General features: G+C 38.6%; 1 pseudogene; it reads left to right on the plus strand.

Moving 5' to 3' along the window:
• Window positions 1-47653: 47653 nt before the first annotated feature.
• On the plus strand, window positions 47654-107151 carry LOC133762064 (small ribosomal subunit protein eS4-like; annotated as a pseudogene).
• The last annotated feature ends 37028 nt before the right edge of the window (window positions 107152-144179 follow it).

Below are 144179 nucleotides of genomic sequence, written 5' to 3' on the forward strand. Positions count from 1 at the left end.
CCAGCAGCAGCAGCCTCCCAAGCACAGTAGAGGGAAGCTGGATTAAAAGCTGAGCAGCCAAGATTGGAACCCAGGTATTCTAACATTGCCATTCCAAGGGCAGCTTAACCTGCTGCACCATAATACTCACTGCAGATCTAAATTTAATTATCAGTTTTTCACTGATCCTGAATGTAACACAATGTAAACAATTATATTCGTTGATTTTCTTCCATTACAGCTATACTTTTTTTCATTATATGCTAATTTGGTTTTTTTTTCATTTATTAAACTTTTATTTAATGAATATAAATCTCCAAAGTACAGCTTATAGATTACAATGGCTTCCCCCTCCCACCTGCAACCCTCCCGTTTCCCGCTCCCTCTCCCCTTCCATTCACATCAAGATTCATTTTCAATTCTCTTTATATACAGAAGATCAGTTTAGTATATATTAAGTAAAGATTTCAACAGTTTGCCCCCATATAGCAACACAAAGTGAAAAATACTGTTGGAGTACTAGTTATAGCATTAAATAACAGTGTACAGCACATTAAAGACAGAGATCCTACATAATATTTTTTAAAAAATTGATTAATTTTCTATGCCATTTCCAATTTAACACCAGGTTTTTTTTTTTCATTTCCAAGTATCTTTAGATACAGAAGATCGATTCTGTATCATTATATGCTAATTTGATCATTTATTTGTTTTTTTTTAAATTAAACTTTTATTTAATGAATATAAATTTCCAAAGTACAGCTTAAGGGTTACAATGGCTTCCCCCTCCCAAAACTTCCCTCCCACCCACAACCCTCCCCTTTCCCGCTCCCTCTCCCCTTCCAATCACATCATGATTCATTTTCAATTCTCTTTATATACAGAAGATCAATTTAGTATATATTAGGTAACGATTTCAACAGTTTGACGCCATACAGCAACACATAGTGAAAAAAAAAATACTGTTGGAGTACTAGTTATAGCATTAAATAAGAGTGTACAGCACATTAAAGACAGAGATCCTACATAATATTTTTTAAAAAATTAATTAATTTTCTATGCCATTTCCAATTTAACACCAGGGTTGTTTTTTTTTTTTTTTTCATTTCCAATTATCTTTATATACAGAAGATCGATTCAGTATATAATGAGTAAAGATCACATCAGTTTGTACCCACGCAGAAACACAAAGTGTAAAAATTACTGTTTCAGTACTTGTTATAGCATCACTGCACATTAGATAACACATTAAGGACAGATCCCACATGGGATGTAAGTACACATTGACTCCTGTTGCTGACTTAACAATTTGACACTCCTAGGCTCTAGTCATGAGTTGCCATGGCTATGGAAGCCTTTAGAGGTCGCTGACTTTAATCTTATTCCGATAGGGTCATAGTCAAAGTGGAAGTTCTCTCCTCCCTTTGGAGAAGGGTACCTCCTTCTTTGATGGCCCCGTTCTTTCCACTGGGATCTCACTCACAGAGATCTTTCATTTAGGTCTTCTTCTTTTTTTTTCTTTTCCATGGTGTCTTGGCTTTCCATGCCTACAATACTCTCATGGGTTCTTCCGCCAGATCCGAATGCCTTAAGGGCTGATTCTGAGGCCAGAGTGTTGTTTAGGACATCTGCCATTCGATGAGTCTGCTGTGTATCCCACTTCCCATGTTGGATCTTTCTCTCCCTTTTTGATTCTATCAGTTAGTATTAGCAGACACTTGTCTTGTTTGTGTGATCCCTTTGACTCTTAGACCTATCAGAGCCATCGGTTGTGAACTGAAATTGATCACTTGGACTAGTGAGATGGCATTGGTACATGCCCCCTTGATGGGATTGTATTGGAATCCCCTGGTACATTTCTAACTCCATCATTTGCGGCAAGTCAGATTGTGCATGTCCCAAATTGTACATCTCCTCCCTCTCTTTTTCCACTCAAATTTAACAGGGATCACTGTTCACTTAACATTTAAACACCTAAGAATAATGTATAATATTGGTCGTCCCTACATTTAAGTACCATATAGGCATAGATTGCTTTTATTGAGATGTGTTCCATCCCAAGGTCTAGCACAATCTTTGGTATATTGTAGGTGTATTGTAAGTGCTCAATAAATACCTAAAGGATGAGAAGGTAAAAAAATAATTTTCCCTTTTTTAAATTTTTATTAATGTAAAAAGATAAATTCATGTATTTTATAGGTGCAGTCCTAAGAACATAATCATACTTCTCTCCCTCTCTCTCTCCTTCTCTTAATCCCACCCTTCCCTTCTTTCTTCTTCCTTATCTGTTGTACAGACATAATTGTAGTCCCCTCCATAAATACAAGCTGAAGGCACCACTAACCAACATATTGAACAAGTAAAAACTATAAAGGCCACAGGTCCACAGGAGTGTAAACAAGGGCTAAAAACAATAATCAAATCACAAGATGTCCATTTTGTTCCTATACATTTTTTGTATTTTCTATTAACTGCTACATATCAGAGAAAGCATATGATATTTTTTTTTCTTTTTGAAACTGGCTTATTTCATTAAGCATTACTGGTTTTCAGTTGCATCCATTTCATTTTGTTGCCAAAGACAGGAGTTTTTTTTTTTTTTTTTTTTTTTTTTTTTTTTTTTTTTTTTACTGATTAGCATTCCACTGTATATTTTTGTCACTTTTTTTATTTTATTTTTTTGAAAGGCAGAGTGGACAGCGAGAGAGAGAGACAGAGAGAAAGGTCTTCCTTTTTGCCGTAGGTTCACCCTCCAATGGCCGCCGCGGCCAGCGCACCACGCTGATCCGATGGCGGGAGCCAGGTGCTTCTCCTTGTCTCCCATGGGGTGCAGGGCCCAAGCACTTGGGCCATCCTCCACTGCACTCCCGGGCCACAGCAGAGAGCTGGCCTGGAAGAGGGGCAACCGGGACAGAATCCGGTGCCCTGATCGGGACTAGAACCCGGTGTGCCGGCACCGCAAGGCGGAGGATTAACCTATTGAGCCACGGCACCGGCCTGTCACATTTTCTTTAACCAGACATCAGCTGATGGAAATCAGGGTTGATTCCATTATCTTAGCTATTGCAAATTGAGCTGTGATAAGCATGAGGGTACAAATAACTCTCTCATATGTTGATTTCATTTCATTTGAGTAAATTCCCAGGAGTGGGATGGCTGGATCTTATGGTAGATATATTTTCAGATTTCAGAGGAATCTCCATAGTGTCTTCCATAATTGTCGTACATTCCCACTAACAGAGGATTAGGGTACCTTTTTCCCCACATCCTTGACAGTGTAAAGTTTATTGTTTTTTATTTTTGGATGAGAGCCATTCTAACTTGGGTGAGGTGAAACATCATTGAGGTTTTTATTTGAATTTCCCTGATGGTTAATGATCCAGAGCATTTGATGTTTTGCTTTTTAGGCAGTACTAAAATCTGTCTATGTGTTTAAGGAAGACAAGCAGAGCATATCTTTAAAGCCTACACTTTTTTAAATTTATTGGAAAGTAGCCAGGCAAAGTTTCTCAACCTATGAGAGTACTTCAGAAGGTTCATGGAAAATGTGAATTATGAAAAAGTTATGAATGTACTTCAGAAATAGTTCTACCAAAATAATCCACATTTTGATTCCATTTTTCCCAAGATCCTTTGAAAGTACCCCCAATCAGCACCATTTTGATAAAAAAAAAAATGTCTGGGAATCTTATAATGTTTCACTTGACTAAAAGATGCCCAGAATAATTTAATCTTCCACCTCTATATCTTGCTCATATCTGATTTTATAATTTGTTTCTCAGCTTTAAATAAGCACCAGTCTCTCCATTACATCTCTTTTCTCCCTGAAGGAAAATATCCCTTGGTCTGGCTCTAATACCAACCTATTCTCCAGTTTGCTCATTTAAGAAACTGGAACAAGTTTCTGACCAACAGAGCTGTTTTGAGGATCATATGAATATTTATTGAAAATATGAAATGTTCTATAACCCAGAAAAATGTTAGGTACAAAACTATTCAATAAGCAATTATTATCAAAATACATAGCCAAATGTTGCAATCCCAACGATTTTATCTAATGGGATGTCACTGGTGTTTGTATTTCTATACATCTAAGTGTCAGCCTATGACCAGTAATATAGGAGGTTGAAGAATAAGAGAACAAAAAAGAAAAAAGCAAGCTTGATTAATAAAATAGAGCAATGCATTTTTGAAGGTAGAAATAAATTACCAAGTCTACTTTTATGTATTTTATTTTTAAAGTTTATGCAAGTTCCCTTATATATAGTCTTAGTTTTGGATTTTGACAACTTTATTAGTAATACTGAAAGATTTTAAACTATCATTACATTTAATCTTCTTCCTAAAGCTCCTTGTTTCTTTGGCAGTAAAGACATAAATTTTCTTTGCCTATTCCTATTGAACTTTGAAGTGTGTAATTCTTTTTGCTTGGCTAACCTAAATCAGCCATGTAATGTGGCCCCTCTGGGTAATAATTATACCTGAAATATGCACCTGAGTAGAAGAAAGAAAAACATCTCAATTCTGGCTTTATGGTAACTGATTTATGTATTTCTTGGTCTCCTATTCAACAGGCCTAAACCTCTCTACCTCCCAAGGTATTAGCAAACATATGCCAGTGAATTATCTAGTGCCCCAAAACACACATACACGTGATTTTTATTTTAAATAAATTAGCAAAATGCACATTACATGTCATAATTCACCACTATGTTATTCTAACAAATGTATTACTAAATCAACTTGCAAATAGTAAGATTAAATTTTCATAAATAGCACTCTAAATGTTCTGCCAAGTGTTCTATATAAGCAGCTTCACTTCAACACTTATGTCAAAAGATTTCCTATACCCTCAAAATATTTTTATTCATTGTAACCATAAATTTTTTCACATCATCATCAATAACCTAGAAAATTAATATTGATAAAGGCATTTTATGCTTATTAGGAAAACGGTTCTCCATTGGGCCATAAAAAAAGAAAGACTAGGTCAATGTCAAGGTTCTTTTCATTTTCTAATGAGAGTACTAAAGGTATAAATCTCCTGCAAAATATTAAAATGAGAGCTTGGTTTTGTTCACAGCTGCACTTGACATTGCAGAAGCAAGCAACGGGATGACTCTTCAGGGCGATCTCTTTGGTTGATCAGAATGTCTCAGTGACAGCAGCGATGCTAGCAGGAGAGAACCTGCTGCCATCCCATTACCTGGACCGCTATGTCCCCTCCAACAGTCTATTCTCCCCTCCCCTCTCTCATTCCCATTTGTTCTTGTTAATCCACCTGATGCCCTAACAATAGCAATAGCAAATACCCCTTTGTTTTACAACCCTCCCCTGACTCCAGGGTGCTGGATTTTCACTAAACCTTCAGTGTTCCCCCATGGTCCTGCTTGATTGAAAAACATATTTCCTGGTCCGTTTTCCAGAATATAGTTGCAATAGAGAGTGATATTCTAAGTATATGATGTGCACTTTCTTCTCTTTAAAAGTCAACCCCCTAAAATTAAAAAAAAAAATTTAAAGTCAATCCAGTGCTTCAAGAATATATCAGCACTCATATTTATTAGAGGTAATACATATATCTTGCAAAAATTTATTATGTGTAATGCAATATATACAGAAAAGAAAATCATCATAATCCTACTACCCTAAGGCAAAGAACTTTTCAAAATCCTCCTGTTATATAGAAATGATAAGTCCAGATATTCAGAATGAGATCTCAGCTATATATTTTTAATATTATTTCTCAAGAAAATAATTTTGCCTATGGACAGCCACTTAATCTTATTCAATTTAGCTTAAACTCATTCCAATGAGAAGTTTTAGAGTACATGTAGCGTTTTCTCAGAAAGATTAGAATTTTGCAATCAAGTAGGTTCCCCACCCCTCCTTTATCTCTAGATAAAGTTTCAGGTCAACTTAATCAGTACCACACTGGAGGTAGGTCCTTTATTCACACTACACTTTGCATTTATTCTTGGTGGTCTTTAACATGCTATTCTATGTCATCTAGTCTTTTCTTTCTTAATCATGGCTTTTGCATCTCATTCTTTCCAACAAAAAAGACTTTAGTCAGTTACATCTACATTCATTTGAAGGATAGGAAAAATAACTGGAACTCTTCTAAACTTCTGTGGAGCTGCCCTAAAGTCCCTCCTGCCCAGGTAATTTCTGTGCCCATTGCTAATCCATGTTTTAGGTATTGGGCAGGGATCTTGCAGAACACCAGACTTCTTCTCTGTAAGGGTTGCCAACTCCCAGTCACCCTCTTCAAAACAGACACAGGTCTTTTCGGAAAACTGCATCCTCTGCCCCAAGTGTATTTGGAGGTTCTAGAAATCTATTCAATCACAGCCCAGTTCCAGGTCATCTAAGGGAACACAAATTTCTGAAACAAAGTCAAGTCTTCTCCAATTTTCCTCCACCAGCTTGGACAACCTTACCTAATCTCCAGAAATAGGCTCCTATTATATCTCTGAACTGTTACTTATATAGTAGAAAATAGATGTCTTCTTAGCTCATCCTTTAAGAAGTACAATATTCTGACCCATATAGGTCAAAAGCCATGGCTTTTAAGAATCTGTCTCTGCTATGAGTCTCAAGAGTCTATTTTGAAACTCAGAAGCCAAAGTATTGACATTTTGTCCTGTATATTCTATGTAATCTCTCCCGTGGGACAGTGTGTGTTAATGAATTAATAGGGGAAAGGTCACAGACAAAAGAGAAAGAGAGTCAATTGTGGAGAGAAGAATTTCAGTTAACATAATAGAAATCAGTCCATCTAGCTATCTATTTTTTCAGGAAGACTTTTTTTTTTTTTTTTAGAGAATCCAAGCATGTTCATTGCTCTTATTCCCCAGCATTCTATAAATATTTCTGACTTTGCTTGAAGCTCTACTTCAGCAAACATTCAAACAATTCTTCTGCCCTCACTCTTTGGAATTATTCCATTTTCCCCTCCATTGGATTATCCGGATGCTTTGTTTATTCCCCAAACCATTGTTTCAGATGAAAGATTAGCAATGGTTTAAAGGTAGTATGTTATTATTTTCTAACAAGTTAGAACATCAGAATTTGCATCTTGTTACTACTTTGGAAGTGCCTGAAGCTCACAAAAGCAATACTACTATATATGCTCACTGTAATATCTGAGAAGGATATAAAAAGCTTCCTGTGCATTTATCAGGAACTTACGATAATCATCACTAGAAATAGATGTATTGACAATCCCCTCCCCTCTAGTCATCATATGGGCCACGAATCTGTAAACTTTCTTTATAATGGACCACATAGGAAAATATTTTAGATTTGAATACTAAACAGTCACTGTTATAACCACTCAACTCTTTGGTGGTGTTATTTTTTTTAACTTTTATTTAATGAATATAAATTTCCAGTGTACAGCTTATGGATTACAATGGCTTCCCCCTCCCATAACTTCCCTCCACCTGCAACCCTCCCCTCTCCTGCTCCTTCTCCCCTTCCATTCACATCAAAATTCATTTTCAATTCTCTTTATATACAGAAGATCAATTGAGTATATATTAAGTAAAGATTTCAACAGTTTGCACCCACATAGAAACACAAAGTGAAACATACTAGTTATAGCATTAAATCAAAATGTACAGCACATTAAGGACAGAGATCCCACATCAGGAGCAAGTGCACAGTGGCTCCTGTTGTTGACCCAACAAATTGATACTCTAGTTTATGGCACCAGTAACCACCCTAGGCTGTCGTCATGAGTTGCCAAGGCTATGCAAGCCTTCCAAGTTTACCGACTCTGATCATATTTAGACAAGGTCATAAAAGATAGGGTGAGGATAGTAACCAATGATCCTAAGAGTGGCATTATCCAGGTCTGAACAATTATACAGCATTAAGTGGGGAAGAGGACCATCAGTACACACAGGTTGGGAGTAGAGCCATTGGTGGTAGAGTAGAGGTTATGATTACAAAGGAATGAGGCCCAAGTACGCTAGACAGGGTCTAGAACAAAGGACAGAGTCATTATTAGAGGAGCTAAGAAAGGTGCTGTCTAAGCTACAATTAAGTTTTCTGATTGAAAGGCAAATAGAACCTGATAGAAGGGGCTTGATAATAATCTGGTGGGCTTTAGGCCTTGTAAGTTAAGAGGCCCAGACCTATCTATCTCTTCACATGGGGTATATCCTAAGGGAGGTGTGAACCTCCTAGGGGAAGGCACTCTGTTGACTTTCATTACTTGGCTGGGCTGGGAGGAGAGCTGGCCAGGTAAAGGCAGGGGGCATCTCTAACAAGAAATTTACAGTTCTGCCTGCAATGTTGCTGACCCTACTTGACCATCCCCTCAGCTGCAGTGGTCACTTTGGAAGTTGGGCTGAGTGAAGGGCATTTCAGCTTAGAGCCAATAAGATCTGTGGCTCTGACCTGGGCATCCTTCGACTCCAGGGCAGGTCCATTTCCAGTGATCCAACTTTTGGCAGAGCTGCCAGGGCTCTTCACAAGCTGACTTCTGCTGAAGCCCAGGCTTTTTGGTGGTGTTGCCATTGAAAACATGTCCCAATTAAACTTTTTTCAAAAGCATGTGGTAGGTAAGATTTGGTCCACAATTCAGTTTCTGGCCCATGTTTTAGCCTATCTGATCCCTATCTAAAAATGTTCCTCCTTTTCAATTCGTTTTACATAACCTCCCCTACTGACATGACACAACTTAAATATACCCCTAATTCTGGGCCACTTAAGAAACTCCACAGTATGACCATTAGAGAAAGAAAGGAAATGGAGCTCAAGCAGAAGGCAATGTCGAGGAAACTGATTCAGCCATAGTGTTGCCTTGGAGGAAAATAACAAACAGTCCAGGAGCATTGTCAAAAGACTTAAAACTTCACACGTGAATCAGAGCAACACCAGTGTCTGCTCGTCTTTCTAATGATATCAGAGACCAGAAGGATGGACCAAGGGGCCTGTCAAACACTAGATGGACAGGAGGCATCATTTCCAGTTTTTTTTTTTTTTTAATAGCGAATGCCCTCAGTCAAGAGTCCAAGGGATGGGCAGGAATAATACAGAGTATGCAGCAGAGACTCAGCAGGGTTTCTGTCAATGTAATCAAGCCAAAGCTTGATTACCCATAGCATCTGGGTATCATCCAAATCTTGAGAATCATAGCAGAACAAGGAATGGCACAACAAGTCAAGGAACTAGGCCAAGCAAAGAGTTGGGAAGAAAGAGAAGCCCAGGCCCATCTTGGAGAAAACTACATAGAAATCTACTCAGAAGCACAATGTTGGTCCCATTGCCAAGGGCTATCTTAATGCTGAGTGCGGTCTCCAGAGAATTACTTCAATTAAATCTCTTCAGAGTTTCTCTTCAATGCATGAGTACTCTCCCCTTCATGATGGTTATGAGACAAACAAGTAATGATAGATCAGTAATCATAGCTAAAATGCATCCAAGACTACATACTGCATCCAAGAAGACACATAAATAATGACTTGAGAAATTTAATGAGAAGTATAACTGCTGTACTGAGTCAAACAGTGGCACTGGCAAATATTAAGCTATACCCTGACTTGAAGATAAATCAAATAATATTCAAAGGCCATTTTATTAAGCCATCTTGAAAAATCACTGTCAAATACACCAATGATATTGATATATGTGAGCAAGAAATATTTACCGTAGAAAGAACTAAATGGAAAATCAAATCATAATTGTATGTTAACTTGCGAAGCATGGAATTTGTAGTGGTGATTTGATGTATATATTGTATAATGGCATTAGGCTAAGATGACCTGAAAGTCATCCACTGTATGTAGAAATATTCTCATGAGTGGATACTGAACTTACTGTATACATGGCCTGTAATTTTTGTGCATGTTTCTCTTCACAAAACGTAGACTTAAGGGAAGAATTTGAGTTTTAAATGGGTATTTTAAGTGCATATTTTTGGATTATTACTGCCAACATCTTCCTACAACTTCCCTTCATCTATATTACCATGGCTATCCAACCTTTACTTTGATAAATATTGTCTTTATTTATCTGATTTAATAGGACAATAAAGTTAAAATCAAAGCCTGCTGGCATGGGAATAATTCTTTACCTTTCCCATAACTTTGCTTATCTCTGTTCTGATTTGTTAGCTAAAGTTTTAGCTCTCAAGAAATAGTCTATTTAATTTCCAAAGTAGTGAAAGCCCTCACCTGCTGCCAATGGGGAATATTATGAAAGGGAAACTACAAAGGCACACAAGGCAAACACTAGATACATTGCATTCTTTATATGACTGCAGAAATGGACAGTTAGGGACCCAGCAGTTGGATAACATATCAGTAGGTCTTCTTAAAGTAATTTAATCCCAAGACTCACTACACCAAGTCTGCTTCCTACCTCAACGAATATTGGCTTAGGAACAGACATGAAAGTAAATCTGTTGGATAATTGGTAGGGGAGGGTAGATGAAGACATCTGAGTTGTATGTCGGAAGATTCAGCTTGCTGCTCTAAGTAAAGAAAGCAGGGAACCGAGGGCCAGCTGTGAGGCATAATAGCAGACCCCAGTGGGAAGACATGTATGAATACACTTTAGCCTGGTCAAGGAAAAGGAGGAGCCAATCAGTACTCTGTAGAGCTAAGAATTTGGAATCTATGCTATGTGAAGAATATGGCACAGTAGTTACCTGGGGTAGAAAACAAAAAAGGGAAAAGGGGAATATAAAAGTAAGTACCTGTGAACAGACTACTTATTCTTTGAGATCGTCATTGATGGGTTGCTTTACCAAGGACAAGTCACTGATAATCCTCATTTGAGGAATGGGGAAAACAAAACTATCTCACAAAGTTATTGTAAGGATAAAATAAAACAGTGCATAGGAGATGCTTATTATAACTGACACGTGGACTACACTAACAAAATATATAATTCCTTCTTCTCTAAGAGATTCTTAGCCTGAAATCCATGGCTCTGAGGAGAATCACAGCTGGTGTCCAGAGGTGTTTGAACCTTTTCAGATGGTTTGCAAAACTGTATGTGTCTGTGCAAGCATGCACTTTTCTAAGGAGAAGATTTATATGTTTGTTCCAATTTTCTTTTTTTTTTTTTTTTTGACAGGTAGAGTTAGACAGTGAGAGACAGAGAAAGGTCTTCCTTCCATTGGTTCACACCTCAAATGGCTGCTACGGCTGGTGCGCTGTGCCGATCCGAAGCCAGGAGCCAGGTGCTTCCTCCTGGTCTCCCATGCGGGTGCAGGGCCCAAGCACTTGGGCCATCCTCCACTGCCCTCCCGGGCCACAGCAGAGAGCTAGACAGGAAGAGGGGCAACCAGGACAGAATCCGGCGCCCCAACCAGGACTAGAACCCAGTGTGCCGGCACCACAGGTGGAGGATTAGCCTAGTGAACCGCGGCGCCGGCCTGTTCCAATTTCAAAGATGCCTGTGACTGGACTGAATGTTGAGGAGAGCTGTGCTAGTAGCAAGAGATCATTCCTAAATGTCACCCATTGTGTGTGGGAGGGTGGAAGATCCTAGTATATGAAGAGGCTGGATTTCCATTGATCTAAACTGGTTGGGACTATACCTCGGGAAAAGGGCATTTAGTTCTGATGACTGGACCTCACAACAGTGCTTAGAATTGAACAGCAATAACACAGCAAAGACCAGTTGGTTGACTCAGTCCGATACTTAGATCAGGATATGCAATGAAACTTTTTCTCCTTTCTACTTTTCTTTATAATATTAGCTAAATAGTCCTCCTGATTTGGACGTATCCTTTACTTTAGAACAACAAATGCTATCAGCTTATTCTGACTCTTCCTGGTCAGAAACCAGACAGGTAGACATTGTAGCAGAAATGTAGAGATCCCAACAATATGCTCCTCCTACTACTCTGATGATCTCTTGTGTCAGTATTTATCAACTAAGAAATATTTGGCACCACAAAATTTATATAGACATATGCTAATAGGATGTTTTAATTTAAGATGAAAACAATTATGATAGAATATCTTCAATAGTTGTAGTTATGACACCTGGATCTACTGACAAGCTCCATTTAATATTTTAAACTTTTGAAAACGAGGTTTTTGCATTAGTATGAAATAATGAACAGGTCTGAAACTAATCCATCTGCCACTTTTTAACAAAATAGAATCATTATTATCTATATACACTATGAAGATAGTAAATTAAGACATAAAAAATGCTTTTGTAAATTTAATAAATAAGTGAAATCAATCTAAGCTCTTCCTCTATCAAAGTTAATATTTCAAGATAAATAGGAAAACATATAATCGATAAATATGCAAAGGATCATAACTCTATCTCCTTTAACATATTCATGAGCCAATTAAGAAAATACGGTTGGTATTCCATTATTGGTTGTGGAAGGTTTGCTTGAAAAAATAACTGGCCTGCTGGTTCGTGAGACTAGATGCTTAATTCTTGCTAATAAATTAGTGCAGATAATTAACGTTTATGTTTTATTATTTAAAAATATTCTTGTTGACTATCTGTGAGGCAACAACAAAACTTTCACAAGGACAAAAGGATGCTTTCTGTAGGTAATTCTCCATATCTGTGTTTTTAGTGGGTTGTGTGTCTACTGAACTATGAATTTGCTCTAAAGAAGCTGCCCTGTTGTGGATTCAGCCATTTGCATTTACATTGCTTGACTTGTCAGTCAGTTTTATTCATTGAGCTTTAATGAAACAAGGTCAGGAATGTGGACGAGAGGAAGGAAAATGATAAAACTTTCAGTACATATGTTTCTGACTCAGACTAGTCTGTGTTTTACTTGAGGAATGTCCTACAGATAATCTATACCGCTGCCAGCTCAAATTTCCGTCTTTGAAACTTTGTTTTGCAGATTTGATGTAAACATTATTGGTCTAGAGATAAGTTAACTACAGAAGGCCTGGTTAAGAGTGCAGAGGACAGTAGAAGGTGCCTATGAAGAGAATATAAAAATCTAATAATGGCGAGAGGTAGAGTTTGATATAATAGGAAGGGTTTTCAAACTGTTCATGAAAATTTTGCATTTACTTTCTTTTTATTTCTTCATGAAAAAATTTTTGTCTCCTTATATTAAAAAACAAATCTTTAAGTTCCACTTAGCTACAATTTGTATTTGTTTGGCTTACTGTGGTATATCCATTTCTTACCACAATGTATGCCATAGAGAGGTCGCTAAATTAAAATTCTTTCAAGAGAGGAGGGAACTTGTACATAGCACAAACTTTTGAAGAGAGAGCAGGCGAACATGTCACTGGAATACTCCAGCATAGACAGAATAACATGTTGGGGGTGTCATAGAGGGACCCAAATTTCACTTGACTGTTTAGATTTACATGACCTTATTTAATGTTCAACTCAATTATGAGTTTCTATGTATTAATATAAGAAAAATATGGTGAATAATCTGTCTGTATGCTTCAAATAAAACTGCAAGTGTGATATGTTTGTCTTCAAAGGGTAAACTATCAGATTCCTTGCTGAGACCTAGTTCAAAAGAGCCAGAACAAACTGGAAATGCTTCCAAGACCAACTAGCAAATAAGATGTTTGTTAAATAAAATTTTTTTAAACTTTTATTTAATAAATATAAATTTCCAAAGTACAGCTTATGGATTACAGTGGGTCCCCCCCCCCCCATAACTTCCTCCCACCCGCAATCCTCCCATCTCCTGCTCCCTCTTCCATCCCATTCACATCAAGATTCATTTTCAATTATCTTTATATACAGAAGATCAATTTAGTATATATTAAATAAAGATTTCAACAGTTTGCACCCACACAGAAACACAAAGTGTAAAGTACTGTTTGATTGCTAGTAATATCATTGATTCACGTAGTACAACACATTAAGGACAGAGATCCTACATGAGGAGTATGTGCACAGTGACTCCTATTGTTTACTTAATAAATTGACACTCTTGTTTATGGCGTCAGTAATCACCCTAGGCTCTTATCGTAAGTTGCCAAGGCTATGGAAGCCTTTTGAGTTCGCGGACTTCCATCTTATTCCGACAGGGTCATAGTCAAAGTGGAAGTTCTCTCCTTCCTTCAGAGAAAGGTACCTCCTTCTTTGATGGCCCCGTTCTTTCCGCTGTGATCTCACTCACAGAGACCCTTCATTTAGGTCTTTTTTTTTTTTTTTTCCAGAGTGTCTTGGCTTTCCATGCCTAAAATACTAAAATACTCTCATGGGCTCTTCAGCCGTATCCGAATGCCTTAAGGGCTGTTCTGAGGCCAGAGTGCTATTTAGGACATCTGCCATTCGATGAGTCTGCTGTGTATCCCACTTCCTATGATGGATCGTTCTCTCCTTTTTTGATTCTATCAGTATTAGCAGACACTAGTCTTGTTTGTGTGATCCCTTTGATTCTTAGACCTATCAGTGTGATCAATTGTGAACTGAGTTGGTCACTTGTCACTGTTTCTCATAGTTTCCATTTCACTTCAACAGGTTTCCTTTTTGGTGCTCAGTTAGTTGTCACTGATCAGGGAAAACAAATGATATTTGTCTCTTAGGGACTGGCTTATTTCACCCAGCATGATGTTTTCCAGATTCCTCCATTTTGTTGCAAATGACCGGGTTTCATTTTCTTTTACTGCTGTATAGTATTCTATAGAGTACATATCCCATAATTTCTTTATCCAGTCTACTGTTGATGGGCCTTTGGGTTGATTCCAGGTCTTAGCTATTGTGAATTGAGCTGCAATAAACATAATTTTAAAATAGCAAATCCGATTACAAAATTTATTTTGGTTGAGAATTCAAATTAACAAGATCAAAGTTGTGAGTATTTTTTTCAAATTTTAGGTAAATTGGAGCACTTATCACAATTTCATTAAATGATGTCTTAATTAATGTTATGTGTCATTCATCAACAGTAGTCAAAAACTCTTGAATATACTGTAGAGTTTCTCTATTTCAGACTTATATTTGGCTTCTTTTCTTTTGCCCTAGGAATTAAAACTTGGACTTCGAAAATTTATTTTCAAAACAGTTTCCAACATCTTTATAAAGAAATTACACTTTTTAGAGTGTTTGATTGATTGGCTTAAAGTAAGATAGCAGAAAAACAAAAAGAGGCCAGTGCATGGTGCATTTGCTTAAGCTATCTCCTGCAATGCCAACACCCCTTACGGGTGCTGAATCCTGGCTGCTCCACTTCCGATCCTAATGCTAATGTTTCTAGGATAGCAATGGAAGACAGCCCAAGTGCTTAGACCTCTGCTACCCACATGGGTGACACATAAGAAGCTCATGACTTCTGGCTTCATGGTCATTTGGGGATTGAACCAGCAGATGGAAGATTCATTCTCTCTCTCTCTCTCTCTCTCTCTCTCCTTCCCTTTCTCTCCAACTCTACCTTTCAAATAATTAAATAACCTTTTTAAAAAAAAATAAAAATAAAAAGGAGGGACCACATTCCCAGGGGGCTTATTGAGAGGAAAGTGTAATAGAGAAGTGACAGAGCAGAACAGAGACTCTGTGGAACAGCAAGCAGAAAGGCCCAAAAATATATATCACATGTTTTCTCTTATTTGTAGGAGCTAATAGGAAGACAGAGTATAAAAATTTTGTAGTTGTCATATATTCAGATATTTAAAGAATTATTTTATTTATTTGAAAGTCAGAGATACACAGAGAAAGAAGGAGAGGCAGAGAAAGAGAGAGAGAGGTCTTCCATTCTACTGGTTCACTCCCCAAATGACTTCAAAGGCCAGAGCTGAGCTGATCAGAAGCCAGGAGCCAGGACCTTCTTCCAAGTCACCCACATGGGTGCAGGGGCCCAAGAAGTTGGGCCATCTTCCACTGATTTCCCAGGTCATAGCAGAGAGCTGGATCAAAAGAGGAGCAAGCCTAGACTCAAACCGGTGCCCATATGGGATGCCAACACTGCAGGCTGGGGTTTTAACACACTGCACCACAGCACCGGCCGCATATTCAGGTATTTAGTTATAAATATTGCTTCAGTGAATTATGCCATGTGAATGATAATAAACTTCTCTTTCCCAACAGTGTGATCATTGGCATGAATCCCTCACTCTGTGATAATAATAACTATTCTCAAGAAAAGATAGCATATATATACACACACAGACATACATAATGTCTACATTTGAAGTGAATGCAGTAAGATGTTTTTAAAGATATAAAGCAAAAAACCATAATGCCCTATGCAAAAACAAAAGTACTGAAATCGTCTCAAAGACACTGTAATAAAATAGAAACTATCTCATTAATTTGTGAATTGACTGCATGTTTGGATAATTTTTTATCTGTTGGTTTAAATAAAGCATGGTATTAAAATTTAAAAAAGACTCAGAGTGATGAACTAAAAGCAGGAAGTGATGATCAACAGCAGTGTCAACAGTTCAGTTATTATCATTGCTGAGTCCCATTTGTTTTTTATGTCTGACATAATTTGTTTGAAACCCACACGTATCCCAGCAATCTGGCTTAGTTAAGACTTCCCGCTCTCTGTGGTTGTTTGTGATATACCCAATTGTTTGTCATCCTATTGATTCCAATGTCAACATACCACAAAGCTGAAGACCACAATAAAACTAAATGGGCAACACCAAAATCACATTAATAAGGCACCCCTATGTACAGGATTTCTTTATACTAGCCAATCCACAATCCCCATGGGAAAGTCTAAGAACAAATTTCACACTTATCTTAATAGTGGTACAGTTCTACAAGTCCTCTTTCTCTCCGTCCTTCCTCCATCCCTCTCTCCTTCTCTTCTGTGTCACCTTTTGATTTAATTTCCTCATAGTGTCCCACCAGAGCATGACTGTCTTGGCTGATGGTCACTCTCTCAGGAGACCTCAAGATGAAACTTAAAAGGAATGGGGCCATTTAAATGGTTAAAGCCCTGGTATGCAGTGCCAGCATCCCATATGGGCACTAGTTCCAGTTCTGGCTGCTCCACTTCCAATCCAGTTCCCTGCTAATGCACCTAGGAAAGCAGCAGAGGATGGCCCAAGTACTTGGGCCCCTACTCCCATGTGGGAGACCTGGAAGATGCTCCTGGCTCCTGGCCCCTGGCCCAGCCCTGGTCACTGTGGCCATGTGGGTAGTGAACCAGCTAATAGAAGACCTATCTCTCTCTACCTCTCCTTGTAACTCTGCCTTTCAAATGAATAAAAAAAAATTAAAAAGGAACCCTAAAAATCAAAATCATATCAATCGCAGTCAGTAGTTCACTTTGCCAACACCAACACCTCGCAATGTAGTCATGAAATGCAGAATTAAAAGCTTATATAAACAAGGCAGAAGGCAAGGAAAGTTTTATAGACATCTCCAGTTACAAATATTTTTCCAAAATTCTCTATTTTGTGAGAACTTTTTTCAATTCCCTGGAATTTTTTTTTTAAGTTAAAAATTATTTTAACTCTCTGGGACATCTGAAAACTTACAAAGCGTACACATAAGAAGAATGTTAAAGATAGGCCAAGCTCTCTAATTACAGCTTTAAATGTAGTTCTCATGGTCAAGCTTTAAGCTTGTCAGAGAGGATTTCCCACAAATGTTCTGACTTGTATGTGTACGTAAGTCACTTGTACAAAGCAGAAAGCGATCTCCCAGGAATCACTGAAATGTGTAAATTCTCTTTCTAATGCATAATTTAAATGAGCATAATCTTAGGTGTATAGTTAGGCAGCTAATCTTCCTTCTTTAACATACCAACAAGACACTATGCAATATCAGCAACTTTAATAACCTTAAGAAAATGAAACTTTAATAAAACATTTATTGACTTGAAAATATTAAATAAAATGAATAACCCATTCATTTACATTCTTTTTTTTTTTTTTTTTTTGCCAGGCAGAGTGGATAGTGAGAGAGAGAGACAGAGAGAAAGATCTTCCTTTTTGCCGTTGGTTCACCCTCCAATGGCCACTGTGGCCAGCACATCACACTGATCCGAAGCCAGGAGCCAGGTGCTTCTCCTGGTCTCCCATGCGGGTGCAGGGCCCAAGGACTTGGGCCATCCTCCCCTGCCTTCCTGGGCCATAGCAGAGAGCTGGCCTGGAAGAGGGGCAACCGGGATAGAATCTGGCGCCCCAACCGGGACTAGAACCTGGTGTGCTGGCGCCACAAGTGGAAGATCAGCCTATTCCATGGCGCCGGCCTCATTTATATTCTTTAACACTGGTTAGCCAAGTAAAATTCATATATATTAATAACTGTAAATGCTGACGGAATCAGGTGTGGTGTAACGCTGTTAGTGATGACCACAGTCTGTATTATCTGCTTTGAAAATTAATGCCTTTTGAAGCTTTTCCAACAATCTCAGGTAATGTTTAACCTCTATGCTTACTCTCTCTTGTCAGATTCATGATGAGTTAGCTGGTACCTTAATTGGATCTCTTATTTCAGGAGCTCTGGATAAAAAAATTCCTACTTCATCATGAAAAAGACCCTGGGGGAAAAGCAGCTGTTCTGTTTACTGATCTCTATGTTATCAAATGAGGTCTCCAATCATTGTTCACTCTTACATTATCTTTAAATTGTAATTCTAGAAGTACAGTCCCAAATTATGTGTTTCAGCTACTAATTTTTAAATGCTGAAAATATACCCACATAATTATGCACTATAAATTATCATTCCTTATATGGAAGCTTCAGTAAAAACAACAAAATTGTGATTATATTCCCATTCTTGAGTTTCTCCTTATTTTTACTTTACTAATAATCATATATCTTAAAATGCTTTAAATATACTAAAATGCAAATCCAACTATTGGTTAGGCATCCAAAGGAAATTAAATGAATCTGGTAATGTGATATCTGTGCTTCCAGCACTATTAATAATAGGCAAGATGTGGAGTCAACTTAAGTATCCTTTGACAAGTTATGGATAAAGACAGTGTGATATATATACACAACAGGACACTGGCCATTCAAAGGATAAAATTCTTCATTTGCAGCAACATGGATAGAACTGAAGGGCATTATGTTAAACAAAATGTGTCCGGTTCAGAAAGACAAGTACCGCATATGCTCACTTGTAAGTAGAATCCAAAAAGTTATTCTAAAAGAAGTAAAGAGTAGGATAGCAACTGCCAAATCCTAGGAAGGGGTGGAGATGGGCCAGAGGAAGCTGAATAGTTACAGCAGTACAACTGAATAGGAGGAATATCTTCCGTTACTGTAGCACAATAGAGTAACTGTGGTTGCCAATAATGAGTTGCAGCTCTCAAAATAGTAAGTAGAGACAATATGGAGAACTCCCAATACAAAAAGATGATAAACATTTGAGGTGATGGGTATGCCAACTACCCTAGTCCAATCAATATATATTGTATACAAATATTGAAATGGCACCTAGAACCCTATAAATATGTACAGTTATTATGTGTCAATTTAAAAATTTAAATATATATTCTTGCAAGTACTCTAGGTTTGGAAGAAATAAGGACAGAAAATGTTCATTGTGTGTGTAATGCTTGTACCAAATTCCATGTGAGCATCACAGATATGAACTGTAATACTTCAAAAATCAAGACATGAATTCTGGGGCCAGCACTGTGGCATAGTAGGCTGGGCCTCTACCTGAGGCACTAGCATCCTATCTGGGCACCAGTTCATGTCCCAGCTGATCCTCTTCTCATCCAGATCTCTGCTAATGGGATAGGAAAGCAGCAGAAGATGGCCCAAGTGCTTGGGACCCCGCACCCATCCAGCTCTGGATCCTGCCTTCAGAATTGCCCAGCCCCAGCTCTTGTGGCCATTTAGGGAATGAACCAGCAGATGAAAGACCTTTCTGTCTCTCCCTCTCTCTGTAACTCTAACTCTCAAATAAATAAATTAAAATCTTTAAAACAGGGGCTGGCACCGTGGCTCACTTGGCTAATCCTCTGCCTCAGGTGCCACCATCCCATAGGGGCACCGGTTCTGTCCCAGTTGCTCCTCTTCCAGGCCAGCTCTCTGCTGTGGCCCGGGAGGGCAGTGGAGGATGGCCCAAGTGCTTGGGCCCTGCACCCAGATGGGAGACCAGGAGGAAGCGCCTGGCTCCTGGCTTCAGATCGGCATAGCTCCGGCTGTGGTGGCCATTTGGGGGGTGAACCAACAGAAGGAAGACTTTTCTCTCTCTGTCTCTCTCTCTCTCTCACTGTCTATAACTCTACCTGTCAAATAATAATAAAAAAAAAAGAAATAAAGTGAACTTTTTAAAAAAATAAAAATATAAAAAAATCTTCAAAACAAATTTAAGAGAAGATTTGAAATCAGATTTGTTATTGAAGAAAATGAAGGATACTGGAGAAAAAGCAAAATGTTTAATAATGAAATTCCAAAGTGAAGCATATTGAAAAGAAATTAAAGATAGCATGTGGCTGGCGCCACGGCTCAATAGGCTAATCCTCCGCCTTGCGGAGCTGGCATACCAGGTTCTAGTCCCAGTCGGGGTGCCGGATTCTGTCCCAGTTGCCCCTCTTCCAGGCCAGCTCTCTGCTGTGGCCAGGGAGTGCAGTGGAGGTTGGCCCGAGTCCTTGGGCCCTGCACCCCATGGGAGCCCAGGAGAAGCACCTGGCTCCTGCCTTCGGATCAGCGCGGTGCACTGGCCGCACCGCGCCGGCCGCAGTGGCCATTGGAGGGTGAACCAACAGCAAAAGAAGACCTTTATCTCTGTCTGTCTCTCTCTCACAGTCCACTCTGCCTGTCAAAAAAATAAACAAACAAACAAAAGATAGCATGTAACACACTGATTTAAAAAATATTCCCTGAGAAAAATTCTTTTATTTGTTATATGTTACTTGAGTATTCTATAAAATAATAGAATGGGATAAAATAATAGTCATGGCATGAACTTTACCTTAAGGCAGAAATATCATTAAGATGCTTCAGGAGAAAAATAGAATAAAATTCACTATAAATTGACCTGTGAAAAAACAGCACTAAGATTATTTACTGGTACAAAATTGTTATCTTCCAAATACACCCAGCTACCTTTAAAGTAGCTGGGCCAGTAGCATATTTTCCATACTTTTCCCCCAGTTCTACATCTTTATTCCCATTTAAATTTGAAAAAGCCAGGTGCAGCAATTGCCAGGAACAGCTCCTGAAAATGTACATTTCAAACTAGTGGTATCTTTCTCTGCAGTCAGCTTAGACAGTTAATCATTCTTTTTGACCTCCAGAAAAAGATAAGCAAAGAAATTTAGTGAAAGGATGGCCCTTAAAAATCTTTAACTAGAGGCAGACTCAGCCTAGTATTTAAGACATCTGTTAAGATGCCCACATCCCTAGATTCCTGCCATTGTAGATCCTGGGAAGCAGTGGTGATGGCTGAAGTTGTCCGGTTCCTGCCATGAACATGAGAATCCTGGATTGAATTTCTAGAACCTGGCCCAGCCCCAGCTATTGTAGGCGTTGGGGGGGTGGGGGTGGGGTGGGGGACAACAGATGAACTTGCTCTGTCTCACTTTCTCTGACTCTCACTCTCTCCATCTTTCTCTCGCTGCTTCTCTCTCTCTCAAATTAGTATCTTAAAATTTTTTAAATGAAATCTTCAACTGTATAATGAGAGTTTTTGTTAATATACATGAAGTGTTAAAGTATGATATGCCCTTTGAGGTCATGTAAATGAAGATCCCACTTTTGCTACAGTGCCTTGGGGAAAAGGCAGTTACATCAAGCGAGAAGATGGGTGGAATAAAACCACAACCATGTGTCAAAATAATTGACATACTTTTTGTATACATCTTGGAGAATTTTATAACACCTGTGACACTGGCTCTTCACCATCCACTCAGCCCCTGGGGAGTCTTCCTGCTTCCTCTCCTCCCTTGAACTTCAAAGGAAACCACCCTCTAATGATGATACCAGGAATCTGATCTCAAAAAAACATGGGCTGTTTTGCTTCCATTTTTGCCTTAATCACTTTCCATTCCACCCTGGTCCTGCCTTCTTCCTGTAATCCATGAAGTCTGTGGCCTGGCTCCTTTGTTCAGTTCTCTCCACAAAGCCTCTCTACCTGCCTTCCTGTAGCCATGTCCTCCTGTGTTCATTCAACAGTTCCAGGGTAGCTCTCTTGTTTCTGTCCACACATTCACTTGTCCATAAACACCAACCATTCACTTTGCTCAGAGGATTCTTTTAATGTTCTTCTTACCTTAAGGATTAAAAAAAGAAAATAAAATACAATCTTCAGTTTGATTTGAAATATATAGGATTATGTAGGATAGCAGAAAACTAAAGAACATACAAATGCGAGTACCTGCGTTGATGATGATTTTCCTATTTTCTTGCATTATTTACATTTTTATTAAATAGTGTGTCTTATTTTTATAACAGAATGTTATTTTCAATAAAAAGAATTTATGCTAAAAGTCTTACATTTTGAAATTTCTTAAAAATACAAGAATGATTTTAAAAGGAAAAATTAAATGAAATAATCACAAATCAAAAAATAAATGACCACAAAATATATTATATGACATATATCGTATGTCACTATTTCAATTAAAATGTAAACTAACATGCATCATAAAAACAAAAATCCAAGGGAAGTGAAATCATTCTTTCAAAGAGATAACAGCACTCCCGTCATGATTCACAAAAGCCAACATATGGAATCGCCTAGGAGTCCATCATTAGGTGTATAGATAAAGACTATGTGGTGCATATGCACAATAGAAAACCATTCAGCTATAAATAAAGAATGAAATCATATTATTTGGGGCCAAATGGATGAATCCAGAGAACAGGATGTTAAGTGAAATAAGCCAGACACAAAGACAAAGAAAAACAAATCCCACATGATCTCACTCATATGTATGAAACCCAAAGAAGCTGATCGCACAGATGTAGAGAATAGGATAGTGGTCATCAGAGACTGGAAAGGGGACAGGAAGGTTGAAAGGAGGAGGTGGAGATCGGTACAGAGTTACAGTTACACAAGAGGAATAAGTTCCCATGTTCTGCACAGAAAAGTAGCTGTGGTTAGCAATATTATATATTGAATAATTCAAAGTTGCTAGAAAAGATTTTGAATGTTCTTACCACAAAGACATGATATGCTCAATACCTTGTTAAGATTACACAATTATATATGTATTGAAACATCACATGCTATCACATAAATGTGTAGAATCATTATGTGTCAAAAATAAAATTTTTTAAATTTTAAACAAGGAAAGAGGTCCATGATAGACTTAATTTAAACTCTTTTTTTTCCATTTTAATTGTACACATTTATGGAACTCAGTGTGATAAGAACGCCTCCATCTCCTAGCTTTTTAAGTTTTTAATAGCTAATTATACAAATTTTATGGTACAGTTTGACATTTCAATAAATGTATGAGTGTGTACTAATCAAATCTAGGTAATTAACATTTCCCTTTAAACTCATAAGTTAAAACAATGCCATGAGGTCAATTTGCTTAAAAATGGAAAAAAGTCTCTCTCATTTTAAAAGACATTGATATTTAATGGATATGAACACATTTGTTTCTTTATGGAAAAAGTAACAGAAAGATTGTATTTTTATATATTCTAGTAGTTTTCTCTATCAATGCTTTATTTATTACTTGCTTTATAATATGCACAGTGTAATACATATGTTACCTAGCTCACTTTAGACATTCCATGATGTATGTGTATTTCAAAACATCAGGATGTGCATGATAAATATGTACTATTTTACTTAATAATTAAACAAAAATATGCATGTTGACTTGATTTCTTCATTTTTCTAAATAATGAGCTTCATCCCTAAGCCACAGCTAAGCAGAGAAACATGAGCTCTGACATGTTAGATCATCCATTAGTTCAATCTGTCCCTACGTGAAAAGTGTATCTGTCTGCCCAAGGAAATAGGGCTCTGGGGATGCCTAAAAGAAATTCCAAAAATGTAAATAAGTACACTTGGGAATTTTTGCACTTAGTCAGGAACCTGAACTTTTTAGCCAATTATTCACTATGTGGGTACCTAATCTGAAAAAGCATTCACTAAGAAACTCACATCATTCCCCAGATGCCTCTATTAGCTAGTGATACCTTTGAACACTGGTCTGTCATTGATTTGGGACATCTGATAATACCATGCAAATAACTTGCAAAGGGAAATCAAAATCAGAAGATTTATTGTAACATACACAAAACCTTTGGAAAACGAATATATAGTAATGTTAGAAGGATGAATAGAGAAAATGGACAGTATGTTAAGAACCAAGAATGATGACTAACAGAAGATTAAGAGACATTTAGAACAATTGATCTTTAAGAAAAATGATGTTATGATTACACAACAAAATCAAACAGGAAACAAAGAAGATGATGTCTTTTATATTAAATTGTCTGAAAAATTACACCAACCAAAATAAATCCATGGTTTATATTTAGGTAGACCCAGGCTTAGCATACAGATGGAATTATAATGTATTGCATAATATATAGTTTCATTTTTAAAGGTGATATCATAATCAAATCTTTTTTCCTTGACTATCTACATGCTATTTTGGTCTAAGTGTTTAAGATATCAATTTTTCATGTGATACAAAGACCAAGAATATATTAATGACACTATAAATCTTACCAAAAGATAAATTCCTCTTTTGAGGAAGAGATTGTGTGCTAAAAGTTCAAATTTTTATTCAGAAGAGCTTTTACAATCACAATCACCTATCAGCACTGTCCCCCATGGTTTTCACCTGTCCTCCTACAGATAAAATGAGCTCAAGAGTTTCCACAAAACCAAACCCATTAGCACACCTCAATAATGTCTATTGGAGCTATTAATAAAAGCTAAAAAGTGAGAGAGGCTAAAAAGAAGATAAACAAGGTTCAAAGTGAAGAGAAATGGGATGACAGGAAGAAATAAGTGTATGAGTTACAAACTGCATAGAACATGAATTATGTAGAGTGCCATTGAAATTATCTTAGCAGAACCAGCACTATCCTGGACATGGAAGCCTTGTCCTTGCTGTGCTAGTTTCCCATCACATCACACAAATATGAGTATTTTTCTTCCATGTGTTACTCAGTTTAATCTTTCTGCCAAGAATGACTTCTACCCTCCCTCCTCCACTTATACAAAGCCAACCCTTCGTGCAAAGTCCAAAATAAGCCTCATCCCCTCATAACTTGCATAATGTTTCCATTTGCAATTAGCTAAAGCACTTATATCTTTAACTATAAATTTGAAATGTTTCACTGCCAGCTGCATGTTATGTTTGCAGGCTTCTAAAATACCTGTAAGCTCCTTACTGACAGGGCTAGATTGCTTCAATTTGAGCACACTGACTTGCATATTGCTTAATATATACAAAGGACTAAAGAAATGTTTTCTAAAATGAATAAGTGGAATACATATAGTCCAGGAAAAGAATACAGCGGTGTACTATTGAGGGAATAAGTGATCTAATTAATTGATGCAATTTGGGGCATATTCTTCTCTATTTAAAACCAGCTGAATTTTTCAGGAAAGATTTTTCTTACATTTTTATTTATAATGAATACTAAATATAATTCCCCCTTGACTTTTCTTTCTTTTGCCTCCTTTATCAATCACCACACAAACAAAATATAAAGGAAAATCCCAGAACTTATCTACCAGAGTTAGGTAAATATAATTGATCAGCTTTGATGATTCAAATTTTATTGCTAAGCAATCAGACGAGTGTCAAGGGAATTTTGCATTGGGAAGTGGTTTTCCTCTTCTGTTCTCATCACAGTCCAAATTTCATTTTTATGTAAATAGTTTAAAGTTGTAAGAAATCTAATCCAGTAGTTAGCTAACTTAGATCTTACAAATTTTGAGGAAGGTTCTTAAATCTCTTTCAAGAAAAAACTAATGCTGAACACTAACTGCCAAACCTCCACTAAAATAGAGAACATCTTCTTCACTACATATAGTTATTTCTGCCTATGTTTCTCTCATGATTAAATAAAACATTATTCAAACCTATTAAAGTAAACAAAGTATGTACATAATAAGAATGGAATAATGCACTAAAACGTTTTTATTGTAGAGTCAGAACTATATGTCAACCAAACCCAGTCTCCTGGATTGAAGTAGTGTTTGAGAATTGAAGTCAGGAAGAACTTTGCTAAGCAAATTTGACAGTATCTTAGGCCACCATCAAATGTGAAGAATGATAAGGTACCATTGTATTTGAAAGAAAGCATTTATTGCATAATTTTTCTCAAATGTAATACACTTTCTCTTAATTCTGAAATGTGATGTTTTCCTTAAGCAATTAGTACATACAAACTAAGGTCATCGCTGCAGCTGTGTCAAATAGAACTTGCAGTAGAATTCCCTCCTGTGTAAGCCATTAGGAGAGTCTCTGGAGAAATAAATCAGTAACTGCTTCAAGTCAATGTTCAGTTTTCCTCTGACTTGAACACTCAGTGCATTTTAAATCACAAAAAATAAGATTTTTTTTTACTTTGATACATTGTACACAGGGCCAAATCTCAGTCTTAGTTGTTCAAACACAAAATGTTATAAATCCACTGATACGTATAAAAATTAACTCTAGGCAAAGATGGGTCAGTAATATTGTAGAGCTAGACAGAAAGTATTGCTTTGAGGTTTTTTTGGTGCGAATTAATTTAAATACAGTTTTTGACATTTCTGTGTAAACTTAATCTTTCTAATTTTCATCAAAATAAAAATTTAAGAAATAATTATATTGGCTGGCGCCGTGGCTCACTAGGCTAATCCTCTGCCTGTAGCGCTAGCACCCTGGGTTCCAGTCCCGGTTGCTCCTCTTCCAGTCCAGCTCTCTGCTGTGGCCCAAGAAGGCAGTGTGGAGGATGGCCCAAGTGCTTCGGCCCTGCACCCACATGGGAGACCAGGAGAAGCACCTGGCTCCTGGCTTCAGATTGGCACAGTGCACCAGCCATCGCGGCCATTTGGGGGGTGAACCAACAGAAGGAAGACTTTTCTCTCTGTCTCTCTCTCTCTCAGTGTCTAACTCTGCCTGTCCAAAACAATAAAAATTAAAAAAAAAGAAATAATTATATTTTGGCCTGTGGCTTATTTTGAACAATATGTGAAAAAATTAGCCATGGAAATTATTAGCACAGAAAGAATTTTTATATTCTTTTAATTAAAAATATTTAAAATGATCCATTCTGTTATATGTGTATTTACTCATTAAAAGCACTTTTATTCACAAAATTCATTTTTCTAGAAGTCAACAGTGTGACTTTAAACCTGCCGTTCCCAGACCTTTGGTCTCTGGATCCATGTACACACAGCTGGGGAAGACAGAAACTGCTCCAGATCCTGCAAAGGAGGACATTAGTGGAAAACCTGATCAGCTTTAAACAGAATCTATCGTTTGGGAATGGTGGTAAAGCAATGTTGATTTCTTGATCTGATAAGTGTACCGTGGTTAAGTTATTCACACTGCGGGAAGCTTGATGAGGAATAGTTGAAAACTTTCCCTTTATGTAAATCTGAAAGAAGTTCAAACTAAGAAGTTTTTAAAAATTTTCAAAGGCATCAAACAGCTTTTGTTTTAATACATTATATCTACTGATATTACCATTTTAGAAATGTAAAACTTAAAAATGTCTATGATATACATTTATTAATTTATTTTAATGCAATAAGTATATGTTTATAAAAATAAAATTTTATGAAAACTGATTATTTTCTAAAATAAAAACATTTAATTAGAACAGCAGTATTATTTTAAGAATTTTGCAAGTCTCTTCAAAATCTGCATAATAGAAGGCGATTGGACTCATTTATTTCTACTTTCAATTTGTTATGTATGAGTTTTTGCTTTGTTGCTGTTGAAGTAAATTTAAGAAAGAAAAAAAACCAGCCTCATAGACCCATACAGTTTGAAAAGGGAGGAATATTTTATTACAATTTCTCTAAGTATGGTTATTTTTTGATACTAAATCAAATTTCAACAAATGGTTTCTAAACTGCACCGTGGGATCTAAAGTCATAAAAAACCTTTACACCCTGTTATATTAACATCTATTGGCTTATCTAACACTTTCAATGTACCTTTTACCCATATGTGATTTTGTATTATCATGTATCAGTCATTTGAAAAATTTTATTCGCTAAGTTATATAGATTTTCTAAATGATAAAATTTCTAATTAGAGGACAGGAAAAGGAAGGCATTTGTTAACATCATTACTGATCTCATCAGACAAGTCTTCAAGTGTTGATAATATTTCAAGTTTATGGTGGCAAATTCAAGTCTTAAAACATTCTAATGTTTACTCGAAATGGTAGATTTTATTATTGGCAGCACATACTGCCATTGTGTTCATGTCAGGCATACTTGATTCATTTTACAGAAAATATCAAACTAAATAACCAAGTCCAAAAAAAACCTTGTCAGGTATTCTTTCAAGTAAAAACTGTTCCTTCACATGCTATATCACAACTCAAGCAACTGCATGATCTCTTCATTGAGGTCATCATTATATCTTGGTGTGCACCAGGGGTGGGTTTATTCTCAAAGCATTTGAATAAAATGTGTGTTTAAGGCCAAAACTCAATAAAATTAGAGCAAGTTCTACTTACCCTAAGGTTCAACCAACTGCTTACAGAAAACATTCAGAAAAAAAATTATATATTTACTGAATATGTAGACTTTGTCCTTGTCATTATTCCCCAAACAATGACGTGTTCTATAAGGTAATGCTGGACAACAGGGGCCCAGAAAGAGATTTCTTCTGTTTTCTAAAGAAGAGAAACCCAGAACACACATACCCTCCCTTAATTTGTATAATAGGTAGGTAGGAACCCTCAGCATTAGCTGAGCCCATCAGAATCAGTAGGTGTATGAAAGTGCAAAATTGCATGTCCCTGAATGAAGCAACGATGGCAAAGGACAGTGACAGAAAGAGGGAGAAATTAGGTATGTGATCATTATTTTGTAAACAGAAAGAACATGGTCTTTGTTAAATTCTCTATGTTGCTTATGTGCTACATGATTTCTGAAAACAGGAAATATTTTTAAATTTAGGTTTTTAAGACCCAGGCCAAGTAAAACAACTAATACATAGGCAGGACTCAGTAAAAGTGCAAACACTATTTGATTCAAGATGATAAACATGAGAATTATTAAGCTACAAAGCAACAATGAACTCTGAAAAGGGACCAGACGAAAGGTGCAAGTAGGAAAAGTCAGAATACATAGAATTTCATTTTTCCTTTGATTCCTCTTTGAATTTCTTCTCAGCCTGTCCAATACTACATTTCTTTTTTACCTAAAAATGTCTTTCTTAACAATTTTGTAATGGATTTAATTTTTTAAAAATACCAGAGCAGTACATGCAGATGTCCTTTAAGTACTGAGCTTTCCCACAAATTCAAACCTGTAATCACACAAGTTAATGAATTTCTCTGTTGTGAAGGTAAAAGGTAAAACTATCCAGTGAAAGATGTATTCGAAGCCTCCATCCTGGGTTTAAGTCTTTTTCTGACATTTGCAAACTGTTGTGAACTTGGGGAACTCTCCTCTCAGCTCAGTCATCTCCCAGGCATTTTGAATTTACAGTCGAAGGGAAAGATGTTTGGCCTGGCAATTAAGACACCCACACGTTCAGCATTGGAGTACTTGTGCTTGACTCCCAGCTCCAGCTCCTAAGTAGAGCTCTGGTGATGCCAGAAGACCCTAGCAAAGAGCAGGTGATGGTTCAACTGGTTGAGTTCTTTCCATCCAGGTGGGAGACCCGGGTTGAGTTCCTGGATCTCAGTTTTGGCACCCAGCCCAGCCCTTGGCATTCTGGTCATTTCAGGTGTGAACCAGTAGGTGGGAGCTCTCTCTATTTCTTCTGCCTCTCACACAATATGTAAGTAAGTAAAGATAAATTAACAATATGAGTTCTGCTTATCTTTGAATTTTATGAAGAGAAAATTATAAAGATAATAGCTCAAAAAATATTAAGTAAACATTTTGATGCGTCATTCTACCAAGTTGGCAGTGGAGAAAGTTTACTTCTATAGTCACCCTACAAGTGACAGAAAATGAAATCTCTCTTCCCACTAATGCTAATTTTGAAAACTGAAGTCAATTAATCTTTCACAGGAAACAATAGATTTAGTTATTTCTAGGTTTAATTTAATATCTTGTTGCTAGAATTCATACTTCTTATGAAGGCAAAGAGTGTTCATATCTCTTGTCCTTAGCAAAGTAGCAGGGCGGCGAGGTAACCAGTCAAATCATTAAAAGCATTTAATGTCCAAGTGAGGGCAAGTGGGACAAATAAAAGCATGAAGCAAGTACAGACACAGTACAGGACTGTGCCCACTGGGAAGTTCCTGGCCAGAAGTTTCTAGGGAGAGTTCAGGAATTGTACACCAAAAACTGGGGACGGCTAGCGGAATGAGAGAGGAAAGGCAGAAGATTTTTTGTCAGAAAAGGGGCAAACCAGGAGACAGCAGAATAACACAGAGTACCGGAAGAAAAGAGGTAGCAAGCTAGGTTTCCATATCTAGCAAAAAAAAAAAAAAAAGCAAGTAAACACTTTTTTTGAAACAACAAGGGCCAAGAATATGTGCTGCCAGCAGACCCACACTAAGACAAATGGTAAAGGAAGTGCTTCAACCCCAAGAAGATGAGAACACAGGGAAATCAGAATCCATAGAAAATAGATCACTAGAAATAATAAGTGCAAGTAAATATGGAAGACTTATTATTTGTTAACCTCTTTAAAAGATGATTAAGGCTGGCGCCGCGGCTCAATAGGTTAATCCTCCGCTTGTGGTGCCGGCACACTGGGTTCTAGTCCCAGTCGGGGCGCTGGATTCTGTCCTGGTTGCCCCTCTTCCAGGCCGGCTCTCTGCTGTGGCCCGGGAGTGCAGTGGAGGATGGCCCAAGTGCTTGGGCCCTGCACCCCATGGGAGACCAGGAGAAGCACCTGGCTCCTGGCTTCAGATCAGCGCAGCGCACCAGCCGCGGCGGCCATTGGAGGGTGAACCAATGGCAAAGGAAGACCTTTCTCTCTCTCTCTCTCTTTCACTGTCCACTCTGCCTATCAGAAAAAAAAAAGATGATTAAGAGGTGAACAGAAAAAAAGATACTAAAATGACACAAAAATGAATAACACTGTTTCAATAAATTGGAGAAATTTCTATTTAAACAACACTCAAACACCAGTTTGCAGTCTCACATTGGCAAAAGTTCCAATGTAAGCTAACACTTTCGGTTGACAAGCTTATGAGGAAACAAACATATACTGCTTGTGGAAATGAAAGTTGCTTTAGGTCTTCTGGAGAGAAATTTGGCCATCTTTAACAAAACTACATGCACATTAACCTTCTCGCCCAGGAATTCCACTTCTAGGAATATAGCCTGAATATCTCTTCCAATAATATGAAAATAAATATTCATAGTTATTTTATGCAGAATTGTTTACATTGGTAAAATCAAGGAAATAAACCAAATACACATGTGTAGAATAGTGGTTGAATAAATTTGGATATATTTACACAGTGGAGGACTATCCAGCTATATAAAAAAAAGATGACTTGGGGTTACTTCCAGGGTATATTGTTAAGGAGAAAAAAACAAAGTACAAAAGAGTATTTATAGGGTTCTCTACTTAGTGTAAGCAGCAAGGGATCACTAGAATGGCTGTAATTTTTCAAATGATAGATAATAACAAGTTGGGAGAATGAAAAACTAGAACTCTCATACACTGCTAATAGGAATGTAAAATGATGCAGTTACTTTGGAAAAAGAGTCTGGCAGTTCCTCAAAAAGAGAAACAGAGTTACCATATGAGCCAACAATGCCACTCCTAACCATGCCTCCAAGAGTAAAGGAAACCTATGTTCACTGATGTGGGGATGCTAATAGTAGCAGTATTTACAACAGACTCAAAATGGAAACAACCAAAAAGTCCATCAGGCCGTGAATGGCTAAATGAAATGTGGAATATACAAACAAGGGAGTATTATTCAGCCATAAAAAGAAATGAAGTGCCGATGGATGCTAAAACATTGGTGAGGGGGCTGGCGCTGTGGCGTGTGCTAGGCTAAGCCTTCGCCTGCAGTGTCAGCATCCCATATGGGTGCCGGTTCATGTCCCAGCTGCTCCTTTTCTGATCCAGCTCTCTGCTACAGCCTGAGAAAGCAGTAGATGACCCAACTGCTTGGGCCACTGCAGCTGCGTGGGAGACCTGGAAGAAGTTCTTGGCTTCTGGCTTCAGATCATCTCAGCTCTGGCCATTGCAGCCATTTGGAGAGTGAACCAGAGGATAGAAGACCTTTCTCTCTCTCTTCCTCTCTCTCTCTTAAAAAATAGTGAGCCTCAATATATTCTGCTAGATGTGAGAAGTCCATCACTAAAGGCCATATAAATTAGACATTGGGAGGTGGGGGGTGGGGAAAGGTGAGTAATGAGTATAGTGTTTCTTGGTGTTGTAATGAAACTATTTCAAAATTGATTGTGGTAATGATTGCACAACCTTGTGAAAATGCTAAAAATGTGTACATTTTGAATGAATATTATGGTGTATGACTATTAATAAACCTGTTACATTAAAATAAGAAGGAAACAAGATGGGATGTATGCAAATGTATGTCATTTATGCAAAAAATCAATACAGGAGGGAAAAATCATCAACTAAAGAGATTCATTACCAATATGGGCTGTGGAGGGGGGAACAGTGGTGGGGGAGGGGAAGTGAGGTGAAGTGGTGGGGATGAAGAGGGATCAACACTTTTTAGCAAGTGTTTACTATATTATGTATGCATGCTTGGTTATTTATTTACATTGTGCAGGAGGCAAACATGAGTTTTGAGGGATCAAGGCAAATCAGTATTACTTACAGCAATCACCTCTCAGTTCCCCTTGCCCTAACATTCTAGGGGCACTGCACAGGAGACAGGTGTTACCAAATATATGTGGGATCTGTACTGATGGAGAAGATCCCCAAAATTATGACTCAACCAGGTTTTTTGAAGATTTATTTTTATTTGAAAGAGTTACAAAGAGAAAGAGAGAAAGAATATTTCAATCAATTGGCTCATTTCCCAAATGGCTGCAAAGCCAGGAGTGGGCCAAGCCAAAGCCAGGAGCCTGAAACTCCATTTGGGTTTCCCACATGGGTGGCAGGGTTCCAAATGCTTGGGCCATCATCTGCTGCCTTCCCAGGGGCATTAGCAGGAAGCTGGATAAGATATGGAGTAGTTGTAATTTGAAGCAACACTCCCATATGGGATGCTGGCACTGCAAGCAGCAACTTAACTCACTGTGTCACAATGCCAAGCCCCAGACAATTTAGGAGAAGCAAAAGAGATGTCAACCATCTCTTCCTGACTAAGAAAAGCAACATTTTCTCCCTACTTGTTTATAATACTGAGGAATGTTAGTGGCTTCCTTCAGGACTCTAGATCTCATCTCCACTTGAAATATAAATGAATTCTTGCAGGAAGATAGAGAGGGCCATGCATTTGGCACAGTGATTATGACACCATTTGTCATATGTCTACATCTTCATCAGAGTCCCTGAGTTTAACTCCTGACTCCTGCCACCTTCCCACTAGTGCATATCCTTCAAGGAAGCATGTGACGGCTCAGATACTTAGGTCCCTGCCATCCATGTGGGAGACTCAAATGGAATTCCCACTCCTGTCTTCAGTTTGGTCCAGCCTTAGCTACAGTGCATTTTCTTTTGTGCATAAAACTGATGATTTCAAACTCTAAGTGTAGATTACTGAGTGCCTGAAACAATAAAAAAAAAAGCCAAGTATATTGCATACATGGAAGTTGCGTACATAGAAGGACGACGCAGCATCATATTTTCCAGGAAAGTTATGGCATGTTTCAGAGACTTGGTAATATTTGAGTCAAAATGTAAAGATTACATAAAAATGAATAAAAAGAGTCTCAGGGAAGGTTATTCCAAGAAGCGTGAAGAGCAGGTGAAAGCACAGGTGTAAATGGACCTGTTGTTTGGGTTAATTTTAAAATAATAGCATGGCAATAGCATATATTTCAAGTGAATTTATGATTACAGGAAAAATGGAGAGAGACAAATATGAACACATGGGGGGAAAGGGCAGATAATTGAAGGCATCATAACCATGTAAGGAGTGAGATTTTGGTCCTATACTTTGGGAAAAGGAAATCAACAGAGGTTTATTAAAAAATGGTATCAGGTTTGTAAGAATTCTGTACCAGGGACACCATTAGTTACGTTAAAAGAAGTCTAAAACAAGGCAATGGGAGTGATGGGACAGAGGCACAAAATTCCACAGAAAATTTTCAGAGAAGAGAGGAGGCCAAGATGGTAGATTTATAGCTAAGTGGGTTGAATGAATTGTGATACAAATAAATGAGTTATAGCTCTCAAGACAAAACTGGTTGGGAAGGTAAGATAATGAATTCATTGATTGTAACATCTATAGATGTCACTCTCTCAATGATAGTGTTAATAAGGATGGTGTTTATTATGGGATGTAGCATAACATAAGTATCTGAGTTTGCTCACTCCAGGACCAACCAAAAATTGGATGGATCATGTTCCATCAAAATCACCTGAACAATAGTATATATTCCAGAATAAGTCTGAGAGGTATCCTTGCTTTCCATGTAACTCAATTTCTCTTCATTTCCATTGTATTTCTAATTTTTTATTTCAAGTAGTATAATGCTGTATCATTTTTATAAAGGGTCAGAATTTCTAGAACTACACTGAGAATTGTTTCATTGAACAATATAAAATAATGCTCTTTGTCTTACTCAATGTTTATTGCTTCAAATGAAGATGATTTTCTTGCCTTTTTTACTGGTCTTCTTATCAACAATACTTGCTTATCCTTTCATAACAAACTTTTCTGTGTTATTGGGTATTAAATATCTCTTCTAAATAATAAACAGTTGGATTTTAAGTCTAGCTGCGAGTCTTTCCCTTTTCACAAAGAGTGTATATTATTTATATTTTCTTGTTGCTGCCTTTATTTTTTTTTTACTTTGATAAATGGATATTATATTTGCTTCCTTCTGACCCAGTAATTTGTAATGACTCTTTTTTTCTTTTTCTTTTTTTTTTTTTTTTTTGACAGGCAGAGTGGACAGTGAGAAAGAGAGACAGAGAGAAAGGTCTTCCTTTGCCGTTGGTTCACCCTCCAGTGGCCGCCGCGGCTGGCGCGCTGCAGCCGGCGCACTGCGCTGATCCGATGGCAGGAACCAGGTGCTTCTCCTGGTCTCCCATGGGGTGCAGGGCCCAAGAACTTGGGCCATCCTCCACTGCACTCCCTGGCCACAGCAGAGAGCTGGCCTGGAAGAGGGGCAACCGGGACAGAATCCGGCACCCTGACCGGGACTAGAACCCGGTGTGCTGGCGCCGCAAGGCAGAGGATTTAGCCTATTGAGCCACGCCGCCGGCCCTGACCCAGCAATTTGAAACATTTCCTACTAATTCCCCCCAGTGATAGTAGTTAATGAGTCTTTCCACTTCCCCTATGTATAAGGAAAAAACACATCTAGGTTTTTAACCATACATAACCCAGGCTTTAATTTCTATATTGGACCAGCACAGTGCTTTTTATACCAGGACTTAGTAAAAATTATTTTACATATGGATAATCACTGTATATAAAATTCATATGTATATAAGAAAAAAACCTAAATACTGATTTGATGTAAGGAGAACATATTTAGAAGAAGTGATATTTTATTGCTCAAAGTAAAATCTATTTAAATATTTTTACTAGAACCGCTCTGTTCCAGGAATTTGCCAAAATGACAAACACACAGGGAAGAGGAAAGGTGCCTGCTGTAAGTTCTCCAGGCCTCTTAGAAAACATAGAGTCATTCTTTAGGCCACATCCATGCAAATATACAACAAAGGCAATGTTGTAGACATGGAGGAATGGACCTTGTTCAAAAAGGAATGTCCCATAGATGTGTACCTGGCCAAACTGGAAGAGTCTGTAGTGTCACCCACATCCTTGTAAACAAACAAGTTAAGAACCAAGAAAATGCACCTGTGTACTGAGCACACTGAAACTCCAAGAAGCGAGGTCACTGCCTGAACTATGTGAAGGCAAAAGACTGGGAAAATAAGGAAGACAAAGGGAAAGACGTGCCTGGGTTCCGAGGCAGCTGCAGAGTGCCCAGAGAAGCACATTTGTAAGACCCAAAAATAAAGATCTTGAGCCGCTGCAGCCTGTTGTGTGTGGATTCATGGCGTGGCAGGTACACAATACATAAACAAGGACTTCTGCACAGTTGCAAATAAATGGTACACAGTGTTGTTTTTAAATTTTTGTTATTTGTCATTTAATTTAAGGTTATAGGAGAGAGCACGTAATTTTTATTCTAAGCTGAATTGAGGGAACCAGTAGAGTGACTGCAGCTCAATATTCAAATATCTGGCTTTTCCTGAAAAAAAGAAAAAGCAAGGCTCAAGTTGACTTAACAAATTCCATTTATTGAAGGTGCATTCTAAACTTCATTTTCAGCTCAGACTCCAGAAACTGACTTAGTTAATTGGGACGATTAAGAATCACCAAGGGTATAATTGCCCCTTTCATTGTGCTTCAGAAAGGAAGAGAGTGATTTATCTCTGCAAACAGGGCTCGGGCCTGCAAGAAAAGAGGAGAAAAATTTCCTTGAAGAGGAAAACTGAGAAAGCTCTTTTTGTAATCAACTCAAGAAATGGTACAAAGCCTTCACATGTCTCCATGACAATAGAAATTATAGAATGTCTGAAATCAGGTGTTTTTTTAAAAAAAATCCTACAACCTATGTTCAAAGTTGGTAAAGTAAAAGATTCTATCAGTCATTTATGCCAGCTGCTATCCTTGGCCAATATTTCTCTCTCTCTCTTTCTCCCTCTCTCTTAGCAGAATCAATGGAAAAACTGGTGCTGATTTTAGTGGATGACAGCAATATTAGCATTTAAATCAATAGTTTCTGAAAACCTAGATTCTGGACTACCCAGGGAAATGAAAGGAAATTTTAAGTCACTCTTCCTATTAATTAGCCATACGTATATAATCTACATGGATTATATAAATAAAGTTGCAGAGATTTAAGTTTGTAAATGTTAACATTTGTACACTATTGAGGTTGTTTGTTTGTTTGGTTGGTTTTTTGGCAGACAGAGTGGATAGTGAGAGAGAGACAGAGAGAAAGGTCTTCCTTTTTGCTGTTGGTTCACCCTCCAATGGCCGCTGCGCCTGGCGCATCTGGCTGATCCAAAGCCAGGAGCCAGGTGTTTCTCCTGGTCTCCCATGCGGGTGCAGGGCGCAAGCACTTGGGCCATCCTCCACTGCACTCCCAGGCCACAGTAGAGAGCTGGCCTGGAAGAGGAGCAACCGGGATAGAATCTGGCGCCCCAACCGGGACTAGAACCCGGTGTGCCGGCGCCGCAAGGCGGAAGATTAGCCTGTTAAGCCACGGCGCCGGCCTTGAGGTTTCAATAATTGTGGGTCTGAAATATCTAATAGCACAAACCTGTGGAGATAAAAACTTTCAAGTTTTTTATTTATGAGCTACTATTTGAGCATAATTTAATGTTTTATTCTCCAGGGTGGGCATTTGGCACAACAGTTAAGACGACACATGGGAGGCCTGCATCCTGTATCAGAGTGCTTTGGTTTAAGTCCTGGCTCCGCCCCTAATTCCAGCTTCCTGCTAGTGCACACCACAGAAGGCAGCTGCTAATGGCTCAAGTGCTTGGGTCCCTTCTGCCCATTTGGGAGACCCAGACTGAGTTCCTAGCTCCTGGTTTTGTCCTGGCCCAGTCCTGACTGTTGCAAACTCATGGGGAGTGAATCAGTAGATGGGAGTTCTCTCTTTTGGCCTGCTTGTCTGTCTCACTGCGTTTCAAATAAATAGATTTCAAATAAAGAAAATGAATTATAAAAATAGTTTTAACCTCTGAAATTTTCACAAGAGGGCTGACCGTATGACTCTGGAAAAGATGAAGAACCCATTGAAGAACCAGCCATCTCTACTTATTTTTTGTGTCTACCAGATACCCAAAGTACAAAATTTAGTCAGCTCTTCCACTATGTTGTCTACACAAGGCCACCTATCCTGCCATGGAATCTGCTAGTATTTCATCGTTCTTCCTATAAGAAATACTTTGTTTGATAAGAACAAAAGAATATATTTATCTTTTGTCTTCAAAATATTAGAATACCTTCTAGCCTTTTCTTCTGGGATCAAGGGCAGTTTTATTTTAGAAAACCATGAACCACCAAAGAGATTGGATTCCATTTGACTCTTTTAGACTAAAGTAAAATATTTTAAGTAACAAACAATCACTTCTCTTGTGAGCTCTGTCAATGTTCCGAGCAAGCTGCAAACTTGCAAAATTGACATAAGCATTTAGCTCAGGATTCCTGTGCTTTGACCTGCCTAGCGGTGCCCTTGATCTGAGCAGAATATGGAAGATGCCCTGTGCCACCGCATGAAAAGAGATGAGAGAATGGAGTAAGAATCACATACAAGTCAGCTGTGAAGAGTGAGGAAAGGAAAGCAAAGTGTGTAATTGGAAAAGCCAACATTTCTGCAGCCCATTCCTCCTTCCAAGACATCTGTCCTGGTGGAAGAAGACCTTCAAGGGAACTCTCCGAAGGCCTCCAAGCAAATTTCTTGTGCATGAGAGAGGCTCATCTCCAGAGAGGGCTGTATTTAAATGCCTAGATCTTTATTCAGAAAATACTTGATACAGAAAATAAAAGTTTGTTGTTAAATCTTGTTCTATCTCCCACAATTTTCCTGTAATTTAAACATTTCTCTGAATTTAACAAGCACTAATGATGTGTTAGATATTCTTGTAGGCACATGACAACACACAATTTCTTTTACAGATATTCCTTACAGAAGTGTTACTACAGAGCCATTAGATTGATCAATGTGGTTCAACCCTTTCTGTGGCCACAGAGGAACATAAGGTGAATGCTAACCAGTTTCCACTCTAGCCTAGGTAAAGCACACATCCACCAAGAAGTATAATTTCATTGTCATTAAAATCACAGCTCTCTTGGGCCTGCACCGTGGCTCACTTAATTAATCCCCTGCCTGCGGCGCCTGTGTCCCATATGGGTGCTGGGTTCTAGTCCCGGTTGCTCTTCTTCCAGTCCAGCTGTCTGCTGTGGCTGAGAAGGCAGTGGGGGATGGCTCAAGTGCTTGGGCCCCTGCACCCGCATGGGAGACCAGAAAGAAGCACCTGGCTCCTGGCTTCGGATCTGTGCAGCACCGGCCATAGAGGCCATTTGGGGAGTGAACCAATGGAAGGAAGACCTTTCTGTCTCTCTCTCTCACTGTCTATAACTCTACCTGTCAAATAAAAAAGCTCTTATGCAAGCCTAAAATACTTAAGCCGTTTATGTTTTTTTGTTTGTTTGTTTGTTTGTTTTGACAGGCAGAGTGGACAGTGAGAGAGAGACAGAGAGAAAGGTCTTCCTTTTGCCGTTGGTTCACCCTCCAATGGCCGCCGCGGTAGGCGCACCGCGCTGATCCGATGGCAGGAGCCAGGTGCTTCTCCTGGTCTCCCATGGGGTGCAGGGCCCAAGGACTTGGGCCATCCTCCACTGCACTCCCTGGCCACAGCAGAGAGCTGGCCTGGAAGAGGGGCAACCTGGACAGGATCGGTGCCCCGACCGGGACTAGAACCCGGTGTGCTGGCGCCGCAAGGCGGAGGATTAGCCTAGTGAGCCGCTGCACTGGCCCAAGCCGTTTATGTTTTTAAAAATAAGAATGAAATCAATTTGCCTGAAAAATGTTAGATAAAATATTAGATGAAAGTGTTGGAAGAGCCAGCATGGTGGTGTACTAGGCTGAGTATCTGAAACTGAGAGATCAAGATCAAGGTCAAGAGTTTGGAGCTGCCACTGTGCATAGAGGATAAAGCCACAGAGTGCAGCCCTGGCATCCCTTATGGGCACTGGTTCAAGTTCCAGCTGCAATACTTCGATCCAGCTCTCTGCTTACAGCATGGGAAAGCAATAGAAGATGGCCCAAGTCCTTGGGCCCCTGCACCCAAAACTAATACCAGAGAGCCTACATAGACACGAAGACTGCCAGGATTCTATGCCATCTCTTCCCTCCTGAAAAGTGAACTTGTTTGTGATGAACACTGATTGATATAGCATGAGACAGCAGCATCTCCCAGGGGTATACTGTTGTGTCTTAATGGCTCACCTTCTTATTTTCACTGTTGTCATTTATGTTTTTATAAATATTTATTTACTTATTGAAAGTCAGAGTCATTGGGCAGTGGGGAGAGGCACAAAGAGAGAGGTATTCCATCTGCTGGTTCACTCCACAGGGAGCTACAGCAGCCAATGCTGAATCAGGCCAAAGTCAGGAGCCAGGACCTTCATTGGGCTCTCCCACGTGGATGGCAGGGGCACAAACACTTGAGCCATCTTCTGCTGTTTTTTTCAGGCTGTTAGTAGGGAGCCGGATTAGAAGTCGAGCAGCTGGGACATGAACTGGCACACAAATGGGAAGCCGGCATCGCAGGTGGCAGCTTAATCTGCTATGCCACAATGCTGGCCCCCTCATTTATCTTTTAAGGCCTTAGTTCCTCTTTAAGAAAATTCTCTCAATCCTTTGATGAGAAATTAAACTTTCTATGAAAAGTAGTGTTTTTCCTTCATGTTCTCACATAAAATTTCAGAAATCTTTTGAGCAATAAACTCATTATATTAAATACCTAAAATTAGGGATGTAAGGAAAACTAGGGTTTGTTGCATTACATTATTTTCTAATTGTATTTGAAGAAGTTACTTTTGCAAACACTTTAGCAACCATAATTTCTGCACTGCAGGATTAAAATGATTTATTTCTAGTTGACATGTTTTATTAATTAGAATAAAAGGACAGTTGTCTGGAGTAGCAATTATTTAAGTGTTTCCCACAGAAGTTAAGTACTCTGGGAGAAAAGGATCGGCATTTTTGTGCATTTAATATGAGTGAAGCATTAAACTTGGCATGTGCAATGCTCATCTTAATTAATTCTCACATCAACCCTATTTGTTTCCATTTTACAGAAAAAGAAACTGAGACTCAGAAAAGTTAAGTAGCTTTTTCAAGATTCTACACCTAGTGAATAATAATTGGTATTGTGAGTCAGGTCTTTCTGACTCTATTCTTTATTCTTTACATTACACAAGCTGATTAAACAAAATGGGATTAGACACGTAGGTTCTGATAAAAATAAGTGATGGCATTTTTGAACTGTGGAATCTGATAGGAGACAAATCTTGTCTAACATTTTAATTGATTCTCTTTTAGGGCTAGTTTAGAAATACTGGAATCACATTGTTCAAGAAATAATATATAGTATCCATCCCTAATTTTATTTCTCCTGGGCTAAAAAACTTTATGTTTCTAAAAAATAGAAATATTATTTTAAATGTTCTTTTAGCTGTGGCAAAATACTGGCTGGCTACTGTGAACCATTTCCCCTTTCTTCTTGGCTATTTAACTAAACTATAATTTGAAGATACTATTGTATTTAGATGTGGCCAAAGGATTGAGTTGTTCCCAATGGAATGCGAGTGAAAGTCATTGCCTCCTTTCCAGGCATGGCCCATAGTCCCTCGGGTGGCAACATGCAGTGTACTCTTGGAAGTCATATATTGAAGATATAAGGATCTCTGTGAGTCTGAAACTACAAGTCATTGTTTGGGGCAGAGCTCAAAATGCCTGTCAGCACACTAGCACCTCTTCAGTAAAGTAAGATATAGACAGCTGTTGAATGAATTCAAGTTAACTCTGCATCCCACCAATCACAGAGCAGTCCTGGCTGACATCTCTTATCTTTTGTATTTATTAAGCACTCTCTGTTTCACTCTCACAAATGTTCTAGTTCAAATAAACAAAAGTATCAACAGTGTTAGCTCTGTTAGCCAGAGAGACTTATATAGTAGGACAAATAGCATTTCCTTAACTAAGACATTGGATTTTTATTTGTCTTATACTGTTTATTTCTTTTAGCATGTCTTGGCTAAACAGGCTATTTTGATTATGAAAGTTTAAAAAGAAAAGCAGAGACACACACAAATTGTATACTTAAGATTCTGGTTCCATTTTTCTAAAGTCTATTTCAGTATGCCCTCAGTAAACAATGAGTTTACATATAGATGGAAAAGAAACAATCTAGGCAAATATAAGACTAGATTCAGTGCATATCTGACATAGTTACACTCAAATGTTCACTGCTATTGCTATTATTATTTCTACTACTTTTCTATTTTTATTCTATATTCCTAGTGAATTGCCGAGAAAAATACGAATTGATACAATCTTTGCAAAAACTAGCCTAGCAAGATTATTTCATCAGTGTTCATTATCTGTGTTTAAATAACCTAATTTCTTAAAATCTGTCCTTTTCAGTTGAAACAAAAGATCCATAACTCAAAATAATTTATGTACAAGAAGGGTGGTTATCAGTCTAAGTTATAAGTTATTGAGAAGTCCAGGGGTAAGTTTGCTACAGGTAACGCTGAGTAGGCAATCAATAAAGTTATACAGGGAGGCCTATCTTTATCTGCATCTAGAGCAAGTCGCTGGATGAGGTATGCAGAATCTGCTCTGGACTGCCCCCTGAGTCATGGAGATGGATTACTCTGATTGGATAACTTGAACTGATTTCCGCTCTTGTGGTAGTGATGATTTAAGGGAATGTAGTAGGTAAAATAGTCCCAACAGATTTGCAGGGAGTGGGGAGAGTCATTCCTGAGAAGAGGCAAAGATGAGCATAGAGACAATTCTGCAATGCATCTGTACACAAAAATATGTAAACACAAGTATTTATGATACATAAATAAGCAAAGATGTTTATGCAATTGTGTTCATTAAGTGTTACCTATGTTGGTAGAAATTCATAACAATTTTATGTTAAATTAGAATTATTGATAATGCATTAATAAGGTTTAAAATTATATAGGCAACAAAATCAATGGCTTTGACAAGTATTTGATGATACAGGAAATGTTCATGACAGACTATTATGATGGCTAATTCTACATGGCAACTTGACTGTACTACAAGGTACCCAAATATTGGATTAGATATTTTTCTAGATATTTCTATGAAGGTGTTTCTAGATAAGATTTACATTCAAATCAGAGGACTAACTCAAGCAATGCAGGTGGATTTCATCCAATAAATTGGAGGCCTGAAAAGAATAAAATTGTAAGGTAAGGAAAAATTCACTCTTTGAATTACTGTCTTTAAGGTGGAGCATTGTTCTGCCTTCAGATTCAGAGCTGGACTAGAATTACGCACTAGTTGTCTGGGTCTCAGGACTTCACACTCAGATAAGAACCATACTAGTAGCTCTCCTGCGTCTCCAGCCTGCTGACTATGGATGATGTATAACCATGTGAGCCAATTCTTTATACCAATTAAATAATTTCTTATTTAAGTTATCTCTTATTTTTCAAATGTAGCAAGTTTGTTTTTCAAAATTCTTTTTTTAAAGATTGATTTTATTTATTTGAAAGACAGTTACAGAGAGAGACATAGCCAGAGAGGTCTTCCATCTACTGGTTCACTCCCCGAATGACTGCAACGGCCAGAGATGAGCTGATCCGAAGCCAGGAGCCAAGAGCTTCCTCCAGGTCTCCCACATGAGTGCAGGGGCCCAAGGACTTGGGCCTCTTCTGCTGCTTTCCAAGGCCACAGCAGAGAGCTGGATTGGAAGTGGAGCAGCCGGGACCCAAACTAGCACCCATATGGGATGCTGACGCTGCAGGCCAGAGCTTTAACCCGCTGTGCCACAGTGCTGGCCCCTCAAAATGCTTTTAACAATTTTTATCTATGTTAGTCAGGGTTCTTCAGAGAGATGGGTAGGTAGGTATATAGAAAAGTGGCATTAATCAGGAGAATTAGCTCACAGGTTATGGAGGCTTGGAGCACCATCATAAGCCATCTACTAACTGGACACCCAGAGAAGCCAGTAGCATGGTTCAGTTCAAGTTCAAAAGCTCCTGAACCAGGGAAGCAAGTGATATAGCTTTCAGTCAGAGACCAAAGATCTGAGAACCTAGGGAACTGCCGGTATAGTGGAGGATGGCCCAAGTGTTTGGGCTCTGCACCCCAGGGGAGACCAGGATAAGCACCTGGCTCCTGCCATCGGAACAGCGCGGTGCGCCGGCCGCAGCGCGCTACCGCGGCGGCCATTAGAGGGTGAACCAACGGCAAAGGAAGACCTTTCTCTCTGTCTCTCTCTCTCACTGTCCACTCTGCCTGTCAAAAATAAAAAAAAAAAATTAAAAAAAAAAAATCCAGAGTCTAACAGCCAGAGAACCTGGAGTCCCAATGTCCAAAGGCAAGAGAAGAAGGGTGTCACAGCCCCAAGAGAGAAAGAAAAAGAGACAGAAATTCACCTTCCTTCTGCCTTTTTGTTCCATCTGGGTCTCAGCCATTTGGATGGTGTCCATCAACACTTTTAAGTCTCTACTTAAAGGCTTTTAAGTTTTTACTTAATCCTTTGATTCAATGCCAGTCTCTTCTAAGAACACTGAAGAACTCTGCACAGACATCCTCAGAAATGAAGCTTTCTCAGCTATCTAGGTATCTCTTAGTAAGTCAAGTTGGTGCCTAAAATTAACCATCCAATATACGTATATACTTTGGTGTCATCAATAGTAATATAACAGACTGCTATTTTACTTATATAAAACATAATTATTTAAACAGTGGATTAAACATCAAGTTTATGACATTTTTGAAAGAATACTATTTAAAATGGTTGATTTTTAAATGATAATGGAGACATAGAGTAAGAAAGAATGGTGACAAGCAAAATTTATTTAGGTTGACTCTAAGATTTCTATATTGGTTGACATTAAATATAAATTCATGGTCATAGAATTTGCTAGTTAATGGAGGAACAGGATTTGGTTTGAGGATTAGAGTGAAAGAAGATAAAGAGGTTAATTTCAGACATATCAGATTCAAAGCACATTAGGTTGCCAGTAAATGTGTCCAAAAAATATTTGATACATAACGACATTTTGAGCAAAATTTGCTGGAGATACAAATTCGTGAACCATCAATCTATAGATTTCAGTTGAAATTGTAAGAGTCCATGTAACAAAGGCAATATACAGTGGCAACAGTTGAGAGTTCTGGCACACAGTAGAGTGTGAATGGAGAGAGTAGAAAGAAGGTGCCACACTGCCAGGAAAGTAGAAAGAATATCTAAAAGAGAGTAGAGGCCTTCAAGAAATAGGTAGTGACAAAACAGCTCCCTTTATATTGAACAATTTTTCCCTTCTTCCTTAGAAAAAATGTTATTCATTCAGCCGGCCTATATTTCCCAGCTCACTTGAATTTTGTTTCCATCAATAGAATGTGGGTGCCAAGGCAATTGAAAAGATGATATAGCATCTCTATCCTCGTATTTCACTTCTAAGAGCTGGCAGCAGAGGAATCATAGGCCCTAACTGATGGCCATGCAAAAACAAGGAGGGAGCCAAGGTCCCCTGAGCCACCACATGGAGAACAGCCACACTGCACTAGTGAGATTCCATCAGCTTAACCTGTTGACAAGAAAGAAATGATTCTGTTAAGGTTCTGAAATTTTCCAGGTTATTTATTATCACAACTAATATTATCTTCAGTACAGTAAAAACTCAAAATTATCAGTTGAATTTAGGAGATGATTGCTAACATGGGAATGATTTGCTAAAGAGGAATGCAAAATCAAGGAAAGTTTTTGTAGTATTTAGGACCCAAAGGAAGTTTGATCATCTTTTACAGGCTGAGCAGAAGTCATAAGAGACTAGGAGGCAATGAGTCTACAGAAAATAGATGGGATCCCTCATGGAGCAAAGGTCATAGAAGAGATGCTGAGGCAGAGAGGGTCCGTATGGCCTTGATGACGAGCTTGTACACAACTCTTCCTACAACTGCAACAGAATGAAGAGAGCAAAATGAGGCCGGCGTCACGGCTCAATAGGCTAATCCTCCGCCTTGCGGCGCTGGCACACCAGGTTCTAGTCCTGGTCGGGGCGCTGGATTCTGTCACGGTTGCCCCTCTTCCAGGCCAGCTCTCTGCTGTGGCCCGGGAAGGCAGTGGAAGATGGCCCAAGTGCTTGGGCCCTGCACCCATGCGAGCCCAGGAGAAGCACCTGGCTCCCGGCTTTGGATCAGCGCGATGTGCTGGCCACAGCGTGCCGGCCGTGGCGGCCATTGGAGGGTGAACCAACGGCGAAAAGGAAGACCTTTCTCTCTCTCTCTCTCTCTCTCTCTCACTGTCCACTCTGCCTGTCAAAAAAAAAAGAGCAAAATGAGTGAACAGCTATATCCGAGGAACACTGAATTCTAGTGAATATTATAACCATGATAATTGCTGAACATCCAAGTTCTATATTTTGTCAATCATAGGAAGGCACAATGATATGTAGATGCTGTCATTTCCTACTTAACCTTCATGAAAAAAGAAACGTTCACATTCGATTTTCTTCAACTGGCTCATTCTTATTTCATTCCCTTTGAAAGTAATACACAAGATAAAGATCCCTTCCCAGAAAACAATGTTACCAAAGATTTAACATCAAATACCACCCCAAGAAGAGAACTGTATAGCAAGCATCACTCTCTCGTTGTAACACTACTTTCTCACTGAGAGCAACCTGAAAAGGCAATGTGATTTTGAGTCTTGGCAGTTGATATTTCTGACTCACAGATATGTTTATCTTCATTTTGCCCTGCTGTGGGACTGAATCAAATAACCAAACTAAACTAAAAATGTCCCCAAGTGCTGGAAATGATTGAGATCAATGAGGGGATACAGTGCAGGAGTGTTGGGGGAGAGGAGACATTAAAGCAGCGCTTGATATCTTTGTTACATTCAGTTTATTAAAGGAATGGCCTGTGTGTCATATTCTAAAACCTCATTTTTATATATTATCATTTCCCACTATAGTACTTTTTGGCTAATTTATAATAAAGATGTGTTTGTGTCTCCGTGATTGTTGTGAAACAATCAGTGTTAAATAACAAATTTGTATAATCATAGGAGCAACTTTATCGTTTCCCATATGATTCTTCTAAAGGTCATTTGGATTTTTTTTCCCTCCTGGATGAATTCCCAGGGGTCCCACACTGTTTCCAGTCCCCCTATGTCTCTCGAAACGTGTAGTTTCAAAATTGAATAGTGAAGGGCTGGCACTGTTGCGTAGTGGGTAGAGCTGCCGCCTGCAGCACCAGCATCCCATTTGTGCACAGGTTTGAGTCCCAGCTGCTCCACTTCCAATCCAGCTCTCTGCTGTGGCCTGGAAAAGTAGTAGAAGATAGTCCAAGCCCTTCGGCCCCTGCACCGGTGTGGGAGACCTGGAGGAAGCTCCTGGTTCTGGATCGGTACAGCTCCAGCTGTTACAGATATCTGGAGAGTGAACCAACAGATGGAAGACCTCTCCCTCTCTCCCTCCCTCCACCTCTCTGTAACTCTGCCTTTCAAATAAATAAATAAATAAATCTTTAAAAAAAAAAAGTTGAATATCTAGACCAGTGAAATAAGGATAAGTTTGTTTTTTTTTTTTTTGTTTTTTGTTTTTTTTTTAAGGACAAGTTTTAATACTTTTCAATTTGAAACCAGTTAGCATGTCCAGCTTGTTCCTCCTCTCTTGTAACTCAAGCCCCCTGATCCTCACCAGCCAGCATCAAAGCAAGTAAAAAAGTCTTCAGAGAAAGAGCCCACATTTAGGGGACGGAGGCAGCACTGATGTTTGCCGTAAAACGCAGACGCAGTCGTGATGCATGCCGTTGGATGCGGGGGCAGTCGCGATATTAGCCGTGAGGCGCAGGTGCAGTCGCGGTGTTTGTCAGGGGGCGCAGGTCAGCCGTGGAAAGCAGTGGGGGCACAGACGCCGTGAAAAACCATGGTGGGCTGGCGCAGTCGTGGTGTGCCGATGGTTCCTTCCAGAAAGTAGGTGCGCCATGCAATTACTCTTCCGCTTACAGAGCACCCTTGTAGGAGTATTTTCAGGGCGAGAAGAGGAAGGAAGCAGAGGGCCCTCTGTGAGGTAAAGTACCTTTCTGCGTCTCAGGGTTCCCCGCCCTCAGCTCCTGGGCACCCAGCCATTCCCCTCCTTCATTCAAACAGGACCGGTCTCTGTTTCCAGACGCTGTGTTGGGGTTTTGTCTCAAATAGCCACTGGGCACACAAGAAAGTTCTCTCTTCCCTGCCCAACGCTTTAACTGAAGTGGGTCTTCTCCCCAGGCATCCATTTGTCTCCTTGTACCAGGTGAGGCCACCCTCTGCTGTAACCTCCAGGCAGGAGTCAATAGCGATTTTCCACTTCCAGACCACACATGGCAAGCACTCCAGGTGGTTCTGCTTTAAGTTTCTGGCAACTCCTTCCCAGGGAATTCTCATTCTCTCTCTTTCGCACGCACTCACTCCCATTGCCACTCTTACTCTCTATTGAATCGCCATTATTTTACAAGCTGGAGTTGAGTGGTAGCTGATGTTGGCCTTGGCAGAAATAATGATCACCTGGCATCTGCTGCATGTGTTCTCCTTTTCTTTCTTTTAAAGATTTATTTTATTTATTTGAAATACAGAATTAGAGAGAGAGAAAGTGTTCTATCTGTTGGTTCACTCCCCAAATGGCCACAACAGCTGGAGCTGAGCTGATCATAAATCAGGAACCAGAAGCTTCTTCCAGGTCCCAACAAGGATGCAGAGGCCCAAGGACTTGGGCCGTCTTTACTGTTTTCCCAGGCCATAGCAGAGAGCTAGATCAGAAGAGGAGCAGCAGGGAGTAGAACCAGTGCCCATATGGGATGCCAGGGTGCCAGCCCCTTTTCTTTTCTTAAGAATAAAGAATTAGGGACCGGCACTGTGGCTCAGGAGGTTAATCCTACGCCTGTTGCGCTGGCATCCCATATGGTTCCCGGTTCTAGTCCGGGTTATCCTCTTCCAGTCCAGCTCTCTGCTGATGGCCCGGGAAGGCAGTGGAGGATGGCCCAAGTGTTTGGGCCCCTGCTCCTACAGGGGAGACCAGGAGAAAGCACCTGGCTCCTGGCTTCGGATTGGCTCAGCTCTGGCCGTCCCCGCCATTTGGGGAGTGAACCAACGGATGGAAGACCTTTCTCTCTGTCTCTCTTTCTCTCTCACTGTCTGTAACTCTACCTGTCAAATAAATAAAGTAAAACTAGCTAATTGTTAGACTTTAAAAACTTTGGGAAAAAATAATAACAGGTTAGCTGTTAGATTTTTTTGTTCTTCTCACTTTGAAGGAGAAGTAAGAACAGAAGGAGCCCCACTGTGCGGTGCTGATACATTCATTGGCATTCTTCTCCAGACTGGAAGCTCCACAAGGGCAGAGGCCTTGTCTGCATCCTATGGATGTTCCTCAGCAACTGACAGAGCGCTTGGTACAGGTAAGTACTCCACAGATATTCACTGGATGAATGAATTCTCTTCTACTCATTCGTTTTTGAGAAAAAAAAAATACTTGCCACTTTTCTTAACATGACTGCCCCAAGCCCAAATTTGTAGCAGAAAAGTCTGACCTGACTTTAAGCATGAGAACATTTTATTTCTTTTTGCCACATAATGATAAGCCTTTATATAGGGTTGTACTCCATCCAGGACCCTGCCCTGTCTTTATAGTTAGCACAGACTTAAATGAGATGATGTTAAGTCAAACAATCTAACTGACAGATGAGGCTTTAAAGATAATCTAGCTCCATAATTTAAATAAGAGATTGAATGATTTGTGCCAAATCTCCAGAATGCCTAGTTCTTGTCAGAGCAGAAAAGAATAAGATTGGCTCTTGGTCCAACCAGACATACTCCTGTCATTAAATACAAGACAGTACCCAAAATACCTCAGATAGTACTTGCAAACCAGATCAAGGGTTTTTTTAATTATTATTTTGAAGATAATAAAATACTGCTCATTGAAAGATATTATCATTTGCAGTCTTGCTGGAGTAGTGGACATGTTTTGGAAATGTATGACTTTCTTATGCAATTCCAACCAAACTGGACTTATTGATTGTTAGAGTGGGTCTGAAGCTCACAAAAGGTTCTTGACTCAACTGCTTTAAAGTATTAAGACACAAATGGTCATAGGCAAACTGTCTGTTTCTATAACCTTATCACCAGTGGTTGTCTGTGACAAAAATACATTTATTGTACATCTTGTAGCATGCAGAGATTTATCTCCTTCCACATAATTCCAGTAGAAAATTAGGCTGGAACTGAACCCTTCTGCAGCAGTGATGGGTCAGTGCTTTTGCAACTGCTGAAAATATTTGTCACCCTCTCCATTAGATCGTAAGCAAAAAGTGGATATTTTATTCCACTTTGTATCTCTTTATAGTACCTGGACCCAGAGTAGATACTCATTGATGTTGATTGAATAAATGTATATAACTTTTAAGTCTGTAGTTTCTTTATTGGAACTACTACTTCATCTTCCTCAAGTGGTATATTCTCAGCGTCTTAATGTTAAAAATCCTTAATAAATTCAGAATATTTCTTTTGAAATAGTCTTCTTCCAAATTTTACTTCATTTTCATTTTATGTTACGCCTTGAATTATCTTTAATGAGCCCACTGTTGAAATTATTGTTCTTAGTTAGGCTGTAATTGTGGAGAATCTTGCTCTACACTTATCAAACTTATAGAGGATGGAAAAAGATATTTTCTTATCAGTGACTAGCTCTGTGACCAAGACTGCTATAACAAAAGAATAATTAATATGAGAAAAACAGCAAATTTATTTAATATAAGTTTTAGATGATGAGGTGACATGGAGGCCTTTGGAAATAAGTATGCAAAGGAACAGGGAAAACCTGTCTGTGTGTGCTGCATTTGAGGAAGAAACAGATAGTTATGGAGCAGCATGACTGAGCAAAACAAATACACTCTAGCAGTAGTAGACTGGGAGAACTTAGCAAGGTGTACTTGTTTAGATTCTTCTTGGGCCTTTCTGTGTTCCTTATGTCCTTTTGTCTTCCAGCCATGGGGAGGGCACCTTTTGTATGAGCATCTGATGACCTGGCTCGGGGAAGATGAGAGTGACTTTCTTGCTTTTGCTCTTTTCTCATGGTCCAAGTACCATGTTTTGGGGTGGCCTGTTTTGAACCTAATCAAACTCATACCAAGTTATTGACATACAATAACTTTCTGAACCCACATGAATTCTTCCACTAAATAAGCTTAGAGCAGGGAAGCACTTGAGGTGGTGTTGAAGGCATAGGTCAGTTTCAGCTGGATTTCAATCATGGTTCTTTTTATTTATTATGATATTGACAATTCTCATGACTTCTTTAAATCTTAATTTCCTCCTTGATAAAGCTCAGGTACTTGAAGAACCCACCTCAAAGGGTAGTTAGGATAAATAACTCTAAAGCACTGAGTATGCTGTCAGATACCTATTAAGCACTCAATATATTGTTTAAATGTATGTATTGAAATGGTCACAATTTTCAAAATGTAATCATTTTTCATTATGTTGACTGCACCTTCTCGACATAAAGGTAACAAATTACAAAGGGTCATGCGTGAATACTTCCAGAATGATATTCTGAGCATCTTGTATTGTATTGACAATTCAAGTAATTTTTCTAGATTACTTAGAAAAATTAGTTTCAATGTACAGTCAAGTATAAGAAGGTGGTTGTAGCAGTAGTTGTCAAAATTAAGATTTTTAGAAATGCTTTTGACAGTTCATAGGAAAATGGGATAATTTCATGCAAAGAGATGGTAGGAAAATGGTTCAACTAGTGTTTGACTGATGAAGTGGATCTTGAAGAGTAAGAAGGATTTGAAGGGAAAGCAAAAGGGAGAGTAGCATTGCCATCCAGGCCTTTCCATTAAACAATGAAAAGCTTGAGGAAAATCTGGGGAGTGTTTGAGCCCACGTTCATGGAGAAAGGTGGCGTGCTGTTCAGAGCAGAAAGGTAGGTTGATAGGCAGTCCCAGAATCCTGAGTGTCCACTAAAGGACTAGGGACCTTTATTCTGAAGAGAGTAAGAATCCATTGCAGGTTTTGGAAGCTCCATTCAGGTAGTAAAAGATAAATAGGCTATAAAGGAAAGAATGAAGAAGAACCATTGAAGTTACGTAATAGTACATACTAATTGAGGAGAAAGGAGGGCCAGAACCAAGGCTGTGGCATTGGAAATGGAGAGAAAAGTTAGACTCATAGCACAGATTTGACAGAATCCAAGGCACAGGCATCGGTGAGGTGTATGGGTAAGTTACAAGGAGTGTTCCTGCTTTCATGACAAGTCAGTATCAAAACAGGTAACAATGAAGGAAATAGAAAAAGGAAAAGGGTTTGTGTTTGGAGGGGTGGAAGGCTGCGAGGGAAGAGATGATATTGGTTTGAGAAATTCTAAGTTCAGAATGCTCAAAGAAAGTCTGACAGGAAATGTCCAACTAACAGCTGAATATACCAAATGGAAATTCTAGAAAGTGTTTGTTTGCAAATGGAGGTGCATTTGCAAGTCAGCTGCATAGAGGTTACACCTAATACCGTGAGACTAATGAGGTCACTTCAAAACAGATTAGAAGGCCGGCGCCGTGGCTTAACAGGCTAATCCTCCGCCTTGTGGCGCTGGCACACTGGGTTCTAGTCCCGGTTGGGGCGCTGGATTCTGTCTCAGTTGCCCCTCTTCCAGGCCAGCTCTCTGCTATGGCCCAGGAGTGCAGTGGAGGATGGCCCAAGTGCTTGGGCCCTGCACCCGCATGGGAGACCTCTGCACCTGGCTCCTGGCTTCGGATCAGCATGAAGCACTGGCCTCAGCAGCCATTAGAGGGTGAACCAACGGCAAAAAGGAAAACCTTCCTCTCTGTCTCTCATTATCCACTCTGTCAAAAAAACAAAACAAACAAACAAAGAAAACAGATTAGAGTTAGAGGCTTTGTAGCAAGTCTTAGTAAATTGTTGCCTCAAAGGTAATATCATTCTGTTCTTAGAATTCTATCTATAAATTGCATTGAATCTGTTAAAAAACTAATTAAAATTTTAAAATAAAAAAATTTTTAAAGATTTTATTTGACAGGCAGAGTTATAGACAGTGAGAGAGAAAGAGAGAAAAGTCTTCTTTCCGTTGGCTCACTCCCCAAGTGGTTGCAATGGCCAGAGCCGCGCCGATCCAAAGCCAGGAGCCAGGTGCTTCCTCCCAGTCTCCCATGCGAGTGTAGGGACCCAAGCACTTGGGCCATCCCCCACTACTTCCCCGGGCCACAGCAGAGAGCTGGACTGGAAGAGGAGCAACCGGGACTAGAACCAGCACCCATATGGGATGCCAGCGCCGCAGGCAGAGAATTAACCTAGTGTGCCACGGCACCAGCCCCAAAATTAAAAAATTTTTAAAAAGGATAGTTGTTGAGAGAATGAGCAAAGATATCCAAAATGGAGAAGCAAGAGAAACTAGAATCCTAAAATAAAATTAAAGACGAATGAGTCTCAAGCATGAATTTAGGATAATCTTTCTCTGGCCATAGTCATTGCCATAGTTCAGATCACCATATTTCTTGCCTGAATTTCCTAAATGCCAGAGGAAATACTAGCATGAGGTTTTTATAATAACAGTTTAATCATGCCATTCCTTTACTACTTTTCATTACCTTCAGAATCAAGTACTGGGATAGCAGGAAAATCCCGTCAGGATCTCTCAATTGCTTACCTCTCTAACGTCATATGTCACCATTGCTCTGTTGCACACACTGAGTTATATTAAACTCTCAGATGTATCTGTTCCATCTCCTGATCTGATCTTCCAAAATACTGCTTTTGCCTGAAACATACTCCCCTGGTCCAAATATCTGTTCATCTTCAAGCCTTAGCTAGAGAGTCACTTACTGTATTCAACGTTCCTTGCTTCCTTTCACACTGTTTTCCAACACACACAGAAACAGACACACACTGAGTTGGGAATAAACACCTCCCAGCGGGCTTCCACAGTACACTGTAACATGAATTGTGGCATACTGAATTTAATAACAATTATACTTGCAGCTACAATGACTAAGTACCAGACATTACACTAAACATATCATTTACCTCATCACATTTTATGCTCTCAACAAATCTACAAGGTCCTTTTGTTATCCCTACTATACAATGAAGTGGGGGGAAAAGTACACTAGTGAAAATACAGAGCGACAAATGTGTAAAGTTATTCATTATGATGTTGTTTGTAATCGCAAAAGATTGGCGAGAATCCAAATATCCATTGATAGAGAGCTATTGATAACTCATGGCACATGCACACAGGAAATGCTTTGTATTGTTTAAAAGGAATAAGGAAATTACTTCTAGGCACCTATGATGTAATCTCTGAAATACATGTTAAGTTAAAAAAAAAATGTATAGGGGCCGGCGCCATGGCGCGCTAGGTTAATCCTCTGCCTGTGGCGCCGGCATCCCATATGGCGCTGGTTCTAGTCCTGGTTGCACCTCTTCCAGTCCAGCTCTCTGCTGTGGCCTGGGAAAGTAGTGGAGGATGGCCCAGAGGCTTGGGCCCCTGCACCCACATGGGAGACTGGGGGGAGGCACCTGGCTCCTGGCTTCGGATCAGCATAGCTCTGGCCATAACGGCCATCTGGAGGGTGAACCAATGGAAGGAAGACCTTTCTCTCTTTCTCCCTCTCACTGTCTGTAATTCTACCTGTCAAATAAATAAATAAAATCTTTTTTTAAAAGTACAGGGAATTTTCCAAAGCAAATATTGGAAGAAAAAAGCTAAAAATAGGGGCCGGCATTGTGGCATAGCAGGTAAACTCGCCACCTGAGACGCTGACACCCATATAGGTGCTGGTTTGAGACCTGGCTGCTTTCCCTTCTGATTCAGTTCTGGGAAAAGCAGCAGAAGATGGCCCAACTGTTTGTATCCCTGCTATCCATGTGGAAGAGCCCGATGAAGGTTCTGGCTCAGCTTTGGTTGCTGCAGCCACTTGGGGAATGAATCAGCACATGAAAAACATCTCTCTCTATGCCCCCAACCTGTAACTCTGACTTTAAGTAAATAAATTCTTATTAAAAAAAAACATAAATGAGAACAGTGAAAACACGTAGAAGGTGAGCCATTAGGACACAGTGGTATACCCCTGGGAGATGCTGCTGTCTCATGCTATGCCAGTCAGTGTTCATCACAAACTAGTTCATTCTTCAGGAGGGAACAGATAACATATAATCCTGGCAGTCTTCATGGCCAGGGAAAAGCAGTGGAAGATGACCCAAGTACTTGGGCCTTTGCTACCCATCTAAGGGACTCAGATGAAGCACCTGGCACTGGCTTTGGCCTGGCCCAATCTTGGCAAGTTGTGGCCATGTGGGGAGATAACTAGCAGAAGGAAGATACTCTATCTGTGTATGTATCTCTCTCTCTCTCTGTCTCTGACTTTCAATACATAAATAAATTTCAAAAAACACTAAAAGTGAACAAACAGAAATGATGACTTGTAAGGTAAGGAGCAATGTGAAGGACAAGTAATTGCAAATAGTCATTTGAATATACCTCCCTGTAACTTCAACTTTTTTGAATATGTAAATAGTGTATATATTTTAAAGTTCAGAAGAGCACTCCTTAATAATTAAAAACAAATGTATATGAGTGAATCTATTATACACACAATTAATAACAATGTTAGAAAGGGAATAATATTTTAAGTGAAAATAGAACACCAGAATTTGATTATACAGAAAAAATATATATGTTTTTTCTAAAGACAAGATAACCTGCACAAATACCTGAAACTTTGTTCACTAATCTTATTCTTAGTAGTAATAATTGTACAACTACCCTAAGAGTATATATGCAACTGCCTATTTATATATGTATAAACATACTATGAATATTTTATGTATACATACTAAGTACACATATTTCTCTAATACTGAAAAGTAATAATTTTATTGTAATAAAAAGAAATGCAAATATAAAGTAGAATAAGATTTTTAAATCAGTATGAACATTTGTGTATATATACATAATTTTTGTATGTGTATATGTATATATGCACATATAATTTCTTAACTATGTCCACTGTAAAATCTTATAAATAATAAGAACCCAGAAACAGAAATCCTGGTGTCCAGATTTTGGTCTCTACAGTATTACACACAATAGGATCCTTTGCTTCTTAGATCAGTGGTTAATTCTGAGTGTTAAAAACAAAAAGGTGCCATGTGAGCCTGAGAGCCTCTTGTTGTGTGGTAAAAACAAGAAGCTGTTAAAGGCCAATGGAATCATTTAAGAACATTGGAGCCAACTTAAAGGGGTTCTCTTTGGAAGAAGAGAAAAAAATATGAGATTAAACATGAATTTTGAGCCTAGAAGCAGTGATATACCAGGGCAATGAGCATACCTTGTGCTTGGATCCTGGTTTCCAATATGATTTTCTAAGAAAAGGAAATAGAACTCTTTAGAGAAATGGTCTAGAACTGCTGAAGGAAATTTATAAGTATAGAACATCTTAATTTTTAGTTTGGAACAGATTCAACGTTCTTTGTAGATAACAAGTCTAAGAACATGGTGATATTCCGTTTCCCCTTCCCTCCCCCTCTCCCTATCCCACCCTCCATATAGTACCAGATAGTAAGGAAGTTCTCTCAAACAAGCAAACAGATGGAACTTTACAATAATGGGAATATATCAAATGCAGACAGGGGTCAATGAAAGCTCCCAGTGATCAAAGCTGGAAAAAATTTAAGCAATAGAATAAATAAGGCAGTATTTTATTATAACACAAAATGTGAAATAAATATCCATGGGTCTTTATTGATATAAAAGAGCAGGTAAGTTGAGATCAACCTCCTGTGCAGAGGAGTTCCAAATAATTTGTATAGCTACCCTACCCTGAAGTATGGATGGCATATAGTGACTTATTTTTCAAAGATTACAGTTTGGCAAGGGAAGAGGACAAAAGTAACTTTACAACAAAGAAATTTGGAAAATACTATATCAGCCAATGTTGATTTTACGTACCTTTGATATGATGTGGTTAAATGGAATTTTACCATTGTGGTCTTACTCCCAAAAATTTATAATCTCAATCTGATCATGAGAGAGACATTAGACAAATCCCAATTGAGAATGTTCCACAAAATATCTAATACTAGTCAACTCTGTCAAGATTGTCAGATAGGAAAGTCTGAGAAACCATCACAGCCTAAGGTGAGACATGACAATTAAATATCATGTGGTATCCTAGAGAGATCTTAGAACATAAAAAGATATTAGATAAACAAGAAATGTGAATAAAGTATGTAATTTAATAATAAATCAGTGTTTCATTAATTGTGACAAATGATCCAAATTAATGTAAGACATTAACAGCGGAGAGAACTACATGGGGAGCATATGAAAACTCTCTATATTATCTTTGTAATTTTGTGCAAAAATACAAAATTATGATGCATTTGTTTGCTACATGTGAATACATAAGAGCTTTGAATTAATAATGACAGGAGAGAGTGAAAGAAAAAGAAAGACAAAACCCTAGGGATCACTGTTGGAAGTAACTAGGGCAATACTTAATTACTGTGAAAACTGGAAATTAGAAGGAAAGTAAATTGTCATTTTTGTTGCTACTCTGTACAGATTATTTGTCAGAGCAATCCAAAATCCCTAAATAATGTGAGAAAGTTGTGGGGTTTTTTTTGAGATGAGCTACGCTAACATATTGTAGGAATAATAGATCAAAAATCACCCTTGTTCAACCAACCCTTAAAGAAATAATTCATTCAAGCAATAATCATCAGTTGATCAACTCAGTGGATGAAAAGTAGATTGAAACTCTCCAATGGACACTTCTAATGATCTCATTGAAGGTAAAAAATCAGAAATGTGGTCCCTCCTACAAAAAGCCCACTGCATCTTCTAAGTACACCAACCCCACTCCAGAAAGTTCTAGATATCACTTCCATTCATAGAAATTATGAGAGATAGAGGAACAAATTAGATGACACCAGAAGGAAGCAAACTGTCTGAAATGTAAGAGAACAACAATGCCAGTTTTAGTAATAAATCAGTTGCATAAAAGAGGTGGTAGGGTTATGTAGATGAAGAACTAAACCAACCAAATGGAATTTGGGGAAAATATTTGGATACTTTTTTTTTTTTTTTTGACAGGCAGAGTGGATAGTGAGAGAGAGAGACAGAGAGAAAGGTCTTCCTTTTTGCCGTTGGTTCACCCTCCAGTGGCCACTGCGGCCCGCGCATCTGGCTGATCCAAAGCCAGGAGCCAGGTACTTCTCCTGGTCTCCCATGCGGGTGCAGGGCCCAAGGACTTGGGCCATCCTCCACTGCCTTCCCGGGCCATAGCAGAGAGCTGGCCTGGAAGAGGAGCAACCGGGATAGAATCCGGCGCCCCAACCAGGACTAGAACCCAGTGTGCCGGCGCCGCAAGGTGGAGGATTAGCCTGTTAAGCCACGGCGCCGGCCTGGATTCTGATTTAAATAAATCAAGTGCAAAGACGTTTTTTAGGAAGTCCAGGGAATTTGGTATGGACTGATTATTAACTAATGCAAGAAAATATGTTACGTGTATTATAATGTTATTGTGTTAACAATATTGTGCTCACATTTTGTGGAGATTCATATTAAAATATTAAGGGGTAAAAAGGTATGAGATCTTGAATTTCCTTCAAAATTCATTGTTGAAGTAAAAGAAGGAAGATAGGGAGGGAGAGAGGAAAGCAAGGAAGAAAGAAGCCCTGATGGCAAAACCTTGATAATTTTGAATCTGAGTAACAAGTATATTGGGTTCATTTTATACATATGTCTCCCATGTGCGCTTCAAATTGTTCATAGATAAAGAAAACATTTTTGTTTGTTACATAACCTGATGATTTTAGTCCCATATCTAGAAAAAAGCAGAGGCTGACATTTTTATGGATTTTTTAAAAACTTTTATTTATTAAATATAAATTTCCAAAGTACAACTTTTGGATTATAGTGGCTTTACCCCCCATAACCTCCCTCCTACCCACAAAAATCCCATCTCCCGCTCCCTCTCCCATCCCATTCACATCAAGATTTATTTTCTATTATCTTTATATACAGAAGATCAATTTAGTGTATACTGAGAAAGATTTCAACAGACTGCACCCACACAGACACACAAAGTATAACGTACTGTTTGAGTACTAGTTATACTGTTAATTCACATAGTGCATCACATTAAGGACAGAGATCCTACATGGGGAGTAAGTGCACAGTGACTCCTGTTGTTGACTTAACAAATTGACACTCTTATTTATGGCGTCAGTAGTTACCCTAGGCTCTTGACATGAGCTGCCAAGTTGGAAGCCTCTTGAGTTCGCTGACTTCAATCTTATTTAGACAAGGTCATAGTCAAAGTGGAAGTTCTCTCCTCCCTTCAGATAAAGATACCTCCTTCTTTGATGGCTCGCTCTTTCCGTTGGGATCTCACTCGCAGAGATCTTTCATTGAGGTCATTTTTTTTTTATTTTGCCAGAGTGTCTTGGCTTTCCATGCCTGAAATACTCTCATGGGCTTTTTAGCTGGATATGGATCTATTTTTGAAGATTTTTCTCATTTCAGTAATATGTGGTAATCTACATTTAACTAGTATTTTAAGGATGCTTGTTTTAATGTTATCAAGGTATGACACTCAACATGTATTGACACTTACTACGATCAGAGAACTACAATAGGAATTTAATAAGTATAATAATACAAAGAATTTGAAAAAATTGGCAGGCTTTAAAAGTTCTTCAATAGAGTTGCTCCTGTATTTACTGAATCAACATTTTCTTGGTTCTCATTTTGTTATGGCAGAGAAATTGGCCATTATAATGGTGATGGTTATAGATACAAGAGAAAAAATACCAATTTTAATGCTTATTTGATGATTTTCTCAAGTATGTGTATAACACAAATACTTAATTCCATTTGATTCCTCTACTACTTGAAGTACTCCATTTGTGGCAACAGTATAGTATATTCAAAATGATTGCAAGTAACTGTCACATTTTTCTTTGTGAATCTGTGGTAAAGGACCAAAATGTGTTTCTGGGTGGTTCTCAACCATCCTTAATGTTATGGGTTAAGTAGAAGTTGTCTCACCAAAACTCACACAAGGTGATTAATGTCTTAATGTTAATGATTTGTGGCTTAAGGTGGAGCCTTGATTTAATTGTGGCAGCTAGGATGGGGCCAGTGAGAGGCCTTTAGGTCACTGGGGACGTGCCCTTGGAGGTTAATTCTCATGAGAGAGTTGATTATTATTTGAGTTCAAGTTCAGCCTAGGTTTTCTCTATTTCCTGGCTCACCATGCAATTCTTTCTCTTCATACACCATGATCAGCCTCCACAGACTGCTGGACTATGGGGCTACCTGATCATTCTTTGTAACTTCCAAAGGAGAGATGAAATAAACTCTTTGTTCCTCAAGAAGCACCTCTCCAGTATTTTAGTTGAAGTAATGAAAAGCAGACTTACACACTTAATAAATATTCCCTCACAGCTCTCAAGTAGGAGATGGAGTGAAAATATAAGCTAGTTATTTTTCACAAATGTTAACGTTGAAATAAGCAGAAATTCCAGAGATGATGAATAACCAAAGAATAAAATCTAAGTGTGAGACTTCACATAAAGGAACATGAGGTATCTTCAAGAGCACTTACCCAAATTAATCATGTTTTTAAATGTTTTCTAATTCAGATATTTGGAATTGGGAAATTATTACACAAATGTAACTTGCTAAATGATGAAACTAGTCACTCACTATGGCATCCATAAATTATTAACCACATAATTGTGTGACATTTGACAGCCTACAAAGCGCTTGCACATACATTAACCCATTTTCATCTCACAACAGGTTTTTGAGAGCTCTTGGATTATTGTTTCCATTTTACATATGAGCAAATGGCCTGACAGGGGTGTTTGAGACCAGTATCTGGGTCCAGTCCTGATGGGATTGGAGAGACTGGGCCTCAGATTTAGAATCTACAGCTTACACAGTTCAGTCATTCATATTTTTACAATACCAGGATATCTAACACAAGAACAGTTTCTGACGCAGCCGAGACTATAACTCTATCAGAGACAAAGCCTCCCACAAACTGCTAAGCTGATTTGTAGGTTACAAGACAAAGAAGGGAAATTCTTCACAATAATATATAACAGAAATTCAGAAGTAGTCCCCAAACAAAGCATGATGCGTTTCCAAATGATTGAAGAAGATATGCTCACTGTATCACCCTGTCTTATTGTCAATGTGCTTAAATCCATAAAATATAATAGGAAGGAAGAGGTATGTCATATGTTAAGGTTGTTAAGTTTCTCTATTTATTGTAATGTGAAGCAATGGATATGATGTTATCACTATCCAGAATAAGTATAGTAATTATTAAAATTCATAAAATAATAGGTAGATACTATGTTGCACATTTGTACTGTTGCTCTTGTAATCCAGAAGACAGTCCTGAGAAATGGTTGTTGCTATTCCTATATTATAGAGAAAGGAGCTGAGGCTTAGAAAGATGAACTTTTTCACACCACGTAGTAAGCGGGACTGAAGCCCCAGCATTCTCCTATCCAAAAACCTATGCTTCTCATCATAAAACTATGTTTTTCCTCCCATCTCCATCCCTCCTAGCAGGGTGTAGTAGCAGTGCCACTACAAAAACAGCACAAGTATTTTTCTTTTTTTTAAGATTTTTAAATTTTATTTGAAGATCAGAGTTAGAAAGAAGGATAGACAGAGAGAAAGAGATCTTCCATATGCTGGTTCATCTCTCAAATGACTCCATCGACTAGGACTGGGCCAGTCCAAAGCCAGGATCCAAGAGCTTCCTGCAAGTCTCACATGTGGGTGGCAGAGGCTCAGGGACTTGGGGCATCCTCCGTTGCTTTTCCAGGCACATCAGCAGGGAGCTGGAGCAGCCATGACACGAACGAGCGATGGCGAGCTGCAGGCAAAGGCTCAACCTGCTGTGCCACAGCGCTGGCCCCTCTTACTCTTTTTTTTCCCAGATAGAGAGCTTCAAATGGAATGACTCATTCATTTATCCAATATGTTTACATTGTATTTCTTCCTTGTGCATAGAAATACATTACATAGCTCCTCCCATTAAAGAATGGTTCTCTGTATGAGAGGATGTGTGTATATATGTGTGTGTGGGAGAGAGGACAGTATAGTGTCATCACTACTGGTACCACTAATCATAATTGCTATGCAACACTAGAATCTTATTATATACCTAGTTGTTTTAAATATGTGACATATGTTAAACTCATTTAGCTTTCATGGTCTGATGATAGATCATCCCATTTATCTGATTGACTGTTATGTTGGTTTATGCATGTCTCAGGTTAACACAAAGATTTTCTAATTTCTGAAATAGCACAATAGTCCATTTGGTAATCTAAATCTAAATCACAATTTTGAGGAAGTTATTGTAGATATTAAGAGTAATTCTTGATTATTATACAACTTTGTAATATCAACATCAGATTATTCATTTAATTAATGTCATTGAATATTCATATATGTACAAGCTTGGGCTAGTTACTAATGAAATTTCTCCAGTGTGACTTAAGCATCTTCAAGGGGCCTTATAATCTAGCAATGTAAAGACCAAACTTGCACGAGTATTATCAGAAACGTTGCAACCTGTTACTGTCCACTTTGTTCTCCTGCTTCTGCCCAAGCTACTCATCATTGTGTCCATCATCAGCACCCACAAAGCAGACTGAGGCCTGTTGCGGTTCTGAGGACATTCTAAAATAGATAAAACAACATTTGGGCCTACCACTTGGTGGGACTTGGTGAACAGTGGCCAAGTGTTTCTAGTTATCCGGAATTTATTGAGTTCTCATTATGTGTCAGGCATAGTTCCATGCTCTAAGAAAATGGCAATGAATTAAAAAAAAAAAAAAAAGACTCTGCCCTCATGGAGCAGTGTCTTGAACAGCATGGACACTTTTCAGGAAGAACTTTTCCACGCAAGGGAAATAGTAAATGCAAAAGCCTTAATGGAAGCATGATATGCCCAGTCTGAGGCTAGTGTTATAGCAAGAGGGAGGGTATTTGGTTTGAGTATGGAGCTAAGCAGTATAGGTGATTGATAAAGGCTTTATGGAAGAAGTGATAGAAGAGCTGTCCTTGTTCCTCTGCTTTCTCCAGCCACTGACAAACAAGACCACGCACACCCATACGCCATGTCCTAACTTGTTTAATGGGTCCTGTTCAGTTCCTGACCTAGGATCAATCAAAGTAGGAAATATGTCAGAAGCCTTATATTAAAATCCATTGGCTAGTGGACTTAAGTCTCATCTCTAGACTGTATTTGAAGACTTCCTTTTGTATTGCCTTGACTTCCTGTTGTCTTTCACCTCTAACCATTCAAATGACTTTGCCAAACCATCCCTATAATTCAGCCTGGGTATCACATAGAAGCAATAGCTGGGCAAATGCCTCGGTACCAGGTGCTTCTCATCAAGGAACTATAACTCTATGCTGGAATCGAGCAGGTATTGTTTATTTGGTCCTTTGTAAGGTCTTGGTGTGAGTGATGTGAATCATTGACATACAGAACTACCAACAATGTCCATAATAGAATTCACTTAAACCTTGAATACTTACCTTCCTTTCCTAAATAACTTTTTTTTCATTTTAGTAAGAGTTCTTGATACACAAACGGTAATAAATACTCAACAGATAAACAAACCAGATGTGGGCTATGAGTTGCCGAACTGGAGTAATCACCCAACTGCACACAGAATTCTCCGTTTCCCCTCTTTGTTGAGCCTGTAGTGAACTTCTTCTGTGTTTCTTATATCATTCACCCAGTTGTCCTATATTGTATTTCAGTTCCCTTATATGATTGGCTTTCCATGCCAAGACTTAGCTATTAACTATGAACTAATTCTTACCAACCATTCTTTCAGAGGACTGAGGCATTTCTCAGTACTTCCATCTTTTTTGCCAAGTGAGTTTACTCTGTATCAAAGATCTCCCAACAAGAGGCAAATCACCTAGAATCCAGGCAAGATTTCCTGCACCTTGTCAAAAACATAGGTGGTCTTGACATGGCCTTTGGACTTGGAGCCTTAGACTATGTCTGCTGCCTGCCAGGCCAATGTATCTTTGTTTTCTATACTTTTTAAAACATTTTATTGAAATATGGGATAAATACCAAGAAATGGATATAAATGTAGAGATAAATGAGGTTTTTTTCTGTCATCTGATCAGACATAACCAACACCTCAGTTAGGAGCAAAATATCACTAGTACCCAAAAAGTCCTTACTATCTCCCCTTTCTTTTTTTAACATGGGAAAGAATAGTATATTGTCATGCATATAATGTGATTCAGTGAAGCAATATTTATAACTATATACCAAATGATATTATATCTGTACTTTTTAAAATTTTCTATATGTGTTAACTACCACATATTAGAGAGAACGTGATATTTGTATTTTTAGGTCTTGCCTATTTCACTTAGCATAGTGATCTCCAGTTGCATCCAGGATTTCATTCTTCATGGCTGAATAATGTTCCATCATGTATATATATATATTTTTTTTCTTTGTCCATTCATGAATTAATGGACATCTAGATTGATTTCATATCTTAGCTATTATGAATTGAGTTGCTGTAAATATGGGAGTAAGGTATCTGTTTCATATGCTGATTTCATTTCCTTTGGATATATTCCCAGGAGTAGGATAGCTGGCTCATATGTAGAACTATGTTTAGTTTTCTGAAGAGTCTCCATCTCATTTTCCATAGTAGTTCCTACCAGCAATGTATTAGGGTACATTTTTCTCCATATCCCCAACAACATTTGTTATTTTTTATTTTTGAATGATTGCCATTCTAACTGGGGTGAAGTGATACCTCATTGTGTAGCATTTCCATGAATGCTAGTGAATATGAGCATTTTTTCATGTGTCTGGTGGCCAGTTGTACTTCATCCTTTGGAAAATGTCTGTTGATATCCTTTGCACATTTCTTAACTAGACTGTTTTACTGTTGTAGAGTTTCTTGAGCTCCTTATATATTCTGGATCTTAATCCTTTGTAAGATGCATAGTTTGAAAATATTTTCTCCCATTCTTCTCATTGCCTCTTCACTGTATTCAGTGTTTTCTTTGTTGTACAGCAGCTTCTTAGTTTGGTATAATCCCATTTGTCTATTTTTGCCTTTATTGCCTGTGCTTCTGGGCTCTTATCACAGAAGTCTTTTCCTAGACCAGTGACTTACACTATTTCCCCCATGTTTTTCTCTAATAATTTGATGGTTTCAGGTTTTAAGTTTAGATCCTTGAGACATTGTGAGTTGATTTTGATATAGGATATAAGTTAGAGGTCTTGTTTCAAAATTCTGCATGAGGAAATCCAATTTTCATAACACTACTTGTTGAAGAGATTGTCCTTTCTTCTTTTAATAATTGTTCAGAAATTCTTGGATTAATTTCTGGGGTTTCTGCTCTGCTCCAATGGGTCTGTCTATCTAATTTTGTGCCAGCTCCAGGCTGCTTTAATTATATAGCCCTGTAGTATGTCTTGGTGTCTGGTCGGGCTTTTTCTTTATTGTTTATAATTGCTTTGGCTATTAAGGGTCTTTTGCATTTCCATATGAATTTTAGGATTGTTTTCCCTAGATCTGTGGTGAGTATCCTTTGTGTTTTGTTTGAAATTGCATAGAAACTATAAGTTGCCTCGAGTAATATGAACATTTTGATTATGTTAATTCTTCCAAGGTGTGAACGTGAAAGTTTTTTTGTGTATTTTGTATTTCTCTAAAATTTTGTAATTTTTATTCTAGATATCCTTCACATTATTGGTTAATTTTAAGTAAATTTATTTACTTATTTGAAAGGCAGAGTTGGGGGAGCTGGGAAAGAGAACACAAGTGCGAAAAAAAGCCCAACAATGTGCTTCCTTTTGCTGGTTCACTCCTCAAGTGGCCACAATGGCCAGGGCTGAAGCCAGGAGCATGGAACTCCATCCAGTATCCCACGTGGGTGGCAGAGGCCAAACACTTGGACCATCTTCCACTGGCTTCCCAGATGTATTAAAGGGGAAGTGGATCAGAAGCAGAGCAGTCAGGACTCACACCTTTGCCTGTAAGGGATTCTGGCATTAAAGCAGCATCTTAACCCACTGCACCACACCACCCCTGGGACTGATTTTATAAATTCTTTCTCAGCCAGAGCATTGTTGGTGTATAGGAATGCTATTAAATTTTATGATCGAGGCTGGCGTTGTGGCGTAGCAGGTAAAGCCTCCACTTGCAGTGCCAGCATCCCATATGGGTGCCGGTTCGAGACCTGGCTGCTCCACTTCCAGTCCAGCTCTCTGCTATGGCCTGGGAAAGCAGTAGAAGATGGCCCAAGCCCTTGGGCCCCTGCACCCATGTGGGAGACCTGGAAGAAGCTCCTAGCTCCTGGCTTCAGATTGGCACAGCTCCAGCCATTGTGGCTAATTAGGGAGTGTGTATGTGTGTTTCTAACTCTGACTTTTAAGTAAATAAATACATCTTTAAAAAATTGTGTTCATTTTAATTATATTACATGAGAAAATTTCATTTATTTCATATATACAGATTTAGGAGCATAGTGATGCTTCCCACCCCACCACCATCCCTCCCATGCTCCCACCCTCTATCCTCCTTCCTTTCTTATTCTTTTTTTTTTTAATTTTTACAATGACATACTTTCAGTTTATCTTACAATCATAAGATCAACCCTCCACTAAATAAAGAATGCAACAAATAATAATAAGAAAAAACATTATTCCTCAACAGTAGAGACAAGGGATGTAAACAATAATCAATTCTCAAATGTCAGTTTTGCTCGTATATATTGAATCATGTTATCTATAAACATTGGTAATTTGACATCCTCCTTTCCATATTGTATTCCTTTGATTTCTTTTTCTCACCCAATGACTCTGGCTAAAACACCTAGAGCATATTGAATATAAGTGGTGAGATGGGCATCCTTGTCTGGTGGAAATGCTTCCAGCTTTGCCCCATTCAATGCGATGCTGACTGTGGGTTTGTCATAAATTACCTTCATTGGGTTTAGGTATGTTCCTTCTATACCCAGTTTTTTAAAGGTTCTTATGAAAGGATGTTGTGTTTTATAAATTGCTTCCTCTGCATCTATTGAGATAATCATATGGTTTTTATTCTTCACTTTGTTGATGTGATATATCACATTTATTGATTTGTATCCCTGGGATAAATCCCACTTGTTCATGGTGAATGATCTTTTTGATGTGTTGTTGGACTTGATTTACTTGTATTTTGTTAAAGTTTCTTACATCTGTATTCATCAGGGATATTATCTATACTTCTCTCTTTTTTTAGGTGTTTGTTTGATTTTGGAATTTAGGTAATGCTGGCCTCATACAGTGAGTTTGAAAGGTTATCCTTCCTTTCAGTTGTTTTGAATAGTTTAAGAAGAACTGACATTTGTTCTTCCCTAAAAATTTGGTAGAATTCAGCAGAGATGCCATCCAGTACTGGGCTTTTCTTTGTTGGAAGGCTCTTTATTACTGATCCAGTCTCAGTCTTGGTCATTGGTTTAATTAGGTTTTCTCTGTCTTTGTGCCTCAATTTAAGTAAATTATACATGTCCAGAAATTTGCCTATTTCTTTGAGATTTTCCAATTTATTGGCATATAGCTATTTGTAAAATTCCTAATGATTCTTTTTGTTTATGTGGTATCAGTTGTAAAATCACTTTTCATCTCTAATTTTATTAATTTGGGTTAATTGGGCCAATAGTTTATCAATTTTATCTTTTCCAAAAAACAGCTATTGATCTTTTGTATAGTTTTTATAATTTCTATTTTGCTTACTTCTTCCCTAATGTTATTATTTTTTCCTGTCTACCAATTTGGGGATTGGTTTGTTCCTGTTTGTCTATATCTTTAAGATGCATTGTTCGATTATTTACTTGATACTTTTCTGATTTTTTGATTAGGGATTTATTGCTATAAACTTTCTTCAACAATGTTTTTGCTATATCCCATAAGATTTTTTACACAAGTTTTCACTTTCACTTCATCTCCAGAAATTCTTTGATTTCTCCTTTAATTTCCTTTTTGTCCACTGTTCATTCAGAGGTGTGTCATTTCATGATTTTAGGTATATTTTCCCGTGTTTCTTTCTTTTTTTTGTTAATTTCCACGTTCATTCCACTGTGGTCAGAAAAGACATATGATGTAATTTAGTGGGGTTTTTTTGTTTATTTAAAAAATTTTTTTTAGTTTGTTGATATTTGTTTTATGGCTTATAAAACCATGTTGAACAATGTTCCATGCACTAATAAAACAAATATGTATTCTGTAGCTGTGGTATGAAATGTTCTGTACTATAAATATCTATTAAGTCCATTTGGTACATAGTGTAGAATAGCTGTGTTGTTTGTTTGTTGATTTTTGGTCTTCTTATATGTCCATTGTTGAAAATGGGGTATTTGGGGCCAGCACTGTGGTGCAGCAGGTTAATGCCCTGGCCTGAAGCGCCAGTATCCCATATGGGCGCCAGTTCTAGTCCCAGCTGCTCCTCTTCCAATCCAGCTCTCTTCTGTGGCCTGGGAAAGCAGTAGAAGATGGCCCAAGTCCATGGTCCCTGCACCCACGTGGGTGACCTGGAAGAAGCTCCTGGCTCCTGGCTTCAGATCAGTGCAGCTCTGGCCGTTGAGGCCATCTGGGGAGTGAACCATTGGATGGAAGACCTCTCTCACTCTCTACCTTTCCTCTCTGTAACTTTGACTTTCAAATAAATAAATAAATCTTTTTTTAAAAAGTGAGGTATAGAAGTTCCCATTATTATTGTATTGGAGCTTATGTCTCCCTTTAGATGCATTAACATTAGTTTTACAAAACTGAGGGTTCTAGCATTGAGTGCATATGCATTTGCTATAGTTATATCTTCTTGATGAAGTGATCCCTTAATTATTAGATAATGACCTTTGTCTCTTCTAACAGGTTTTGTCTTGGAGTCCATTTTGTCTGATATGAGTGTAGCTACTCTTGCCCATTTTTGATTTCCATTTGCATGGACCACCTTTTTCCATTCTTTCACTTTCAGGCTTTATATATCTTTATTGATGAAGTGTGTTTCTTGTAAGTAGCATATAGATTGGCTCTTGTTGCTTTATCCATTCAGCCAGCCTGAATCTTTTAATTGGGAAATTTAGTCAATTTACATTTTAGGTTATTATTGACAAGTTATGACTTGAACCTGCCATTTACTCACAAATATTCCTATTTGTTTTGAATCTTATTTGTTCTTTTAATAGGAAGTTTTATGCCTTCACATTCTTTCATTGTGCTAATTATCTTTCTACATTACTCTGTGTCATATATCCATAAATAACATTTTTTAAAAGATTTTTTTTACTTGAAAGTCAGATTTACAGGGAGAGACAGAGAGTGAGATTTTCCATCTGCTGGTTCATTCTTGAAGTTTCCACAACATATAGGGCTAAGCCAGTGAAAACCACGAGCTTCATCTGGATCTGCTACCCTTAGTGGCACAAGCACTTGGACCATCTACTGCTGCTTTGCCAGGGATGTTAGCATGAAACTGGATTGGAAGTGGAGCAGCTGGGAAATGAACTGGCACCCAAATAGAATGCTGGAGTCACAAGTGGTGACTTTACCCATTACACTACAACACAGACCCCCTTTTATCATTTGTAAGGCCGGCAGGTGATAATAAATTTCAATTTTTGCTAGTCTTGGAAGGCTTTATTTCACTTTTCTAGATTAAGTATTCTCAGTTGGCAGTTTTTTGTTTTCTTTTAGGACATTGACTATAGGTCTTTATTCTCTCTTGGCTTATGTAATTTCTGTTTAGATATATGTAGTCAATCCAATGGGAGGTCCTTTAAAGATGATCTGGTATTTCTCTCTTGCAGATTTTGGGTATTCCCTTTTTGTTTTTCTTTGAAAGTTTGACTGTAATGTGTGATGGTGAGGATCTTTTCTGATCATATCTATCTATGCATTTCCAGTATTTGGATGTCCATATCTTTCTCCAAATTGAGGGCATTTTCTGCTATTATTTCACTGAATACATTTTTGAAGCCATTCCTTTTTTTCTTTTCTTCAGGAGCTACCAAGATTCATATATTTTGTCATTTGATGGTATCCCACACATTCTGAACAGTTTTCTGTCTTTCTAATTTTTTTCTTCTTTTTTTTAAAATTTTTTTTTACTTTGGTCAGTACCAAAATCTTAAATACCATTATGCTAAAATGGAAAGTAAATAATAGGAATAGGGGAAATGAATAAGATAAAATAGAGCCATAGGAAACAAATTAATTGAGAGTACCAGCGAATTTATCAAGATTTGTAATTGTTAGGGTTTGATAATAGTTTTTTTGTTCCCCAAAGGCTCATGAGTACTGGGGACTTGGTCTCCAGTGTCTTAGGTAAATGACTAGTAGATTGTTAATGGCTCATGAATTAAAGATGGAGACTTGATCTAATATGGCATCTAGGTGGTAGGTCCTGTGGAATGTCTCTAAGCTATTGGCGTGTTCCTTTAGGAGGTAATTCTCCCAAGAAGGTTGGGCGTGAATGATGAGTTGGTCCTAGCTGTGCGCTTGTGCGCACTCTCTCTTTCCTTCTCCCCCTCTCTCCCTCTCTCCTCTTCATAGGCGAGGTAGTAATTATACCGAGCCTTGATGAATGAGTGCACACTGGAAAACTAGTCAAAGGTATTTTGGTTTCAGCATGTGATTGTTATTTTTCCTACTGTCATGCATCCAACCATCAATGCTTATATGCACATATGCAACACTTGTGTGTACACACATGCATGCATACACAAAAGACATGCAATCTTTCCTTCTCATTCTCTTAATTCTTCTATATTCTAAGAATTTAAAATTATGAGGGAGTAGAAGTTGTACTATTAGGGATACAATTTAAATCAGTTTCTTAAGAATTCTTGCAACTTGAAGCATCAAATATCTTTTGAAATATGACAACTAGCTGGCTCTTTTGACTATAGAGTCACCAGAAACCTTTGTTTCTCACAGCAGACCTTCTGAGCTGAGATTAAATAAGCCAGGAGATCATAAACTTGAGGGTGTATCAAGATCTATAGAGAAATTTAATAAAAACTCAGACAAACAGACATATTATGTCCCTTTGTCCCCATTTTTTAAACCTTGGGGACCTGTTAAATCAGAATTTCTGGTAACAGAGATTGACATGTAAAAACTAAGGAATAAAACCCTCCATATAAAGCTAATAGCTTTCTTGTTGGAAATCTATAACCATGTATATTTCCAATTTCATTTTTTACTAAGGCAAAATGCTGCTGCTCTGTAAAGATGCCTTTAAATAATAATGAATTTTGGGGATTTGTCAAAGGACTTAGAATTTTTCTTAAGGTTAGCAAGTTAACAATTGTCTAAATTCTAAACCTCCATATCACAGGTTGTCGATTTAGTAAAATATTTTCAAAGTAATTTGAATTATATCTAATTATAAATATTGTATGCCTCCAATTTCTTAAGCAAATGTATTTTTATATCATTTGTATATGTAAGAAATATGAGCAATTTCTAAAAATTGTTAGAACAGTGTTTTCGGTCGGCTCCAAGATGGGGGAATAAGGAGGGAGCTCACTGATAGTCCAGGAAAAGATAATTTAATAAAAGTGGAGATAGTGTAGCCTCAGGGAAGAGTTCAGGAAAAACCTGCAGAGGAAACTCTTCAGAAACTAGAGGGACATGGTGGATCTACATGGAGGACACGGATGCCCACGGCTTGGGAGCCCAGGTGCCTAAAGTCTTCTCCTCCACACCAGCACTGGCAAGAGGGGTGAGGCAAAACCACAGTAGCCTGAGACACTGGCAGAAAAGTGGCAGGAAGAGCCTAGAGGGAATGAGACTTGAAGCCCTGTGGGGGAAAGTACACCAACCTAACTAGAGGAGAGAAAAAAATAAAAGGGATGGTACGGACATGATTCTCTCTCTCCACTCACCTTACAAAGGCATGCGAGATAATAGAGCAGGTGCCATTTTGATTATATGTAACAACTGTGCCAGCTGAGGGCTGTGCCTGCCCTCAACCAAATAGAAAAACCTGACTCTAGTGGAAGACATACAGGAGACCAAGGCCTAGTAAATGTGTGGAGCTTATGAACGGGGACTGTGGAAAAAAAATAACTGAGTGTGTGTGGGAGAACTCATGGTGTGGCTGAGATGTGAGTAGTCTTGGTGGGAGATGCCACAAGCTTGGGTGGCCTTGGATACCCAGTCAGAGACACTGCAGGGGAATCTGAACTTACATTGTGGACTGTACAGATCCTTTGTGTTGTCCTGGGGACAGAGAAGATGAATATTATACCCACCAAGGCTGGCACACAGGCAATGATTGCCATCGATTAGAAGAGCTCAGCTGAGCGGAATTACTTCTCAACAAAAAAAAAAAAAAAAAAAAAAAGAAGAGAGAGATATTTACCATGACAAATGTGAGTGTATCACCTTTGGCACACCCTTAACCCTGAAGAACTGAACAGAGCTCTCTGGCCACACCCACCATTAGCCTCTAGAGATTCACCAAAAGCAGATAGTCCACTTAATCTAGAGTCATAATATAATGAGAAAAGCCACCACAGCGGAAAAAAAAAGAGGAGGAAACCAAAGAATAGCTTGACAATGCCAAACAACAAACACAAAAAATGAGGAAAAAAGAACATGGAAGAGACATCATGATGCTCCCAAAAGAACATGACACTCCAATACAAGATTATGAAGATAATGAGATAGAAGAAATACAAGATACAGAATTCAAAAGATTTATGGTAAGAACATTTAGAAGTTATCAAAAATAAATTCATTAACTACAGAAATCCATACTGGACAGGACAGAAAATCTCTCTCATGAAAATGAAATCTTAAGGAGGAATCAAAATGAAATAAGGAATTTAGTAGCACATGAAATTGAGATATTGAAGAGAAACCAAAATGAAATGAAGAATTCAATAGAACAAATGAAAAACACATTTGAGAACCTTAAAAACAGAATGGGCAAAGCAGAAGAGAGAATATCGGACTTAGAAGACAGAGCACAGGAAAGTACACAGTCAAACCAAAGAAAAGCAGAGGAAATTAGAAATCTAAAAAATATTATCTACAGGATACTATTAGTGTCCTATACTAATACTATTAGTATAGTATACTAGTAATAATAGTATAGTAATTAGTATTAGTATCTAATACTAATAGTATCTACAGGATACTATTTAAAAAAACTCAACATTCAGGTTCTAGGAGTTCCTGAAGGCATGGAGAGGGAGAAAGGATTAGAAGGCCTTTTTAGTGAGATACTAGCAGAAAACTTTCTGGGTTTGGAGAAGGACAGAGACATCCAAGTACAGGAAGCACATAAAACCCCCAATAAACATGACCAAAAGAGATCCTCACCACGAAATGTCGTAATCAAACTCACCACAGTGAAACATAAAGAAAATATTCTAAAATGTGCAAGAAAGAAACACCAGATTACTCTCAGAGGATTTCCAATTAGACTCAGCAGACTTCTCATCAGAAACCCTACAGGCTAGGAGGGAATGGTGAGATATAGCCCAAGTACTAAGAGAAAAAAATTGCCATCCCAAAATATTATATCTTGCAAAGCTCTCATTTGTGAATGAAGGTGAAATAAAGACGTTTCATAGCAAACAGAAATTGAAAGAATTTGTCATCACTTGTCCAGCCCTGCAAAAGATGCTTAAAAATATGTTACACACAGAAACACAGAAACACAGCCATCAATACGAAATAAGGTAAAGGAAGAAAATCAGTAAAAGATGACAGGAAGTTCAAAGCATATATTAGAAATATCTTTGGGAAAATGACAGGGCAAAGTCACTACTTATCAATAGTCACATTGAATTTTAATGGCCTCAACTCTCCAGTTAAAAAACACGGACTGGCTGAATGGATCAAGGAATAAAACCCATCTATTTGCTGCTTACAGGAAACACATCTTCCCAAAAAAGATGAATGCAGACTGAAAGTGAAAGGTTGGAAAGATATTCCATGACAACAGAAACCAAAAAAGAGCTGGCATAGCCATCTTAATGTCAGACAAAATAAACTTTAATACAACAACTGTTAAGAGAGACAAAGAGGGGCACTATATAATGGTTAAGAGATCAATTCAACAGGAAGATATAACTATTATAAATGTACATGCACCTAATTACAGGGCACCAAGTAATTTAAAAGATACGTTAAGGAACTTAAAGGGAGACATAGACCCCAATACAATAGTATTGGGGGACTTTAATACTCCTCTTTCAAAATAGACAGATCAACTGGACAGAAGATCAACAAGGAAACAGCAGATTTAATCGACACTATAGCCCAAATGGATCTAACAGATATCTACAGAACTTTTCATCCTACACTTAAAGAATTTACATTCTTCTCAGCAGTACATGGAACCTACTCTAGGATTGACCACATACTAGGCCATAAAGCAAGTCTCAGCAAATTCAAATTCAAAACCATACCATGCATCTTCTCAGACCACAGTGGAATGAAGCTGGAAATTAGCAACTCAGGAATCCCTAGAGCATATGCAAACACATGGAGACTGAACAACATGCTACTGAATGAACACTGGGTCATAGAAGAAAGCAAAAGAGAAATCAAAAACTTTCTGGAAGCAAATGAGGATTACAACACGACATACCAAAACTTACAGGATACAGCAAAAGCAGTGTTAGGTTGAAAGTTTATATCCATAGGTGCCTACATCAAGAAATTGGAAAGGCACCAAACAAATGAGCTATCAGTGCATCTCAAGGATCTATGAAAACTGCAGCAAACCAGACTCAAAACTAGTAGTAGAAGAGAAATAATTGAAATTAGAGGTGAAATCAACAGAAATAAAACAAAAAAAAATTGCAAAAGATGAGCAAAATGAAGAGCTGTTTTTTGCAAAAAAATAAAAAACACCATTGGCCCAATTAACTAAAAAAAAAGGAAAGAAAAGATGCAAATCAATAATCAGAGATGAAAAAGGGAATGTAACAACAGATGCCACAGAAATAAAAATAGTCATCAGAAAGTACTACAAAGAGTTGTATGGCAGCAAACAGGGAAACCTATCAGAAATTGATAGATTCCTGGGCACATACAACATACCTAAATTGAAACATAGACATAGAAAACCTAAACAGACCCATAACCGAGTCAGAAATTGAATCAGTAATAAAGGCCCTCCCAACAAAGAAAAGCTGAGACCAGATGGATTCACTGCTGAATTCTATAGACATTTAAAGAAGAATTAACTCCAATTCTCCACAAACTATTCAGAGGAATCGAAAAAGAGGGAATCCTCCCAAATTCTTTCTATGAAGCCACCATCACCTTAATTCCTAAGCCAGAAAAAGATACAGCAGAGAAAGAGAATTACAGACCAATTTCCCTGATGAACATAGATGCAAAAATACTCAATAAAATTCTGGCCAATAGAATGCAGCAACACATCAGAAAGGTCATCCACCCAGACCAAGTGGGATTTATCCCTGGTACACAGGGATGGTTCAATGTTCGCAAATCAATCAATGTGATACACCACATTAACAGACTGCAGAAGAAAAACCATATGATTCTCTCAATAGATGCAGAGAAAGCATTTGATAAAATACAACACCCTTTCATGATGAAAACTCTAAGCAAATTTAATATAGAAGGAACATTCCTCAATACAAAGCAATCAAAGCAATTTATGAAAAACCCATGGCCAGTATCCTATTGAATGGGGAAAAGTTGGAAGCATTTCCACTGAGATCCAGTACCAGACAGGAATGCCCACTCTCAACATTGCTATTCGATTTAGTACTGGAAGTTTTATCCAGAGCTATTAGGCAACAAAAAGAAATCAAAGGGATACAAATTGGGAAGGAAGAACTCAAACTATCCCTCTTTGCAGATGATATGATTCTTTATTTAGGGGATCCAAAGAACTCTACTAAGAGACTATTGGAACTCAGAAGCATTTGGCAAAGTAGCAGGATATAAAATCAATGCACAAAAATCAACAGCCTTTGTATACACAGGCAATGCCATGGCTGAGAAAGAACTTCTAATATCAATCCCATTCACAATAGCCACAAAAACCATCAAAGACCTTGGAATAAACTTAACCAAGGACATTAAAGATCTCTATGATGAGAATTACAAAATCTTAAAGAAAAAATAGAAGAGGATACCAAAAAATGGAAAAATCATCCTGGGTTGGAAGAATCAACATCATCGAATGTCCATTCTCCCAAAAGCTATTTGTAGATTCAATGCAATACCAATCAAAATACTAAAGACATCTTTTCAGATCTGGAAAAAATAATGCTGAAATTCTTATGGTAGCATAGGAGACCTCAAATAGCTAAAGAAATCTTGTACAACAAAAATAAAGCCGGAGGCATCACAATACCAGATTTCAAGACATACTACAGGGCAATTATAATCAAAACAGCATGGTACTGGTACAGAAACAGATGGGTAGACCAATGGAACAGAATAGAAACACCAAAAATCATTCCAAACATCTATACCCAACTTATATTTGATGAAGGATCAAATTCCTGGGGCAAGGAAAGTCTGTTCAACAAATAGTGCTGGGAAAATTGGATTTCCACGTGCAGAAGCATGAAGCAAGACCCCTACCTTAAACAAAAATCCACTCAAAATGGATTAAAGATCCAAATCTGTGACTCGACATCATCAAATCATTAGAGAACATCATAGAAACCCTGCAAGATATATGCACAGAAAAGAATTTCTTGGAAAAGACCCCAGAGGCACAGGCAGTCAAAGCCAAAATTAACTATTGGGATTGCATCAAATTGAGAAGTTTCAGTACTGCAAAAGAAACAGTCAGGAAAGTGAATAGGCAACTGACAGAATGGGAAAAAATATTTGCAAACTATGCAACCAATATAGGATTAATAAGCAGTCTACAAAGAGAGCAAGAATCTCCACAACAACAAAACAAACTACCCACTTAAGAGATGGGCCAAGGACATCAATAGACATTTTTCAAAAGAGGAAATCCAAATAGCCAACAGACACATGAGAAAATGTTCAAGATCTCTAGCCATCAGGGAAATGCAAATCAAAACCACAATGAGATTTAGTGTAACCCCAGTTAGAATGGCTCACATACAGAAATCTACCAACAACAGATGCTGGCGAGGATGTGGGGAAGAAGGGACACTAACCCACTGTTGGTGGGAATGCAAACTGGTAAAGCCACTATGGAACTCAGTTTGGAGATTGCTCAGAAACCTGAATATAGCCATACCATACAACCCAGCCATCCCCCTCCTTGGAATTTATCTCAAAGGAATTTAAATTGCCAAACAAAAGAGCTGTCTGCACCTCAATGGTTATTGCAGCTCAATTCACAATAGCTAAGACCTGGAATCAACCTAAATACCCATCAACAGAAGACTGGATAAAGAAATTATGAGATTTGTACTCTATAGAATACTATATAGCAATAAAAAAAATGAAATCCAGTCATTTGCAACAAAGTGGAGGAATCTGGAAAACATCATGCTGAGTGAAATAAGCCAGTCCCAAAGGAACAAATATTATATGTTCTCCCTGATCGGTGACAACTAACTGAGCACCTAAAAGGAAACCTGTTGAAGTGAAATGGACACTGTGAGAAACAATGTATTGATCAGCCCTTGTCCTATCGGGGAACAACTTACTATTGTATTCCCTTTAGTATTTTTTTGTTCTACTTAATACTAATGGTTGAACTCTTTAATTAACACACAATTATATTTAGGTGTTTAAATGTAACTGAAAAGTGATCCCTGTTAAATATAAGAGTGGAAATAAGAGAGGGAGGAGATGTACAGTTCAGCACATACTCCCTTGGACTTACCCCTAATGGTAGACCTAGAAACATTCCAGGGGATTCCAATTCAATCCCATTAAGGTGGAATGTACCAATGCCGTCTTACTTATTAAAGTGATCAGTTTAAGTTCATAACTGATCAAAAAGATAGGATTAAGTGTCAAAGTGATTACATAAATAAGACCAGGGTCTGCAAATAATAATTGATAGAATTAAAAAGGAGAGAATGATCCTACATGGGAAACAGAATACACAGCAGACTCATAAAATGGCAAATGCCCTGAACAGCACTCTGGCCTCAGAATCAGCCCTTAAGGCATTCAGCTAAAAAGCCCATGAGAGTTTCTCAGGCATGGACAGCCAAGACACTGTGGCAAAAAAAAAGTGACCTACATGAAAGATCTGTGTGAGTGAGAGATCTTTCCATTGGGGTGGTAAGAATGGGCCATCAAAGAAGGCAGTACCTTTCTCTGAAGGGAGGAGAGAACTTCTGCTTTGACTATGGCCTTGTCTAAATAAGATTGGAGTTGATGAACTCAAGAGGCTTCCATAGCCTTGGCAGCTCATGACAAGAACCTTGGGTGATTACTGACATCATTAATAAGAGTGTCAATTGTTAAATCAACAAGAGTCACTGTGCACCTGCTCCCCATGTAGGATCTCTGTCCTTAATGTGTTTTACTATGTGAATTAACAGTAAAACTACTACTCAAACAGTACTTTATACTTTGTGTGTCTATGTGGGTGCAGTCTGTTGAAATCTTTACTTAGTATATACTAAGTTGATCTTCTGTATATAAAGATAATTGAAAATGAATCTTGGTGAAGAATGGGGTAGGAGAGGGAGTGGGAGATGGGAGATGGGATGGTTTCGGGTAGAATGGAGTTTATGGGGGGGAAAGCCACTATAATTCAAAAGCTGCCTTTGGGAAATTTATATTTATTAAATAAAAGTTGAAAAAACATTATTTTCTCAGGCCACAAGTATTTATTTTTCTCTCCTATTCATTATGATATACTGTACCAAATGGTAATAGTTAGCAAAAAAGCAACCAAAAATAGATCAAATAATTTTGCTATACAGGTGACTATTTAAAAGAAAAAAATAGCAGATTAGAAATAAAGTAGATAGCCAGATAGAACCATAACATGAGATGAGCTTTTTTGTTATAATTGTTGTATAATTCAGTTACTTCAGTGAATGGTTCTATTGTTTTCTATCCTGCAGATTTAGAAAAATAAAGAAATGAGTAAGGATTTCATCCATAGAGAGCCAACATGGTGTGTGTTAGGCAATATTTTGGATTGGTGTGGGTATGTATTTTGTTTCTTGTACAACAAATCCTTGCAGTATAAAAATTCACCAGAATGTCACCAACTTAAAACAGCACACATTTATTGTCTCACAGTGTCTGTGAATCAGGAACCTGGAGTTAGCTTAGCTCAGGTTCTCAGAAGGTGTCCCTGCTCGAGCAGAGGGATAAGCAATATAAGGGCCTAACGTAGTAGGGATCACCTCCAAGTGTGTCTCCCCAAATCAGACATTTCTTTGTACATTTCCAATTTATTTATAGATTCCCTCTTCCCTAGAATATATATCCCTTAAGATCAGAAAAATTACTAAAATGATATTGAAAAGAAACTCTGTCTCATGAATAAAATCTAGCCACAAAATCTATGCAAATATTTGTTTTAAAGCTTACTGATGAATTAACTACCAAGGAAACTACAAAGAAGGATATTAGTTATTGTCATATTTTATTATTTCATGTGCTTCTGGACATACTGACTTCGATAACTTTTAGTTTTCTGACTTTTATCAGTTATCTAGATCTTCTAATAATCACAAAGAAATATATTTAAATACTGTGTTAATTAAGACAAAAGCTGGATAGACATAGCAACAAAACTGAAAAGCAGTACTACAGTGGCTGAAAGCAGAAGTTTATATTCCATACAAAAAAATGACTAGGACGATTTATCAGAGTAGCTCAGTTCTGTAGTCTTTCACATGCCCAGACTTTTCTTTTCTCTCTCTCTCTTTCTCTCTCTCTCTCTCTTCTTTCCTTTCCTTTATCTTTTCCTTTCCTTTTCCTTCCTTCCTCCCTTCCTTCATCCCTTCCCTCCTTCCCTTCCTCATTCCCTTCCCTTTCCCCTTCCTCCCTGCTTTCTTTCCTTCCTTCCAGATTTATTTATTTATTTGAAAGGCAGAGTTACAGAGACAGAGAGAGAAAGAGAGAGAGAGAAAGAGAGAGAGAGAAAGAGAGAGTCCTTCCATTCTCTGATTGACTTCCCAAATGGCCACAATGGCTGGGGCTGGGCCAAGCTGATGCCAGCTACCTGGAACTTCATTTGAGTTTCCCACATGGGTGGCAGGGGTCCAAGCACTTGAGTAATATTCTGCTGTTTTCCCAGGCCATTAACAGGGAGCTGGATTGGAAGTGGAGTGGAGCAGCCCGGGCCCAACTGGAGCTCATATGGGATGCAGCCATAACAAGCAATGGGCTCTGGTACTTTCTATCTTGCAACTGAATCATATTATCTTTGTTGCTTGGGCAAAATAAGACTATGTCCATTTAAAAAAAAAAACTAAAGAGCAAAAGGCAGAGACATGACATTTGTTAATAATCTGTTGGCCCAAACACAGTTACAAGATCACACATAGCTGCAGTGAAACACTCCTTGGCTGTACAGTCATAAGCCTCATAAAAGTCAGAAACATGTTACAAGAAACAGCTAGTATCCTGCAAGAATAGCAAAACAGTTTATCAGAGTACCTTATTACCGTAACCAAATCAGCTCCAAAGTACAACTGCTGTCTGAGCAAACACCTGGATCATGCTTCACACCTGGAATGCAGATGTGAGTCTCCTTTGCAGCACATGTATTTCCTCACTTAGAATTTGTATGGTTTACCTGGATTTGCCTTAAAAGATTGCTATGATGGATAATCAGAGGATTGTGTTTACACTCGCGCTCTCTTGAGATTAATAGGCTGCTTCTGATAGTTGCACCACATCATTGTATAAAGTATCACAATTTTCCATTTTGGCAAAAATGAGATTATTTTTCTCTAGGAAATAAAATTAAAACATTAACACTCTTTTCATGTAACTGTAAGAAATTCTCTTTTTGAATATTCATGACTTTTAATTTTCAAATTCTTAATTTCCCAAATTGTACCTAATTGTGATTTACCAAAGTATTATGCTCTTGTTTTTACAAGTCTCATTTGGCTTGTTATAGGCAGCGTAAGCAAGATTCTTTCTCTAGATGCAAAATGTAGTTTGGGACAGATTTTTCCTTTGTAATGCAAGTTTCTGGAAGAATTAAGGAAGAGGTTTCTTCCTGTGCCCGACCCCAGCACAGCAAATTTTTACTTTTTTTCCAACCAGAATATTTAACCTCCTTAAATCATCTCTACATGTCTTAAATGATTATTATAATTGTAAGATATTGTTTTCTCATGTAGTGATTATAGACTCTGAAGAGTCCAGATGCCATAAAATGGGATATTTTAAGATATAAAAAGTACAGGCATTAAGTTTATGATTGTGAAATGTAAGTTATGTACCTATACATTAACCACAAAGAGAAAGCAAATATATGAAGAGGAATATGATTAAAATAGGCATCCAGCCATATCTCAATTTAAAATCTGTCAGTGCTAAATCTTATTCCTACACTTAATTACATACACCAGGCTGTTTTAAGTGAGTTCAAGAGAGAATTTGGCAAAGAAAAGCCTAATTTAATCTTCTAAACAACTCTGGAAGGTAAGTAGTTTTGGTCCATTTATAGATGAAACTTGAAGATAAACATGTTAAATAATTTGCCAGAAGTGCTCATAAAAAACAGAGTTTGGATTCTGATCCAAGCGAAATCTATTTCCTCAAAGCCCTCCAATGTAGCAAGTTGCTCACTGGCTCTTTTGCCAATTTTAATAACCAATTTACTGTTGGCTCTACTGTATAGTAAATAATTGTTTAATAATTGATACATAACTGATCATTATTGCAGAAAAAAATATGGTTTAAACAGAAAGCCGTGAGTGCCTGCATAAAAACATAGACACTGATTCAAACACTGTATATGGCACACATTTGAACACAGGATAGATGCCCTGCACAGATATTTCCTCAGCAGAATATCAGACAGAAAGATATTCATGCATTCTCCCATCTCTGCCCTACAAAGCATTGAATTAGACTCAACCCACAAGATTGAATGTCAGCAAGACCAAGACCCTACCTTCATTAATCTACGAGGAGCTACAGTTAACAGCATTATATATATAGAGACTTGGATGCTTCTCCTATCCCCATTCTTCAGGAATATTGCATGTGTGTATATGTGTGTGTTTGTGTATTTTCCTGTAGGTTATTCTGATTCAATAAATGTGTGAGAGTCAGAAAAATTGTTGAGGAAATCCTATTTCACAAATATTATGTGTCATTTGGGCATGCTTAAGAATCTTTTATTATGGAAATTTTCCAAAATAAAAATGTATAGACAGAATCATCTAACAATTTCCATGTCCTCCATTCAGCATCAGTAGTTACCAACTGATGGCCAATTTTGTTTCATCCCTGTCTTCACCTTCTTCCCTCTCTCACTGTCAGATTATTTTGAAGTAAATAACATTGTATCATTTCATCTGTGCAATGTGCCATCTCTTCATAATCATTGTGTAGCTGCACCCAAGTTCAAATTCTCTAAGAAAAATTTCAAATGACCACATGACTGGGACGAATAAAATCTTGGAACACAGTCGGGTTTTTTTTTCCAACCTTTATTTCTAGAGCCTCCATATTGTGACCCAAGCCTACAAATCCAAACTGTTTTTCTACCGTGTCCTCTGTTCTAGTCAGTCCTCTCTCCTCACTCTCTTTCACTGATAACCACACTCAAACAGCTGTTTGAGTCTCTCAGGTCTATATTATTCACTGCCTTCATTCGGAATCAGTACTTCTTTATGATTTAGCTCAAGTATAGGCTCCTTCAAGAAGTCAGCCTGGAATAGTATGGCTACCAGTGACCTCTCTATTTCTTAATCCCTATTGCTCTTATAGTTTCACCTTCACTGTATAAGATTTTATTATACATACTTTTTCATATTTTCCCAACTTGATTAAAAAACTAAATAAAAAGGATTATAACTTGTAATTGATTTGTATCTTAAACCATATAGCTTGTGCCACAAAACTGATTATGTAGTAAGTTCTCAATATGTATTCACTTATTAATAGATTTATGGAGGTCAATTATCTACATGGGGCTAGATTTGCTGGGTTGAATTTACTTGATATTTAGATGAATATATTATATGCCTGGTAATAAAAACTGCTGAACTTCTCTTGAATAGAGAATTCGAATTCCTAATAGCCTACACTTTAACACATTTGAAAAATCACAACTCTAATTTAAACTCTTCAAGATGTGAAATTTACCTAGACATGATAATAGTTCTGACATAAATTTCTTTTGTATTTATTTCTTATGAAGTCTCTGAAAGTCTTCTCCTTAAGAAGTACCTTAAGGAGTACTTGAATCTCCTTAAGGAATATTTGAATGAAAACTGAAAGTTCTCTATTGTTTCAAGAGAGTACATCATAAACACAGAGCAGGCAGCCCCTAAAATTGCACTATTGGATCTATTTAATTTATATTCTTGGGCATTTGAAAATGGAATATGTTTATATACTAAGCAATTTGATTTCAATGTCTGATTTGCTATTCATAGTTTTTTTCTTTTTCCACTTAAGTCTGTGACTTTAATAGTAATGATATAAAATGGCCAAAATGTAAATGAACATATAGAATTTGAATTGTTAACTATTCTTGGCAGAAACAACATGCTAGTATAAAATGTTGTCAGTGGGGCTGGTGCTGTGATGTAGTGGGTAAAGCCACTGCCTCCAGTGCTGGCATACCATACAGGCGCCAGTTCAAGTTCTGGCTGCTCCACTTCTGATCCAACTCTCTGCTGTGGCCTGGGAAAGCAATAGAAAACAGTCCAAGTCTTTGAGCCCCTGCACTGGCCTGGGAGACCCGCAAGAAGCTCTTGGCTCCTGGCTTCGATCAGTGCAGCTCCGGCTGTTGCGGCCATTTGGGGAGTGAACCAGCAGATAAAAGACTCACTCTCTCTCTCTCTCTCTCCATCTCCTTCTCTCTCTGTAACTCTGCCTTTCAAATAAATAAATAAATCTTTAAAAAATGTTGTCATTAAAATGTACTCCATGAAAATATTAGGAAGAAAACAAACTGGCTATCTTGACTACATTTATTAAACTATCTGGAGTAGGTGCTGAAGACCTTGAGTGATTATCATTTCTTGTTTAGATCATTGTAGATTGCAAATTCCTTTAGGGCAAATTTCAGTTTGTGTTCAGCCTTGCATCCAGTATGTATCTATCCATCTAATATCTAGTATGTGTGTGATCCTCAAGTGCTTCATGGAATGAATAATTGCAGTTATGTTAATTGGTGCTAATTTCATGAAGGAGAAGGAAGATGAGGCTTCTCTGTGATAGTATTTGGAGGAAAATACAACTCATGCAAGTTGATCATACCCTAACTGAAACTTTAATCCCCTGTAGGAGAAAATCAATAAGGTAATAACCTAAATGAAAGATCTCTATGAGTGAGATCCCAGTGGAAAGAACGGGTCATCAAAGAGAGAACTTCCACTTTGACTATGGCCTTGTCTAAATAAGATCAGGGTTGGCGAACTGAAAAGGCTTCCATAGCCTTGGCAGCTCATGACAAGAGCCAGGTGATCACTGACATCATAAATAAGAGTGTCAATTGTTAACAACAGGAGTCACTGTGTACTTACTTCCCATGTAGGATCTCTGTCCTTAATGTGTTGTACTATGTGAATTAACTGTAAAACTACTAGTCAAACAGTACTCTATACTTTGTGTGTCTGTGTGGGTGCAGTTAGTATGTACTAAATTGATCTTCTGTGTAAAGATAATTGAAAATGAATCTTGGCCAGCACCGCGGCTCAACAGGCTAATCCTCCACCTGTGGTGCCGGCACACCGGGTTCTAGTCCCCGTCGGGGCACCGCATTCTGTCCCGGTTGCCCCTCTTCCAGGCCAGCTCTCTGCTATGGCCCTGGAGTACAGTGGAAGATGGCCCAAGTCCTTGGGCCCTGCACCCCATGGGAGACCAGGATAAGCACCTGACTCCTGCCTTTGGATCAGCGCGGTGTGCCAGCCACAGCGGCCATTGGAGGGTGAACCAACGGTAAAGGAAGATCTTTCTCTCTGTCTCTCTCACTGTTCACTCTGCCTGTCCAAAAAAAAAAAAAAAGAAAGAAAAAAGAAAATAAATCTTGATGAAGAATGGGATGGGAGAGGGAGTGGGAGATGGGATGGCTATGGGTGAGAGGGAGGTTATAGGGGGAAAAGCTGCTATAATCCAGAAGTTATGCTTTGGAAATTTATATTTATTAAATAAAAGTTGAAAAAAATCAATAAGGTAAAGAGGGGATTATAAAATTCCTACTATACTTTTCTCAACTGTGAAATATCTGAATATCAACATTAGGCAACTCCAGATATCAGTCTCTAGAGGAAGCAGAGAGGTAGCTCTGTGGCTCAGTATTATTAAAATAAATGACACTTCCTAAGTTGTATTGCTTTACCCTGTGTCAGCCACCACACTAACTGCTTTGCAGCCAGTGTCTCATTTTAACTTCATCACACACCTATGAGGTGTGTCCATACTGCTGCCGAAGTGCTAGGAACTTTGGGGTATTAACCTATAGTCTCATATTTGGCTTCTTTCATACTGCCCTTTTGTTACTTTAACCTCTGGCCACAAAATAATTTCTCTCAATGGGACCTGGTCTTAGCACTTATTCTTCAGTGTATATAATGGTCTATAGCCCAACCTTCAGTGTCTGAGTTTACCAAAACCATTGCTGTAACTGGTTAATGGGAGACCATTGATTTTTCTGCACTCTTACTATAACCAGTAGCTTTTGTGTTGCCACTACTTACTGTCTTCCCCTGTGACATTTATCTTCCAATAATATACAAATCAGGGGTCTTGATCTTAGAATTTTAGCATAACCTGTTTCCTAACTGAAATGACACTCTAATATCTGAAGTTTGTCTTTGTCGTGATATAGGAAACCTGCCTTTCCCATTTTCAGAACTAAGCTCTAGGTTTTAACTGAGTCTTCTGGATTCACTGATTCACTTGTGGTATCACCTGACTCCCAAGTGTTCCCTCTCCCAGGCCCCTGCTGGTTTGGGTCTGTTCCTCTGTTCACTCAGCTTCTATTTCATAGCCGGAGAACTCAGTGCCTGAGTCTGGCATGGTTTCAGAAATCTGTCTGCTTCCAAGTGTCATATGGATGATACTTTCAAATCCAATATTCCCACAACACAAGTATTATTCTTGAATGAAACTATTAGTTTGTGCCCATATTTGCAATAGAATTAAGATTATCTTTCTGCATGCTCTGGTGTCCCCTAAATAGATGATGTCTAATGAGTTAAGCCAGCAGGGCTATGCTTGAGCACGTATGTGCAGCAGTGAAATGTGAACACACATCCCTCTACATTTCTTCTTATCACTTTATCCTCCTTTAGGTTCCCTTCCCACACAAAAAGAAGACCAAACGCTGCCACGTTTGGCACCTTGGTCAGCTCTGCCCTACTTGGGAACTGCACTACAGCAGAAACATATTTTCTCTTCTCCATTTCATTCAAAACAGATAAACATGAAAACGACTCCTGATTTTTACACAGTCAGGCTGCCTCTGACAAAGCAACTTATGTTACAGTGGCAATTACTTGTAACAGCTTCATGCTTTTTCCTCCTTTGATAACTGCTATATATTTAATGAGAACAGTTGGAAAACAAATACCATAAGCCAAAAGAATTTATTTGCAGTTCTTAAGTTTTCAGAAATGCGATAAAGGATAAATTAGAGCCAGGGAAATTTTCCTTATGCCTCTAAATAACACCAACTGGAAATGGCCCTCTTGTTTGGCCTTGGAGTTGTGTTTCCAAATTAAGACACCCTTATTTAGTGCAAGTAGTGATACTTCTTGAGCACCAACTCTGTGCCTCAGCACTGTGGACTTTGTATCCACGATGTCATTCAGCCCCTAATAACACCTTTGCACTGTGCTATGGGTATTATTATGCTCCATTTTATAGAAAATGAAACAACAGCTTAGCAAGTGTAGGTAGATCTCAAATCTCTCAGTGCAGTAGACCCAGAATTGGACCCCAACTGTGTCTACTTACCAACCATGGTTTTTATTCATGCTGTTCAATTTAACCTGGCCCATGGATGGGTATGTTACCTAAATAGGTGCTATGCATTCCTCACAGATATATGAAGACCCTGGCCTATCATTCACCTTTGAATAACAAAAACTCGATGAAGTAGGAAATTTGTTTGATTACTTTAAATGCCTAGTGTGTCTAGTGTGCTTTTCACAACTGGCATGACAGATGATAGAGGTGGATTAGGCAGTGATAGTTCCCAAAATTGTCCTCACATCCTCATGCCTGAAACCTGGATAGATTTACCTTATATGATAAAAAGGACTTTGCAGATGTGATTAAGGGCATGAACTTTGAGAGCAGAAGACCATCCCAGGGGCTGGTGCTGTGCCATAGCAGTTAAAGCCTCCTCCTCTAGTGCCGACATCCCATATGGATGCCGGTTCGAGTCCCAGCTGTTCCTCTTCCGATCCAGCTCTCTGGTATGGTCTGGGAAAGCAGTGGAAGATGGCCCAAGTCCTTGGGTCCCTGCACCCTCGTGGGAAACCTAGAAAGAGCTCCAGGCCCCTAGTTTTGGATTGGCACAGCTCCAGCCATTGCAGCCATCTGGGGAGTGAACCAGCAGATGGAAGACCTCTCTCTCTCTCTCTCTCTCTCTCTGCCTCTGCCTCTGCCTCTGCCTCTCTATAACTCTGCCTTTCAAATATATAAATAAATAAATCTTTTTTTAAAAAGAAAAAAGAAAAAAAGAAGACCACCCCAGCCTATTAACAAGTAGTCCCACCTAATCATGTGAATCTTAAAAAGTGAGGATATATTTAATCTTTGGTCAGAGGGAAAGCCATGAACATAAACCAAGAATTAGAGAAAGATGTAATGTTTCTAGCTCTGAATATGGACAAAGAAAGAACTTAGAAGCAAAGAAACATATACGGTCTCTAGAAGTTGGAAAAGGCAAGGAAACAAATTCTTCCAAGGAGCCTTCAGAAAGGAATACATCACTACTAACCCCTTGATTTTAACTTACCATGACTTGTGTCAGACTGCTCATGTAGGAGCCTATGAGAGAATGTTTGCATTGTTTTAAGCCACTAAACTTGTGCCTTAATGTTTGTAGAGTAAGTAAGTGAGTTAATCTGTAGAGTAACTACTTCCATAAAGTGACCATTTTTGTTAAGGCTCAAAAGTACAAACTTGAGTTTGCCATTTTGGGAGTAGGCAGCTTTCCATGAAATTTTCTCCAAAGACCTTGTAACTCAGTGAGTTTTACATCCGTTTAATTTTATTCTACTCAATTATGTTCCAAGCATTGCTCAAAATAAAAATATCTTTGGGCCAGCGCTGTGGCGGGTTAAAGCCCTGGCCTGAAGCGCCGGCAACCCATATGGGCATCAGTTCTAATACCGGCTGCTCCACTTCCGATCCAGCTCTCTACTATGGCCTGAGATAGCAGTGGGACATGGCCCAAGTCCTTGGGCCCCTGCACCCACATGGGAGACCCAGAAGAAGTTCCTGGCTCCTGGCTTCGGATTGGCACAGCCCTGGCAGTTGTGGCCATCTGGGGAGTGAACCAGCGGATGGAAGACCTCTCTCTCTGTCTCTACCTTTCTCTGTAACTCTGTATTTCAAATAAATAAAATAAAACTTAAAAAAAATAAAAATACCTTTTGGTGGTATTCACAAATAGCCATGTACACTGAACTTTGAACTTGATTATACCATTTGTGCTCTATATCAGCTAATGGTCTTGTAAAATCGAGCATCAGATCAGGCTAATTACCTTTGTCCTAAAAGCAGAAGCACATTTATTCTTTAATGGTGTCTAAATGATTCTAAACACAGTAATAAGCTGGTGAGATGAGTTTTTAAGACTCTGAAGGACATATTCCAATAGTGATAATGAGCTTCGCTCAGGTATGTTAGAGTAGTGTCTTAAGTGCCCTGGAAGTGAGAACTCTTTCTTTGCTGTAGAGGTTTTTCCACAACTTGAGACACTTCTGTACATTCATTTTTATTTAGCCAGATTTTTTAAAGTATAATATTAGTTAAAATTTATGCCTTGGTCCCTATCCAGATAGGATAAAAATATTCCCCCCCCCCTTTTTTTTTTTTTTTTCAAAAAATAGGCACCAGTTTTTTAAAGTGAAAGAATATTTCATCTAATAAATGCAAAACAACTCAGCCCAAAAGAACTACCATTTGTGAATTCTCAAATTTTATCAATACAGAATAAGAAATAATAGAAGCATTTAGAGGAAAAAGTAAAATCATCCAAGAGACATGTCAAGTGGTGCCTTCAATCACTGTTAAACATGATTAAAAAAAACAGTCCAAGGTTTATCTCCTTCAGTACCAGGGTCAGAACTGTGGAAATGAAGGAAGGAAAGAAGAAAACCACAGAGAGGGAAGGAAGATGTTGGAAAGGAAGAGAAGGGAAAGAAAGCAGAAACAAATCCAGAATGGGAGCTGAAGAGAAGGAGGCAGAATGTATGCAGCTGGAGCAGAGGTGGGGAATCTTCTTCCTGCCAAGTGTCATTTGAATATTTATAACATCATTTACGGGCCATACAACATTATCAGCTTAAAAATTAGCCTGCTATAGATTTATTGAATTTTGAGTTCTGCCTATAGTTGTTTTGGTAGGGCCAGACCAAATGATTTTATGGGCCTTATACAGCCTCTGGGCTGGATTTTCCCTGCCCCTGATAGTAAAGGATACCTCATATACTGTTGTTTTTTGTTTGTTTGTTTGTTTTTTCATTTTTTTTAATTTTATTTAATGAATATAAATTTCCAGTGTACAGCTTATGGATTACAATGGCTTCCCCTTCCCATAATTTCCCTCCCACCCGCAACCCTCCCCTCTCCCCTTCCATTCACATTAAGATTCATTTTCAATTCTCTTTATATACAGAAGATCAATTTAGTATAAAGATTTCAACAGTTTGCACCCACATAGAAACACAAAGTGAAATATACTGTTTGAGTACTAGTTATAGCATTAAATCAAAATGTACAGTACATTAAGGACAGAGATCCCACATGAGGATCAAGTGCACAGTGGCTCCTGTTGTTGACCCAACAAATTGACACTCTAGTTGATGGCGCCAGTAACCACCCTAGGCTGTCGTCATGAGTTGCCAAGGCTATGGAAGCCTTCCAAGTTCACCGACTCAGATCATATTTAGACAAGGTCATAAAAGACAGGGTGAGGATAGTAACCAATGATCCTAAGAGTGGCCTTAACCAGGTCTGAACAATTATACAGCATTAAGTGGGGAAGAGGACCATCAGTACACACAGGTTGGGAGTAGAGCCATTGGTGGTAGAGTAGAGGTTATGATTACAAAGGAATGAGGCCCAAGTGCACTAGACAGGTTCTAGAACAAAGGACAGAGTCATTATTAGAGGAGCTAAGAAAGGTGCTGTCTAAGCTACAATTAAGTTTTCTGAGAGGCAAACAGAACCTGATAGAAGGGGCTTGATAATAATCTGGTGGGCTTTAGGCCTTGTAAGTTAAGAGGCCCAGACCTACCTATCTCTTCACATGGGGTATATCCTAAGGGAGGTGTGAACCTCCTAGGGGAAGGCACTCTGTTGACTTTCATTACTTGGCTGGCCTGGGAGGAGAGCTGGCCAGGTAAAGGCAGGTGGCATCTCTAACAAGAAATTTACAGTTCTGCCTGCAATGTTGCTGACCCTACTTGACCATCCCCTCAGCTGCAGTGGTCACTTTGGAAGTTGGGCTGAGTGAAGGGCTTTTCAGCTTAGAGCCAATAAGATATGTGGCTCTGACCTGGGCATCCTTCGACTCCAGGGCAGGTCCATTTCCAGTGATCCAACTCTTGGCAGAGCTGCCAGGGCTCTTCACAAGCTGACTTCTGCTGAAGCCCAGGCTTACCACATTGAAAGCCACTGCAGTGGACTGGCCTGTTGGGTCTCCTTGAGGGCAGATCACCGTACAGATCAGCCATTAATAGGCCTGCCACCCATTGCTTCTGATGCCTAGCTTTCTTTTCCTCCTGGTTTGTGTTAAAGCAGACCAGAGGATGCAAGTCAAGGGAGTGCCCGTGTCCCATCTCTAATCTTCGGTGGCCTGAACTACAAGTCTATAGTCACAGGCATGTTCTGTAGTAGTTTTTCTAAGGTAGACAATGCCCATGAGGAAAATTATATTCTCACTTTAAAACTTTCTTTCCCTTTGGTCTGAAAGGGAGGTGTTTTTTTTCTACTTACTGTATACTTTGCTGATGGCGATGTGAATCTAGCTATGAGATTATTAGTTAAGTTCTTATTTTGGCTATGCTATTACAGAAAAATGTTAGCCATCTCTTTTATAAGGTATAAAGATTAAATTGTGCGTCCTACAGATTCCTTCATAATAGAATTAGTTCTCTACTTTGAAGATAATAGAGAAATGAAAGAACAAGTTGGGCTTAGAATAGAGAAATGAGGGAGCAAGTCCTAGATCGCTTGCTGACAATAGCAATATTACATGAATACTTAGCAAACCGTTTCAACCCTTAGATAAGAACTTAATAAAACATTTACCAGAAGGTCCAATGCCTTCTATAAATTATAAGAATAATGTAGTTGAAAACACCTCTTAAATATCTAAGATGGTGTAGTTTGTTTAACCAGTAAACTTAGGCACAACCATCTAAAATGTTTTTAGTTTCTTTCTACCAACAAGTTTAAAACATATGATACACAGATTCAGGTCACACAAATTAAAATGTATCTTTGATTGATTTTAGCAGCTTAAATTTATGGACAATCTTATCTAAAAGCCATTTAAAATAAAACTCTTAATAAAATTTCCCCATGTGGACATACAATATGTACGCACATATAACATAGCATAATAGACCAATATCAAAATCCAAAATATCTGGTTGAAATAAGATTCCTTAAAATCATGACATAACATAGACCAAATTTGATCTTGTTACAAGGTGATTATTCAAGTCTTTGAAAATAAGCACATAGTAAATAACCCATAGCTCTTAATAAAAATTCAGCTGTTTTTGAACAATTAGAATTTAACAGACATCAAGAGAACATAATAGATTACTTTAACACATTGCTTTAACAGAGCATCAGAGTTTAATTCTATGTCAAAGAGAAATTGAGCTTCCTGTGATCTTTTGCTGTGAGGTTTCCTTCCTTTACCTTCTTTCATATTGGTGACCATGTTTCTGTGTTTCTGTGTGTAACACATCTTTAAGCATCTTTTGCAGGGCAGGACGAGTGGCAACAAATTCTTTCAGTTTCTGTTTGCTATGAAAAGTCTTAATTTCATCTTCATTCACAAATGAGAGCTTTGCAGGATATAGTATTCTGGGCTGTCAGTTTTTCTCTCTTAGTACCTGGGCTATGTCTCGCCATTCCCTTCTAGCTTGTAGGGTTTCTGATGAGAAGTCTGCTGTGAGTCTAATTGGAGATCCTCTAAGAGTGATCTGACGTTTCTCTCTTGCACCTTTTAGAATCTTTTCTTTATGTTTCACTGTGGTGAATTTAATTACAACGTGTCGTGGTGAGGATCTCTTTTGGTCATGTTTATTAGGGGTTCTATAAGCTTCCTGTACTAAGATGCCTCTGTCCTTCTCCAAACCCGGGAAATTTTCTGCTAGTATCTCACTGAAAATGCCTTCTAATCCTTTCTCCCTCTCCATGCCTTCAGGAACTCCTAGAACCCGAATGTTGGGTTTTTTAATAGTATCCTGTAGATTCCCAACAATATTTTTTAGATTTCTAATTTCTTCTTCTTTTCTTTGGTTTGCCTGTTTCCTTTCCTGTTCTCTGTCTTCTAAGTCTGATATTCTCTCTTCTGCTTCGCCCATTCTGTTTTTAAGGCTCTCTAATGTGTTTGTCATTTGATCTATTGAACTCTTCATTTCATTATGATTTCTTGTCACTATCAGAGTTTCTTGTTCCACTAGTTGTTTCATTTCATTTTGATTCCTCCTTAATATTTCATTTTCACGAGAGAGATTTTCTATCTTGTCCATGAAGGATTTCTGTAGTTCAAGAATTTGTTTTTGAGAACTTCTTAATGTTCTTATCAATTTTTTGAGATCCGCTTCTTGCATTTCTTCTATCTCATCATCTTCATAATCTTGAGTTGGGGTGTCTTTTTCATTTGGGGGCGTCATAGTGTCTTCCATGTTCTTGTTACCTCGTTTTGCGTTTGTTTTATGGCATGTTGGAGATATTTGGTTTCTTCACTGTGGTGTTTTTTTTTTCTTGTTATACTATGACTCTATATTAAGTGGACTGTCTGCTTTCAGTGGAGCCTTAGAGGCTTGAGATGGGTGTGGACTGAGAGCTGTGTTTGGTTCCTCAGGGTTGAGGGTGTGTCAAGATGACACTCCCAGGTTAGGTGTGGTAAATCTCTCTTTCTTTCTTTTTTTTTGATTCAAAAGGGAAGTAATTCCACACAGCTGAACGTAATTGGAGGTAGTTAGCAGGCAAATGATATACCCACAGGAGGCCGAGATCAGAGGCTCTTTCCCAAGGACTACACAGGGGATCTCTGCTGCCCTCAGTGTGGGCTCCAATTCTCCTGCAGTCTCCCACTGGGTTGCCAAGTTAGATGCTAATCTCCTGTTATTTCACCCCTCCCCCCAGAGTCAGGTTTTTCTGCTAGGCTCAGGGCTGGTGCAGACCTGAGGTCGCCCTGCTTATGATGTATCTCCAAAATGGCGCCTGCTCTTTGTCTTGCTCGCCCTTGAGGGGTGAGTGGAGAGAGAGAAACTCGTGTCCGTTTCAGTACTTTTTTTTTTCCTCTCTCTCTTCTAGTTAGCCTGTTGAACTTTTCCCCACGGAGTTTCAAGCCTCGTTCCCTCTAGTCTCCTCTTTCCGCTTGCCCGCTGGTGTCTCGGGCTATTGCGGTTCGGCTCACCTCGCGTTCCAGCGCTGGTGCGTTGAGTCTGCCGCTGGTGTCCCGAACTTGGTCTCCCACGCTCTCCAAGCAGGTCCACTGTGAATCACTAGTTCCAGAAGAGTTTCCTCTGCTGTTTCTTCCCCTACTCTTCCTTGACCCTGCAGTATCTCCACTTTTATTAACCTGTGTCTTGCCGAAGAATATCAATGTGCTCCCTTCCTATTCCGCCATCTTGCCACTTCATATACTGTTTTTAAAACAATATCTGGGATGGTTTTGTATGTGGAAATCTCAACCAAGACTATTCAAACCACCATGCTTTAGCGAAGTTAGCACTAGAACTAAGTTTAGCCTAATTCTCAGTTTTTGTAATATTTGACAATTATTTTGATCTCTGTCATCCTTTATCAACTTATCTATAATAATACTGGTTCCATTTTGGGGTGCTTTCTATATTTAGTACCAAATGTGCGGATAACCAAGATGAGCAGAGCAGACTTACTTAGGTCATTGAGGGTTCTTGAGATGGATAATGAAAGAGTATGTCGAATGAAGACAAAACATACATGCTTGGGGAGATTTTGCAGTGGTCTCCTGTGCTAGGGCTTGGGGAAATCGGGACGGGCAGTGCTTTCACAAGTGGCAGAGACTCAATCAAAAGAGTCTCCCATAAGATCATCTGATCCCTGGATACAGACAGACTGACAGAAAATGCTGAAGCCTTTGGAAGGGTGGCAGAAGATCCCAGGTTCTTAAGGAAGCTGAAACCATGCTGTATGCTGATGGCTACCACTGCCAGAGGAGCTGCAGTTTTGCTGTGCTCAGAGACAATGCCACAAGTCTCCCCCCCCCCCCAGAGATCTATGTCTTATATGCTCTTGGACTCATGCATTGTGCCTGAATGTCACAATGATTAGCCATGTCCATTGTCCCCTCTCCAATGCTGTTAGCTGAGCCATGTCTCTGCAGTCCCTTGCTCTAGGTCCTAGAACTATTACTCCCAGACCAAACTTTTCTCCCATTTCCAGTACTGCCACCCAGGGGCCAATGGCAGGATCTGCTCTATCAGCCAGTGTCCTAAAGTAAGGACATGTGAACCACGGTCTCCAGTCAACTCATGGTGGGCAAGGCTTGTGAATAAGTAAGAAACCTTTGGGGATGAAAGCCAGCAAGATCTCAGGATTATTGTTACCACAGTCTATCCTATTCTGACCAGACTGGTGCAGGAACCTATCTTGTATGCTCATGGTTTTAACAAAAATAGAAAAGGAGAAAAATTAAAAAAACCCACTGTGCATTCAAGTTATCTAAATAAATCATCTAAAATTAAATTAATACTATATTCATCACATGGATTGTAATAAACCGCAAAAATTACATTCAAATTTCTTTCCTAAAGCTATGTCATGTTTTATGTATACTGTATTTCATTAACCTAATTGAATGTAACCACCTTACCAGTGACAGTTTTAGGGGGAAAATCATATTAGCCTAAAATTGGATAATTTTAAGTAAGAATAACTTCTAAAAATCATAGAATGAGTGCATTTCTAGCTCCTTTAGGAACTCTAGTACCACTTGAAGGCCTCTTGTGCCTACAAAGACAAGTGGAATTATATTTCTTGTTTATAAGCCGTCACTGAACCAATTACATGTGGGTAATTTTGAATCTTTCATCTGTTAATCAGAATAAATTCAGACTACTAACATATAAACTTTCCCTGAAACCTAGCTTACAAAATAATAATATTGACCATTTTTAGATGATCTCTTAAACAAATTCACATTGTGTAAGAGGAAGGTTTTGTCTTCTTTACCCATAAAGAAAAAATTACACACAGATATACACATATTCTTACAAAAGCTTCAGTGGACGTTTCCATTCTCAGCAATTAAATTATAGTGTTCATTTTGTGCTACACTTTGATGGTGCCCAGAGCTCTTTTAAATCATTGTTTGGCTAGTTGGAAATCATTTCCTTTTACCATTTTCTTTTTCATCAAGGATAAAGACAAATAGTGTTGATGTTCAGTCATTATAACCCATTTAGGTTTTAAAAACGATTTCCATTTATAGTATGAAAGTACCAGACTCACACTGTAGGAGTCTGCTTCTTTTTATAATCCACAGGGCCTTTGGCCTGGAATGGTGTCCATTTGCAAATTGTCTGCTTTGTACTGACTCTCTGCTTAGTCTATAGAAATTTTCCACTAGGAGAACCCAAAGGCCACAAAGCCTTCATATTCTCTATGGGCGGGCAGCAATGTGGCAGCAGATAAAGTATGGAAGCTGAGTGTGCTTTGGCAGGGTGCCAAGTTAGTAGACTGTTCTTGGCTACATTGAGAAGTGTTCTGTATTTATCTGTGATTGAGAGATGTGTAAATCATAGATCCAGCAGAAGTGCTTACATACAGTAGTCACCTTGTAAAAATGAGTGATTCTATAGCTGCTATTTGACATTATCCTTATATAGATGTATGACCAAATGCTGGTGAAAATACCATGTTAAAACATAGCTGTGATACTCGCTTTATGTTCCTGTAAAAATCATCTCATTCTTGTGGCTCACTTCCAAGATGTTTCTATTTATTTTTCTTTCAAATTCCTCTTTGCTTTGCTTTTGTCATCCACCTTTAAAACTGCATATCTAATAGAAAAGGATAATAATTTTATTTCTGTCCTGCATGAGGTTATCATTCTTAATGTTTTAATGGGACTTATTTTTATAGTTCTTGTATTATTATAATATAGCAACAGAACTTGAACTCTAAACCTAGATTGTCCAGGATCCCTTGATAGGAACAACTGTCTGGTTGTACTGTTTTACCAAGTCTCATCCTCAAATCTTTATGTGTTCCTATAAAAGTAAAATTAGTTGTTGAATGTAAAGATTTTGGGGTAGAGTCTGGAGCATAGTAGCTATGATTCATGTTTTCCATTATTACGATCATATGATTTCCCTTCTTTTTTTGATGGGCAGAGTTAGACAGTGAGAGAGAGAGAGACAGAGAGAGAGGTCTTCCTTCCATTGGTTCACCCCTCAAATGGCCGCTACCGCTGGCATGCTGCGCCAATCCGAAGCCAGGAGCCAGGTGCTTCTGCTGGTCTCCCATGCAGGTGCAGGGCCCAAGCACTTGGGCCATCCTCCACTGCCTTTTTGGGCCACAGCAGAGAGCTGGCCTGGAAGAGGAGCAACCGGGACTAGAACCGGGAGTGCCGGCGCCGCAGGCGGAGCCAGCCGATTTCCTTTCTTCTAACCTAAGTTCTCCTGTGAATATCCTATATTTGTATTTGTAAGATTAAAAATAATGACATCTTATCTGAAGGCATTTGAGCTTATTTGAAGGAGTAATGTATTTAAATATTCATTTAAGGTATCTAATGCAAAAGAAAGCATGAATAAATTATGATTTCTGTTATCACTGTAAACTAAGTTCTTAGATAAATATGTTGTCAAAGGCAAAGGATAAATAAGGGTTAGTTACACCATATGAAATGCAAATGTGATTCAAGACAATGACAATAACATCTTCTGTGAGCTCATTATTCTGTTTGAATTCCATAAAAACACATCTGTAAATTCTAATTCTGCAAAAGATTCTCAATTCCACCCTTTCTTAAATGGATTGGTCAGGTCTTAATTTTACTAAATGAAATTGTCCAATCCCAAACTGTTCTATTTAAGGATTTGTTCCAATTCATCTAATCTGGTTTTTTGTTTTTAGTTTTTAGTTTTGTTGTGTCTTGTTTAGTTTTAAGGAGTCTAGGACTCCAGACTAATTCTTGCTTCTAGCCTTGCTTTCATGTTTCATGATGGTTACCATGTTTTTTGCAATCAGATCCCTCAGGTAACTCCATTCTGGCATGTACTTTGCCTTCCTCGTTGGGCTGGCTCCTAACCACTTGCATTCTGTAGGAATTAATAACTGCATTTACTAAGGACACTAGATACAAGGTAAATAGTGTCTCTCAAATATATTTTTTACATATGTAATGGTTAATTTGATGTCTCAACTTGAGTTGACCATGAAGTACTCAGATACTTTGTTAAATATTATTTCTGATTATGTCTAGAAAATGAGATTAGCTTTTGAATCAGTGTATTCAGCAAAATATATTGCCCTCCCCAATGTCAGTGGGCAACAACTAAGCACTAAAAGCATGCGTAGAACAAAAGGCAGAGAAAGGAGGACTTTGTGTCCCCTCTTTTTTTTTTCCCTCACTTTTTGAATTGAGAAATCTCTCCTCCTTTCCTCAAGCTGGGATTTGACACCATCACCTCCCCTGGTTCTCAGGCCTTTAGGCTCAGATTGAGTTACACTGGTGAGATTCCTGAGTTTGCAGCTTGCAGAAGGCAGTTGGTGGTATTTCTCAGCCTCCACTTATCAGCCCCCTGCCCCAACAAGGACTATTTGAAAAGATCATGGAAAATGCATATTATGAAAGCATCCTGTATCATAAATTACAAAATGTTTTGCACTGAAATAAACAACTTTTTTAATAAGTTATTTTTTAAAGAATAGAAATTTTGTATGTACAACTTTAGGAATATAGTTATTCTTCCCACCATACTTGCCCTCCCACTCACATTCACACCCCTCCTCCTCATCCCTCTCCCCATCCCAGTTCCATTCTCTATTAAGATTCATTTTTAATTACCTTTGTATAACAAGACCAACTCTGTACTAAGTAAAGATTTTAACAATGTGCACACACACACACAAAACTCTTTGAGAATAAGTATCATCGTTAGCTCTCATAATACAACTCATTGAGAACAGAGGTCCTGCATGGGGAGTTAGTGCACAGTTACTTCTGTTGTTAATTTAACAATTAACACTCTTATGTATGATGTCAGTGACCACTCGAGGCTCTTGATATGAGCTGCCTAGGCTATGGAAGCCTTTTGAATGCACAAACTCTGTCAGTATTTAGACAAGGCCATAAGCAAAGTGGAAGTTCTCCCTTTAGAGAAAAGTACATCCTTCTTTGATGGCCACTTCTTTCCGTTGGGGTCTCACTCACAGAGATTCTACAGCTTCCCATGTTGGAACATTCTCTGCTTTTTAATCTTATCTGTTGTAATTATCCCATACTTGATCCTATTTATATGGTCATTTTAACAATTAATCCTATCTATATGTTTACATTTAACACTTAATATTATCATTTTCACAATTAAGAGGGCATTTTTATCACCCAGCTTAATGAGAGTTGGGATCTCATGACAAGTTTTTAAACTGTAGCATTAGAAGGGGAGAGGGAGCGGGAAAGGGGAGGGTTGCGGGTGGGAGGGAAGTTATGGGGGGGGGGGAAGCCATTGTAATCCATAAGCTGTACTTTGGAAATTTATATTCATTAAATAAAAGTTTAAAAAATTAAGAACAAAAAAAAATAAACTGTACCATTAGAAGTTAGTCCTTAGGAATGTATGCAAACTATACAGTTTTACAGTTACAAACTCCTCCTCTCTCTCTTATTCCCACTCTTATTTCTTACTGAGATCCATATTCAATTGACATTATACACATATGATTAACTCTATGTTAAGTAAAGAGTTTAATAAATAGTATGAAGACAAAAAAAAAAAAAAAAAAAAAAAAAAAAAAAAACCTGTTCATCAACAGCCAAAACAAGGGCCGCTCAAATCATCCTTTCTGGAAGTGTCACTTTGACTTCTGCATATTTTGTTTTAGGTGCTCTATTCATTCTCGCAGATCAGGGAGAACATATGGTCTTTGTTCCTTTGGGACTGTTTATTTCACTAAGTATGATGTTTTCCAGTTTCAACCATTTTGTTACAAATGACTGGAAATGGGTTTCATCTTTTTTTTTTTTTTTTTTTTTACTGCTGTGTACTATGCCATAGTGCATCTATCCCACAATTTCATGATCCATTCTTCTGTTGATGGGCATTTAGGTTGATTCCATGTCTTAACTGTTGTGAATTGAGCTGCAATAAACATGGGGATGCATATAACTCTTCTATTTACTGGTTTCATTTCCCTTGGGTAAATTCCGAGGAGTGGGATGGCTGGGCCATATGGTAGGTCTATATTCAGATTCCTAAGATATCTCCATACTGTCCTTCATAGTGACTTTACCAGTCTACAATCCCACCAACAGTAGATTAGAGTGCCTTTTCCCCCACATCCTCACCAGCATTTGTTGTTTGTTGATTTTTGTATGAAAGCCATTCTTACTGGGGTTAGACTAAATATCATTGTGCTTTTGATTTTCATTTCCCTGATGGCTAGTGATTGTGAACACTTTTTCATGTGTCTGTTGGCCATTTGGATTTCCTCTTTTTTTTTCTTTTTTTTTTAACTTTTATTTAATGAATATAAATTTCCAGTGTACAGCTTATGGATTACAATGGCTTCCCCCTCCCATAACTTCCCTCCCACCCGCAACCCTCCCCTCTCCCGCTCCCTCTCCCCTTCCATTTGCATCAAGATTCATTTTCAATTCTCTTTATATACAGAAGATCAATTTAGTATAAAGATTTCAACAGTTTGCACCCACATAGAAACACAAAGTGAAACATACTGTTTGAGTACTAGTTATAGCATTAAATCACAATGTACAGCACATTAAGGACAGAGATCCCACATGAGGAGCAAGTGCACAGTGGCTCCTGTTGTTGACCCAACAAATTGACACTCTAGTTTATGGCACCAGTAACCATCCTAGGCTGTCGTCATGAGTTGCCAAGGCTATGGAAGCCTTCCAAGTTCGCCGACTCTGATCATATTTAGACAAGGTCATAAAAGACAGAGTGAGGATAGTAACCAATGATCCTAAGAGTGGCATTTACCAGGTTTGAACAATTATACAGCATTAAGTGGGGAAGAGGACCATCAGTACACACAGGTTGGGAGTAGAGCCATTGGTGGTAGAGTAGAGGTTATGATTACAAAGGAATGAGGCCCAAGTGCACTAGACAGGGCCTAGAACAAAGGACAGAGTCATTATTAGAGGAGCTACAATTAAGTTTTCTGATTGAGAGGCAAATAGAACCTGATAGAAGGGGCTTGATAATAATCTGGTGGGCTTTAGGCCTTGTAAATTCAGAGGCCCAGACCTATCTATCTCTTCACATGGGGTATATCCTAAGGGAGGTGTGAACCTCCTAGGGGAAGGCACTCTGTTGACTTTCATTACTTGGCTGGCCTAGGAGGAGAGCTGGCCAGGTAAAGGCAGGGGGCATCTCTAACAAGAAATTTACAGTCCTGCCTGCGATGTTGCTGACCCTACTTGACCAGGATTTCCTCTTTTGAAAAGTGTCTATTGAGGTCCTTGGCCCATCTCTTAAGTGGGTGGTTTGTTTTGTTGTTGTGGAGTTTTTGATCTCTTTGTAGATTCTGGTTATTAATCCTATATTGGTTGCATAGTTTGCAACTATTTTTCCCATTCTGTCAGTTGCCCCTCACTTTCCTCACTGTTATTTTTGCAGAACAGAAACGTCTCAATCTGATGTAATCCCAATAGTTAATTTTGGCTTTGACTGCCTGTGCCTCTGGGGTCTTTTCCAAGAAATCCTTGTCTGTGCATATATCTTGCAGGGTTTCTCCGATGTTCTCTAATGATTTGATGATGTCGAGTCACAGATTTAGATCTTTAATCCATGTTGAGAGGATTTTTGTGTAAGGTAGAGGTCTTGCTTCATGCTTCTGCACGTGGAAATCCAATTTTCCCAACGCCATTTATTGAATAGTCTGTCCTTACTCCAGGAATTGGTTTTAGATCCTTGGTCAAATATAAGTTGATTGTAGATGCTTGGATTGATTTTTGGTGATTCTGTTCTATTCCATTGGTCTACCCATCTGTTTCTGTACCAGTACCAGGCTGTTCTGATTATAACTGCCTTGTAGTACGTTTTGAAATCTGGTGTTGTGATGCCTTCAGCTTTGTTTTTGTTGTATCAGATTGCTTTAGCTATCCAAGTTCTCCTGTGTTTCCCTATTAACTTCAGCATCATTTTTTCTATATATGAGAGTAGAATGTCTTCGGTTTTTTGATTGGTATGGCATTGAATCTGTAATTTGCTTTTGGAAGAATGGCCATTTTGATGAAATTGATCCTTCCAATCCATGAACAAGGAAGCCTTTTCCTTTTTTTTGTATATTGTATTTCTTTCTTTAATGTTTTTTAATCCTCATTGTAGAGATCTTTGACATCCTTGGTTAAATTTATTCCAAGGTATTTGATTTTTTTGTAGCTATTGTGAATGGGGTTGATCTTAGAAGTTCAGTCTCAACCTTAGAATTAGCTGTGTATACAAAGACTGTTGATTTTTGTGTATTCATTTTTATATCCTGCTACTTTGCCAAACTTGTCTATGAGTTCCAATAGTCTATTGGTGGAGTCTTTTGGATCCCCTGAATATATAATCATGTCATCTGCAAATAGGGATAGTTTGACATCCTACTTCCCAATTTGTATCCCTTTGATTTTTTTTTCTTGCCTAATGGCTCTGGCTAATACTTCCAATACAATATTGAATAGCAGTGGTGAGAGTGAGCATCCTTGTCTGGTACTGGATATCAGTGGGAATGCTTCCAACTTTTCCCCATTCAGTAGGACACTGGCCACGAGTTTGTCAAAATTGCCTTAATTGTGTGCAGACATGTTCCTTCTATATTAAATTTGCTTAGAGTTTTCATCATGCAAGGGTGTTGTATTTCATCAAATGCTTTCTCTGCATCTATTGAGGTAATCATATGGTTTTTATTCTTCAATTTGTTAATGTGGTGTATCACATTGATTGATTTGCGAATGTTGAACCATCCCTGCATACCAGGAATTAGTCCCACTTCGTTTGGGTGGATGATCTTTCTGATGTGTTGTTGGATTCGATTGGCTAGAATTTTGTTGAAGATTTTTGTGTCTATGTTCATTAGGGAAATTGGTCTGTAATTCTCTTTCTCTGCTACATCTTTTTTGGGTTTAGGAGTTAAGGTGATGCTGGCTTCATAGAAACAGTTTTAGAGGATTCCCTGCTTTTCGACTGTTTTGAATAACTTGAGAAGAATTGGAGTTAGTTCTTCTTTAAATACCTGGTAGAATTCAGCAGTGAATCCATCCAGTCCTGCACATTTCTTTGTTGGGAAGGCCTTTAGTACTGATTCAATTTCCATCTTGGTTATGGGTCTGTTTATGTTTTCTGTGTCTTCATGGCTCAATTTAGGTAGGTTGCATGTGTCCAGCAATCTATCCATTTCTTCTTTGTTTCCCAGTTTGTTGGCATACAGCTCTTTGTAATAGTAATTTCTGATTATTCTTTTTATTTCTTTGGTGTATGTTGTTAAATTTTCTTTTTCATCTCTAATTATATTGATTTGGGTCTTCTCCCTTTTTTGGCTAGTTGGAAAATGATGTGTCAATTTTGTTTATTTTTTCAAAAAACCATCTCTTATTTTTGCTGATGGTTTGTATTTTTCTGGATTCAATTTTGTTTATTTTGTCTCTAATTTTAATTTATTTTAATTTTAATTATTTATTTTCTCCTACTAGTTTTGGATTTGGTTTTCTATTGTTTTTCTGGATCCTGGAGATGCGTTGATAGCTCATTTATTTGGTACCTTTCCAATTTCTTGATGTAGGCACCAGTTGCTATAAACTTTCCTCTTACTGCTTTTGCTGCATCCCATAGATTTTGATGTGTTGTCATCTTCATTTGTTTCTAAAAATTTTTGATTTCTCTTTTGATTTCTTCTGTGACTCACTGTTCATTCGGAAGCATAACATTAGATATGTGGATTGTCTGCTTTCAGTGAATATCTAGAGGAGTGTGGTGGGTGTGGCCAGGGAGCTCTATTTAGTTCTCCAGGGTGAAGGCTTTGACTAAGGTGACACACCCAGATTTGGCATGGTAAATGTCTTTTTTTTCTTATCAGAAGTGAGATTTGATTTATTCTGTCAGCGCAGCTCCTCTCCTCAAAGGAGAGCAGTGCCTGAGTGCTAGCCCCAGTGGATGTAGTATTCATCCTCTCTGTCCCAAGGATCACACAAAGGATCTGTGCAGCACTCAATGTAAGATCAGTGTCCCCAGCAATATCCCTCACCAGGTAAACAGGAAGCCCTGAGTGTGTAAAGTCTCCCACCATGACTGCCCAGTCACAGCCACACTATGAGTCCTCCCTCACAGCCTCATTTATTTTGTTTTTTGTTTCTTTGTTTGTTTGTACAGTTCTGGTACACAAGCCTCCCACATTCACAAACACTCAGCCCCATTAGTTCTTCCTACCAGAGTCAGGAGTTTCCACTTGGCTGATTGCTGGGCACTGATACAAGCTGGCACAGCTGTTGTGTAGGTCCAAAATGGTGCCCACTCTATTGGCTTGTCATAGGACACCATTGTAAAGTGATTGGTGAGGAAGAAATGTGTCTCTCCCTTTTTTCCCCTCTAGTTTGGTAGGTATGCTATCCCCATAGGGCTCCAGGCCGGATTCACTGTAGGCTCTTCCTGCAGCTTTACTGCCAGTGGCTTAGGCTGCTGCAGTCTCGTCTCACTTCACTCTCCAGTGTTAGTGCAGAAGTCCTGAGCCATTGGTGTCTATGCCCTCCATGTAGGTCCTCTGTGTCCCTCTAATTTGCATAGAGCTTCCTCTGCTGTTTTCTCCACAACTCTTCCGTGAGACTGCACTCTCTCCACTTTTTTTAGCTATCCTGTCCTAGACCAGAGCAGTAAGCTGCCATCTTGGAACCTCTCCTAAACTTAGCTTTTAATACTATTCTTCCTGGAACTTTCTGAAGTGCTCTCATATATACACATATCTCATATTGATTCTGTTTCTCTGTAGAACCCTAACTAACCTAACATCATCAACACACATGCAGAAAGTAAGAAATGACACAGGGCCAGCGCTGTGGCATAGCTGGTAAAGCCAACACCTGCACTGCCAGCATCTCATACAGGTGCTGGTTCAAGTCTCGGTTGCTCCACTTCCAACCCAGCTCTCTGTTATGGGCTGAGAGAGCAATGGAAGATGTACCAAGTGCTTGGGACCCTGCACCCACATGGGAGAGCCAAAAGAAGCTCCTGACTCTTGGCTCCTGGCTTCGAATTGACCCAACTGTGGCTCTTGGAACCATTTGGTGAGTGAACCAGCAGATAGAAAACCTCTCTTTGTTTCTGTCTGTCTCTGTCCTTGCCTCTCTGTGACTCTTTCAAATAAATAAATAAATCTTTAAAAAAAAAAGAAATAAATGATTCATTTACAAAAGCAGCATCGGACATTAAAACCCTAGTAATAAATCTAATTTTTTTAAATAAACATCTTGCCAGCGCCGTGGCTCAACAGGCTAATCCTCCGCCTTGTGGCGCCGGCCCACCAGGTTCTAGTCCCAGTTGGGGCGCCGGATTCTCTCCCGGTTGCTCCTCTTCCAGGCCAGCTCTCTGTGGCCCGGGAAGGCAGTGGAGGATGGCCCAAGTGCTTGGGCCCTGCACCCGTATGGGAGACCAGGAGAAGCACATGGCTCCTGGCTTCAGATCAGGGAGATGCACCGGCTGCGGCAGCCACTGGAGGGTGAACCAACGGCAAAAAGGAAGACCTTTCTCTCTGTCTCTCTCTCTCTCACTATCCATTCTGCCTGTCAAAAAAAAAATCTTTTAATTCCATGTTCCATTAACTTTTTTAAAAGATTTACTTATTCAAGTGGTAGAGTTACAGATGGAGAGTGAGAGACAGAGAAAAAGGCCTGCTGTCTGCTTGTGTTCACTACCCAGATGGCCACAATGGTTGGAGCTGGGCTTATCTGAAGCCAGGAGCCTGGAGCCTCAAGCCTTTTCCAGGTCTCCCACACAGGCGCAGGAGCCAAGTACTAGAGCCATCTTCTACTGCTTTCCCAGGCCATAAGCAGAGAGCTGGATCAGAAGAGGAACAGCCAGGACACCCGTATGAGATGCTGGCGCCACAGGCAGAGGCTTAGCCTACTACACCACAGCACTGGTCCCATAAATCTAACTTTAAAAATGAATAAACTCTCTACACAATTACTACATGACACATTTGAGAGAAAGTACAGAAGCTCTAAGTAAGTAGAGTGATATACCATGTCAATGACTGTCAGTGATGGTTCTCTTCAAGTTGATCTAAAGAGTCAGTATACACTACCACCACCACCCGGCCCCCAGTCTCATGTTATTTTTTAAGGAAATTTATAAGCTTTTCCTGAATGGCAGGACAATCTTCAGTAAGAACAAAGGTGGAGGATTTACAAGATTTATCATAAAGCCATAGTAATTAAAACAGTGTCGTATAGATACAAGAATGGAAGAGGCCCAGAAGAAAACATTTAAAAATAAAAGAGAAAGCCCAATACCAAACCCAAACATTTAAGGATGTTTGGCTTAAAACAAAAATGGTACCGTAAACTACTAGGGAAAGGATGGACTTATCAGTGAATGATGCTGAGCCAATTTTATAATCATATAGAGTTAAGGTAATTGAGTTTTAAAAGCAAATACAAAAGTCAGTTCCCACTCTTTCCACTCATAGTTCAGCCATAGCTCCTGTTTCTGCATCTGAAGCAAGTAGCAGCTCCAAAGCATAGGATACTGGATAAATTGACTGATGTTTTTGTTCCTTGTCCACACACCGGTCCCCGTAAGCTGAGAGAATGTCTCCCTCTCATCATTTCCGTAAGGAACAGGCTTAAGTACATGCTGAGAGGGGAAGTAAAGAAAATTTGCATGCAATGGTTCATTAAGATTGATGGCAAAATCCTGATTGATATAACATACCCTGCTGGTTTTGTGGATGTCATCCGCATTGACAAGACTGGATAGAATTTCTGTCTGGTCTGTGACACCAAGGATTGCTTTGCTGTTCATCAGATTATACCTAAGAAGGACAAGTACAAGTTGTGCAAAGTGAGAAAGGTATTTGTGGGCAGGAAGAGAACCCCTTACCTGATGACCCGTGATGCTCATTACCATTTGCTGTCCTGATCACCTCAAGGAGAATGACACCATTCAGATTGATTGGGAGACTGGCAAGATGACTGATTTCATCACATTTAATGATGGTGACCTGTGCTTGATGACTGGAGATGCCAACCTGAGAAGAATTGGTTTGGTCACCAATAGAGACATCCTGGCTCTTTTAATGTGGTTCCTGTAAGAGATGGCAGTGGCACTAGCTTTGCCAGTCAGCTGTCCAATGTTTATATTACTGGCAAAGGCAACAAACCATGGATTTCTCTTCCTCTAGGAAAGGGAGTATGCGTCACCATTGCTTGAGAGATGGAAACTGGTTGTTAAACAGAGCAGTGGGTGTAATCATCTGTAGCTCATATGTTAGAAAAGTCTTTGTACTTAATTAAAAACAATACAGTGTGGAGAAAAAAGTCACTTCCCAAGAGACTGCTGGCCTACAAATGAATAGTGGAACAAGGATGCTTTATGAAGTCACACAAGAGAATGTTTTCAAGACTGCAATACTCAGGATGTATGTTTGTTGTTTCTACATGTACCTTCCCCATGAGATAAGGAGTAGTTGAGAGGAAGCATCGATTAATCATCATGTCCATTCTTCCAGAACACCCATTTAAATCTCTCACATGGCATTCAAGAGTTGGATGTGAATAAATGAATCAATCATTTTATCATTAAAGACATGAAAAAGAGGCTCCCATGGTCAAACATACAAGACACCTCAAATTGAGACAACAGAAAGAAACTCCTACATGGAAAAATATGTATTTATACAAGTATTTTAGATAGTTATATCCTCTAAAATCATATGCTATATGTAGCTATAATGAATTAATTGTGAGATTGCAAAACTAGAAATGGAATGCATGTTAAAAAGCAAAACAGATTCCTAGTGATGAAGAACCTGAGCTATGGAGGAGGTGTGCTAGAAAGCTAGGGATGTCAAGAGACTGAAGCATTCCCGGCACCTGAGTAGCAGTGGGTATAAAATGCTTTGTATATTTAGGGCCAGCTCCTTTAGGACCAAGTAACTTGGCAATTATATATGCTCACCATAACTGTATTTACTTTTTTGGAAATTAATATATAAATCTCATATTGTAATTAGTTTGGGAAGTCAGGAGATGAAACATGCTCTGTAAGAAGAAGCAAATTATGTAGCATGTTCAAACAGTGAGCTACTTTCAGCTTCTAGTCATTACTACTGGAAATATTCAAAAATATGCAATAAAAAAGGAAGCATTCATTTTTCTTACAGCTTTTAACCAACTTAATGATCTTTAAGTGGCTTCTGGTGTATTTAAATTGAGAGGCAATACCATGCAGCTTTTACAAAAAAAAAAAAAATCCTGCTTGCTTGACTGATCAGCTTGCAGTTGCTCTTTGGCCACCAGTGTTGCAGACAACAGGAACTGCAGTCATGCCCAAATAGCACTCAGTAGCATACTTGCCACATCATAGTTATTCAATAAATGTTGCCTTTCTTCCATTTGTTTTAAACCAGATAAAACATAAGTTAATCTATCCTGTATCATAAAAATATTTGAGTTTTGCACACAGATATTTTATTTTCACAAAACTCCATTCCTACTAAGCAAATTGTATTTTTTGCAGTAATGTTAAATTATATTTTGATAATTATCACAAAGGTTTTTCATAATCTTAAATACAATATTTCACTTTTTTAACCTTCTTAGATCCCATACATTCTAAATGGATGTACTGTTTCTTTTTTAAGGAGTCAAATGCACAATCCTACATCAGTATCAAAGCAACTGCCACAGAACTTTATTCTGCCTTACAGAGTTAAATTCACAAGGAGAAATGATAGCTTTGTGCCATGTTTAACCCTACCTAGATTATAGCAGAAATCTCTGAGGACAGCCAAATATTTTTATTACCACACATCTGTACAGGAGTACCTCAAACATTTATGGGGAACATAAAATTAAGATAAGTTTGTATTTATTTCAAATTTTTTAAGTCCTGGCATAGTGGTTTGTTTTTTTTTTTTCGTAACAATCATTTCCGTGAACTTTTTGAAAACCTTGTACTGTACATAAAACAGTGACTCAAATGTGAAGTTAGTCTTGATGTCAGAAAATTAATTATGTAGCTAAAGCATAACTTCATTTACCAGGGAGTTAACCACAGGATATACTTCTAGCAGGAAAGCAGTCTTTCCATGTTTTTGCTTTGGTTTTTTATTATTCATAGTCAGTAATTGCAATGTTATAATTGTTCAAGTTTCTAAATGTCAAAAGTCTAATTAGCCATCATAATACAGACTACCTTTTTCATTGGTGTTTTGGTATAAATTAATAAGGCGGTATTACAAAATGAGCTAACGTGTCCCCTGGTAAATTCTGACATAGTTATAATGCTGTCTTTTCTTCCAGGTCAAGCATTTTTAATACAATTTTTCCTAATATGTATAGTAAGAGCTCCTCTTGTTAGGTTCAGTAAGCAACTGAACCATATTCTATTAAAACATGAATTTCTAAATTATAGATTATTTATGTTTATTACTGCAAACAGTATAAACACTACTCTTCGTATTGGTGTGTATAATAGTCCATTCTGGTACAAGTAGTCTAATACAGCATGAGCTTTGTGTAGATTCTCAATTATGTGGGAGGTTTTTTCCTCCCTGCTGTGTCTTTTTTTTTTTCCTATAGTTGTTTGATAGATGCTGTATGAGGGAGGTTGTGGTGCATGGTTGATGTGTGGTGAGTTAAAAAATATTGTATTCTCAAGTAAATGAAAGAAATTTCTTTCTGACCAAAGCAATGAACTGTAGAAATGAACTCTCAGAATACACTTGTAGTAGGTGAACAGTCCACAGCCATATAAGTAATACCTTGATTTCTCTGTGGCAAAAAGTGTCTATTAATCAGTCACCAATGAGAGATAATTCCTAGGTAAAAACAGACCTCAATTTTATGTGTATCCAAGATGCCAGTGAAATTCATACCCCTAAACATATTCACTGCTCCCTTGTACATTGGGTCTGCAACTGAAAAATAAAATACAAATGTAGTTTCATACATATATATATATATATATATGTATTATCAAAGACATAATTGGAATATTATGTGGCACAGTTGTAGAGGCAAGTAAACCTTCCTGGGAAAAGCTAGAATTACCATTAAAAATACCTGCTTTGAAATATTCACCCTGAAATTAATAATAATAATACTTCCTCTGCAGAACACAAATACCAAGCCAAACTCAAAGAACAACTTAAATTGCAATGTTTGAAAGCTCCTGTATAATTTTACCTAATGCCTAATTTTGAATTAATAACTTTACACACTACATGATTCTGGAAAGGTTGAACAACTGACTCCAAAGTTACAGGAGAATGCTGGAGAAATTAGAGAAGATGAAGAGCTTTCTGAAAATTAACTATGAGGGCTGGTGCTGTGGCATAGCAGGTAAAGCCACCACCTGAAGTGCTGATATCCGTATGGGCACTGGTTCGAGTTCCGGCTGCTCCACTTCCAATCCAGCTCTCTACTGTGGCCTGGGGAAAACAGTAGAAAGATGGCCCAAGTCCTTGGGTCCCTGAACCCCTGTGGGAGACCCAGAAGAAGCTCTTGGCTCCTGGATTCAGATTGGCTCAGCTCCCACTGTTGCAGACATTTGGGGTGTGAACCAGCAGATGGAAGACCTCTCTCTCTCTCTCTCTCTCTCTCTCTCTCTCTCCCCCTCTCTCTCTCCCCTCCCCTCCCTGCCTCTGCCTCTTTATAACTCTGTCTGTCAAATAATAAATAAATAAATCTTTTTTAAAAAAAGAAAAAACTAACTATAGTGAATCTCAAAATCCAGCCTTCCTTGAGTTCAATTTTTAAAAAGCTCCTTTTCCACAAAAATACTTAGGCAATTTATTCTAAACCCTGGGACCTTCTAAGAATTCTGTCTTTGTTAATTTAGCAAAAGGTAATAAGAGCAGTAATATGTTTTAAACTTAATTTTTCCCACAGGACAGAAGGTAACAAAGAGTAGTAAAAAAGGCAGCAGGTATTCACAAATTCACAGGTATATGCGTGTGTATGAAAGAATGATGGCTGATGAACTGGTATTACTGTTCTTTGCTAGCTAGAACTCTCATTCAAATGACAAAATGAAAAGTAAGACTGGTATATTCAGTATTCCCTCAAAAAGGATAAAATTCACTGTTTTGAAAACCATTTTGCTTTTCAATAAAAAGGTTTTTTGCAGCAATAAATAAAATGTTTAAGTTTTTTTTTTTTAAGTTCTTCATTTTTGGGGTTGTTTCTTTACCATTCCAGATTCAGAATTTTAACAAATTGGATAGAGCTCCTGATTCTATGCTGTTGACTTGAAAACTTGAAATCTATCTTGTTTTGGTTGTCCTTCATGTTCTCCAGAGAGAAAACATACAGACATACCCACTTACACACAAGTACACGTGTGCGCACACACACGCACGCACACAAACCCATAAGCTCCAGGCTTATCCAAAGAGACAGAAGTCTTTGGGGGTAGAGGAGGGGGATGGAAAGAGGAAGGGAGGGAGGGAGAGGCGAGCGGAGGGACGTGATTTTATTTTAAGGATATATTGGCTTACATGGTATGGAAGCAGGCGTGCTGGAGACGCAAGGAAAAGCCAATGTCGTGGTTCAAGACCAAAGGCCATCTGCTGGAAGAAGTGCCTCTCCTTTCCAGGAAGTCCATCTTTTTCATTATGGCCTTCAGCTGATAGTATACATTCTAGCCACACTATGGAGGCTAATCTCCTTTACTCAAATACTTCTGATTTAAAAGTTAATCTCATCTAAAAATACATTCATTGAAACACCTAGAATTATGTTTAATCAAGTGTCTGGGTACCATTGCCTAGCCAAGTTGGCACATAAAATTAATCATCACACCTGTTAACCTGGACAACTACTTGAAGTGATAGCACTCTATTTGTTTTATCCTGTTCTCCAGTCTTTCTTTCAAGGCTCTAAAAGCTCTCGGCCTCATGGGAAAGTTTGTACTTAAAACTGCCATAAACAGCCTGTCTCAGAAACAAACTTTGAACTGCTCAGTGTCACTTACAGCTGGAGCCAAGAATCCCTAGTTACCTAGGACCTATGAGTGTTTCATATTTTCATAGCCACTTTGCCTGGAATTCTGTTCAATAAATATTGGAAACCTTATTTTTACATTTTCTATCTGAGATATGTGCTAGTGATGTAATATTTAAAATATTAGTTTACTCCTTCAAATATTCTTTGCCATGTTAAATTTCAGACCTTTTTATCTGTTTTATAAACATTTTTCCTTCCTTCTTACACAGCTAAGCACCTCCCCTCCTTTTTGCAATCGGTGTCTCTAAAACATCAAGTTTTCCTCACTTAAAAAATAGATTATTTTCATTAATTTGTAATAACTTCTTTTCTAACAGTTTCTAATTGTTTCTGAACTTTGACAATAATTATGTTTGATTAACCAATGCATTCATTGCTTTCTTATTGTGAGATAGATAGATAGATAGATAGATAGAGATTATATATATGGATTAAGGCAAACACAATCTTGTTTTGAAACTTCCACAATATATTTTAGCATACCCAATGTATTAGTGTCAAATGCTGGGCTTGCTTTAGCCTTCACAGTGTTTTCAGGATTCAAGGATTGTGGTCATGTGAGAGCTAGCTCCCTGGATATCCCTAGGATGCTTGAAAGGAAAAGACATATAGGAGCTGAAAGTGGGAAGAAATTATCTAAACCAAACCTCTCATTTTCAGATGAGTAGACAAAACCCTGTAAAGTAAATGGGCATGTCCACGGTACAGGCATTATTTCCTAAGGTCTGGAATCAGGGACATGGATAGTATGCCTTATGGTGTTTCTGAGTTGAAGACTGACAAATTAGTTAGCTAGATGGTACTCTACCCTTTTTAACAGGGTGCCTGTGAGGGAAAATCTAACTATTAAGTCAATTTCAAACAATTTCATTTTACTTAGAAAAATAAAACTGCAAATGTACCCCTCTAACAAGCAGAAACGATTGGAGCTTAACATTTCCTGCCAGTATTTTGCTAATCTTTTGCTAAGTATTGTTTGTAAGCCTTTTCCTCTTTGGAGAAATGAAACTAACAAGTAATACCTGATTAACTTTTTCCTGGCACTTGCCATCCATGAAAATAAATAAATAGGAACAAATATAAATGCATAAAAACACAAACTAAGTGTATATTGATCATTTTCAATATTAAATCATTCCATATAGACTATATCTCATGTAAAAAATAAACTATCTTATGTGAATTTCTATAAAATTTTCACTTTAGACTATACCATGTGAACTACTGTAACAAATACAATTACTTTGTTTTTTAAAAATTGATATGTTTACTTGAGAGAAAGAGACAGATGGATAGAGAATGCTCCTTGTTCACTTGCCCACTCTACAGATCTACAACAGCCCAAACTGGGGCCAGTGGTTAAATCCTACCCTTTATGTTTACTTTGAAGCAAGCTTCCTCATGGGCAAAAAGAATTACATGCACATGCGTGTGCGCACACACATACACACACACGTGAAGAAAGACTCTTAAACTTGACCTATGAATGTAAGATGATTTTTAATATGGAAAATTTTAGCTGATCTCTAAGATGCGCAGATAAATATATTACATCTTTAGTAGATAATGTAATTATAATTATTCTCCTGGTAGTAATCACTACTAATCTCATTTGGCAAAAATAGGAAAAATGCTACTGAAACATGTTGATTATAAAAAGCTTAGTGACAAATTGTGGGGTCACATTGTTATGCATATAACTTTATTTTTTTAAGACTTTTGCACATTTTTTTATTTTTTTATTTCTTTTATTTTTGACAGGCAGAGTGGACAGTGAGAGAGAGAGACACAGAGAGAAAGGTCTTCCTTTGCCGTTGGTTCACCCTCCAGTGGCCGCTGCGGCCGGCGTGCTGCGACCGGCGCACCGTGCTGATCCGAAGGCAGGAGCCAGGAGCTTCTCCTGGTCTCCCATGGGGTGCAGGGCCCAAGCACTTGGACCATCCTCCACTGCACTCCCGGGCCATAGCAGAGAGCTGGCCTGGAAGAGGGGCAACTGGGACAGAATCTGGTGCCCGGACCGGGTCTAGAACCCGGTGTGCTGGCGCCGCAAGGCAGAGGATTAGCCTGTTGAGCCACGGCGCTGGCCCCATGCATATAACTTTAAATCCAGTGATCTCTACCTATTGTTCATTTCAGAAACTCACATCGCTATCCACACTCTGCCTAGTAATTATGGACTAAATTGTGTCAAAATTCACATGTTGAACCCAATGGGTAAGCCAGTCCATAGCAAATGTAACCATTTTGAAGATAAGTTCATTAAAAAGGTACTTATAGTTAAATACAAGCATAAGGAATGAGCCCTAATCCATTGTGAGTGATATTTTTTATGAAGAGGAAAGGACGTAAAGGATGCACATACCCAGAAGACAGGCCATGGGAAGACTGAGCTAGAAGGCAGCTGCCTGCAAGCCAAGGAGAGAGACCTTGCGAGAAACTAACCCTGACAGCACCTTGATCTTGGATTTCTAGGCTCCAGAACTGTGGGAAAAAGACATTTCTTACCACAATGGCCAGTCCATTCAGTTTAACACCCTCCCCTCTAAGTAAATTGAGAACTCCAATATTGAATGTGATTGTTTTTTCTCTCAATTATCTCCGTTTTAACTCTAATCATCTCTAAGAGGAATCCAACCAGTAGGAAGCATTGGCATCTGCCAGGTGACAGTTTGCAACACTTGCTAGCAGAGAAAAAAGGATGGGAACTATGACCATCTCTCTCTCTCTCTCTCTCTCTCTCTCTCTCTCTCTCTCTCTCTCTCTTTTTTGACAGGCAGAGTGCACAGTGAGAGAGAGAGACAGAGAGAAAGGTCTTCCTTTTGCCGTTGGTTCACCCTCCAATGGCCGCCACGGCTGGTGCGCTGCAGCCGGCGCACCAAGCTGATCCAAAGGCAGGAGCCAGGTGCTTCTCCTGGTCTCCCATGGGGTGCAGGGCCCAAGCACTTGGGCCATCCTCCACTGCACTCCCTGGCCACAACAGAGAGCTGGCCTGGAAGAGGGGCTACTGGGACAGAATCTGGCGCCCCAACCGGGACTAGAACCTGGTGTGCTGGCACCGCAAGGCGGAGGATTAGCCTATTGAGCTGCGGCACCGGCGACCATCTCTTTTAATAGCATCTAACCATTATCCTTAACTGATCACCCTGCTTAACACTTGACCTTGACTGCACCTGCCTTACAAAACCCAAAATCTGGATTGATGGGACTGTTTGATTTCTCTACTCCAACACTTAACTCTCCCTGACACTGCTGAGGACAATCAAGTTTAATTTGGCATCACCAAGATTCATGCTGCCCAAGTTTTTGCTCAATTTCCTTTTCCATTTTGCTTAATTTCAAACATTTGACTTCCTTTTTCAAACTGTACAAGTGTCATCACCCTCCTCAAGCTTCAGCAAATGACTATGCCTCCTCCCTCACTGGCAAAATCCAGAACTTAATTATTTGCCTCCGTATCACATTTGAAAGAGCAAACTTTTCTAACCCATTCCTGCTTCCAAAAGGACATTTTCAAAAATCAGTTGTCCACTCTCTCGACTTGCTTTTAAAATATCTTGCTTATTAGATTGTATACTGTCACAAATAAGAGTCTTTCTTTTTCACTGAAAAGAAAAATCCCCTTCCCCCATGTACACACACACACACACACAAACCAAGAAATAAAAACATCAATCTCGCAACTACTTCCAGCAACCATCCTAATTCTTTTTTTTTTGAAGATTTATTTTTTATTTCTTTGAAAGGCAGAATTACAGAGAGAGGGCATGATAGAGAGATCTCCCATCCAATGGTTCACTCCACCAATGGTGGCAATAGCCAGGTCTGGACCAAGCCAAAGCCAGGTGCCCAGAGCTTCATATAGGTCTCTTCCATGGGTGGCAGGAGCCCAAGCACTTGGGCCACCTTTGTTGCTTTCCCAGGCACATTAGCAGCTGGTTTTCAAACCACCACTATATGGGATGCCAGCAATTCAGGCAGTGGCATAACCACAACACTGGCGCCAGTCCTGATTCTTTTATTTCTTCATAGCTAGATTCTATAGAAGACTTGATCTCTTCAATTCCTCATAACTTACCAACCCAGGATCAACAAGCTTTTTCTACAAAGGGCTTCTTAGGATTTTAGAAGCCATATAGTTTTAGAAGCCATACACTCAGCTTTTTTCAATTAGCATTATCTTTTTGATGCCCCAAAACATTTTATTTTATTTTACTTGTTATATAAGTTTCATGTATTTCATATATACAGATTTAGGAACATAGTGATACTTCCCACTCCACCTTACCTCCCTTCTGCCCAAGCTCCAACCCTTCTTCCTCCTCCCTCTCTCATTCTCACTCTTAATTTTATAAAGATCTACTTTTAATTTGTGTAATTATGTAAAGTTAACCCTACTCTAAGTAAAGAGTTCAACAAATACTATGAAAAAACAAAACAAAACAAAACAAAACACTGTTCCTCAACAGAAGAGACAAGGGCTGTAAACAGTCATCGAATTTCAAAATGTCAGTTTTACTCTAACACAATACATTTTAGGTATTCCATTAGTTACCCCAGATCAGGGAAAACATATGATATCTGTCTTTTGGGGGCTGGCTTATTTCACTAAGTATAACGGTTTCCAGTTTCATCCATTTTGTTGCAAAAGACAAGTTTTCATTTTTTTTTACAACTGAGTAGTACTGCATAGTGTATATATATACCATAATTTTTTTAAATTTATTTATTTTACTTGAAAATCACAGTTACACAGAGGAAAGGAGAGGAGAGAGAGAGAGGTCTTCCATCCACTGGTTCACTCTACCATAATTTCTTTATTCAGTCATCTGTTGATGGACATTTGGGTTGATTTCATATTAGCTATTGTGAATTGAGCTGCAATTAACATGTTAGTACAGGTAACTCTTTCATATACTGAATTCATTTGGTTTGTGTAAAGTCCTAAGAGTGGGATGGCTGAATCATCATGTGGTAGGTCTATAATAAGATTTCTGAGGTATCGCCATAATGTCTTCTACATTGGTTGCACCAGGTTACATTCCCACCAAAAGTGCATTAGGTACCTTTTCCCCCACATCCTTGCCAGCATTTGATGTTCATTTATTTCTGTATGAGAGCAATTTTAAATGAGGTGAGGTGAAAGCTCTTTGAAGTTTTATTTTCATTTAACTGATGGCTAGTGATCCTGAGCACCTTTTCATATGTCTATTGGCCATTTGAATTTCATCCTTTGAAAAATGCTTGTGTAAGTCCTTTGTTCATTTCTTGGTTGTCTTTTGTTGTTGAATGTCTTGACCTGTTTATAGATTCTGGATATTAACCCTTTGTTAGTTGTGTAGTTTGCATATATTTTCTCCCATTCTGTCAGTTGCCTCATCACTTTGTTGAGTGTTTCTTTTACAGTGCAGAAGCTTCTCAGTCTGATGTAATCTCATCTGTCAATTTGGTTTAGATTGCCTGTGTTTCTGGGATCTTTTCCAAGAACTCTTGGCCTATGTCTTGCAGAGTTTCCCCAATGTCCTCTAGTTATTTGATGGTATTGGATCATATATGTAGGTCTTTGATCTATTTTGAGTGGATTTTTATGTGAGGTGTAAGGTATGGGTCTAGCTTCATACTTCTGAACGTGGAGATCCAGTTTCCCCAGCATCATTTGTTGAAGTGATTGTTCTTGCTTCAGGGATTGATTTCATCTCTTTTGTCAAAGATAAGTTGGTTGTAGATGCATGCATTGGTTTCTGGAGTTTATATTTTTGTGCCAGTACCAGGCTTTTTTTATTTTAACTTCCCTCTAATATTTTTCAGATTTATTAATTTATTTGAAAGTCAGAGTTAGACACAGAGAGAAAGAGAGGCAGAGAGAGAGAGGTTTTACATCTGCTGGTTCACTCCCCAAATTGGCTGCAATGGCTGAAGATAGGCCAATCAGAAGCCAGAAGCCAGAAGCTTCTTGTGAATCTTCCACATGGGTGCAGGGACCCAAGGACTTGGGCCATCTTCTACTGCTTTCTCAGGCCATAGTAGAGAGCTGGATTGGAAGTAGAACAGCTGGGACTTGAACTGGCACCCACAGCACTGGCCTGAAATATGTTTTGAAATCTGGTATTGTGATAAACAAAGCCACTGGCTTTATTTTTGTTATATAAGATCGTTTTATCTATTTGGGTTGTCATATGAATTTTAGCATCATTTTTTCTAGATCTGTGAAGGATGTTGTTGGTATTTTGATTGGGATTGCGTTGAATCTGTAAATTGCTTTCCATAGTATGGAGATTATGATGATATTGATTCTTCCAATCCATGAACATGGAAGATTTGTCCATTTTTAATATCTTCCTCTATTTCTTTGTTATATGTTTTATAATTTTCTTTGTAGAGATCTTTGACATCCTTGGTTAAATTTATTCCAAGGTACTTAATTATTTTTAATTATGAATGAGATTGATCTTAGAAGTTCTTACTCAGCCATGGCATTGTCTGTGTGTCCAAAGGCTATTGATTTTTTGTGTGTTGATTTTATATCCTGCCACTTTACCAGACCCTTTCATGAGTTCCAGTAGTCTCTCAGTGGAATCTTTTGGATCCTCTCTATATAGAATCATGTCATCTACAAATAAGACTTCCTCTTTTTAAATTTATGTCCCTTTGATTTCTATTTCTTGCCTAATGGCTATAGCTAAAACTTTCAGGACTTTATTAAATAGCAATGATGACAGTAGGCATCTTATCTGGTTCCAGATCTTAGGGAAAATGCTTCCAACTTTTCCCCATTCAGTAAGATGCTGGCCATGGTTTTTGTCTTGAATTGTCTTAATTGTGTTGAGGAATGTTCCTTCTATACCCATTTTCTGGGTATAGACTGTTCCTTCCATACACAATTTGCTTACAGTTTTCATCATGAAAGGATAATGTAATTTATCAATGCTTTCTCTGCATCTTTTAAGATAATCATGTTTTGTTCTTCAGTTTGTTAATGTGGTGGGTCACATTTACAGATTTAAGAATGTTGAACCATCCCTGCATACCAGGCATGAATCACACTTGGTCTGATTGAATGATCTCTCTGGTGTGCTGTTGGATTTGATGGCCTAGTGTTTTGTTGAGGATTTTTGCATCTATGTTCATCAGGGAAATTGGTCTATAGTTCCCTCTCCATGTTGTTTGTGTTTCTGGTATAGGAATTACGGTGATGCAGGCTTCATAGAAGGAATTTGTGAAGATTCTCTCCCTCTCAACTGAGTTGAATAGCTTGGAAAAACTGGAATTAGTTCTTCTCTTTGTTGGGAGGGTCTTTATTACTGATTCAGTCTCCATATTGATATTGATCTGTTTAGGTTTTCTATGTCTCCATGAATCAATTTTGGTAGATTGTATGTGTCCAAATGTTTCTTTCAGGTTTACCAATTTTTTGACATTCAGTTTTTTGTAGTAATTTCTGGTTATTTTTTTCTATCTCTGATTTTATTGATTTGAGTCTCCTTCCTCTTTTTTTGGTTAGTTGGGCCAATGGTCTATCAATTTTATTTTTCTCAGGAAATCTGCTCTTCATTTCACTGATCTTTTGTATTTTTTTGGTTTCAATTCTGATTATTCTCTTAGTTTAATTATTTCTTTCCTCCTACTAATTTTGGGTTTGGTTTGTTGTTGTTTTTCCAGGTCATTGATATACATTGATACTCATTTATTTGGTACTGTTTCAATTTACTCATTAAACAAAAATTGCAATAAACATCCCCCTTAACACTGCTTTTGCTGTATTTTGATATGTTGTATTGTCATCTCATTCCTTTCCAGAATTTTTTTATTTCTCTTTTGATTTCATTTATGACCCACTGTTTTCAGTCTCCAGTGTTTGCATATGATCTAGAGATTCTTAAGTTGTTGATTTCTAGGTTTATTCCATCTGTGGTCAGAGAAGATGCATGATATGATTTCAAATTTTTGCTGAGACTTGCTTTATGACCTACTGTATAATCTATCCTAGAGAAATTTCCATGCACTAATGAGAAGAATGTATATTCTGCAACTGTGGGGTGAAAAGTTCTGATATCCATTAGGTCCATTTGGTAGATAGTGTTGACTATCTCTTTTCTTTCCTTGTTGATTTTCTGTCTAGTTGATCTGTCCATTTAAGAAAGTGGGGTGTTGAGTCCCCTGTTACTATCATATTGGAGTCTATGTCTCCCTTTAGATCCACTAAACATTAAATATTTCTTTTAAATATCCAGGTGCCCTATAATTGGGTACATATACATTTATTATGGTCACGTCTTCCTGTTGATTAATCATTACATAGTGTCCTTGTTTGTCTCTTTTTTTATTTTTTGACAGGCAGTTAGACAGTGAAAGAGAGAGACAGAGAGAAAGGTCTTCCTTCCATTGGTTTACCCCCCAAATGGCTGCTACAGCCAGTGTGCTATGCCAATCCAAATCCAGGGGCCAAGTGCTTCCTCCTGGTCTCTCATGCAGATGCAGGGCCCAAGCACTTGGGCCATCCTCCACTGCCCTCCTGGGCCACAGCAGAGAGCTGGCCTGGAAGAGGAGCAACCAGGACAGAACCGGCGCCCCAACAGGGACTAGAATCCCGGGGTGCTGGCGCTGCAGGCAAAGGATTAGCCTAGTGAGCCGTAGTGCTGGCCTGTTTGTCTCTTTTAAAAGTTTTTGTGTTGAAGACTTTTTTGTCTGGTGTTAGGATGGCAACACCTGCCCTTTTTTGCTTTCCATTAGCATGAAATAGCTTTTTCCATCCTTCCACGTTTAGTCTGCATGTATCTTTTTTGGTGAGATGTATTTCTTATTGGCAGAAAATAGATGAGCCTTATTTTTTAATCCATTCAGTCAGTCTGTATCTTTTAACTGGAGAGTTGAGGCCATTCACATTCAAGGTGACTATTGATAAATAACAATTTGGCCCTGCCATTTTTCTGTAAATATTCCCATTTTTTACTTTGGATTTCTTTTATACTTTTATAAGGAGATTTTTGGCCTTCACATTGCTTTATAAATATGGCTATCTTCGAGTGTTTCTCTGTGTAGCACATCCTTAGGCATCTTTTGTAAGGCTGGATGAGTGGTAACAAATTCTTTCAATTTCTATTTGTTTTGGAAGGTCTTTATTTCACCTTCATTCATGAATGGGAGCTTTGCAGGATACAGTATTCTGTGTTGACAGTTTTTTTTTCTCTTAAGACTTGGACTGTGTCTTGCATTCTGCCCTAGCCTGTAGAGTTTTTGATGAGAAGTTAAGTGTGAATCCAACTGGAGAACCTCTGAAAGTAATCTGACACTGGTGAAGATCTTTTCTGGTCATGTCTATTAGGAGTTCTATGTTCTTCCTGTACTTGGACATCCCTTTATTTCTCCAAATTGGGTAAGTTTTCTGTAATTATTTCACTAAATAGACCTTCTAATTCATTCTCTCTTTCCATACCTTCAGGAACTTCTAAGACCCATATGTTTGGTTGTTTGATAGTATCCCATACATCGCCAACACTGGTTTTAATGTTTCTAATTTCTTCTTCTTCTTTTTTTATATGACTGTAAGATTTCCAAAGATTTGACTTCTATTTGGGATATTTTCTTCTGCCTCACCAAGTCTGTTGTTAAGGCTTTCCACTAACACATTTTTTATTTGATCTACTGAATTCTTCATTTCTAGTATTTCATTTTGATTTCTTTTTTTAAAATCTCAGTTTCACAGGAAAATTTTTCATTCATGCCATGTATGCATTTCCTTAATTTGTGGATTTCCTTCTGATTGCTTTTGAATAATCCTATTTTTAATCTTTTGAATTCCATTTCCAGCATTTCATGAATCTCTTCATTTTCACACTCTAATATTGAAATGTTGTTGTGTTTCTTTGAGGAGGGGGGAGTAAAAATGTCTTCCCTATTCTTGTTTCTTGAATTTCTGTGTTTATTTTTAGGCATTGGTAGAGATACTTGTTGGTTTTTTCCTCTGATGACTTTTATCTTGAACTTTGTCTGTGACTTAGTGGAATGTCTAGTTTAGGTGAATACCAAGAGGTGTGTGCTGAGAGTGGCCAGGGAGCTCTGGTCAGGGCATCATAGTGGGGCAAGTATCCAGGGTAATACCCAAGTTGTACATGGTAGATCTCCTCTTGTTAACAGCAGTCAGGGAATGATCACCTCTGTTGGTGTGACCATACCCTCACCTCCTTTCCTCCAAGCTGAGCCATACCTGGTGTTAGGCCCCAGTGGGTGCAACACTCATCTGTGCCTCTATATGAAGGGCACAAATAATCTGTACAATCCTTACTCCAAGCATGGCATGAATCTCACTGTAGTTACTCACTCCAGGCTACCAGGGAGCTCCAAGCATGTGAGGCAGCATACAGTAATTGTCCTGAGACTCAGCTATACCGTGCACCATCGCATACAGCCAAAGAGTCTCCAAAGTCTCAGCACACAAAGCTCCTACAGTTCCTGGGTGCAGAGGATCCACTGTGCCTCGCCAGCCTTTCTGATCCACAGAGAGGCAGACTTTCTCCAAGCCAGCTGTCCATGGGTACTCTGCCTAGGTAGCTTGAACCCCAGAGCCTGTGGTATATTGGGAGGTTGGGGGTGCCTCACTGTCCTACCTTGGTGCCCAGCACCTTCTTGATCCTCCAGCCAGACTCAAAGTCTGTAGGAACCATGGATTTCCACCCCTCACTAGAATCTCTGGATCACAAGCATAGGCAAGAGCCACTGTCCAGGTATTGCCCTCTCCCTTTTGCTGCCACTGGTACTGCCAAGAAGATGGTGGCCTGTCTCAGCCAGTTGCTGGGTACTGGACACTGGGCGCTGTTGTGGGGAGTATGGTGTGAAAGAAATGTGCCCCTTTTACTTCTACTAGGTCTATGTGTGCCTGCTTGCACCTAGGGCTCTAGGCCAAACTCACACCATGCTCTCCCTCCAGTTATATCATCATGGGTTGCTACAGTCTGGTCTCATCTCTGTTTCCAAACTCCCACCTGCTGTAGCTACTGGAGTTGTGTGTTGTGTCCGTGTTCATGCTGCGTATCCACACCTTGTACACAGGTCCACGACATTTCTCTTTCTTCCATAAAATTTCCACTGTGGTTTTCTATCTAATTTTCCCCTGAGAGTATACTTCCTACACTTTTTTTTTCTTTACTATCTATTCATAGCCTAGCGCAGTATGTCATTCCATATTCTTTTATCTTAGAATCTCCAACACTCAGCTTTATCATTTTAGAGTGAAGGCAGACATTGACAATACATAAACAAAGTATGTTGACTGTACTCCAATGAAACTTGTTATAAACACTGAAATTTTGATTTAATATACTTTTATTAACAGGTAATAATTACACAGGTTTGTAAGGTATAGTGTGATGTTTTGGTACAGTTATATATTATGTATGGATCAACTCAAAATTCTTAGGTTATCTGTCAACTCAGATATCTATCTCTTCTTTGTAATAAGAACATTCAAAATCTTGTCTTCTAGCTATTCTGTACTAAATAATAAAAGACTGTTAAACACAATTACCCACTGTGTAATAGAACACCAACACTCATTCTATCTGACTGTGATTTTGTATACATTAACCAATCTCTGTCCCTCTTCCTCTCCCCTACATGTCGTAGCATCTGGGAGCCACAGCTCTGCTCACAAGTTCTATAGGTTCAGCCTTTCTAGATTCTACCTGTGAGTGAAGTCATGTACTCTCTCTCTCTGCCAGACTTATTTCACTTAATATGATGATTTCCGGTTCCATCTAGGTTGCTGCAAGTGATTGGATTGTATTCTTTTTATGGCTGAATAGAATGCTATTGTGTAGTTTCTTTATCCATGCGTCTATCAATGGACCTGTTGATTCCATATCTTGGCTATTATAAGTAGTGCTACAATAAAAATAGAAGTATGGGAATTTCTTTGATACCTTGACTCATTTCATTCAGATAAATACCAAGTAATAGAGTTGGTAGATCATGTTAGTTCTATTTTTAATTTCTTGAGGAAAAATGCTGCTTCCCGCAGTGGCTATACTAATTTACAATCCCATCAACAGTGTATAAGAGTTCCTTTCTCTACATCCTTGCTAATACAATTTCAAAGATAGCAGACTACTATTTATGTTTTTCTCTCAACCTTTTAGAAGTATTTTTTTTAATTCTTAGCTTGATGACTACATAAAATAAGGTGGCAGTCCAGATTTGGCCCATGGATAGTAGTTTTTTAATCCCTATATTAAAATTCCTCTTTCCAGCACTACTAATAATATCCATATTACATAGAAGTCAATAGATATTTCTATTATCTTTATCTCACTTTGTCTTCCATTCATAACCCCCTCTATTCCATCCCTGTTCAGTGTCAGTGTTTCCAGACTCACACCTCAACTCCCTTCTCTTCACATTATCCACTCTCCCACTGGGTGATTTTAAACATACCTATGGTCTCAGTGACAATGCAGATGTCTCCCAAATGGAAAAGATCAAAGGATCCTTGATTTTTCCTCTGAGCTGTAGACATAGATGTAACTGACATTCCCATCTTGGTACCCCAAAAACATTCCAATGGAACTTTTCCTAGACTGGAACTATGAAGCCTAAAAAGCAGTTTACAAATTTTGCTACCTAGATATTTCCATTTTCTTTCATTCTGTCTCCCTCTCCCTCTCCCTCTCCCTCTCCCTCTCCCTCTCCCTCTCCCTCTCCCTCCCTCCCCCTCCCCCCCCACCCCTCCCCCCTTTCTCTCACACACACACACCAGTACTGTTGAGACTATCTCCTTCCACCTCCAGGTACTTTCTCTATATGTCTCTACCCATCTCTGTATTCCAAGAAACTAACATCTATTGACTGCTCCAACAGCCAGATTTCCTTCTCTGTGGCTTCCCTTGTATTCTGTTTGGGATTACAGGCCTAGGGCAGTCATAGCTTCTCATTGCTGTGGGTCCTTGGTCACTTTACCATTCTTTATTTATTCCCTTAAACCCTGTCCACACTCCTTTGATTACCTCTACAATTTAGCCCTTTGAGTGTTCCATTTGTTTCCTGGCAAGATTCTCACTTAAATATAATCTAACTGATATCCTTAGTTCCATGCTATTCCCATCCATTCCAGGCTACTGCTAGATTGATACAGCTTAATTACTAATCTGATTATAGCTCCTCAATGACCTAAAGTAGCTTTCAAGTTAAAATCTGTGTTCTTTGGTTTAGTTCACAAAGCCCTCCAGGATTTGATCATATTTATTGATCTAGCCTTATTGTCCACAACACTCTTTTCCTTCCATAAACAGAAAACTATTTGCTGTTTCTCACCCAAACTATACTATTCAATCCTCTTTGCCTTTACATTCTGTCTTCGTGGAATTCTTTACTCTCCCTTCAGGCAACTAACTCTTACTTCTTCAAAATTCAGCTCAAATGCCCCCTTCTGGAACCTTTTCAGTCTCATATAGAGGCCCATCATGTATACAAGAGCATTTCCAAACATTCATGGGAAACATGCATTATTATACGTATCAAATGCCTGTGGTATCTGCCTGTACATCCACAGCTAGAGGTTCTCGGTGGGTGATTCTTAAGGTAGAATCACTCCAGTCTTACCATCAAATTAGTAATCTGTGTATATCAAAATAAACTTACCTTTTAATACCATTTTCCATGAAATTTTTGTAGTATCCTTGTCTATCATATTTTAATCAGATGTTAATAGTAACTAAGTATTAATATTTGGCTCCTTGAGAACAGGGAATGTGTTATTCTGCTTTCTAAATCTTAGCCCCTAGGCAAAGAGATGTTGACTCAACCCCTCTGCCCTTTTAGTGGAGACAAAGTAAAAAAAAAAAAAGGAGGTTTCACCTTCTCTCTGTGTTTCCTTTCTGATCAATATTAAAAATGCTCCTAAATACCTCGGACTCTAATCTCAGTCTTTGACTTCTCCACATTATCCATCTAATGGAAAAGGGATTACTAGATATTTTTTACAGGCCAGAGTCAAAGGAACAATAATTGAAAGATCTCTCTGCAGCTTGTGTTGTTAGTAGCCTCTCCTCTTGCAGTAGATTGATTGGCCTCCTCCAAGGGACATGGCTGAGAATGAGAGGATGTTTGCCACAGAGCTGAGCGGCCCAGGCATGCGCTAGAAACGTATTTGTCATTCCCAGCCCTGGGAATTTTATAGGGTATTATTTATGTACAATGTAGTTTGAAAACTATGTGGGAAATTTGAGTAAAAAATTAGTTCAGAGGAAGATGTTTGACATAGCCATTAAGACGTCTGTTAGTTCATAGTATCACTTCATTACCTAGCTCTGTGTCCTGATTCCTGTGCCCTGCTAATGCAGATCTCGGGAGGCATTGGTGATGTCGCTCAAGAACTGCCATCCTTGTGGGAAACCTAAAATGAGTCCCCCGCTCCTGGCTTTGGTCCTCATTGAGCCGTAATTGCTGCAGGCATTTGAAGAATGAGTCAGAGATGGTTGCTCACTCGTTTTCTCTCTCTCTCTCTCTCTCTGTCCCTCTCTCTCTCTTGCTCGCTCTAAAATAATTAACCAATTAAATAAGATAAGCTTAAAAATTTTGAAATCCCTGCAGTTTTTCTATAATATGCAGTTTCTTTTTGAAGACTCCCTCATATGCATAGATTCCAAAGCTTTTGCTTCAAAATAGACAAATCTTTTATTTCCCATTTCCATGACTTTGTAAAGTACTCTTGTATTTTCTTGTCTTTAAGATACTGCAGAGTCTAGTTCTTAAGAAAGGGCAGGAGTGAAGTACTTAAAATTCAGTCACTCCTGACATCATCACTCTGCAATCCTAAATTTTACAAAGAGAGAGAAAGACAACATGACAGAAAAAGAGAGGGAATATTGGTACTCATTACTAATATGGTATTATTGTCATTTCCTGAATGATGAAACTAACTGTCCAAATGTTCCACTTTACATAAGAGCTTTTTTCCCCACTACATCAGATGCTTCCCCCTCAAGTAGAGATGAGTGCAGAGGTGGTACAGGATTCTAGCCATCATCCTATCACTTTCAATCAGTCACTTACAGCTCCACCAATTCTCAAATTATGCACATGATTTTGGTTTGTAAATCACCATGGCAATAAGCACGATGTAAATAACACACAGGATTCACTAGAGAAAGAAAATCTAACAATGAAAATGAATAATTAGAAAGTAAGGACTTGCTGCACTGCTTCCAATTAAATAGCTCAAAACATATAAATATGCTTGTGCTTTCTTAATCTGTGAGTGCTGATCTTCTTCCCTTAGAACGAAAAAGGACAAAATAAGTCATAGAGAGGGAAACGAAAGTATTGATTCAAATATAGTTTTAAAAATAAGAAAGATGGCCTGCAGAGTAGCAGGGGAAATACAGCCATTTATACAGTGCCACTGTGCACCTTCTAATAAAAACAAACCGCAAGAAAAACAGTGATTTTTTTTTTATTTTAAAAAGAAAAGAGTTTCCCAACAGGTTAGAGTTAAATATAATACTGCTGACTAAAGTGGAGATTAACATGCATAAGAAATGGTTAACAATGTTTTGTCAGTTCAGCCATGACTATATTAATGTAGGAAAAGTCTTTATTTCAGTATTTTGGCCATAGCCTGAGAAGGAACCAACAGGGGTTTTCACACAGCACCTTCACAGCCTGCCTTATCCTTGGGGTTTCTGCAGCCAATGAAAGTTTGTCACGATGATGTAATGCTCCTGAGTTGTGTTTCAGCACCGAGTGTGTGGTCATGCCTGAGAACTAGGTAAGTTTCTGGATCAAATCTTTCTTTGCAGCCTGTTCCCCTGCTTAAACTAATTTCCGCAGAGAGCTCATTTGTTTCTAGTCTAGTTTACTATCTCTGAACAATTTTTTAAAACGTGGGCTGGGTTATTATAGAATTGTAAAGACAGCTGGTAAACAAAATGATGGGATCTCTGAGTCAATTTTCCTCTGCTATTAGTATGAGGGCTTTGACTTCTCAGCGATTTATCATTACCTCTGAGGAAAAAGAGCAGCAAGCAGTTTTGTGTTTTATTTGTTAAGGGAGCTCTAGTCATTTAACAGACAAGTTTTACTAGAAAGCTGTTTTTAGGGAGATGGAAGATTCCTTTTTAAAGGTTGACACTGCATTTGGCTAAGATCATTAAGAAAGCACTGAATTGTAAGCCATGGAATAAAGTTTCAGTATTTATTATAAGTAGTGAATATTTAGATCCTACCCTCACAGAAATTAACCCTAAAAGACAGAAAGAAACACTAAGGATTTTTCTCCAAATTTTGATTAAGTTAAAGGTAATTTAAAAAATTTAAAAATAGGTAACTTCAGAAACCTTAGTGGCCTAAGGTTATATGAAGTTAAATGAAAATAAGTTAAATAAATAAGCTAGCTCCAGTGCCTGGATATGCAGATGGTTGAATGGATATAAACTTTTAAAATTTCAAGTATTTTAAAAATATGAAGTAGGTAACCAATACAAGCAGTGGAAATGTAATTCTTTATTTTCCCTCTTTGATACTCTCTGCAGATGTGGAAATTTTAAAGAACTGTCAGTCTGTGTTTATCCTAGGAACCTAAGGGACAGAAAAAAAGTATGCAGGGAATTCAACATTTAGAAAAATTGCTAGTGGGAAAGAGAGAATGAGTGGAGAGGAGGGGGAAGTTTAACAACGCGTTACCAACTGCTCTGATTGAACTACCCAGGCGATTGCTCATCTTTCACCTTAAGTCTGATCAACTAGACATGGACTCAGAGAAGTGGACCTAAAGTAAGAGTGTGGAGTTTTGGCAATAAGAAATCAGAGAACCCATTAAATGTCATAGAACTTTTTAAAGGAGAAATGTTTTTCCTTGTTTTTTACAACTTAATATCTGATAGGCATTAGTATATGTGTTCTTTGAGAAACTACTTCCCATTTGAAAGCTACTCTTCTCCACCTTCAGCTGAATTGATCAATTACATTCCACCTCCCACTGCATTTCCATGCACTGTACATCCTTGTAAACTTGGCCATCTCCCTACCATACTTCCTAAATGGTTAATAAAAGCTTCACCCCTTGTGTGAAATTATCTTCCTCTGTTTGTTAACAGTTAACTCATTATTTTCTCAAATTAATAACTGCAATGCCAAACAGTTCATTTTCAAATAAACCTTATTTAAATTTTTGTAATTAGTCAGCATAATATAAACATTACTCATCTTCCCTTTTTTACTCCAATTTTCCATGTTATTGCTTTGGTGCACTAATTGGTACTGGCAGTTGGCACATAAGAGGTAAAACTCCACATTTCAATATCATCCTATGCTTTGCTCTCTGCATTGTACTTTCTGAACAGAGAAACAACACAGCCAGCTGCAAGAAGGGCCACAAAGTCCTGCTCTAGAATGGAGTGAATGGTGCTTTAGAATGACTGATAGTAAGAAATACTATTTCCACGAAAGGAAAACAATATGGATAAGGTGGAGAACAGTGAGAATGATGTGAGATGACCTGGTTTTTTTGATACAGAATTTATTTGGCCTTCGGGCCTTGGTCTATGCTGAAAGCTTGTGCCTTTATCACAGAGCAGCAGTGCAGTTCACTGTAGCTCATTAGGCTTGGGCTCCCAGTGCCCACGGCTCCCAGCTGGAAGCAGAAAGGGGATCAGTATGGAGTAAAGCACAACTCATTAGTCTATCAAGTTGGCCTTCAGAGAGGCCTAAGAGGAATCTGCTTGGGATTCTCTGCTTGATCTAGGAAACCTCTTTGATCATTCTGTGTTGAGAAATTCAGGAATTTAGAAAACAATGTCTTATAAGGAAGATACTGCTTAAGGAATGACCCCGGGACATGATCTGAGCACCAACAGGGACTAGTAACACACCCTGGTGATTAATCCTGAGAACTTGGAAAAGACAATCCAACGTATCTCTTTTGTATTCATAAGGTCAGAAGGTTATAGTCCAATTCCAACTGTCCTGAAATAAGAGGATATATACAAAAGACCAGCTGGGAGATTTACTGGTTGGTAGAATGATAACCCAAAAAATAAGTTGTTGGTTGGGAAAAATCCATCTTGGTAGTCTACTATAAAATAACTGTTCAATAAAAAATACTCAATTTTATGAATGTTTAAAATTGTGACGTGTTTAGAAGGAAAGAATGGTAATAGGCAAAGGAAAAAAAAAAAAAGAGTTAGCTCTACTCCCTGCAGGGTGAGTATTGGAAATAACACACTCCCTAGATGTACAAAGGGTGGAAGTGGGAGCACATGTGAGGAGGGAGGATCAGAGTGTAATTGCCCCCACTCAATTATAATTCCACAGTGAAGTTCAGTGGGACCCATGCCATGTGCCCAGGCATGAGATGATGTGCTGAGAACAGGAAAGGAAGAGATAGCACTTCTGTTCTCAAAGAGCTTTCAGTTTTCCTTGAATTTTGAGTGTTGAAGCACAGGAAAGGTATTGGTCAAGCATAGAAAAACAGAATATGATAAAGGATGATTCCAGTTTATGTCTCTGGTCCTAATATAATTATCAAATTCATTTTGGTTCATTTTCAAAAGTGTCCTGGCTTGGTCCTTACAAGTAGGGAATGATTAGAAGGTTTAAAATATGAGTTAAAGGGGAAAAATTAGGAACTCAAGCAAGAAAATTATGGGGCTCTGACCCAAAGCAGTGATCATGGTGATCAAGGAGTGCAAATAGTACCCATTTCTCCTTTTCTTTGAAAAACAGAACCCTCACCTCCTGGGGAGAATTTCTCCTCTCTTTGAAGGGTGTCCCTGAGAGTCAGTGCACAGATGTTTCTGTGCTTCCTTGAAGCCATCAGGCAGACATGTTACCAGTGAACATGTGGGATACTCTATCCTGGAACTTTGGCTCATGAGCAGGATGGTGAGATGGCAGAGGTAGGAAAGACACTTGGAGAACATGCCATGTAGGCATGATAACTGGCAATCCCAACAAGTGGTGCCTGCTGTGGGGATAGGATCCTCTTAGTGACCTGGTCCCTGTCATCCGTGAGTCAGTGTCTTCAGTCTTCCTTTTATTCTATGTGCTCCCTCATAGTCTTGCAGTAAATATTCTTGTAGTTTAAATTAAGCCAGTTTGATTTCTGCTGCTAATAACCAAAGAACCCACAGTGATGCTATTGTTATCAATACATGGTATTAAAATATGGAAGGCACAAACTAAGGAAAAGTAAGCTGATCCACTACCCAGTACTTACCCTTACCCTTTGAATTTTTTTAATTTGAAAGACAGATTACAGAAAGAGTTAGAGACAGAGAAGGGGGTGGGGGGCGGTCTTCCATCTGCTCGTTCACTCCCTGAATGGCCGCATGCCTAGAGCTGAGCTGAACCAAAACCAGTAGCCAGGAGATTCTTCTGGGTCTCCCACATGGGTACAGGGGCCCAATTACTTGAGCCATCCTCTGCTGCTTTTTCAGGAGCACTAGCAGAGAGCTGGATCAGAAGTGGAGCAGCTGAGACTCAAACTGGCACCCATATGGGATGCGGGTACTGCAAGCCAGGGCTATAACTCACTGCATCACAGAGCCAGCCCCTACCCTTTGAATCTTAACCCTGGTTTTGGCAAGTGAACTTCATACCATCATATCCCTGTCACTTTAATATAGTTCCTAAAATGCTGTTTCTACTGCATTGCTTATTTTCCAATCATCAAGTACAGATACCTATATGGAAATGAGGTTTGCATTGTTGAAAAATAGTTGTTGGCATAGAATTTAGAGGTTCTGCTTCTGCTACAGCAAGTCCAGTAGCCTAGAATTTCCACTTCCTTGCTTCTTGTGATGGTTCCAGTACTTCACAGGGGCTGCAAAAACAAAAGGCTAAGATTTCATTGAAACCAAAACATCCTTCACAGATAGACCTTTCCTTGGAGGCTATTTGTCAATGAAATGAATATGTGTGGGAGCCCAGAAATAAGTCTTTATTTTGGCATTGTTCTCCTTTAAACCATTCGAGGCTTAGAGTGATGCCTGTGCAGTTACAGCACGGCTAGAGGGTGCAGAGCGGTCACCTAACACCGGCTGCACACGCTCACTTCAGGTAGGGGGAACAGAAGAAAGCTGGGGAGGGCCAGAGAACACTCTGCGATTGGCTGGATTTTGATGCAGCGTGTACTCTAACGTCCTGAAATATGGTATGCAGGAGTCTCCACAGATGCTCCCTGCTGCAGTTCTTGAAAGGCAGGAACAAATTTAAACTGGGTTTTGTGAAAACAAATGACATCATTCCTGCATACTCTAAAAAGCTGCAGCCCCAATGGAACATTTTCCAGTTTTCTTCTTTGCTCTTTATGTGTCTAACTGCAGGGCTTTGGGTTTTTATGCTGCATGTTTAACTGGCTAAATCTTACAGGGAATAACCTTTCATCACTTGCCTCTAAAAATAGTAAAATTCATGAAGAAAATATAGGGGCATATAAAAGTTCATTGAAAATCACATTTAATCTCCATGTGGCTGTTATCTGAAGACATGACAGTACATGGGAAGAATTCTAGGGATTTGAGGGAAGCAATAACAAAATGCTGTATTGCGGACTGTCATCATGGAAATTATGGTACTGACTTTTTGGGGGTGGCCTTTATTGTACACTGGTTGGTGCTGGTGATTAGAAGGACTGGGATTTCCATGTTGGGATTTTTCTGTTAACTGTGAAAGTGATCAGGAGTCTGGCATGCTAAGAACTATATTGAAATGGCCTTCCAGATGTGTTATTCCTCACTGTAGAAGTCTATAAAATAAAATAAAAATGTAGGTGAGTCAGGCAGTATTTTAAAACACAGTAAAGTCAGCTGAATGCAGAACATGGCTGAAGAGACAGCCATCCAGAAATGCAATAGCAAATCATCAACATACTAAAACCTAATGGAAATTTTTTATTAAGATAACATTTGATTAATCATTGTCCTAAGGCAATGGATGTCCCAGGAAGTTCCCTATTTATCAATGTCAGAGCAACTGCATGTACAAGTACAGTGAGAGTCTACCAAGGCTCAAAGCTAACTTCCAGCAGCCTCTCCTCTTTCGTAGTTTGTCTTTCTTTCACCTCCACTGGTCTGTTGGTACTGAAGAAACAGAACTTGACTGCTCAGGCACTCTACTTGCCCAAAGATGCTTGAACCTTTAGAAAAAAGAAGTAGTAGAAAATTGCCCTCTTCTTTGTATTCACTCCGTGCTTTGTGCATGCTGAAGGTTTTCCATCAAAGCTATCTTCGGTAATTCATTCACTTAAAACTGAGAATTTATTTTAAAACAGCAGAAGTATTAGGAGAGGTAAAGAAACTTACATCCCATTTGCTTTTTTAAATAGTTGTTGTGTAATCTAAGACAAATTGGTAGTATTTAGAAAATACAGTCGAAATTCTACAATTAATGATGTCCAAAATCTTGTAGAAAATAACACCATAATAATAACACAATTAAACACACACGTTTCAATTCATTAGGCAAGCATTGAAAAGGTGTTCAGAAAGGAGTGTAGGGGATGCAAGGACAGAAAATTACCACTCCAGCCTCACTTAGATCACAGTGCTCTTCTGCTCAGAATTTTCCCTTGACTTCTATCTCTTTTAGGGAGTGCACAATTCCCTTACAAAGCACCTGGGTTTCCATCTGCACTCTGCTGCTTTGTCCTGCGTGACCTCAGTGTCTTCTCTCTCCTCATTCCCTCCATCCCAGTCACAATGAACTCTTTGCCATTTATCAGACAGCCCAAGTACACATCTGTTTCCGGATCTTTGAATAAACCAAATCCCTTGCCTAGAAAAGTGGTGCTGTCAGGGGCCACATTTGAGGTCCATGTTTCCTTCAGACTTCTCTTCCAATGCCCCTTTTAAATGAGGCCTTCTCTGATGACATTGTGTAAAATAGCAGCCGCTACTATCAGTCACAAGTACTTGCTACCTCCAGTACCATCGGTCCCCTTTGCCCTCTTTTTTCCAAGTACACAGAAATATCTGACATAATGGGGAATGTTTGATGCAGCAGTTAAGGTCTCATTTGGGACACCACATCCAATATCAGACTGCCTGGTTTAAGTCCCAGGTCCTCTGATTCCAATTCCAGCTCTCTGCTAATTTGTACCCTGGGGAGGCAGCAGCACAAGTTCTTGGGTCCCTGTCACTTACATAGGGAGACATGGGCTGAATTGCTGACTCCTGTCTTCAGCCTTGCCCACCCCTGGCTTTTCTTTGGCATTTGGAGAGTAAACTAGCAGGTCGAAGATCTTTCTCAGTCTGTCTCTGTTTCTCTTTCAGAGAAAATGAACATAAGTAAATAATTAAAAAAAAAAAAAACAAGGAGGGATGCATGATTATCTTAGAACTGTATCTGTGAAATACATGAACCCTGTTTTCTTTATAGTAATAACATTTTTAAAAAAAATTTTTTAATGACATATTGAGGTACGCATTGTGGCCAAGCAGATTAAACCACTGCTTGGAATGCCTGTATCTCATATCAGAGTGCCAGTTCACCTCCTGGTATTTCTGCTATCAATCCAGTTTCCTACTGATGCATCCCAGGAGGCAACAGATGATGACTCAAATGCCTGGGCCCCTGCCACTTCCATGGGAGACCCAGATGGAGTTCTGGGCTCCTGGATTTCTCATGGCCTAGGCCTGGCTGTTGCAGGCAATTGGTGAGTAAACCAGTGGGTGGAAGATTCTCTCTCTCTCTCTCTCTCTCTCTCTGTCTCTGCACTCTGCCTTTCAGGTAGATAAACATTTTTATTATTAGGTAAACTTTTTAAAAAAAAATCTGACATTTCATGTGTTTCATCAGCTTTCTTCCCCACAGGAGGAAGGGAGGCTATATATATTAGGTCACAGACTTTGCTTTGTTTGCTGCTACATCCCCAGTATCTGTAACAATGCCCAGCATGTGAAAAGGACTTAGCAAATTCGGGTGGAATGAAGAATTAACTAACTTCAAAATTTTAAATCCTAAGAAAATTTATATTTCTAAGTTTGCATTATTATTGTGTCTTCAAAGAAAAATCATATTTAACTTAGTTCCTGAAACTTAAATCAGTGAAGTCGTAGGTATATTTAACACTAAAGTATAAATCAAGAGTTCTTCATATTTAAAATCATGCTGTGCTGTGAGCAACCTCTTTTCAAGTAAAATCCTCTTTCATTATTATCTTTCATTATTTTATATATTTCTCTTTAACCTTCTTACTTCACTTAAGAACTAAAAAATAAAACTGTTCACTGTTCTTTACAGCAAACTCTAACTGGATAATTTCTTTGGTTTCAATCTGTGTTTCTTTTGGCTTCTGCACATAAAATTCTCTTCTACCTTCTCTTTTTTCTCTTCTTTAATTGATACATAATAATTGTATATATTTATAGAATACAGTGTGAATTTGATGCATTTGTGCATTGTATATTAAATTGGAAGTTTTAGATTATGATTTATCATCTCGAGCATTTAACATTTCTTTGTGATGAGAACATTTAAGATGCTCTCTTACAGCTATTTTAAATATGCAGTATTGTTGCCTATAATTGCTCAGCTGTGTAACAGAACACCAAAACTTAATCTTATCTAGAAATGACTTTTCTCATCCAATCTCTCTCTATCCCACCCTTCCCATACACCTTCCAGCTTAATAATGACTATTCTACCCTCCATTTCTATGAGATCAACTTTTAAAAATTCTACATATGAGTGAGATCACGCAGTATTTATCTTTATGTGCCTGGCTTTTTTCAATTAACATAATGTCCTAAAGTTTCATTCATGTTACTACAAATGACAGGATTTCATTATTTATAATGGCTGAATAGTATTCCATTGTGTATATGTGCCATATGTCTTTATCCATTCATCAATTGATGGACACTTAGGTTGATTCCATATCATGGCTAATGCAAATAGTACTGCAATAAATATGAGAGTGCAACTATCGCTTTGATACATAGATTTCAATTCCTTTGAATACAGACCCCATTGTAAGATTGCTAGATTATATGGTAATTCTATGTTTAATTTTTTTTTGAGAAACCTCCATACTGTTTTCCAGTATGCCAGGAACTAATATTTTCCCCATTCCCATTATGTCTCTGAAGCTCTTGAAACCATAGATTGTTTATTTTCAACTGACTTCTCTAATTTTTGTTTGCATGGTCCTTCCCTTATTTGCTACATTGCCTTTTCTTTCCCTATGGGAATTATTCTCTTTGAGGTTGCTCTGACTCTAATCTTTAGATAAATACAGTGGATTGAGAGCCCTCATGACACTGAATTCTTTTTTTTTAAGATTTATTCATTTATGTGAAAGAGTTACAGAGAAGTGGAGAGCAGACAGAGAGAGATTGATCTTCTGTCTGCTGGTTCACTCCACAAATGGCCTCAAAGGCCAGGCTGGGCCAGACCAAAGCCAGGAGCTGGGGGCTTCTTCTGGGTCTCTCACAAGGGTGCAGGGGCCAATAGACTTGGGCCGTCTTCCACTGCTTTCCTAGGGAGCTGAATCAGAAGTGGAGCAGTTACGACTTGAACCGGTGTCCTTATGGGATGCTGGCACAGCAGGCAGCAGCTTTACCTGCTTAAGCCACAGCACTGGCCCTTGTCACTGAATTCTTATGAAGCTGTTTGAACACAGAAGGATCTGATTTCAAATGGTCATGTAAAAGATTTGCTTCAAAACATACTGGCTTGTTTATTTCCCTTAACAATAGTAAGTTGAGGAGTAAAATTATATAAATATGGAGCTAACGGATATCCTAATTTTCCCATGTTTCTGCATGTTTCTGATTTTATTCTCATGTATAAAACTTTTTAGAGAACTTTACACTTTTTCTTGAGAGAGACAGAGGGACACAGAGAGAGCTCCCATCTGCTGATTCACTTTGCAGATGCCCACAGTAGTCAGGTTTCAGCCAGTTCAAAACCAGGAGCCAAAAACATAGTCAGGGTCTCTCAACATGGGTCACAGGGATCCAGAAAACTGAGTCATCACCTGCTGCCTCTCAAGGTTCTCTTTAGCAGGAAGCTAGAATCGGGAGCAGTGTAGGACTCAAATCCCAGCACTCTGAAATGAGATGTGGGTATGTCAGCCAGCAGAGTAACTACTAGGCCAAATGCCCATTGCTCTCTAAAATTTTAAAGAATTTGAAATTTTGGTGCTTCTCCATCTTCTGTAACTTTATACCTTGCCATTGTAGCCTCTCCTGTTTTTCCATACTTCTAACTTCTTTTTTTTAAAAGATTATTTATTTATTTGAAAGAGTTACACAGAAAGAAGGAGAGGCAGAGAGAGAGAGAAAAAAAGAGAGAGAGAGGTCTTCCATCCATTGGTTCACTCCCCAATTGGGTGCAACGTCCAGAGCTGCACTGATCTGAAGCCAGGAACCAGGAGCTTCTTCTGTGTTCCCACTCGAGTGCAGGGGCCCAAGGACTTGGGACATCTTCTACTGCTTTCCCAGGCCATAGCAGAGAGCTGGATTGGAAGTGGAGCAACCAAGTCTTGCACAGGCTCCCATATGGGATGCTGGCACTGCAGACAGTGGCTTTACCTGCTACGCCACAGTGCTGGCCTCATGCTTCTAATTTCTGAAATCTGTATGTAAGCATTGCTGTCTAACAGTACTTTTTACCATGATGGACATGCTCTATAGCTGCATTGTTCAAGAGAAAAACCACAAGCCACATGTGGCAATTCAGCATTTGAAGCATAACTACTATAACTAAGGAATTACATTTTTAATTTCCAGAAAGACATCTTTAATGAGGATAAATTTCCCCTACCAAACATGGGGAGAGTAGATGATACTTGCCCAATTTTTATAATGTACATCTATTTCTACATTCACGCTAATATTCTTTTCTTTTCTCGATCACCTAATTTATTACTACTCCCAATGTCTTCTGGGCAAATTTCTTAGAGAAGTATTTGGATGCTGAAACACTGCTTTGACAGCTAACACTCAGGTAATCTGTAGTGAGAGAGTACACGTTTATTAATAACATCAGAAAACCAAGAATTCTTGCCAGCTTTGAGCTTAGAATCTTCTAGGTTGACATTGCTATAATAGTGGAATAGAGATAATTTCATTCATCAGATCCACATTATGAAGGTCCTTATAAGCCATAATTTCCAGAATAAGATTCAGAAGAGGAAGACAGTGACATAGAAACCTTAGTAACCTGACTTTTGCAATATCACAGTTGTTTGATTATATAAAATCTAAATTCATCCATTTTTATCAATATTTTCTTATTACTTGTGATAATTTGACATTATGTGGAACTTAACAGTGTTCTTTGAAATCACTGTAGAGAAAAAATAAAAAGACATACTTATCCAAATGAATTCACTCAACTTAAAAATGTGTTTAAGGTGCTACATGGAGGTGTTTTGATTGTTAAATATTTTAATCTTTATAATTACAAAAATCCTTCAGTACCATGGGTCATACTGAAGTTTTATTTACTTTTTATTCTTTGTACTTTTAGGTAGCTTTGTTATTTATTGTTCTATCCATTGGACATGCACAATATTGCTACAGTGGTGATACACCAGTGGGTAGGCTGTTAGCTCCCAGCTAGGCAAAAATCTATGGAAAGCCCAGGGGCAAAACACAATTGCCCACAGCTCCTCAGTGCCTATAGAGACACTTCAGGTGTACATTTTCCTATTCTGCAGATTACTATTTTTGATATTTTCCCTGAATATAACAAATTGGAAAGGAAGTAACTAAACTATCCCAGAGGAATCATAACACATAGTGACATATTAAAGGTTCTAAAAGGTCCAAAGGCCCAGAAATCTGTTGGCTTTCATAACACTCAGTGTTTTTCTCTGTATTTTGCTGTGAAACATTTTATTTTCTCATCTGACAGCTCATAATAACCCATGGAACCAGTGCTGCAGGGAATACACTTGGAGAAATCCAGCCTACGCATGAAACTATTCCCAAAGACTAGTTAGTTTTCTGTTTCCAATTCTGATATATTCCAAATCTCAACATACCCAACAGGTGCAGAAACTTTTTAGTTCCTGTACAATGCAAGATATGTCTAGGTTTGAGGTTTCTGGGAATTTGCTAAGAGGAATGAATGAATGAAAGAGTGCCACTAGGTGTTCCCAGAGACCCCTTCAGAATTTTTCTAACACTTTACAGTTGCTTGACCAAGAGGCTTCAAACATGCAGCTCATAAAGCTACAATTAGCTACTAATTGCAGTTGCGACAAGATATAGAATTCTTCCCTAAATCCATAGGCTCTTGTATACATGAGTTCCCTACTAAAACTGCCTGGAGAGTCTAATGCAAATAGCAATTCCCAGGACAGGGTAACAAACCACAGTTGGCATGGTTTGCCTCAGTTTTAGTTTGATTTCTTTGAGACTAGAGGAATTAGCCCATGATTTGATGAAGGAAATTAGCTGTGTAAAGACCTCCTATGAAACGATTTCGTGGCGAAAATGAAAAGTGTATTTGAAAGTCAAAAAAGCATTGTTACTATGAAATAAATAAATACAGCTATTTAGTTTTCCCTCAGGAGCAAGACTACTTTGTGTCTTCTTCAAAACAAATAATAAGTGATAATGAAAAGATTTACCAGTTGTCTAGATTTTAGAATTTTTCAGTTCTGAGTTATGTTTTATCTACCCAATAAGTATTAAGTGACTGTCACTATGTTTTCTCACACTGCCTCACAAATTCTGATCTAGTAAAGATTTCTATCCTGCTTTTAATCTATATTTAAGGAGAAGTTGGCTTTCCATGCCTACAATACTCTCATGGGCTCTTCAGCCAGATCCGAATGCCTTAAGGGCTGATTCTGAGGCCAGAGTATTGTTTAGGACGTCTGCCATTCTATGAGTCTGCTGTGTATCCCACTTCCCATGTTGGATCTTTCTCTCCCTTTTTGATTCTATCAGTTAGTATTAGCAGACACTTGTCTTCTTTGTGTGATCCCTTTGACTCTTAGACCTATCAGAGCCATCAATTGTGAACTGAAATTGATCACTTGGACTAGTGAGATGGCATTGGTACATGCCACCTTGATGGGATTGTATTGGAATCCCCTGGCACATTTCTAACTCCATCATTTGGGGCAAGTCTGATTGTGCATGTCCCAAATTGTACATCTCCTCCCTCTCTTTTTCCACTCTGAAATTTAACAGGGATCACTTTTCAGTTAAAATTTAAACACCTAAGAATAATTGTGTGTTAATTACAGAGTTCAACCACTAGTACTAGAACAACAACAACAACAAAAATACTAAAAAGGATACAGTATTACATTGTACATCTAGAGTCAGGACAAGATACAAGCCAAGATACCATGGAAAAGAAAAAAAAAAAAAAGAAGGAGACCTAAATGAAAGATCTCTGTGAGTGAGATCCCAGTGGAAAGAACGGGGCCATCAAAGAAGGAGGTACCTTTTTCCGAAGGGAGGAGAGAACTTCCACTTTGACTATGACCCTATCGGAATAAGATCAAAGTCAGCGAACTCTAAAGGCTTCCATAGCCCTGGCAACTCATGACTAGAGCCTAGAGAGATTACTGACGCCATGAACAGGAGTGTCAAATTGTTAAGTCAGCAACAGGAGTCACTGTGTACTTACATCACATGTGGGATCTGTCCTTAATGTGTTGTCTAATGTGCAGTGATGCTATAACTAGTACTGAAACAGTATTTTTACACTTTGTGTTTCTGCGTGGGTACAAACTGATGAGATCTTTACTAATTATATACTGAATCGATCTTCTGTATATAAAGATAATTGGAAATGAAAAAAAAAAAACCTGGTGTTAAATTGGAAATGGCATAGAAAATTAATTAATTTTTAAAAAAAATATTATGTAGGATCTCTGTCTTTAATGTGCTGTACACTCTTATTTAATGCTATAACTAGTACTCCAACAGTATTTTTTTTCACTTTGTGTTGCTATATGGGGGCAAACTGTTGAAATCGTTACCTAATATATACTAAACTGATCTTCTGTATATAAAGAGAATTGAAAATGAATCATGATGTGATTGGAAGGGGAGAGGGAGCGGGAAAGGGGAGGGTTGTGGGTGGGAGGGAAGTTTTGGGAGGGGGAAGCCATTGTAACCCATAAGCTGTACTTTGGAAATTTATATTCATTAAATAAAAGTTTAATAAAAAAAAAAAAAAGAAGAAGTTGAAGCCAGGCCATGACAGTAAATTGTATTGGATAGAAGAAAAATGTTGGAGCAATAAAGACTTAAGTTCAAGTCCCTGCCCCAACAATTATAAACTGTGTAACCCTGGGGGGCTCTTTAACTTTTCTGTGTAAGAGTTTCCCAATCTGTGAAATGAGTATTATAGAACCCACAACAAAAGACAGTCAAGAGAATTACATGAAGTGGTATAGGCAAAGCATTTAAATGGAACCTGGAAAATAATTAAAATGTGCTAAAAATAAAAAAAAAAGATGGGGCAGGAGGATTAGTACTCTAAACTTCTATATTTAGCTTAGGTAAGCTTTTAGATTATTTTTCTTTATAGTTTCTATAGTATAACATTCAAGCATCCATTTCTTTCCATTCCATATCATATTGATTCTATTATTTATTAAACAGATGCTTGAGTCACTGAGGAGGGATTGAGAATAAGGGAAAGTACTTGCCACTGAAAAGTCGCAGTTAAATTGGGAAAACTGCCACAAGCACAAATCATAACAACACATTATAACAGCACATCACGGCAAGTGTATTTTGAGAGCGATGCAATCATGGTAGTTTGAGATGACAAGAAAGGAGTGGTAAATACTGCCCAGGCTTCTTAGGAGAGAGAACAACTCTGAAGAGATTTGCTGGGTGGAGGGCAGTGGGAAGGGTCTTTCAGCAGATGTATTGGGAAGGATGTTTTCAAGGGTTGGAAAAATGCATGAGTAACGCTTGCAGGGAATAGAGGAAGAGAGGTAGAAGGAGGCTCAAGATTGTCCATATAAGAGGCTAGAAAAGCCAAAATTGGTCAGAGCAGAAAGAAAAGCCAAAATTGTTCAGAGCAGAAAGAAAAGGAGGCCATAATTAGGATATTAAACATCTGCAACAGCTGGCTTAGTCCTAGGTGTGTTTGCCTACATTTTCCATCCAAGTCAAATGACAGTATGGGATAAGTAGCAGCATCTCCATTTACAGGTGAGGAATGTGCATCTCTCAGAAGTTAAGTAATTAGCCCAAAGTAACATAAAAAGAAATGGAAGTGTTTGGATTCCAGCCCAGGTTTGTCAGGCAACAGCATCTATGCCAACCTCTATTTTAAGCAAGGGGAACCAGCAGGGAGCTTTAATCAAGGAAATGACCTCATCAAAAAAAAAAAAAAAGTTGTATTTGAAAGGAAAATAAGCTGACAGAATATAAAGTGATGGACTGGAGGAAGGTAAGATCAGGGCTTGAGAGATAAGTTAGAGGTTATTGTTCCTTTGCAATGGAAAGATGAGCAAGGCCTGAGCTGAGGCAGCTTCTATGGGGAGGGAGAAGAGAGAGATGTTTTCTAGTGAGAGAGACTCAGAAAGGCTTGGTCCCAATGGATGGAAATTTAGCTCAGGACAAAATCTCTGAACCCTAGTGTATGAGCATGTGTGTGACAGAGAATAATAAATGGCCTCATTAAAAGTGTTAATTTCCAACAGCAGAACTCAGTGTGTGCCTTTATGTCATCCAAACCCACGCTACTCAAACTGGTTTACACACCAGCAAGCACATGACTTCACCTGGAAGTTCGTTGGAAACGAATCTCCTGCCACACCTTAGATGCTCTAAAACAATCTGAATTTTAACAGTATCCCCATGATTGTTGAGGAATTGTACACACTTTAAGAAGAGCTAGTTGAGGGTGGTAGGGGAAAGAAGTGTGAGAAGATAGCCAGTTTTATTTAAACATGGATTCTTAACTCGGTAGTTCAACCAAGAATTGAAAAAGTTTCAGAAGAATTCCAGGTTAACAATTTTGTTATATCATGGTATTTTATAATGTTAGGAAATTTATAGAACAAGAAGTAGCCACAGGTGCTGACATAGCCAAGAGATATAAGGCAGATGTCCCTTCACATTTAATATTTTATAAAAGACTGCCAAATCCAAGCTGTATCCAAATGATTAGGTAGCATTTGAACTGCTCATTTGGAAAGTCAGCAGGGATAATGCTTACATAAGCTCTATGCTGTCTCATGTTGTCCTTCAGTTACTGGAAAAATAGAGATCTGGAAAAAAAGTGTATTTTCTCATCATGATTGACTAAGAGAGGAACAGAGCAGAAAGATCTTAAAATATTCCTTAGGCCGGCGCCGCGGCTCACTAGGCTAATCCTCCGCCTTGTGGCGCCAGCACACCGGGTTCTAGTCCCGGTCGGGGCACTGATCCTGTCCTGGTTGCCCCTCTTCCAGGCCAGCTCTCTGCTGTGGCCAGGGAGTGCAGTGGAGGATGGCCCAAGTGCTTGGGCCCTGCACCCCATGGGAGACCAGGAGAAGCACCTGGCTCCTGCCATCGGATCAGCGTGGTGCGCCGGCCGCAGCGCGCCTACCATGGCGGCCATTGGAGGGTGAACCAATGAAAGGAAGACCTTTCTCTCTGTCTCTCTCTGTGTGTCCACTCTGCCTGTCAAAAAAAAAAAAATTCCTTAAAACGTGTATCAGTGCATTCACTGTGTGTACAGGTGTCTGTAATATTGAATATATCTCAAAATCTTGAGTATATTACTACTTCCTGGGTTTACTTTCTGTTCCCTAATTGTCATTGATTTAAAGTCCCTAGATTAGAGAGAGTATTGTTGCACAGCAGGTTAAACCACTGCTTGGAATGCCTGTATCACATATTGAGAGTGTGAGTTTGACTCCCAGCACCTCTGCTTCTGATCTAGCTTCCTATTGATGCATCTAAGAGGCAGCAGATGATGGTTCAAGTGCTTGGGGCCCTGCCACCCACACTGGGAACCTACATGGAGTTATGAGCTCCTGACTTCAGCCTGCCCAGCCCTGGCTGTCACTGGCATTTGGGGGAGTAAACCAGCAGATGGATTACCCCATCTCTTCCTCCCCTCTCCTCCCCCCCATTCCCTTCCGTCTCATTTTGCCTTGCAAGTAGATTTAAGTCAGTCAATAAATATTTAGAGTCCCTAGATGGTACCAAATAATTCGTGAGAATTAGTCACCAGCTTGGGAAAGCTGGAAGGAAAAGTAAAGGCAGATCTCAGACAGGTTGCAGAAGCTAAAAGCCTTCATCCAAGATTTGCCCTGTAGTCCCT

This window comes from Lepus europaeus, chromosome 6 (assembly GCF_033115175.1).
Source record: "Lepus europaeus isolate LE1 chromosome 6, mLepTim1.pri, whole genome shotgun sequence".
NCBI classification, from domain to species: Eukaryota; Metazoa; Chordata; class Mammalia; order Lagomorpha; family Leporidae; genus Lepus; species Lepus europaeus.